A 119,582-nucleotide genomic window follows, 5' to 3' on the forward strand; every position below is an offset into this window, starting at 1 on the left:
CCATAGAGAGAAGTGTTCAAAACAGTAGAATAAAGGAGTACCTTTCAATCAATGCCCAAAAAAGGAAACTGTAAGGATCTGTTGAACTCTGAAGTGGCTCAAAACCCTTCCAAATCAAATCCGATTCAAACCAAACCAATTGGAAACAGTAGATCTGCCCTGGGCGACACTAGATCTAAAGTTTCAGCCTAATCCAATGCTTTTAGAGGGAGATCCAATCCAAAATAGAAATTTGGTGGTGCAGCAATCCAGGAAAAGAGTCTGTCGAGTTCTGATTGAATGCAACTTCAAAAATAGGGTTCAATAACACTCAAGAGTCTCCCAAATACTGTTAGGGAGAACTCTAAATAACAGATAAGAAAGGGATGAGGAAGTAGTCACTTGCAGATCAGATCGTGACCTACTCTGATACCATGTCAGAGTTAGATCGAAAAGCTGAGAAAGAGAAAGAGAGAGAGACAACCCAGACGAATGGTGGGTGTGACAACTTGTGTCAGTCGACACCCTAAAAGAAATATTTATATTAAGTTGTAAAAGGACATATCTGCCCTTAATGTACAGTAGAGAGATAATACAAAGAATGGATAAATGAATTAACTTAATCCATATGATATATGATGATATACATCATTAACTTAATATCAGTTCCAAATATAACATTTAGGGATAGGTTAACATCTTGTACAGTTGTACCCTAAAAATTAGGGAGTATTACCCCTTTGAATCAGGCATTTAAAGCAATATGAGAAGAGGGGGTGTTCAACAACATGGTTGGTTTTGTTTTTGAATCATGATAGTACATATCTGTGGCCATAAATGGATAAATGGATTAACTTTATGAAACGAAATTTTCATTCTTTAATTCCAATATTTCTATGAAAATATGAAAAGCTTTGTCCTCCTTCCATGAGAAAATTATGCCAAATCATCATTGTGCCCCGTGTTGCTTTTCTGTCCTTAAGCTTAACTTTGTAACTAGGTTACAGGGCATTTCTCACCTCTTTCCAACTTATGAAGCAAGTAGGGCTGTAAATGGGTCAAATCGAATAGGTTAGTAGATCCAAATTTGTTTTTTTTTTAATCCAATTCAAATCAGATCTTATCCGTTGGATTTATATCGAATTTGAATTATAATCAAATCTTGAATACTAGTATAAATAAATTAAACTAAATATGAGCAATATATTATGTATTATCAATAAAACAAATAAAAAAGACTTTTATATAGTATATCATGAACAAAATGAATCTAAAATTATTTGCATGAAACTTGTTCTATGAAAATTTAATAAAAACATAAAATTCAAATTACAATATAAATCTTCAAGTACATATGTTTATAACTTAAATCATATAGAAACTTGTTCTATAAAACTTATCATATCGAAATAAATTTTATCGGATTGGATAATGTTGGATCATTTTTTAAACTGATGGATCGATATTTTATCTACTTATAAATGGATCAAATTTATAAATGCCTTACTTCAAAGAGATTCCAATTGTTTGGTTGAGTGGAATCAGAATCCCATTTTCATTCCTCGGGGAATGGCAAACTCCTATTTGAAGGAATGGTCATTCTCTTTTCCTACCTTGAGGATGAAATTGCATTTCAACTTATTCAAATTTTCACTCAATTTCCTGTCTAAATAAAAAAAAAAACTATGAAAATAGATCATTCACCAATTGACAAACTTCGATTTCAATTCCAATTATAAATCAAAGGGACCCTAAATATCAATTATACAGATTGGACAGTGATGGATCCATATTTGATCCAATTATAAATGGATCGAATTCAGAGCGAACAATCCGATACCATTTGCAGGCCTTAAAAGAAGGGGCTTTAGAATTTGGTTAAGACATCAGACATAGAAACCAAATTATTTGGTAGGTCGTGACACACGCATAACTCTTCTCCAAGATATTTTAAGGTAGCTGTTACACGTAGTAAATGACGTGGCACCGTCTAAGCCGTCAATTCCTTGCTAGGTCCTCCCCGTGAAATATTTGTTTCCTGCCTGTTACACTCAAGGACTCACAGCTAAGGACCCATTTCACTCGTAAGAAAATAGCAAACACTTACCAAAACAAATGTGGCCTGGGACAGGTCATGGTCTTGACTCGATGCCACGTCAAATAGGCCCACATCCTGCTGTATTCTTGCGTCAACAGGACTATAAAACGTCCACAACGTGATACGATGAGACCTCCACGTAAAGCTGAGTCATTCTATCAAAAAGATCGGACACATTTTCAATATAAAATATTGAATTCGGGGGAAAGAGTAAGAAAATATTTTTCTGCTGTGCCTTATCTCGGTATTGTTAATAGTTTAATATGCCAACTAATAGCTTCATCCTACCAGCTGCAGTTTTCTGGTCTCGAGTCCCCAAATGCCAACAACCTACCGTGTCCTTTCCTGTAATACAATAGTTAGAAAGGATCTAGGATTGTCAAGCCAGGACTCAGAACCTTTCCAATTCTCAAGGAAGGACTCTACTCCACTTATAAATACCTTCTTTCCAATCATCCCAACCCATCTCCCTCACTACCCCATTTTGTGTTGTGCACTTGGGCTTTGTTTTTTTTTTTTTTTTCCTAATCTTTTCTAGAGAGAATGACGGTTATCATTGAGCAGCCTGAATTTGGTATCCTTTCTGTGCTCTCTCTCTCTCTCTCTCTCTCTCTCTTCTTTTCTATTCTTGCTCTTTTCCATTCCCTTTTGCCTCTTTTGTAATCTTGCTAGGAATTTGATAGATAATGATGAGATGTTTTTGTTTCTTCAGGAGCTCAGGCAGAGAATAAGAAGATCCCCTCGAGTGATGCCAATGAATTGGTTTTGGATGGTGGTTTTGTGGCGCCTGAAACCAATTCATTTGGTCACACATTTAGGTCTGTCTCTCGTTTTACAATCCTTATACTGAGCTGATTTCTATTGTAAATGGATCTTGATTTCTGTGGAATTCAGTACCATTAGCAATTGTTTGGACACGTGGTCCGGCTCGAAACATGTGCACCAAACCTTGGACCACTTATGGTCCATAAGTGGTTCTTCGGTCTTCCCGTTCTTGGGGCTCGGAGCTCAGTACAACTCCTAAGCCCATTACTGTGTTTCGGCCTGGATAAACACAAAGTGGGCCTCTTAGGTCAATTGATTTAGCTTACCCCAAGAGCCCAATAGCAACACACTGATATCCTGCTGTTGCAGCCCCAAGAAACACCAATTCTTCCTTTTGCATTTCTTTTTAGCAGTAGATCCGGTATTGAGGACAGGTATTACAAAACTGTGATATGCCTGGCGATGTTAACTAGTAGTAGATCCGGACCCTCCCCACCCACATACACACAAATAAGAACAAAAGAGAAAAGTGAAAAGGAATACATTTGTAAGTTGGAGTCAAACAAGTGACCTCATGAAATATTTAATTGTTTGGACAAAGCTGACATATAATATATGCTCAACAGGGATTATGATGCAGAAAGTGAGAGACAGAAGACTGTGGAGGAGTTTTATCGGATGAATCACATTAACCAATCTTTTGGCTTTGTAAGCAAGCCTTGATGAAATTATTTATCGATTGCCACCATCTCCCTTCTAGTCTAATAAGTAATAACCTTTGGTCATAATTTTGACTCCATTTTACCAACTCTGGGTATTGCAGGTAAGGAAAATGAGGGAAGAATATGGCAAATTAAACAGGGTAGAAATGAGCATATGGGAATGTTGTGAACTCCTCAACGAGTTTGTTGATGAGAGTGATCCAGACCTGGATGAACCTCAGATTGAGCACCTGTTGCAGACAGCTGAGGCTATTAGGAAGGACTATCCTAATGAAGATTGGCTGCACTTGACAGGCCTTATCCATGGTATACGCCCCAACTCGAATTTCTTGGCTAAACTCTTGCTTCATAATGGAGCTTGTTCAACAGGCCCCATCAAATTCCCTGAGGAGTTGAAATCAGTCCCCCACAATAATATCGGGAGATATTCCCAATACACAGCGGGGATGTGCTGTGGGATGTTGTGGGAAACTATCTTGTAGGGGGCTGATTTGAACTCTTCCCTGAGTCCTCTTTCCCCTGTTTTTGTGTAAACTTGTCCAAGGACTGAAATTAACTAATGTATTGATGTCAGATTTAGGGAAAGTTCTTCTTCATCCTAGCTTTGGGGCTCTTCCTCAATGGGCTGTTGTAGGTAAGAAACACATCTCACTTACCCTCAATGGGCTTATTATCATCAAGTACAATTGTTTATCTCCGTTTCTTTAAGTTACCTAAATGGAATATGTGTTGCAGGTGACACATTCCCTGTTGGGTGTGCTTTCGATGAGTCAAACGTTCATTACAAGGTCCTTACTCTTACATGCACATATAGCAAATCTGTTTAGGCGTTTTAGTGTTGCAAATGCAACCAACTAGCTGACATAAATTTTTCTGAAATATTGTGGTATTGCTACAGTATTTCAAGGACAACCCAGACTACAACAATCCTGCCTACAACACTAAGTATGGAGTTTACTCAGAGGGATGCGGGCTGGACAATGTAATGATGTCCTGGGGACATGATGACTATATGTACTTGGTACTCCCTTTATGCCATTTTAACCCTTTGCATGACTCAGGTCAAGACTTGAATGCAGTTTGTTCACTTATAATCATTTTGCCCAAGAAGACAATATATGCTAACTGTAGTTTTCTGTGTAGGTGGCCAAAGAGAACAAGACAACTTTACCTTCAGCTGCACTTTTCATTATTAGATACCATTCATTTTACCGTAAGTAGTGAAGTTGTTTGTTCTTCTAATTCTCCCAAGAATAAGTAAAAAAAAAATGTTCTTTTTCTTATCAGTGTTCCTATTATAATAGAAAGCATTTGCAACTGGTTGCCTTGCAGCTTTACATAGGTGTGATGCATATAAACACCTAATGAATGAGGAGGATGTTGAGAATCTGAAGTGGCTTAAAATTTTCAAGTAATACCCCAGTCCCCAAAGCCAATTTTCTTAACATCACCTTTTTTTAACAGGGTTTACTATATTTTATTGTTTTTTAACATTTCCATTGCATGTGCAGCAAGTATGACCTTTATAGTAAGAGCAAAGTCCGAATTGATGTTGAGAAGGTCAAGCCATACTATCTGTCTCTCATTGAAAAGGTCTCTCTCTCTCTCTCTCTCTCTCTCTCTCTCTCTCTCTCTGTGTATGTTTTCTTACTAAAAGAAATGTTATTGCAGTACTTCCCGGCAAAACTGAGATGGTGAAGGTTCAGCTTTAAAGTATAATGGATACAGAAAGGCATCACACCAACTTAGCATCCAGCAGTTATGTGATTGAGTGGATAGCAAAATTTCAGTTTTCAGAGAGATTTTCCATCCTCCTATATATGGTCAAATATTGTATGGAATAATAATGTATTTGCAGTTCCAGTAAATGTATCCTTTACTTCTTAAGAATCATTCTAATGTTTCTCATACATTATTCAACTCTCTATGCTTCATTAAAATCAATAAGCAAGAGGATATTGCAGAGGTTGAGAGGAATGTAAAATAAACAAGCTTCACAATCACAAGCATTATAGTAGAAAAGTGAAATTGATTGAGAAAACAGGGTCACTACATAAGTACATATTGAGGATATACCTGACTGAGAAATTGGAAATTGAAAATTAAAAATAAAATAAAAGGTATCAGCTCATACTTTTCTCAAAAGAGTTATTGACTTGCATACATTTTCCGTCTATAAAAATCAAAGTGGTATCAAGCATATTTATGAACAAAAACTCATCGGGGACAAGTAATTAATTAGGTAGAAGGATGTGATCTTTGGGTAAGGAAAGTAGCCTGTAACCATGATTTCATCGTACAAAAGTTGAAACTAAGGTTCTTAAACTATAGATCCCATCTAAGGATTTGACCATACCTCACCAAGAACAGGCAACCAGGAAAAGGGATAACGATAGGCCGAAGGAATTAATATCTCACACCTGTGAGAGTGTGCTTTCAGAGTGAGAAAGTAGGGTAAACCCAAAACAAAATTAAGTTTGACGATTGCATACCAGTTACCCGAGCAGCTTTCTTGTCATCTTGCTGGATTCTTGGCAGCATGAGAGATGGTCACATGGGTTGCAGTCCCAATCTCCACCTGCAGAAAAATCAGAATTACCTGAGCAGTTTTCTTATCATCTTGCTGGATTCTTGACAGCATGAGAGATGGTCACATGGATTGCAGTCCCAATCTCCACCTGCAGAAAAATCAGAATGGTGAAGGCGTGGCATCAAATGGAAAGACGTAACAAATAATGAGTTCAGCATTTCTGAGCCAGTGCCTCCCGTGGACAATAATGCCAAATGGCACTTTAGCTTTAACTCTGCAACAGATGGAAATATAAACAACTGCTTCATATGGTAGTCGTTAAGATTAAAAAAAGAAGAATAGAAATTATGGCTCGAAACGCTAAAATACACAGAGAAATTGGATCTTCATATTCACATCTTCATACAGACTGAAGAGAAGGTAGGGAAGACTGGAAGAGCCACATCATTTATGAACTGAGAAAGCCAAGAGAGATAAGATCATAAGAAGCCCCATGTATTATAGAATAGACAGATAGGAATGTCCTACTCCTAGTAACACGTGGAAATCATTCGAAGCTTAGCATGCCAAAGTTACAAGACAACCAAGTCAACCAAACCTATCCCGGCTATCTAGAAGGCCTTATCCGAAAGGGAGATCCTCAACTTAAAGATCTCACTTAATTCAACTCACGAGCTCGACTGAATGAGAATGACTTCGCTAATCAATCAATAATCATTGTTAGTAAAGTTGATGGAGTTACTAGCTCTTTTTTTTTTCTTTTTGATTAGCCGAAAGCGTCGATCAGTCCAGTTTAAAGTTTAAACAGAAGAGGGAAAGGAAATACAAAAAGGGTAAACAGGTGGAATAACGGGAGTTTGCACCACAGTACTTTGACCGCAATTCCACAATGTATCAGCTGAATTGCCACGCCTAATTGCCCATTTGATTACTTTCTTCTACCGAGAGGATTGGCAAAGTTGTCCACTTGAGACATTTCATCGAGCAACTGATAAGCAAGAACTGGTGTTGAGCGAGAACGTTGCCTAAGCGGTATAAGCAAAACCATTGAGTCAACGATGGTTTAAAGTTGCCAGGGGAGATAATAAGTTACACGATGGAAAGAACAAAATGGAAAACTTGAAAAAAAAGCAATGATGGACAATAGGATGCACAAGGTATACCATTGAACTTGACCCCACATCACATCGTCTGTCCAGGCTCATTTTGGAAGGAGTACAAATACAAATATGTAGAAGGCAAAACCTTGTATTTTGTATCATTTTGCATGTATTTGTACTGTACATATTTGTATTTGTATTCTTTCCAAACTAAGCCCTAGTGACAAAATTTTCTGTAAGACCGAACACGTCACTCCTTCCCAAATGAATTTGAAACTGGTGGAGTCTAATCGAGTCCGCGTTCTGTAAACCCACCAATAAGAAGCAACCACGTTTGTAATTTGATTTTTGGGCTTTAGTTAACGGACTTTCTAGCGTTAGCAGCTGGAACCTGATTGAACCGAACACAAAAGATTTCATTCAAACTCCCTCTTCCTCCCCTCCTCTACCAAGTCCTAACCCAAAAACATCCCACATCCCATCGGCAAAGACCTGGCAAAAAGTTGAGCCAACCTGCGAACCTGACCCTACCCGACCTGAAAAAATAGGGTTAGGGTCTCATATTTAGCTACCTGAATTTGAGAGTGACCCGACCCAACCCGAAAAAAACTGGGTTGGGTCATGGGTCAACCCATTGGCTCGATTGTCAGGTCTAATTGGGACTATTTATGCATTGCTAGAAGCTTAACTCTTTAATTTTTACTATTTAATCTTTACTCTTTATTGTTTACTCTTTGAATTGTTAAACTAGATCTTGAAAAGGCCTACGACCTAGTAGATTGGGGATTTTTATTACTCGTGCTAAGGAAGTGTGGGCTTGGGGATAGATGGTGCTAATGGATAAACAATTGCCTTTCCTCTTGCCATTACTCCATCCTAATCAATGGGGTAGTTAATGGTGTCTTCCCACCTAGTAGGGGTCTGAGACAAGGTGATCCCATGTCACTTTTCCTATTTATTTTAGTTGTTGATGCTTTTAGTAGACTCCTCTCAGAAGCAAATAGGGCCGGATCTTTAAGAGGGTGGAGAATATGTAGAGATAGAATTTCAATAACTCATCTTTAATTTACAGATGACATAATAATATTTTGTGAAGGTTGTGATCTGATGGAGGTAAGGAATCTGAAGGATTTGATAATTCACTTTGAGAGAGCCTCAAATTTGAAGATAAATTTTGAGAAAAGTTGTGTTGTGGGAATACATTTGAACAGAAAGGAGATGGAGTCTATAACAGCCTTGTTAGAATGCACTTGGTCTCAGTGGCCTCTATCCTACCTAGGACTTCCCTTGGGTACAAATCCAAAGGAAAGTAGGTTATGGAACCCGATGGTGGAAAAATTCAAAAAAATATTGGCAGCTTGGAAGAGAAACTATATTTCCTTGGGGGGTAGAATTACTTTGATTAAAACAACTTTATCCAACTTGCCTTTATACTTCCTATCAGTCTTTAGAATTCCTAAAAGGGAGGCAAAGAGGTTGGAAAAACTGATGAGGGACTTCTTATGGGAACTTGGGGAAGAGAAAAAAGATCACTTGATTAGGTGAGAGGTGGTGAGTCAAAGCAAAAAAGGAGGCCTAGGCTTAAGAAATGTGGTGAGTAAAAATGAAGCTCTTTTAGGTAAGTGGCTTTGGAGGTATCCCTTAGAGAGGGAGAGGTTGTGGCATGAAGTAGTGAAGAGTATCCATGGTTGTTCTGAATCAAGTTGGGACATGGGGGATCCCGAAGGGCTTTGCTCGCAACACTTTGGAAGGCTATTTTTGGCATTCTCCCAAAGTTTCTCATATTTGTAAAGTATGATGCTTGTTCTGGAAACTCCATTCTTTTTTGGGAAGATATTTGGGTGAGCACTCAACCCTAAAAGACCATTTCCTTCTCTCTATTCCATCTCCCTCTTTAAAAAGAAACCCATTTCATGGTTTCTTCCCCCCCCCCCCCTCTGTTCGTCCTTTAGCTTTAAAGTGGGATTTTGGGTTTCGAAAGGGTTAAGGGATGAAGAACTTCGTTGTGTTGCAGAGCTCTTGTTGCTTATAGACTTGGTGTGCCTGGACACCCCTAACCCGGATAAAAGGGTTTGGTTTCTAACCTCGGTTGGCTCCTTCACTTATGCTTCTTTCTTTAAAGCCCTTTGCTCCAACCCCTCCTCTCAAGTCTTCCCTATTAAAGAGGTCTGGTTAAGGCTAATTCCTCCTAAAATAGTAGTGTTTTGTTGGGAAGCCTATTTGGGTAAGATCAATACGGTGGAAAACTTGCAAAAGAAGAAACCTTACTTGTATTTGTCCCCGAATTGGTGCTTTATGTGTAAAGTGGAGGGTGAGGACTGTAACCATTTGCTGATATCATGCTCTTTTGCTGCCAATATTTGGAACTGCGCTATTTCACTATTTGGGTGCAGGTGGAACTTGCCCTCCGAAGTAAAGTTGTTGTTCATTCCTGCTGCCTTAGGGAGATTAACGAAAAGAGGGAAACTAATGTGGAAATGTATCACAGTCGCTACCTTGTGGACGTTATGGGAGGAGAGAAATGCTAGAATATTTCAAGAAAATGAAAGAAATCTTGTTGAAATCAAGGAATGCATAATGACAAGGATAGCCTTGTGGATGAAATCTTCACAAAGAACAAATCACTTGGCAAATTACTCCTTTGACGACTTAAGGAGAAGCTGGGCAACACTGGATTCTACAATCTCCACAAAGAACAAATCACAAGCTGAATGGAAACCCCTACCGGATGGAGTGGTAAAATTGAATTTTGATGGTAGCTGCCAAGGTAACCCAGGGCCATTCGGAATAGGAGGGATCTTGAGAGACAAAGACAGCAACATGTTGTCTTTATTTTCAGGACCAATGGGTGTTGGTGATTCTGTAAGGGCAGAGATACTAGCAGCGGTACAAGGTATACAGACAGCCAGTCATCTTGGAGTGAATAATTTGATAGTAGAAGGGGATTCCAAAGTAGTAGTGGGCTGATTGACAAGTCCAGAAACAACTTGTTGGGGCTACAGGGATCTGTTAAAGAAAGTTAAATGGCTAACAAGAAATATGTCAATCAGGTTTCAGTGGGCTAGCAAATCAGCAAATGCAATGGCTGATTCTCTGGCCAAGCAAGGGGTGTCAAGGGAGATCTGTTTTGGGCCACTTTGTAACTGCGCTTTAGGCTTGTGTATGTTTAGTGTTTATGGTTCAGTCCTAGGGGAGGTAACACCTCGTGCCTCCTCCTAGGATGACTGTATTGTTGTTATTTGAATTAATAAAACTACTCTCATTTATCAAAAAAAAAATTGTTAAATGTTCAAGTTTTTTATTTAATATTTGGAATTTTAAGGTTAATTCCTTTAATTTTGACATTTTTCATGTATTTTTTCTTTATTTTTTAAATTTCAATTATTTTTTGGGATGACCCGTATTGATCCATGGGTCAAACCCTAACCCGAACATTTAGGGTTAAGGTCTAACATGTGACAACCTTACCCAAAATTCAACCCCACCCGAAGTCAACCTGAAGTGTCTTAACCCAACCCAATTGCCAGGTCTACCGACAATGTTACTGTACACCGATGTTTGTGGATGCAAAATTCACCGACGGCAATCCGATGGTAAATAGAGAATCTTCTCTTTGACTATTCACTATTCACTATCTATATCAAAGGCATCCATCATAGATCAATTAGAATTCTACTGCCTCTTACACATTTCAACAAACAGAAAGAAAACAAATAAGTTTCCACCGAAACAGGAGAATAAAGTTAAAAGGTAATCAAGCGATAAAAGAGAAACGACCAAATTAAACAACAAAAGTCAATTTAGTATTCTTCATTTCTCACAAACAGTTACACAAGCCAATAATGCATCCAAATTTACAATCCTATGCAGTAAAACATGACCATGAAGAACAAAGATTAAGACAACAAGAGAGAAAAGGATCGACAAGAAACATGGCTTTCTAACAGTCGGAGAAGATCAACTACTCCGGAGATCGACAAGATCCCGAGACTAAGGACCCAGTCACAACCCACTTGTATCTAAAACCCTCTCGTACCTCCGAAGCTCTATACAAAGATGACGTTCTTCGGCGCATCCGCCATTTCCGGGAACGCTCTGCAAGCTCTCTTAAACTCGCCCCTTCCGGGAAGGATGGATGATTTCCTCCAAGAGCAGAGGTGGTTAGAGGATGCTTTCCGTTCTTCCTAGTAGTAAGCCCGTGCGCTCGCCGGATGATATGCTCTCGCTATCGGTGACTTCCGCATTCACAACCACCGGTGTGGAGTGAGGGCGTTGGTGCTGCTGGGCTTGGGTTGGGTAGAGGAGAATCTCAAAAAATGGGAGGGAGTGAGAAATGTGGTTCGAAATGAGGAAGAGAGACTGTGAACTCGGGTTCATTGTTTTTTTTGCGTCCGGTTCAACCGGACATCTCCGGTAATGTCCAATGTGCCGTTAACTTTTGAATCTCCCAGCGCATCAATGTGTCCTTCTCCACGAGTTCACAGAACATGGACTCGTCTAGAGTCCTAATGGTAGTTTGGACTCCAAAAAAAAATTAATTTTTGTTAACCCGCCCTTACCCCTCTCTGCCTCTTTCGTTTCTCTCTCTCTCCCACATCTCTCGTTCCACTTTCTTCTTCCCTATCTCCTTTCTGCAACCCACCCCTCCATTTCTTCCCTCTAATCGGCGATCATTATCATTGTAACTCAAGACCCTCCTCTCTCTCCCCTGTCGACGCTGTCGTTGCAACCGCAGAAAACTCTGCTCCACGGCGTTCTCACAATACCAACACAGCAATATCTGGGTTTTTTTCCCAACTAATGATCTGGTCTATTTGGTTGGGTCAATCGATCTCTCACTTAATATAGTATACATGTCCAGAGGGCGGATCTAGAAGAGTGTGTTTTCTTTCCTTACATTTCCTAATAATCCAAAAGAATGCGATAAATCAAACTCATATGGTTTGGAAACTTCATCTTTAAGGGTCTGTTTAATTACCGAGAAATGTTGGGATGAGAAGAGGAAATTTTATTTTCTCAATTAGTTATAATGTGTTTATTTGCTGAGAAAATCCACTTTCTAGTGTTTGTTTTGCAAGAAAATTTTTAGGAGAAAAATCATGCTAAACTATAAAAATGCATGTAATTTACTTTTATGACAACTTGCACCCCCCCATGTTGGGATGACAAGTTGCTTGCTCTCAAATGTTTCAACAGAATTTACATGTGCGTAACTAAATCTCTACATTCAACCATCAGCAACTCCCTGCATGTTATTTTTTCCTTTCTCTTTTCCATAAATCATTATCTGCAGTTCTTAATGAAGATATGTGCTCTTTGAGAGAGTATCCAGTGCAAGAAGAATCAATTACCTCCGTGGAATAAGGGGACAAGATGAGAAAATGGGAGAATATATTTGTTGTTATGGTGATTTTATATGTTTCATATGTTGAACAAAGTTAGTTGTTTACCTTGGGATCCAGAAGTCTATTTTGAGTTGCTCCCACTGTCATGTTTCTTTAAATGAATTAATTTTCTATTATCTTCAGTCTTTCTTTTCTATGCTAAAAGTTGCAATTTTCTAGTTGACTTTGCAACCATTGAGGCCATTCAAAGCATAGATTCATACATGAGCAAGTTCAATATGATGAGATGATGAGGCTGCCTCAGAAAAATCCATCCTTTCCACGAGGATAACTGAGACTACATTTGTGCGATTGTACTTTTTAAAATGTGATCAGAAAGTGTCAATGTAGGAAATAAGTCTATCCACAATTTTTAATAATAAATAAGTTTGCAATCTGGAAGTGAGGATAACTGAGACCACATTTGTGCAATTATACTTTTTAAAATGTGATCAGAAAGTGCCAATGCAGGAAGCAAGCCTGTCCACAATTCCTAGTAGTAAATAAATCTATGTTCAATTTGACATTGTTACTTCCCTTTGGCTTCTCTGCCTAAAAACAGCAGCTTCCAGATGACCTATGGAAAGTGGCAATTGAAAAGAGCTGGTTTCTTCCTCTTGTAAGGAGTTTCTCATAATAGTTTATGGGCCTCTCCAAATTATTTTTGCTGGTGCTCACAATGCAATCTGAGTTCAGAAAAGAAATATTCATTTTTCTTATATGAGAAAGAAGATATGTTTCAATTTTTCACTCCATTGAAGTAGATAAGCATCAATATCTTTGGCTTGGGTCCAAAAGAGCTTTGCTTTGTTGAACAGGGAGATATTTGCATAAGTTGGAACCACCGTAGGAAACAGAGAAAATACTGTAATAGTCTTATAGAGATGAACTCCCCTCTAGGATGCTAATGGATATTTAAGCTCAATGTTGACAAGAATTTGTTTGTGTATCTGAGTTCAGCATATGTGTTGGGTCCATTTTTGTGAATATGCATGTGGATTGGTGATGAGCTTGTTAATCTTATTATTTCCCACATTCAGAGATGTAAATGAAGCCACAACAAAAGCATCCAGGAATACTCTGCTCCTTTGTTATGTCTCCTGTTTCAACTTTCAATTCAAGGATAACTCTTAAGTTCCATTATATGGGTAAGGAAATTTAACCAGCCAGAGTAGAAGACCAGCTAGTAGGTACACTGAGAATATGAAGCAATCAAAGTGTAGATTGGGATCACACTACCCCATATTATTGCTAGTGCATCTTTAGAGAATATCATTACCATAACTATAATTTTGGTAGGTAACTGAATCTGGGACACAGGTGACTGCAAATGAGCATAGCTGCCAGCAGAAGAGGAAAGGAGCATATGAAAAGGAAAATATCAACTAGGTGCAAGCACTCCTCATACAAATTGGGTATGAAATTGGAATGTCACACTTTCTGTTTTTCAGTTACATTACTCACATATAGGATGAAGAGAATAAAATCTAGCTCGCTATTAGCGCTGTCATGAAAAATAACAGGATGCCAATGACAAGACAATCTAATAAGAAATAATTATTTACTGTGTAATGTAGAGAATTTCAGACTTAGTTATGGCAGGTAGGAAACCAAAACCAGTAGTAGGAAGATGACACATTGAAATGATCACAACTCATTGTAGTGAACAAAATAACTTAAGTTGGGCTCTATATCCACAGGTTTCGAGTCCATCAACTTATAATTCACTTAATAAATGCCTTCCTATCACATTGAAAGCAAACTATACCCCATCATCTGTGAAGAGAGGCAAGCACAGGGAAGAATTGAGATGCCTTATACCAGTGGAAGCCTTACTGACAATCACAATCTTATCATTATCAATTTATAATCAAATAGCTTAGTTAATATTCCCTGGAAAACTAAAGATTTCTCCAATCTCCATATGTAAATTGATGAAGGATGATTTGACCCGACCTATGAAATGGTGACACGTGGACGCCGACTCAGCGTAAGCGACAGCTCAACATCGTGTTCCGATACGGTTAAGTGATAGGCCCATAAAGCAGCCCGCTATGTGGTAGTGAGGTAAAGGAGGGGCTCGCCACAATGCGAGCTCCGAGTTCCCCGAGCTACCTCAAGGGATATTCCGAGGACCAATTCTACTAAGGGTACTTCTGAAGTATTCAAAGTTCGTTACAGAGTAGCTCGCGAACGGGCTGCACAAGCTTCCCTCAAGAAGCTTCTAGTTAATAAGCCGTACCTGCCAGACTGGGCCACATCCCTAACTGACGGCGCAGTCCCTGTCCTTTCGACAGTCTGCGCCCATGTCTCTCAGTAGGCGGAGGTGTGCCTGTCACTTTGGGGATGTGTCACTTGCCCAAGTAAGGAGTACGTCCCAACGGCCATCTGCGCAGCCCTGGCAAGTAACGGGTGTGGCAGGAACCTAGTGGCAGTTATGCCCGATCTCGCAAGAGCACTCCTATAAGAGCCCCCCAGGGCAGAAGAGAAAGGCTCTCTTGAGACCTCTAATCTCGGGAATATAGTGATAAGGCGCGACCTCCACTCTTAGCTTTCGTTTCTCTCTTTACTCCCCATACACAGTACTAACTTAAGCATCGGAGTATTCCCATCGGACAAATCCCCGGGAATCCTTCCTTTCATCTTCTCAGGTGCCGGTCGTTGCCAGCGAGGAGCCAGTCAGTTGCCAGCGAGGAGCCAGTCAGTTGCGAGCAAGGAGCCAGTCAGCCGCCAGCTAGGAGTGCCCGGATCGCGCCACATCATTTGGCGCCGTCTGTGGGAAACGCTTCAAAAGGCCTTCCCCTTAAAATTCTAAGTTACTTCTTCTTCCTTAAACACAACTCAGCGCTCATGGCTTCCCCTAGCAACGTCGGACGAAGCATAAAAATGGGTAACTCCAGGGAGCAACCCCAGTCTCCTACTGTCTGTATCGGGCAGTTCACCGTCCCCCTCTCAGCGGACGGAATTCCCAGCTTAAACGTGCCTCTCACAATGGCACCTATCATCGCCCCACTCCCCGCTACAGTCAGAACAACGCTCACTGAACCCTCGGTTGTGCCCCCAGCGGCCAGCCCGAACCAGCTGGAGGACCTGATGCAGTGCATGAGGGCCATGCAAGCTCAAATGCAATAGTTCCAGCAACTTCAGCTCTATCAACAGCACGTGCTACACCAGGTCTCCCAGTACCAGTACCAGCAACAGTTCCCCCAGCTGTCCCCACCTCAGCTTCAACAGCCTCAACTCCAACCACAGCACCTAGCCCCGCAGCAAGCTAGATCTCGCCTCCAGAGCGAGCACTCCGGCCGAGGATAAGCCCCCCAAAATCCCCCAAAAAACCAGACCTCCCCCCTTGGCAGACGGGAGAGACCGGCTACCCCGATCTCGCCGCGGGTGGATAGGTCAGGGGGACCCCGGCTAGGTAGGTCAACGTCGCCCCGACAGTCGAAGTTCGGAACCCCAATCCTCGAAAATCGGTTCGAGATCCTGGCAGTAGACTCTAAGCAGGCCCCTTCTGTCCGCAGCCATCACCAGCAGACCGGGCTGCTCCCAGCGCAAACCATTCTGGACAGTGCGGAGGTGAGCAGCACTAACGTTGAGCCCACCAAGAAGCAGAGACGCCGCCGCCGAGCTCGCCGATCTGTCACCCGTGATTTGCTCGAGCTCATGGGCAAAGAAGAGGTAGGCTCGGCCGAAGCCAAGGCTCCACTCCTCTCGGTTCCGTCCCCCCTGTCCTTCGAACTCTTGGCAATCCCAATGCCCAAGGATTTCAAGCTTCCCCCTCTTGACAAGTATGACGGGTCGTTCGACCTGAATGATCATGTAGACGCCTTTCAGTCACAGATGCACTTGGCGTGAGCCAGTGAGTCATGCATGTGTGTGGCCTTCTCCACTACCTTCAGGGGAGCAGCACGCACGTGGTACCGGAACTTGGCGCCTGGATCGATAAGAAGTTGGGCGCAGTTCGCACAAGCCTTCACGTCCCTCTTTGTCACCAGTAAGCGGTGCCCGCGGACTGAAGAAAGCATCTTCAACGTAGCCCAAAGAGAAGGAGAGTCCATCCGAAGTTATATCAAGCGGTTCAACGACGCTTGTATGCAGATACCGCGCCTGGACCCCACCGTACGCCTAGCAGCGACCAAGAAAGGCGTGAAGCACAAGGAGTTCAAGTGGCACATGGTCGTCAACCAACCCGCGACCATAACCGAGTTCCTAAAACTTGCGGATAAGTTCATAGCCACTGAAGAGGAGATCAACCAGAAGGGTGAGGGCGCACCCGAAAAAAGGAAGAGAGAAGGGGAACCTCCCAGTCAAGAGGACACACGAAGAAAAAAGGAAATAGTCCGGGGTGCAAAGTTGGGTCAGTTGTTCCGGGCTCCTGCACTAGACCGGGCAGACTACACTCCACTGAACGCGAAGCGGGCCGAAATTCTGATGGCAATCAAGGACGCCCCGTACGTGAAGTGGCCTCCCCGTCTGAGGCGGAATCCCAATGAAAGAAATAAGAGTTTGTATTGCAGTTTCCACAAGGACCACGATCACAGTACCGAGAGTTGTAAAAACCTCCGCGACGAGATAGAGGAGCTCATCCGTCGCGGATATTTGAGAAACTTTGTACAAAATAATAATAATAATAATAATAATAATAATAATAATAATAATAATAATAATAATAATAATAATAATAATAATAATAACAGTAGTAGAACAGGTCGGCAAGGGGAGCACGGTAAAGACACCCCCGAATCTAGCAGCAGGCCGGCCAAACAACCGCAGAGGCAGCCTCTAGAGGAGAGGCCAGTTTGGGGGACCATTCACATGATAGTGGGAAGCTCAATTGTCGCGGGTTGTACTTTGGTGGCAGCTCGGATGTCAGTTCGTGAGGTCACCCGGGAGGAGCAGAACCCCCCGAAGCGGTCGAGAACGGAAGAGCCAATTTTCTTCACAGAGGACGATGCGCGAGGAGTCCATTACCCCCACGACGATGCACTCGTAATAAAGCTGAGAATCAACGACTTTGAGGTTAGGCGTATACTCGTCGACTCGGGCAGCTCTGCCGACATACTCTTCAAAGTTGCGTTTGACCAGCTCCAGTTGCAGAGAAGTGACCTGAAGCCCGCAGACACTCCTTTGGTAGGCTTCAGCGGAGAAGAAGTCCGGCCCCTTGGGAAAATAACAGTACCTGTAGAGATTGGCACATGGCCTTGCGTGGTCAGGTTCGAACACAACTTCCTAGTGGTAGAGACCCCCTCTCCCTACAACGCCATAGTAGGTCGACCCATCACTCACGTCCTACGGGCAGTGGTCTCCACCTACCACTTGGCTATGAAGTTCCCAACAGACTTCGGTGTGGGGGAAGCGCGGGGCGACCAGCTCGAGTCCCACAAATGCTACATTGCCGCCCTAAAGGGGAAGACCAAGGTGGCCGGTGATCTTGAACTGGAACGACCCATGGAGCAAGGCGAAGAACGAGCTGCGCCCACGGAAGAAACAGTCGCGGTCCCGACCTCAACAGCAGACCCAGCTCGGACGCTCCAGATCGGCGCTTCCGTCCAGGAGCCCCTATGATCCGAACTGGTAAGTTTTTTACTTCAAAATTTAGATATTTTTGCATGGTCCGCGGTAGAAATGTCTGACATAGACCCCGAACTCATAACTCACAAGTTGAACACTGATCTTGTAGTTAGGCCCATTAGACAGAAGAAACGCAACCTAGCCCCGGAACGATGGAAAGCGGTCGACGAGGAAGTCGAGAAGCTCCTCGCAACGGACTTCATAAGAGAAGTCCAATACCCGAGCTGGGTAGCCAACCCCGTCCTGGTAAAGAAGGCCAATGGCAAGTGGCGCATGTGCGTCGACTACACCGACCTGAACCGGGCTTGCCCAAAAGACTGCTTCCCGCTCCCCAGAATCGACCGTTTGGTGGACGCGACCTCAAGGCATGAGTTGCTAAGTTTCTTGGACGCCTACTCGGGCTATAACCAGATCAAGATGGACCCGGCAGACGAAGAAAAGACTGCCTTCATCACTGAATTTGGTCTGTACTGTTACAAGGTTATGCCCTTCAGGTTGAAAAACGCAGGGGCAACCTTTCAAAGGCTTGTAAATAAATTGTTTGCACCGTTAATCGGCAGAAAAGTAGAATGCTATGTAGATGATATGGTCGTCAAAACCCAATTCTCACATGAATTAATACAAGACTTACATTCTGTTTTTGAAATTTTGCATAAGTTTAATATGAGATTGAATCCAAACAAGTGTGTGCTCGGTGTAACCTCGGGTAAGTTCCTAGGATACATCGTTAACCGACGCGGCATTGAAACCAACCCGGATAAGGTTAAGGCCATCTTGGACATGAAACCACCCCGGAAACCAAAGGAGGGTCAGAGGTTGAACGGCCGCATAGCCGTCCTAAGTCGTTTCATGTCTAAGTCGGCGGGCCACTGCCTGCCGTTCTTCAAGGAAATAAAGGGCAAAGGGTTCGAGTGGACCCAAGATTGCCAGTTCGCATTCAACGAGCTCAAGGAATACCTTACTAGCGTGCCGACCCTAACCCAGCCCGACGAGGGCAATGTTTTAGAACTCTACCTCTCGGCAGGCGACGAGGTGGTCAGTTCGGTACTAATAAAGGAAGTAGATCGGGTCCAACGACCCATCTATTATGTTAGTAAAGTATTGCAGGGAGCAGAAACAAGATACCCAAAGATGGAAAAGCTAGCATACGCATTGATAATTGCAGCTCGGAAGCTCCGCCCGTACTTCCAAGCTCATACTGTTATCGTCCTTACCGACAAACCTCTGAGGCAAGTATTGCTTAAGCTCGAGGTCTCCGATCGGTTGATGAAGTAGGCCATTGAGCTCAGCGAGTACGACCTCCAGTACAAGCCGCGAACTGCCATTATGGCCCAAGCCTTAGCAGATTTCATAGCCGAATGCACATTTAGCTCCGAGATTCCCAGGCCGGTTGAGCGCGAGGCTCCCACCTCGGGTGAGCCCGAAGCTCCCGGGTTGGTCGAGTCCGAACCCCACGAAGTAGTAGCCAGTGTGGAACCTCTCCTAGCTCAGCCAACCGCGAGCTGGGATGAGGAGCCATGGATCCTTCACGTAGATGGCTCCTCGAACCAACAGGGCAGCGGTGCCGGAATAGTTCTGCATGGCCCAGGCGGCATGAAACTGGAGTATGCGCTACGCTTCGAGTTCGAGGCGTCTAACAATGTAGAGTACGATGCGTTGATAGCCGGACTAGCCTTAGCCAGAGAAGTAAAAGCCAAGCACATCATTATCTGCAGTGACTCACAGCTCGTGGTCAACCAGGTCACGGGCGAGTATGAAGCTCGCGAGCCAACCATGGTCGCCTACTTAGCCAAAGTCAGAGAGGCCCTGCTCAACTTCCAGTCACACTTTATCAGATAGATCCCTAGGTCGGAGAACGCCGAGGCCGATGCTCTGTCCAAGTTAGCCAGCACTAGCGACATCACCATGAGAACCGTATACATAGAGGACCTGTCTCGGCCTAACATTCTCAGGGGGGCAGAGGAGGTCGCTCCCGTCGTTCAAGCAGAGTCGAGCTGGATTGACCCACTCATGAACTTCTTGTTGCACGGGACCCTCCCTGAAGAGCGCAATGCTGCCAGAAGGGTGCAACGTCAAGCAACCAAATATGTCATAATAGATGAGCGGCTATACAGGAGATCCTACACGCTCCCCTACCTGTGTTGCTTGCGACTTACCGAAGCTGAACTCATACTCCGCGACATTCATGAAGGTTTGTGCAGCGGACACTTGGGGGGCAGGGCCCTCGCCCAGAAAGCGCTTCGACAAGGGTATTACTGGCCAACGATGAAGGCAGATGTCATTGAACTCGTTAGAAAATGTGATAAATGCCAGAGACACGCCAATGTTCACCACCAACCCGTTGCCAACCTCAAATACCTCACCAGTCCGTGGCCTTTTGCACAGTGGGACATTGATCTACTCGAGCCATTCCCGCCAGCAACGGGTGGAAGCAAGTTCTTAGTGGTAGCAGTGGACTATTTTACTAAATGGGTAGAAGTCGAACCCCTCGTAGCAATAACAGCCCGAAACGTCCAAAACTTCTTTTGGAAGAACATCGTATGCCGCTTCGGATTACCTCGGGTATTGATCTCCGACAACGGCAAACAGTTCGAGGACATCAAAACTTTACTTCAGTCGCGCACCCTCAGGCAAATGGTCAGGCAGAAGTCACGAACAAAGCCATCCTCCGCGGACTAAAGGCACGGCTGGATCGAGCTAAAGGATTGTGGGCAAATGAACTACCCAGTGTTCTATGGGCCTACCGGACCACGGAGAAAACCGCCATGAGAGAAACACCTTTCAATCTCACCTACGGCACCGAAGCAATGATCCCCGCGGAGATCAAAGTACCTACATTGCGCCTGGAAGCATACAACGACCAAACAAACGAAGATGAGCTACGCACCAACCTCGACCTACTCGACGAAGTGAGGGACCTCGCGTACATTAGGACCACAGCCTACCAGTAGAGAGTAGCTCGGTACTACAACGCCAGGATCAAGAAGCGGAACCTCCGCGTTGGTGACCTAGCCCTTTGTAAAGTTATGGTACCTGAACCCGGCACTAGCAAACTCAGGTCCAACTGGGAAGGTCCTTACCGAGTGAAACGAGTGCTCGGGGAAGGAACATACGAGCTCGAGACCCTCGAAGGGAAACAAGTACCTCGAGCATGGAATATTGTCAATTTGAGGCAATATTATTTGTAAGAAGCGAGTAGGCCGCGAGCTACTCCCAAAGCCTAAGGGCCAAAACACCGAGCTAACATGACATCGGCACAAGAAGACCCCAATCGCCACTTCGGCTTGGGAGAATCCAAGAGCGGACTACGGGTCCCTCCCTAAGCCTAAGGGCCAAAACACCGAGCTAACAAATACCTCGGCGTGAAGAAAGATAGCTACCTCAATAGCGAAGGCAAAGTATGAAATATTAAAGGCATAAGCAGCTCGGGTTCAAACCCTACGAAGCATAGCTCGTCTCGATACGTCGGTCAAACTAAGGGATAACCAACCAATGCTTAGTTCGAACGTACATAGTAATCGATTTGCGGTAATGCCACGGAGGCCCTAAACGTGACCAATAGGGAGAACGCCTAACAAAGAGCCCTACTTTGGGTAGGTAACTTCAATAACCCAAATGATGAGATCGCTTTAGCAAAATAAAAGGAGTTCATCATACTCAGAAGAGGGGAGAGACTTTCATTGTCAAAAAAAAAAAAAGAAAAACAACAAACAAATGCAGTAAAGGAAAATAAAAAGTGCAACAATCGAGCTAAACAGCTCGGGAAAGGTTTGATCATCATGGGGCACAACTGCCCAACAGGAAGAAACTGGTGAAAGACCGGGTTTACGGCACCCGGAAGCCACAGAAGCCAAGAGAAACGCCACCTCAAGGATCCGCCTCCTCACCCTCCGGAGAGTCGGGCTCCTCTTCGTTCGCTTGGTCTGCTGTCTCAGGGGACAGACCCTTCATGGTAATGCCGTCGATGTTAAGTTCGGAGAACTTCTTCCGAACCAGCCACTGGCAAAGCTTGAACCCTGAGCTGTACGAACCCGAGCCATACTCCGCCTGGAGGTCATGGAACTCCTGGGAGTCTTTAAAATCCCATACTGCTTTCTCTCGCTCAGCCTCCACCATCTGGTCAAAGTTTCGGGTCCGATTCAGAAGAGTAGACTCCAGTTCCCGCACCTGTTGCCTGAGGAGCTCCCTCTCTCCCGCCATCCTCGACGATTCCTCCCTATAGCGTGCGCTCTCTTCAGTAAGTCGAGCGATTTGAGCCTCCTGATCATGAACGATCAGCTCCTGAGACTCGCTCCCCTTGCGGGTGTGATGGAGCTCGCCCCGGATCCGGTCAAGCTCGACCTGGAGCTTTTGGTTGGCTGCACGCTAGTCGAGGGCGTAGACGCGATGGATGCGTGTCTGGAGAGCCATGGCATGGATGGTAGAGTTTACCTATCAGCGAAAACAAAAGATCAGAAGACCGCGGAAAAGGGCAGAACAAGAGAGAAAAAAGGGGAAAAAAGGCCACTTACCACCATGCAGTGAGTAGATGCGAATGCAGAGATATCCCCAGGCTCCATATTTCCCCACTGAGTAGTTTCATCGTTGGTGATTGCCTTCCAACTCCTCCGATGAGCTACCATATAATAATTTACCCCCTCCCAGCTCCCCACTGGGAATCGAGGGTAAGGTCAGGGCTGAAGGGGGTTAAAGGGCACCTCCCTCGGCTGAGGGAGCTCGCTTCCCCCAGGGTTGATCCCACTAGTCCCCTCAGGAGGGGGCGTTGGGACCTCGGGTGGAGAAGGCAGGACCGGCTCGGCAGACCCAAACTCAGTGCTTCCCGAAGGAGGAGTTCGGTCGGGGCGCGTCCTCTTCACCTGGTGCCTCTGGCTGCCCGAGAGTAGGTGGCGCGAATCGGCACTAGACATGATGGCTGCCAAAAGACCACAAGATATTAGTCCAGCAGGAAGCAAAATGCATGTGTACACAAGTCACATGACGCTACGCGACCTAAAAGACCGACCTACCCGGGCTCAAGCCTACCTGCACGAGCTTCTCCTCGGCCAAGTAGTCTGAGCAGAGGAAGCCTACCGATGCCCAAGACAGCATCGTTTTCCGAATCTCGGGGTTCAGCTCGGCCCCCGGGTCCTGGATAGCACAACTCCAAGAGGTGGGAAAGGGCCACCCCTCGGGGTTACGGACCACAAAGTAGTCCCGCTTCCAGGAGGGAATCTTATTCGGCAGCTCGTATAAGAGCTTGTAGCCGCGACGGGGGGAGAGGTAGTAAAAGCGCCTCTCCGGAGGAACCCCAGGAGCAGCATTCTTTATACAAAGGATAGAGGCGAAAACATCAAGGTCCAAGGGGAGGCAGTACTCGTGACATAGGGATATAGTCCCAACCATGTTTCGAACAGCGTTAGGGTGAAGCTGGTCAATGGTGACGTTGAAGTGGTTCAACACCTCCACTATCAAGGGGTGCAGGGGAAGATGCAGGCCAGCCTCGAGCTGTTCCTAGAAAATCACTGTCATTGGGACCATGCTCCCAAGGAAAGTTGCCAGTAGAGAGGTTGTAAACCAGGTCCCCGGGAAGGCGAAAGTAGCGGATTAGAGACCTGAGTCTCTCTGCTGTCATTAAAGAAGGGCCAAAGGTATCGGGCTCCCTCCCTTTAGAAGTGGACGCCATGTTGCCAGAGGCCTCCCGAGCCTCCGGGATATGCTCCCAGGCTCCCCCCAAGCTTGAGGGAGCATCACCATCTTGGCTATCGTCCCTGTGGTAGGTATGGCGTGGGTACCCAGACATGGCTGACGGTGATTGGGACTCACCAGAGTAGACGGAATGAAGCGAATTGACAAAATTGAGTAGACTAAGCGAATTACGCAACCTCAGAATCCAAAGCAAGATAGCGCGGACAAAGGTAGGGCCAAAGGGGGGGGCTCCCCATTTATAGCCCTCGCCCTCTCAAACCGATGGCCCGGATCAAAGCAGATCCAACGGTCCGCGGGCGCCCTGACCGCACGCCTTCTAAAAACCGAAGGCGATTGGCGGCACGTCTTCCGCGATTAAGGTAGTCGCAGTAGCACGACATTCGGAATTAAAGGCCACCTCAGCACGTTTTTGGAACCCTAAAAGTCAGAGAAGTCAGAAGATCTCTTGATTCCCGCAAATACATTTATTGAAGACAATCAATCAAGTTTTGAATTTTGGTCAAATCAGTCCATCGCGCTTCATAAACTCCCCGCGCTAAGGCGACACTCTTAGCCCGAGGAGTGGGGGGCAATTGATGAAGGATGATTTGACCCGACCTATGAAATGGCGACACGTGGACGCCGACTCAGCGTAAGCGACAGCTCAGCATCGTGTTCTGATACGGTTAAGTGATAGGCCCATAAAGCAGCCCGCTACCTGGTAGCGAAGTAAAGGAGGGGCTCGCCACAATGCGAGCTCCGAGTTCCCCGAGCTACCTCAAGGGATATTCCGAGGACCAATTCTACTAAGGGTACTTCTGAAGTATTCAAAGTTCGTTACAGAGTAGCTCACGAACGGGCCGCACAAGCTTCCCTCAGGAAGCTTCTAGTTAATAAGCCGTACTTGTCAGACTGGGCCACGTTCCTAACTGACGGCGCAGTCTCTGTCCTTTCGACAGTTTGCGCCCACGTCTCTCAGTAGGCGGAGGCGCGCCTGTCACTTTGGGGATGTGTCACTCGCCCGAGTAAGGAGTACGTCCCAACGGCCACCTGCGCAGCCCTGGCAAGTAACGGGTGTGGCAGGAACCCAGTGGCGGTTATGCCCGATCTCGCAAGAGCACTCCTATAAGAGCCCCCCAGGGCAGAAGAGAAAGGCTCTCTTGAGACCTCTAATCTCGGGAATATAGTGATAAGGCGCGACCTCCACTCTTAGCTTTCGTTTCTCTCTTTACTCCCCATACACAGTACTAACTTAAGCATCGGAGTATTCCCATCGGGCAAATCCCCAGGAATCCTTCCTTTCATCTTCTCAGGTGCCAGTCATTGCCAACGAGGAGCCAGTCAGCCGCCAGCTAGGAGTGCCCGGATCACGCCACATCATAAATACATCTACATAGTTTCTGAAAAACTTTTGCCATTAGTGAAGAAGAGCCATAAATATTTAAAGACAAAGAAAGAAGCATATCCAATAGGGCCAGGGGGTTTCAGAATAAGGAAGCCATTAAGGATTCATTCTTCAATTATAACAGAAGGGTGCAGCTTATAAATTCCCAAAGAGTAATAGTACATGATTGTGAAGTACTGGAAGCACACATTAACAAAAGAAAAATGAAAAGAAAAGAAAAAGAAAAACATCAATATGGATTAAAGGACCGGAATCAAATGGTAAAGTAAAATAGACAGAGCTAGTTAGGGTATATCTAACTACTGTCTGAATGAAGAAGATGTCTAATCGAAATGTGGGTAAGATTAAGAAACTGTCTGCACAGGGTACCTATCAATGCAATCTTCTCAGGGACCCTTGGGAGAAGGCTTTACATGCTGAAGAGCTTCCCAGACAGCACTATTACACTTGAAACCACTTCTGAATGCAATCTGCCACACACGGTGGCCCTTGCGCATCCTCCCCTTGGCTTCTGTGTAGGCCAACTCATACCAAATGGAGCTTGACGATGTATTGCCGAAACGGTGGAGGGACATCCAAGAAGCCTCAACATGTACCGGCATCAGCTGTAGGTTCTTCTCCAGTTCATCAATCACAGCCCTTCCTCCGACATGTATGTAGAAATGATCGAAAGCCAGCTTGAAGTCCGGAATGTATGGCTTCACCTTTGCATTGAACAGCTTCTTCGCCACTAGAGTTGCAAAGAAGAGAAGCTGCTCACTAATTGGGAGGACAAGAGGACCGAGGGTGGTAATGTTGGTCTTCAGAGCTCCTCCAGCAATTGCCCGAGAATTTTTCTTAGCTTTTTCTTTTCTCACCAGGGTCGCACTGTTTTGGTGCGCCCCCGTTCACTTAATTTTGGGATCCCACGTCCCTCTTGTTTCTTATCCCAAAACACTGTTTACTAATAAACAAACACAAAATAGGAAGAATAATTTGGGAATATTCCCTTTTCTCATTCCTTTCTCAGCAATCAAACAGACCCTAAGAGATTTATGTTGCTTGCCTAATATTCTATATACACTAATCTGCAAAAGAATAGTAGTTTTGGACAAGAAAACTTAGATGTCATTAATTCTGACATGAAGTAATTTCTAAGTACATCATAGAGAAGTTCTCGTAAAGGCTTAATCCCCATACATTCTCAGTTGATTAGTCGACCTTTGAGGGTGATTCAGGGCTGGAATTTTGTGGATGTGGATAGGAAGGAAACCAAGAATTTCTTTCCTCCCCCCTCCCGGCCTCCCCATTACAAAGTTTGGAGTGGGTAGCGTAAGCTTAGGTTCTTCTACTGTTTTCTCCTTTTCTCATTTTATACTCAACTGTGGCTGCCTATGTATTTGGAAAGGCACCCTGTGGCTTTTAAGTCTCTAGGGCTTTGAAATGTGCTATCTTTGTTAGCTTTAGGGTCTCATTCTCCTGTAGTAGAGGAAAGTCAGGAAGACACTTGGCCCACACTTCTTTCTTGTGATCTCCACAAGCAAGCCTATGTTCCTTTTAGAACTTCTCATGCTGCTGGTGGAGCAGAGTTGTCAGCAGTTGCAACTTGTTATGATCCATTTGTCCCATGTTGGTAGTACGGGAAGCTAATGTGAGGTATCTCACAACGGTAGTATGGGATGTTATTGTGGGGTATATATGTATTTGGGTTCCCTCCCTCTAACAGCTAGTTTTTAGGGGTGAGTTCTCCCAAGGCACATAACAAATAGTATTAGAGCCTAACTATGCCTCCCAGTTATAATCGTGCGGCGTAGGTGGTGACGTCGATATTGCAATGTTTGGCCAAGACTAGGTGGACTGGTGCAAAGCCTGCCTGTGTGGGCACCTGGAATGCGGAGCATGGTGGAATGTTACGATCCATTTGTTTCATGTTGATAATATGGGATGCTAATATGAGGTATCCCAGATCGGTAGTATGGGATGCTATTGTGGGATATATATGTGTTTGAATTCCCTCCCTCTAATAGCTAGCATTTAGGGGTGAATTCTCCTAAGGCACATAACACAACTTGCAATGATAGGAGGAAGAGAGAGAGAGAAAGAGTGAGGGTTGGGTGAATTCTCCTAAGGCACATAACACAATTTCCAATGATAGGAGGAAGAGAGAGAGAGAAAGAGTGAGGGTCTCTAGCTACAAGGGTGAGGGTTGCAATGGTATCTTTGACAGCAGTGAGACTTGCGCTATGTATCGGCAACGTCGATGAGGCTCGCGCTATGTGCCGGTGAGGGTGAAGGGCCGATGGGGAGGGAGGGGAAGAATCGAGAGGGAATGAGGGGTGGTGGGGAGGGAGGAGAAGAAAATAGGGAGAGAAATTTGTATTTGATTGAAGTTTGGAGTCTAGGTTGTCGTTAGGTTTGGACTCCATCAGTTTCAAATTTATTTGGGAGTGAGTGACATGTTCAATCCTCATTGGATGGGACAAAAAAATTTCTGTCCCTAGGGGAAAGGTGATGTGAAGTTGGTGTTGATTGATATCATGACATCAATGTCACCCATCACCACTCACCCACAAATCAATTTGGTAGACTTAACTTATTTGTGTGTTTTCTTTCAACCAGAATCATGACTAAAATTTTGAGCCAAAATGTTGCTTTTGTAATAGTAAATTTGATAAATAAAATAAAGTGCAAAATTTATTCTTCTTTAAATCTTACCCTTCATGCAATTGGTCAAGCTAGTTGTAAATTTTAATCCTTCGCTTAGGTTGCGTTTGTTTGCAATGTAAATGCAGACTAATGTAAAACTCCACTCCTAGTCCTATTTGTCAGCATTTGTTTGCGATGTAAATAAGGGCCTGTGCAAAGCTCTACTTCCTGTCTACATTTGTCGGCATTTGTTTGTGATGTAAATAAGGGTTCATGTAAAACGCTTAGGCTGCGTTTGTTTGCAGTGTAAATGCAAACTAATGTAAAACTCCACTCCTAGTCCTATTTGTCAGCATTTGTTTGCGATGTAAATAAGGGTCTATGCAAAGCTCTACTTCCTGTCTACATTTGTCGGCATTTGTTTGTGATGTAAATAGGGGTTTGTGTAAAACTCACTCCTAGTTCTTATTTATTGGTGTTTAATGTAAAACTCCACTCACAATAGAGTTTTACATCGATAATTACGTTTTCAAAGTACAACGGTTCACAAATTTTAAATTGATCGGTGTTGAACTTCATTGATGTACTTTTACACCGCAAACAAACGTAGCCTTAAAGTTACAAAACCTCCACCATTAACAATGATTTTTGTTTTCTAAAACAAAACAATTGTCATGTAAAAACAATTTACCAATAGTTGGTGGTAAGTTGGTATATTATATGGTTAGTTGTAGTGGAGACTTAAGGGTCAAATCAAACCACCATCGGGGCTGCAAGGTTATGGGTATAGAGGATGGGCTATCCATATTCTGTGGTTCCATCAGAATATATGAGAGAGAGAGGGAAAGTAAAATTTAAAGAAATAACCTAATAGTAATATTTTCAACCCGTTGTTGACCTAGCCGATGAACCATTTGAACCATCACCCAGCCTTGATTTTGGGTCCTTATGTTGAAATCAACCATTTGATCAAAAAGGTTGACCTGGTCAAAAACTATCTGATCTGGGCGGTTCAACAATTGCCCCACGACCTTGAGGCAAAAATGGTTCAACCTCTAAATCGGTTTTTTAAAACATTGAATAATAGAATGCTAACATATACATCATTACACCCTTAAAGAATAATGGAGTAAGGTAGATAAATTATCGAGGGTGAATGGTTTAAACTTCTCCTCAAGTTTCTGGTTGTTGCTGAAACCTCCTTGAAGTTTGATAATTGTAATCATCTCCCATAAACAGTCTCATGTAGTTGCAAGTTGACTCCTTTGTTAAAATCCTCTAAAAAGAGGCATGAAAATGTCCAAAATACATATGTAGTTATTATTGACAAAAATGTTTGTTTTCCAAATTTTCTCTTCATATAAATCTCTATCCCAAACCCTTTCAATATCTTTTCTGAAATTGATTTATTTTTTCAAATTTTCCCTTTATATCAATCGCTCAAAGGTAAAGATACAACTTCAAATTCTCTTTTATTTTTGGTTGTTTATAAAGTTTATATTGTTTTTTTTTTTATGTAGAAACCAACCTCAACAGTAACTGCATAGGGATTTTGGTCATTTTCGTGCCACTTCTTAAAGGATTCTAACATAGAGAGTCTACTTGCGGTTTAGAGGAGATAATTGCAATCACCAAACTTTTGGGGAGATTTCAACAACAGTTAAAAACTTAGGGGTGGTTTCTACAATTTACCCTAAATCTGAAATCTTGATAATGGCTACTCTTCTTGCTTTGGTTCTTGTTATCTCTCCATAAGTGTCGCATTTTGCTGCCTAGTTATTGACTGCAGCCCAATGTGGCTTTCATTGCCCTTGATTTTTTATCCTTGTTATTTCCCCATGCCACAAAAAGGCTTAAAATATGCACTGGATTGGAGAGCTGCACGAGCTTCGGCCGACTTCCATGGTTATCAGAGCCTGGAACACCATTAGAGTTCCTTTTCTTTACAAAATAACAAAAAATGCTAAATGGTAAAGAAAACGTGAAAAGATTCTCTAAATTTAAAAGTTAAAACCATGGTGCTGAGTGATGAAGGGTGATTTGGCACGACCTAGTAAGAAGGGGGTCACGTGGACGCGATCTGCTCGAGGGGTGACAACTCAGCCAAAGGAACCCAATTCGCAACATTCGGAGCTCGGATATTTAGTCACCTCGGCGTAGACACACTTCGACACCCAATCCAGTTTGGGACGAAAGAACCGAAGTACCAGTTCAGAGCTAAAGAGCCGAAACGCCACGTAATCGACTCCAAAGGCCTCCTCAACGGACCCCGAATTTCTCGGGATCACGACGAGACTCATCCTAGCTCCGCTTGAATCAGAGGAAAACGACAAACCTTATCAACTAATGCATTGCTCTCCTTCAAAATCGGAACAGATTTTATCCGCACAACCAGGAGATCCCGGAGCTCTTTCGTAAGGCCCACGACTACTCCATTATATAAGGACATCAAACCCCAAGGCAAAGGTATGCGTGATTATTTACTCACTAGCATTCAAGTATTCAACTCGCATCCACAGTATAGAACTGACTTAAGCATCGGAGCAACCTTGCCGGGTTAGCCACCCCGGGTTCTCTGATCTGTTATTTTGCAGCTTGGTCCAGCTCACCGTGCAGTTGGAGTTCGGATCATCTTCCAGCTAGGAGTATCTAGATCGCGCACCATCACTAAGCATTATTAATTACTCTGTAATCTCTATTCTTTCTTATGCATTATCAGTTTTCTCGTATGCTTGACCGATACAAGTTAATTCTTCTAACTTCGAGAGCTTTTATTTCAGTTTGGAGTATTGTATTTCTCTTGAATCTAGTGAATTCATTGTCCGATGCCTCACTCTGAGACCAGACCAACCTGATCTATCTTCTAAATGAAGATATCCAACAACTTGTCTTACAAACAATCAAACAGTTTGTGTCAATGTTTTAAAACCGAACTGTTTTTGCCTCCAGGTCGCAGGTCACTGGTTTGACCGGTTGGGTTGAACGGTTTAGGCCGTGTTATATCATCATATATATGTATTAAGTGTATATATGTATGTATGTGTATATGTGTATATATGTATATTTTATGAATAAATAATATATAAATATGTTATATGTATTTTTATATTTAATTTATTTTTTAATTTTTTATTAATAATAAATATTAAATATTGCAATTTGAGGCCAAAAAAGAGTTTTTTTTTTTGCAAAAATAGAGGGGCAAGGCACCTAAGGCCCTCGGAATGCATAGATCTAGAAAAGTTACCAAAAATAAAAAAAACTCAATCGGACATGAGAGTGTAAAGTTATGACCTTCGTAAATTTGCATACATTGAATGTGCAACTTGCGGCCTAATAATCGAGTCGAATGGATCAACAATTGAACCAGCCAAGTTAAATGGTTCTTAACCAAATCAACAAATTTTGACCGTCCGACATATCTTAATTGAGCTGGACCCGAAATCTTGACCAAGTGGTGGTTTAAATGGTTCGACCGACGAGACCAACAATGGATTGAAAACACTGATTTATATTGAGCGCAACACTAGTTGAATCACACATTTGGGATCTGCCGGTGATGCATTTACTATAATTCCTTGTTGCAGAATATCCCAAATCTGCTTGCTGGTTATCCCAAATGCATTTACCAGAATTCATTCTTGCCCATTCTGCGACTGGCCCACTAGTGATGCTAACTCGGTCACAGGGTCCTAACACACGGCCTAGATAGGGCTGTTAGTGGTACCCGAAAAGCTAAATACGACCGACATTTAATTCGATTATCTTAGATTAAAATGATGTATATACAATCGAATCTGATTTAGATATTACAATCTATATCCGATTAATATAGCATTTATTATTTTTCATATATAAATTTTATATAATTATATTTAAAATTATAAAAATATATTGTATATCATATATAATAAATTTAGTATGTTATATTTATATTTATATTATTTATTTATAAATATAAATGTTATGTTTATATTATTTATATATAAAGGTTATATTTATATTATTTATTGTTTATTTACAAAAAATATTGTATATCATATTATATGTGAACTTATATTTTATTTATATTATTTATTATATATAAGGGTTAAAAAGTAAATAAATTTTCAATATTTTTGTTACTTCAGAAAATCTGTAACGGACCCGAATTAATTCCGCATCCGATCCGATTACAGCCTCCCGATGTACGTGGCCGCGGCTGTTGGGACCGGATCCGGACTCGCTTTACATAACCTATCGGATTTTTCTGAATTAAAATTAAGGGATTTTTGGACTGCAATAAAAATCCCTAAAATTAATGTCCATAAATAGCACTCGGGAATCGCCAAATCCGGATAGTACTCGTAATAAATCGTACCGTCCAGACTCCAGTGGGAACCCTACTGACACGTGTCTTGTATTTGCATCTTAAAAGCTACCTGTCTTCTTTAAACAAAAAAGAGGGTTAAGGTCTTCAACGTGTCATCTGGATGGCTTGCGCTTCCGTACACGTGTGGAATCTTACGTGTAAAAATAGACGAGAAGACATCCTTGTCATCATTCACCGTTACGATCTTAACGGATGGTTTGAAGTTACCGTAACGGCGTAATCACGAAGCTGCCGCGATGCCGTCTTCTTTCCTCTCCTCTGAAGTCTGAACTCTCCTTTTCGTCTCCGTATTTGTTTTCTCTCCTGTTAGTACACTCTTCAGTCTTCATTCATTGCCTCTTTAATCCCATTCGAAAGTAAAACAGTTGATCAGCTGAAAAGGCAGTGATTTACAAATTTCGACCATTTTTAGTATTTATTCCTCTGATTCGAGGTAGGATTTCAGTTCGTTCCATTTGTTCATTAGTACTATGAATTCGTGGCGAGCAGATAGGATTAACAGACAGATTTCTAGAGTTTCTATGGTGTTTGCCGGGTTCCCTTTATTGGATTTCTAGGGTTTTGGTCTTGGTACTGGTTAAATTGTTGCTCTCCGGAGTTTAGATTCAGTACATTTCAGAATCGGGGGTTTTGCTGTGATGAGTTGTTACTGCCCCTGTGGATGGCGGCAAATTTTCTATGGGTCGTTTATTTGTTTGTGTTTCACGGATTCATCGCTTTCATCAGCCCTAGCCTTTTATTCCAAATTGGCTTTGTTTCCGCTTTAGGGGACGGTTTCTCAATTGTTGATTTGGATTACGATTTGTTCGGTCACGATTATTCACCACCCTCACCACCTCCTTCGGACCCGCCCCTGCAACCGCCATCACTGTCTTGTGAGGAAGATCTCAAGGGAATTGGGTCGCTAAATACTTCTTGTCAGCTCATTAACAGTTTACAGCTCGAGGAGGATTCATACATAGAAGGGAAAGGCAGGTTAGAAATCTTTCCAGGTGTGTCCTTCAGTTGTCCAATTGCTGGATGCTCAATTACCATCAACATTACTGGAGATTTTAGTTTGGGCGAGAATGCGTCCATCGTGGCGGGAACGCTTATTTTGAAAGCGAACAATGCAAGCTTGCTTAATGGATCCACAATCAATACTACAGCTTTGGCCGGCGATCCTCCCGCGCAGACCAGTGGCACTCCGCAGGGTATTGATGGTGCAGGTGGGGGGCATGGGGGCAGGGGTGCTTGTTGCTCGACGGATAATTCGAAGCTTCCGGATGATGTGTGGGGCGGCGATGCTTACTCTTGGTCATCACTCACATTACCCTGGAGTTACGGTAGCAAGGGTGGCACGACCAGTAAAGAGGAGGACTATGGTGGTGGTGGTGGTGGACGGATTAAGCTTGAGATAGTTAATTTTCTTGATGTTAGAGGAACTGTTTTAGCTGATGGAGGTGATGCCGGTTTCAAAGGTGGAGGTGGATCCGGTGGCAGTATCTACATCAAGGCTCATAAAATGTAAGCTCTTCCCTTGTAACCTTAAGTAACTTAAACAACCACTCGTTAATGCATACGTACTTAACTGATTGCCTTTTCCTCTTTATTCTTCATTTCTATTCTCTGACAAACGCTTATTAGTCTACCTTTTGGTTTAAGTAATCAACAGAACGTTTTTCCTCTGTAGCTATTTTTTCTGCTTCGCTAACCATGGTTTGCTGCATTTCTTACCCATTTTCACATACTAGATGTGGTGGGCTCCTAGTATTTTATGTTATTGGAAAGCTTTCTTATCTTGATGGATAGAACCTACCATAATGCAATGCACGTAAAAGTTTATGCCCCTTCATATTCACATACCATGTATATGAGTGGCAAGTCTCTCAAACCTGGAAATGTACATAGAGGGAGAGCATAAATGAATTCAGACAATATGATGCAAGTTGCTCATAGAGAGAATATAGAAGGTGAGATAATTGGAGACAGAATAATGGAGAGAAAATGGACATGTGTGATGAGAGATTTTAGGAGTTTACGGGCTTTGGATTGTGCAAAGTTCCTCTACTTAATACAGGGGCGGCATTTCGGAAATAGGAAGAGAGTTTTCTCAGACGTCATTGTGGGGAAATTAGGAAGAGGTCTTGGTAGGAAGACGCAGGGAACAAGGAAACTTGGGTCATTGAAACAACATACTTCCTTCTTGAATTCATCAGTAATTTCTAAGAAAATGAAGAACACCAATACTGGGCATCTAATTCACATTACCAAAGCCTTCTCCACGCTGAAAGATGGGCTCACAAGTGTAGGCCCAAGTAGCAAATTCAAGAGAGTGTATAGAAGGAAAAAATTGAAAGACAAAACTTGTTTGATCAGAGACACTATTGTTGAGAATCTATTAGTTGGTGGTGAGAAGGGAGATAAATTAGCAGACCTCACCGAGGAGGTTTTGGCAAAAGAAGGGGTGTCAGTTGGTTTTAGGAGGGGAATAATTCACTAGAAGAGCACTTCGGGAGTTAGAGCTACAGTACCCACTGAATACTGAAAGCCCTTGATATGATTAGTGTCAGCTTTTGGGTTTTTTGTTTAAGGAGATTTTCTGTTGGGTGGGCATATTGGCATTGGTTATCTGAGGGTTGTGTGCTTCAGAAGCAAGTTTGTGGGTTAATTTTCTGAGATTTTCAAGGTCAAAGTTTCTTTTTTGTTTCTGGGTTTGGGAACTTTGGTTCTTCTCTTGGGTGCTTTGCCATTCTTATTGGGTGATATCTTATCACCTATATTGTTCTTTTTTCTTCTCTTAATAAATTTTCTTTTTTATTTACTACCAAAAAAATTTGAATTTTAAGAAAGAGCTGGCGTGCCCATGTTTAATTTGGGGGGGGGGGGTGGCCTCAAGGGAGTTCTGTGACAACAGTTGCATCAGATGTAGTCTCCTTTGTAGTACCTCTAAAATGAATCCACTATTATCAGTTGGTTTGTATTTCTCTTCATATGACCAAAAAACTCAAGTACATATATTAGATGATTTTGTGTCAAGAATTTTTCTTTTCTTTTTTCAACCATATTTAACTGAATATAGAAATTTTGGCACAAGAAATTCCCCAGTGTACAAATGTGGCCCATCAGTGTCTTCTACTGAATATAGAAATTTTGGCACAAGAAATTCCCCAGTGTACAAATGTGGCTCATCAGTGTCTTCTATAGTGAGAATATCCATTCATTATATTGTTGGTGATCATCATCATCCATGCCTCATCCCAACTATATGGGGAATTATATTTTTGGTGATCTGTTGTGCAAATGCAACTAAATGTATTTCATGTGCCCAGTTAGTGAACTTATATGATTCCAAGGCTCTAGAGAAAAGCAGAAAGTTATTTAATTAACAATGCACCTCATATTCTCATTGGTGTAGATTATGAAAGAGTAATTGGAGCATAAGGTTCTGTCTTGAAGAACTCAAACAATAAATGTATTGGCTACAGCAATAGTGGCTTACTGGGTGTCTAATAGATGATTTTAAAGGAGTATCAATAATTTATCATTGGGGGCTGACACACAATGGGTGACATCTTTCTTGAAAGATGACCCGTACAACAGGCTTGGAAGCTTCCACTACCAGGTACAGTGAAGTTAATTTTGATGATAAAGGGGGATTCAGAAATTATAGTGGGATCCTCAAAAATAATAGTCTGGGTGAACAGATGCATCCTAAGATATATTGGATGTCTAATTAGAGGGAGCTACTTTCATATGGGCTCAAAGATCATGCAATTTTATGGCAGATACACTGGCCAAGCAAGGGGTGAACAGGTCAGAATTGTACTGGGGATCATTCCTAGGGAAACTGATGGATAATGTAACACAGAAAACTAGAAAAGTGGGTAAAAGGGAAACTAGTTAGGTAGCAGGGCTAGCCTAAAACAGTGGGATGCTTGGTATATTCCATTGTATGTAACACAAATTCTTTTCCACAAATTAACAAAGACATTTAAATTACTGATAAAAAACTTAAATTTTGATGACTTTCACTAATCCAGGTGTTGAAAGAGCATTTACAAACTATAATGGTGTTGTTGTGAAAATTTTAATAAATTCTCATACAACATAATTCACTCAATCAAGTGATTGAGTTTTTATTATTTTGGGTAAGGCCCATTCAGGGAGTCATACGAATTGTTCCCCTTAATTACATCTCCACAATAAAGTAGAGAACACCTTTTTGATTCTGACTTAGAGAAATGAATGCATGGAACAAAAGAAAAGAACAATAGAGTACTTCTAAAAAAACTTTTCATTTGCATTTCTTTTACATCAAGTGTACAAGAATGAGAAGAAAAAAGAAAATACAACTGAGAAACTCTACAACAATATATTTCTCTCTTTTTTTTCTTTTTGATACAAAGAAGATTTCCTTCTCACTCCTTTCTTCACAATAAGCTGTAGTCAATCAGATGAAATTCTGACTGTAAATAGCCTTAATCCTTTGGATTTTGCATACAAGAAGGGAAACGTAGTCAATCAAACTGAATATTTGATTGTAGACAGTTTTTATCCTTCTGTTCTTCATTTTCATTTGAAGGGAATCAGCCCTTGAGATTTGAGAATTAGGTTGTAGATGGTTTAATCCCTAACTTTGTCTTGAAAGAGGGACCATAACCAACCAAGTAGAAGCACCTGGTTGTAGATGGTTTATTTCCCTCTATTTCCTTTCTCAAAAGTAAAAATCAAAGAGAGAGAAAGAAGGATACATAGCAGAAGACATATATAGGAAGTATTCACAGAGAGGACTTTCCTTTTCCTACCTGTATTAGTGAGATTTCTTTTCCTTCTCTGTCTTCCCTTGGAACTTCTGTTTTTTTCTCTCTTTGTTGGTTTTTCTTAAGAATTTCTAAGAGTGATATGCTTTGAGACACAATTTTCTCCGAAGAGGGGGATCTAGCTTCTCCTTGAGGAGCTTAAATAGGGAGTGGGGTAGTTATGTAACTACCTCCTCCCCCTAGGTGAAGGACACCTGTCCCTCCCACTTAAAGAGGGGGAACTCCCATACGGGATACTTTTTTTTATAGTTTTGATGATTTGGCTAGCAGACTAGCCAACCCACTTATTTGGGTTATAAATTATTTGTTATTTGGATTTAAAAAATGCCTTCAACAAATGGTGAGGCCCTTGTGGAATATTATGGTCTTGTTTGGATAAAGACTTCTAAGTGATGATACTGGTTTGTGGACTGAGACTGGGATTCGCATCTAGTTGGGTGAAATTGATGGTAGAAAGGACTCTTAAGTAGTGATTGCATAGATGCAATCCCATTCTGAAAGATCTTGGTACCTGAGACATTTCATTAGGGAGGCCAGGTCTCTACTCTCTAGCCATTGCACTGAAATAGCTCATTCAGGTGTGTACTAACATCATCAAACTCACTTGAAGATAGCTGACATATGAAGGAGTGGCTAGGGAGGATGGTTTCTGGGGTGTAACAAATGGGACTATAAATATTTCCATATATGTCTTGTTGTTGTCTGTAATAAATCTAACAAAATTTCCAATACTCCAACATATTTCTTATTTAGTGCCCATTTGGGAGGGCTTTCACAGAGCAGCTTCTAGCGTTGTATGAGCCAAGAAACCTGGAAAATTGTGAAGCTCTGGTTGGTAAAAATCTGGAAAGCCGAAGCCTTTCAGGAGCCTAAAAATTGACTTTCTGGTGAAGCTATCATAGGTAGCTTCTTGTAAGTGTCTCTGTCAATGCAGCTCAAGCACAGCAGAAGCCCTCCCAAACGGTATCTTAAGTGGTCAACATTTCCACCGAAACTGACATTTTAAACCTTCTATACTTTCAAAGATCAGCTCAAGTATGCATATGCATTTCACACATATCTAGGCACTTCTCTTATATTGATAAATTTTATGTCTTTTTTGGAAAGAGCAGGAATGGAAATGGCAAGATAAGTGCCTCCGGGGGCAATGGTTTTGCTGGAGGTGGTGGTGGAAGAGTTTCTATCAACATTTACAGCAGGCATGATGACCCGAAAATCTTGGTTCATGGTAGGCTCACTCTCTCTCTCTCTCTATAAAGAAAAAGAAATTATGGGTCAAGTAATCATTTGAATGAACTGTTTGGAGATAAATTAATGTTTAACTACTTTTTATTATATACTGATGGGAATTTCTATTTTATTGAAAGAGGAATTTTGTTGGCTGTTTCCAGGTGTTCTTGGTGGTTATCATGTGGTCCTTTTTTTTTTTTTCTAATGATGAGATGAAAACTCTAACTATTTTAATGCTGAAAAGTTATTTTGTTGTCATACATGATTATGACTTGTGAAAACACAAACACTGCCACAAGTTGTTAGGAGAAAAGTGATCATAACTTTGTTCTTCTGGGCTAACGCAATCTTGGTCTCGTCGAGTAGCTAGCTAGTCAACAAAATGTTAATCACTCATGGTATTTAAGAACTTCTTAACATAGAAAAATAGCTGGTGGTGATGTAATCAGATAGTTCAAAGATGATAAGTTGAAAATCTAGATGGGCATAAAGTTTGATAACTATGATATTTTGAGATTTCTAGAGATTTATTTGTAAGGCACAAATGGCTCCTCTTGATACTCTTGTGACCTTTGAAATATGTGGTTGATGCAGTTAATTGTTGTTTCAAGGATTGTGGTCAGATTGGGCTACCTGTTTTGGTGATTAATTGTTGTTTACTTTGTGCTTAATTGAGTCATATAAGAGTAATATATGTATTCTGGCTCTTGTTTAGGGTTGTTTGGAGCTTTGGATATGAGAAGAAGTTAGTCCTTAGTTTAGTTAGAGTTTAGATCCTATTCTCTTTTTGATTTCTTTAGGTTGTAAGGAACTCAATTCTAAGTAGGTGAATGTATATGTTGTCATCTCTAAGTGACAAGTAGGTGATGGGTAAGTGACAACATGATATGCTGACAAGCAGGTGATGAGTAAGTGGCAAGTACAGTTTATAATTGAAAGAGACAACAAGCAGGTGACAAGTAGCAAATTGGAATTACTTGCTTATGAAGGAATTTCTCAGTCCAAGTCTATACATGCTTATATATTTGTTCTTTTGAAAGAAATAATCAAGTAATGTCTGTTTACTGTGAGTCAGATTTCTATTGAATCTTTTAGAAGTTGTGATGCTTTCTTCCTCTTGGAGTGATTCCTGGAACCCTAGTGTGAGGCTGTTCCCTCTTAGTTAATAACATTTTTTGAATACGCTAATGGAAAAAATGACCTTGTTCTTCCCATTATTCCTTTTTTATTTTGTATTTTCCTGAGGGAGTCTTTGTTCTCTTGCACAGCACAGCTTGGGGTGTTTCATTGAGATTACCAATGTCTAGGTATGACAGTTGCATTCGATTACTGACAACATAGTTTTGAATCTTTTGATTGAGAAATCTGAAATGCTATCAGATGAAAAGTTAGAATCTTAGAGAAATACTTTAGGACCAAAAGGCCTTGAGAATTGAGATAAATATAATATAACAGTATATATACAATGCAAAGGTAGATAAGTAGAAGTGAGATTTGCAATTGAGATTATACCTTATTTTGAGCATTTTTTATACTCATTCCCTGGTTGTATCACCTTCTGTATTTTCTTGTTTATATAATGAAGTATTTTGAGCCTTTTTACTACTAAGGTTATCCATAGTGAGGGAAAAATTGAAGAGGATGTTGCTTATAGAATTAGAGCAAGGTGGATGAAGTGGAGTTAAGTTTGTAGTATTGATGTGTTATGTGATTGGTACAAACCAATTAGATTACAATGGAAACTTTATAAGCTAGGCTCTTAGGCTGGTAATATTATATGGAGCAGTTCATAGATTCAAGAAGCAACATATCCATGAAATAAGTATAGAAAAAGTTAGGATGCTAAGCTGGATGAACAGAAAAACTAGGAAGATGACTGCCAAGTGGGTTATCTCTTGGTTCTCTATGACAGATACAGGCCCTTGGACTCTCTGATATTTAATTATAGAGGCAGACAATGGTGTCCAACATGAACTGCTTATTCAACTGCGAATTCTTAGTAAGATGGGCTATAAGGGATGAATTGGTTTGGGAGGAACTCCAGGACTGGGGGTTATTTTGTAATCAACTGGGGAAAAATTTCTGATAAAAAAAACTGTGGAGAAAACAGTTGTATACATGGATCAAAGTATTGACATGCCAATACTGATTTTTCACATATCAAGCATGTCAAAGCTTTGATACTTCCTAAGAGAAAAGGTTTGAGAGGTGTCAACTAGACATTAAGGTAGGTATTAATCTGTGAAGATATGTATTAACCCTAATTCTTTCAATTTAGTGTATCAAGAATCTCAAAAACTAATACATATTGTACAATACGGTAAGATATTTATCGATACTTCGAACCATGGTTGGATATTGGATAAGCTGTTGGATGCTTCTATTTTAGTGGTCCTAATATCCATATCCATGGAAATGAGGTTCTATAGACATTATTCAATAACATTTCAGTACTTTTGTGGATAAAAGAAAAAAAAGATTAGGAAGGATTTAATTAGTCATGGGAATCCAGGAGTATCCCCAGTAATGGTTTCAAACTTTTGTCAAAGTTGAATTGTTTTTGACCAAAATAATTTGGATCCAGTTGGGGATGAAATAAAAGGTCAACAAACTATTAAAATTACCTGGTTTGGGCCAAACTTCCTAACATTTCAATAGTAAAGGGTTTTTATGTTGGCTACCAACCTGACACAAGTAGTTGGGTTAAGGCTGAGTTGAATTGAGAAGCTAAAAGACTTGGAGATCCATTCATGCTATCCTACCTTCCTTCCTGCCTTTTATTAGGTATGACCTTTGTTCTAGAAACTCCGTAAAATTTTGGAAACTTCTTTGGGTGGGAGATGCGCCTTTGAAAGAACAATTTCCTTCCTTGTTTAAGAAGGAACTGTAAGGGCAGTCTGCAGTATAGAGAAGATACTTGTGTTTGTGTGCGGAGAGGGATCAATCACTATTTTACTAAAAAGTGAAAGTTGGGCTGAAGCTACTAATAACAACTAACTCCCGGAAAGTAGAAAGATCTCAAAAGCAAGATAAAGACCAAATAAAACATAGGCAAGAGGTGGAGTGAAATGATCTAAGGGCTGACAAGTTGACAGAAAACATGGGTTTTGATAGAGCACAATGGCAGGATATGATTCATGTAGCCAGTTCCAAATGGTTTAGATTAAGGCTGAGTTCAGTTGAGCTGAAGCAAATACCTCCTGTGGTTCCTGAGGGCATGCCTTTTCCAGCTCCAAGTGTCTCTAACAATCTTCTGGTGGTGGAATAAATGGTTAGACATTCTCTATTTCATTTGTATATGATATACCAATTATCCAGTTGGAAACTTTGGTTCTTAAGATGGTTCACTTCCAAGACACTATATACTGTTGGTCATGATGCTGATGCGATCCACTGAGCTCCTAACCAAGTTGTAGAATGAGTTCACCAAGAGAATACCTCTATAATCCTCCTTCCAAATCCTTGAACACCTCTAGAACTGGTTGCAGCCATGTTGACTGTTAGAGTCGACTGTAGAGGGGTAGTATAGTCAATTTACATTGTTTTATATGCTTGATGTAGTTACAAGTAGATCCTAAGTTAAGTGATGTGTCCCACACTTAAGTAGGGGCACAATAGTCATTGTGCATTGTTTTAGAAAACTATAAATAAAACTGCTGACTAGAGAGAGATCTCTCAAGTTTGAACTAGACCTTCTTTTCTCTTCTTCTCCTCTTCTCTTCTCTTCTCTTTCTTCTACTCTTTCACCATTATTTCTCTCTCCTTACTATTTCGAACCTAAGAACATCACAGGTCTGAACTTTATCATGGTATCAGAGCCAATATAATCAGTTCAGATCAGCCCAGTTTTTCTTCTTTTTAGTGCCCATCCTATTAGGTTTTTGCAGGTTTCTCACTGGTCGATAGGAGTTTCACAGAAGGGCTGAAAAGGAGTGACCATTTTTTATCTGGAGGTTTTCATGCCTCCAATGGGTGGTGTTGTGGCTGTTTTGTGTGGTTGGTAGAAAACCCTCTATTCGATGGTTTGAAGAGGGCTGATTTCAGTGGTGTAGTTGACTGACAGTGCAAGTCTGGTTTGTGGGGGTTCAAATAGGTAGGTTGCATGGGTGTTAGAGTGAGGAATAAGTTTTGATGTGTAGCAGGACATAGTACTATATATGTGAGGTGTATTCTGGTGGTTTAGGGTGCTGAAAGTGGAAGACAGCAGTGGTGTTGTTGTTGAAAGTGGTGAACAACAGTGAGTGTTGTTGCTGAAACCTTTGACAGTTGGTACTCTAGCAATAATCAGTCATTGGTGTGTAGTGGACTGACAGACTAATGATCTTTTTTTGGGCAGCTATGGGAGACAGCAGTGAATGCAAGTCTAGTGTAATGGTTCCCCCTGATTATTTGAATGTGCAAATGACATCTCTCAAACTGAATGGTGAGAACTATGTGCCTTGGGCTAGATCTGTTGAAGGTTTACTGAAAGCTAAGAAGAAAGTGAAGCATGTGAAGGAAGATAAACCCTCGGCTGATTCTTAGGGGTACGATGAGTGGGAGCAAGGGATGCACAAATTATGACATGGTTATGGAATAGTATGGAACCCAAGATCAGTGTGAACTTTATGTTCTTAGATACAGCCAAGGAGGTTTGGGATCATGCAAAGAAGCTTTATTCGGGACAAGACGACACTACTAGGGTTTACCAACTTTGCCAAGAGTATTTTAATCTGCAACAGGGTAATCAGAGTCTTGGGGAATATTATGCTAGTATAAGAAATCTGTGGAATGAGTTGAATGTGTATCATCCACTTACATCTGATGTCAAAATTCAGCAACAACAGAGAGAGCACTTGGATGTAACCAGATTTTTAGTAGGGTTGAAGTTTGAATATGAACCAGTGAGAGCACAGATACTAGGTGGGTCTGCCCTTCCCTCTCTTGAAGAGGTGTTTGCCCGTCTCTGGAGGATCTCGGTTGGACCTACGGAGAACTCCACTATATCAAATAGGTCTGCGTTTGCAGTAACAAGAAGGGGAGGCCATGGAGGTAGAGGAGGAGCTCTAGAAGTTCAGCCTGGTCGTGGTGGTGGTAGACCCATGTACAGTCTTGGTGGTGGTCGTATTGGAGGTCGAGATTTAGGGGGAGCCCGTGGCAGAGGACGTATTAATGGTCAGAGGAGGTGCACACAGTGGTATGGAGGGACATATTATCAACTTTTGTTATGATCTACATGGCCCACCTTCAACCTAGGCAAATCATGCAATGGCTACTAGTGGTGGTTCGAGACAAGAGAGTGAACAAACTGATCATGTACCCTCTACATCTATGGATGCCTCTGGAAAGGAGATGATGAGTGTCCCAGTGATGAGTATGAGCGGTTCATTCAAGCTACATCTTAGCAGAACATGACTATCCTTGCACACTCAGGTATGACTTGTCTGGCATCCAAACCTTCCCATTGGATTATCGATTCTGGATCTTCCGATCATATGACTGGGACTCCAAGTGTGTTTTCCTCCCTTTCTTAGGCATCTACAACACACTCTGTTACTCTTGCTAATGGTTCCACTTCTTCCATATGTGGTGTTGGTAATGTTGACATAGATTCCTTATCCTTGTCCCATGTTTGTATGTTCCCAAGTTTCCTTTAACCTTATGTCTGTTAGTAAATTGATCAAGTTTCTTAATTGCTCTATCAATTTTTTACCCTTCTTGTGTTTTCAGGATCTCAAGACTAGGATGAAGATTGGTGGAGGGCATGAAGCTGGTGGACTGTATTACCTTGATGGAGGTGGTTTGACGACAGGCCATCAAACATCTCTTTCTCCTCTTCAGTGGCATTGCAGACTTGGTCATCCGTCCCTCAAAGCACTTAAGTTACTTGTTCCGTCGTTGAGTCGTCTTTCTACTTTGGATTGTGAGTTGTGTCAGTTTGGGAAACATCATCGTGTTTCCTTTAGTCCTAGGGTTGACAATCGTATGTCGAGTCCTTTTTCTTTAGTCCATTCGGACATTTGGGGTCCAAAATAGTACTTTGTAATTTTTGTTGATGATTATTCAAGGATGACATGGCTTTACCTTATGAAAGAAAGGAGTTAATTGTTTTCCATTTTTCAAAACTTTTATGCTGAGATTCGCAATCAATTTGGTGTACACATTAAGATTCTTCGTTCCGATAAGGGCTGAGAGTATTTTTACACACCATTTCAGGAATATTTGGAACAACATGGCATTATCCATCAAATCTCATGTACCTACACCTCTCAGCAAAATGGAGTGGCTGAGAGAAAGAACCGCCACCTTTTGGAAACTGCTTGGTCCCTTTTGCACCATATGAATGTTCCTAAACACTTTTGGAGTGATGCTGTACTTACATCTTGTTTCCTTATTAATCGCATGCCCATGTCTATCCTTGAAGGTCATTCTCCATTCTCTCTTTTGTTTCCTACTTTGTCTCCTTTTCCTCTTACCTCCAAGGTTTTTGGGTGTGTGTGTTTTGTCCATAATCTTGGTTCTGGGATGGACAAATTAGATGCTCGATCCACTAAGTGTATCTTTCTTGGCCATTGTAGGACTCAGAAAGGGTATAAGTAACCCCAGTTCTCGACGTTCTTTTGTGTACCTTGATGTTACGTTCTTTTAGTCTATTCCTTTTTTCTCTGGGTTGGATGTCTCTTCTCTTCTTCCACCTCCACTTCTTGTTCCCGTTAAGGACCCCATTCCTCTTGTTCCGGTTGTGAACAAGTATTCGCCTCCAGTGCAACTTCCTATTGAACGACCACCCATTCGGCAAGTGTATACACATTGTCATGTACTGGCTCCTCCAGCTTCGTCACTGTCGACAGATCCGGTAGTTGTTCCCAACCCAGCCCCACCCCCTGTTTCTGACCTTGATCTCCCTATTGCTTTGTGGAAAGGTAAACGCAATTGCACTCTTCATCCAATTTCTAATTATGTTTTTGTATCTCACCTTTCTGCTTCCCATCGCCAGTTTGTTCTATGTTATCCTCTGTTTCTGTTTATAAGGATGTCCAGGACACCCTTCTCCAAGGTGGTGCCAAGCAATGGAGGAAGAACTCATGGCTCTAGCTCGTAATCATACGTGGGACCTCACCACTCTTCTGCCTGGTAAGCATGTTGTAGGTTGTAAGTCATAGTTGTCAAGGCGACACCTAGGCGACAAGGCGCCCTTTGAGGCTCGCCTCACCTAATCGCCTAGCAGTTTTCTACTTCCTACTATAAATACTTTTTTATTCATTCTTTTTGAGATTATAATTTTAAAATAGACATTATTAAACTAAAATATCATTTTGTGTTTATGTCATAATTTCTTTTTATTGTTTTCTTATTTATTAGGGTTTAATCAACACAAACATTGCTAAATGTTGTAATGAACCCTCAAAGACTTAAAAACCTGAACCAATAAGTAAGGAAGAACTAAAAATTTTATCTAATCAGCACATTTTCCTCTTCCATATATTCTTCTTCTACTTCTTCTACTATTACCACTACAAACTCCTCTCATTGTTGTACTTCCATAAGCCATTGTTATCTTTATTCAGCCACCCTATCACCACCTTTGAATCCCCTTCAATTATGAGTTTCCTGATGTTCAACTCCTTAGCTTTCTGGACTCCTTCCATAACTGCAAAGATCTCATCTCTAAGGGAGTCACCACTCCAATTGGGCCTGAGACCATGGCAGAAATGACCCCATTCTCATCCCTAAAAACACCCCCAATCCCCGATTGTCCCGGATTTCCCCTACTGCACCCATCAAAGTTTAATTTCAAGAATCCAACAAGTGGAGGGGTCCAAGACACACTCATTACTGACTTGGTCTGTGTGCAATTTGCAATTTCACCCCACTTCCTCAACATGTCATCCACAATGTAATCTGTGAATAGCTCCAAAGATTTCAGCCACTGTACAACCCTATTATGTATGATAGCCCTCAGATTTGCTGCTCCTTTCTCAGCTTCTGAGAATATCCTGGAATTTCTTTCTTCCCAAAGTGTCCAACATATTGCAGCCCTTAGTCCTCTTCACATAGTCCTTCCCCTTTTTATCCGCCACCCGAAAAAAGAAGGGGAAAAAGGCCCTGTAAGTCTGATGGAGGATTCCAACTACATCAAAATAAGGAGAAAGCCCAAACCCAAATTGACCTCGCAAGATGGCAAGACACCAATAGGTGAAAACCAGTCTCCCCAGCCGCTTTACAAAGAACACACCAATGAGGTGAAAAGCAAGTATTGGGTCTCTTCTTTTGGAGTAGATCACCAGTGTTGATTCTTTCCAGATAGGCTTCCCAACAAAAACTACCAACCCTAGGAGGTATTGCTCTGCACCAGACCTCATCAACAGGGAAAGGGGGGAAAGTATGATTGGTGGACTGACTTAAGACTTTGAAGAAGGAAGCACAAGAAAAGATGCCATTGGGGGTAGGTGTCCAAATTCTAGAATCCGCCCTAGTGGGGTCTAAGACAACGTTATCAAGAAGTGCAATAAGGCTCGAAATACTGTCGAAGTCTTAGTCCCTCAAATCCCTTCTTAGACCCAAGTTCCACCCAATCCCAGAAGTGGAAGAGGACGGGGTGGTGAAAGATGAGATTGGCTCATTTTTCAAATCAGATAGAGCATACAAAGAAGGAAACTGATTCTTTAGAGGGGCACTCCCCACCCAGGTTTGTTCCCAAAATTTTATGGAGTTACCGGAATTCAAATCATACCTGATATTAGGGGAGAAAACTGATAGCAGGTCATCAATGGCCTTCCAAGGAGAATTGCTTGTGATCCTAGCTCTGATTCCAGCGTCCCATCCATTGTGCTCCAGCCCATGTATACTTGCCACTATTCTAGCCCATAGCTTCTCCTTCTCCATAGGGAACCTCCACAACCACTTTCCCAAAAGAGCCATATTCCTTCTCCTAATATTCCCAAGCCCCAAACCACCATAAGTCTTACTCCTACACACTATCTCCCAGCTAACTCTATGATCCCTCTTCTCCTCTCTCGACTTCCACAGGAAATCTCTCATCAGCTTCTCCAATCTGTTAGAAACCTTCACTGGGATTATAAACACCGATAGCAAAAATATGGGTAAGTTAGCAAGCGTGGCCTTAATTAGTGTAACTCTCCCACCAAGAGAGAGGTAGTTCTTTTTCTAGGATACCAGTCTTTTTTCAAACCTTTCCACCACTGGGTTCCAAAAGCTCTCTCTCATAGGATTATCACCTAATGGCAACCCTAAGTAGTTCAAAGGCCACCACGAGACTTCACACCCCAACACTTCAGCACTCTCCCTGATCTCTCCCTCCTCCATATTCACCCCCACTACACAGCTTTTCCCAAGGTTAACTTTCAAGTTGGACATTTGCTCAAACAGTTGTATCACCGACTTCAAGTTCCTGATAAAGCTCACATTATTGCCTTCAGAAAACAGAATCTTGTCATCAGCAAACTGTGAGTGAGGGAGGTTTCCACCCTCCCAACTCTCCAGCCTCTAATGAGCCCCCTAGAATCTACTCTATGAATTAGTTTCCCCAATACCTCTGCAATTAGAATGAACAAGAAAGGAGAGAGGGGGTCTCCTTGTCTTATACCCCTACTGGCTGGAAAGAAATCAACCACTGTCCCATTCACTAGCACTGAATAATGACAATTCCGGACACAACCCATGATCCACTTACATCATCTAGCCCCAAACCCAAATTTAGTCAAAACTTTATTCAAGAAATCCCAGTCCACCAAGTCATAAGCCTTTTCCAAGTCCAACTTACAAACCACTCCCTTCTTCTTTTCCCTCTTAAAGTTCTCCACACTCTCATTAGCAATTAAAATTTGATCAGTAATTTGTCTTCCACTCACAAAAGCTCCTTGATAATGTGCAATGATATCTGGCAATACCTCTTTCAGCCTCAAAGACAACACTTTTGCAATGATCTTATACAAGCTATTTACCAAGCTAATTGGCCTAAAATCCTTCGGATGGGATGCATCTTTCTTTTTTGGAATTAAGGCTATAAATGTAGAGTTCACACCCGGACTGACAATTCCTCTCCCGAAAAACTCCTCAAACACCCGCAAAAGATCATCTTTCAAAATATCTCAACAGTCCTGATAAAAAGCCATTGTGAACCCATCCGACCTTGGAGCTTTTGTTCTATCCATAGAAAACACAACCTCCTTGATCTCTTCCAAATTAAAGCTTCTTTCCAACCTTCTCCTGTTCTCCACCCCTACATCTGGCCAATCCAATCCTTCTACCCACACCCTTCTACTCACAGGCCTTCTTAGAATGGATTTGAAGTGCTCTACACAGGCCCCGGCTATCTCCTCTTGTTGTATTAACTCAACTCCATCTACTACCAATTTGGAGATAAAGTTCTTCCTTCTCCTGTCATCTGCCAAAGAGTGGAAATACCTAGTGTTTCTGTCTCCCTCTTGCAACCATTTACACCGAGATTTTTGCCTCCAGCTAATTTCCTCCTTGTGTAGGCAATCCTCCAACTGTCTTCTCAAACCTCTCCTAAGTTCATTGTCTTCCTCTCCAAATTCTCCCTTTTTTTCTTTAGAGTCAAGGCTTTCAAGTTTATCCATCAGAGCTCCCTTTCTTTCTTCTATCCTCCCAAACTCCACCAAATTCCACTCCTTGATTTTTTCTTTCAAGAATTGTAGTTTCTTATGGAATCTCATCCCCTCCCATTCCACCATTTGGTTACACTCATCCCCTCACTTTGTTAGTAAACCCTGGATGAAGTATCCACATATTTTCAAATCTAAAGGGGGTAGGACCTCCACACCTTCTTTCCTCCTTACATAACACTATGGGCCAATGATCCGAGGTCACCCTTGGGAGAGCTTTAGAAGCCAAGGTTCCCTAATGTTCTTCCCAATCCAAAGAGAACAGGAATCTATCCAGCTTAGAGCAAATGGGTCTAGATTGGAGATTTGACCATGTAAATGTCTTATGGGCTAGGGGAATCTCTTTAAGCTCAAAGGCATCCACAAAACTGTTAAACTTCCTCATGTTTTTTGTCACCCTCTGATTAACCTTATTGGATTCCTCCGAGAATCTGATCACATTGAAATCCCCACCCATGCACCAGGGCCCATCCCACAACCCTCTAACATCAGCCAATTCCTCTCATAACTCCTTTCTCTGTCTGTAGTCATTTGGTCCGTATACATTTGTGAGCACCCACATATAATTATCCTCTTTCTGCTTAAACTTCATGGAAACCGAGTACTTTCCTATCAACTCCTCTAAACCTTCAACCACATCCCTCTTCCACATTGTTACAATCCACCTGGAAGCACCCTACGAGGGAGCAGCCACCCAACTAATCCCCCTAGCTTTCCATACACTCCTTGCCCATTTGTTATTAAACTTCATTCTCTTAGACTCTTGCAACAACACAATGTCTGGGTTATACCTCCTTATTACCTCTTTTATTGTCGCTCTCCCTTGCACTCCCAATTCCTCTCACATTCCAACTAAGAATCTTCATTTCGCTTCTTTTTTAAACCCCTTGCCACCTACCCACTACTTTCCCCCTTTCTTTCTGTCTCCTTTTACCCCGAGCTTCTTGTCACCTTCTACGTCTCTCTTCAGTCTCTCTACTTCACTCGATCTCCTCTTCTTTGTTCTGATCTCCTTCTTCCTCTTCTGTAAGCTTTCTTTCAACACATTCAAATCTTCCAACCTACAACCCAACTTCCCTACAAATTCTGCTATCATGTCTTCTCTCACCGAGTCCTCCACCCCTACCCTTCCTACAGAATCCCCTCCATCTCTGTCCACCTGCCCTTTCTTCCTCTCCTTTGGTCCCACCTCTATTCTTTCCTCTCCATCCATCCTCCCTCTCCTGTTACCTCCCTCCTTCCCTATTCTCTCCCCGTAATCCTCTCCATCTCTACCCTCATTCCCTTCCTTCCTCTCCACTAACCCCTCCCCTCTTCCTTCCTCCCCTTCCCTCCTCCAGATCAACTTTCCTTCCACTCCCTTAAACACTCTTTCAATGATTTCCTACACTTTTTCACTCCTATACCTTCCTTCCCGCACCTTCCCACTTTCCTTCCTTCCCCTCTCCCCCTCCTCGGAGAGCCCGCCAACTAGCTTGGCTGCATATTCATGGGCTACAGGGCATGGAACAGGAACGGAATCTGGAACCAAAGACACAGGAGACACATTAGTAGCACAAACCGAATTCACTTGGTTACCTGGGACTGATGGACAGGCTAGAAAAGGACTGCTCCTGGCCTCCCTCTCTTCTTCCAGAGGTTGGTAAACGTCTATCTCCCTGAGTTGGTTGGAAAGTACTTCTGTCCTTTGGTCATCCTGGTGATCTTTCCACTATACCCCTGGTTCACCCCTAGATGGTGTGTTCTTGCTCTGCTTCCGGTTCTCCCGGTTTGCCCCTTCTGTTATTCCTTGCACACTCTGTAGTCTTGGGAATGAGTTAAGCCGATTACAATCTTCACCCTGAAATAAGCTTGCAATGTTCCACCCGTCTGTGTCACCTCCAGCACAACTACCTTCGTCATTTACACTGCCCACGCTAGTACCATCAACAGAAAAGTCCTCCGATTCTTCATCTCCTTCACTGCACTGCACCCAACCTTCTTCCCTCTCTTCAGTTCTTTCTCTAGTGTATCTTGGATTCGGCCTCTCTGAGGAGCGTCGCAGGGGGCTAAGCTCCTCCAGACTTCGTCGGGAAACCCACTGCAAATCCACCTTCTTCTCCATTTTCTGCCGCTGCACGCATTCCCCCCCTTTCTCGCGACTTGGGACGATGATAGACCATTATCATCGTCTATCAGTGGCCCAAGAAGAGTCCCCATACCCCGACCCACGTGACATTTTAAGTTATCACGTGGATCCTTCAAGTGGAACCTCCTTTCGGTGTTACACCCACCCGACCCGCCCGTGTGACCTTTTAAGTTGTCACATGGGCCCTTTCAACACTGTCCCGGCTCAAACTTCACCCCGCACGACCCACCCTCCACCTTCAACGGCTCGGACCAAACCTTTCGGCTCCCCAACCCATCCTGCCTCTTTGCCACGTCAGCATAAGAAGAAGGACCCGCCATTAATTTGTTTAATTCAAACCCATTTGAATTAGTTTCCTTAATTAGGTTGCTTGTTGTTTGGTTTTCCCTAGCCGGCTCAGTAACCCCAAAAATAACTTTCATCTGCTCCACTTTTCATCTCCCACCCTCTGCCCTCCACGTGTCCACCACCCAGCCAGCTCATCATCTTCTACCTTAGGAGCACCTTCCCACCACGACCGTTCAACTTCTGAAGCCACCCACACCTTGTACCAAGCTTCATCTGAGCAGATTTCAAAGAACCTCGGCAAGTTCTCATGCCTTACACCAGCTACCTGTAACTCCACGACAGCCAGATTTCGTTTATCAGCTTTCACCAAGATGCCTCCCAGACTCTGCACGATGTGCTCAAGAACAGAGTCTCGCCAGAGGTGAAATGGAAGGCCTACAAGCTTTAGCCGGACACACCCATCTTCTCTGCAAAAGGGAACAGCATAGCTTCACTCCCAATACCTATCTCCCCTGCAACTGTACTCAGAACCCTCATCCAATCTGTCACTCCTTTATTAGCCACTGGCACCCTTCTTTTCTTCCACTCATCCTTCCCTGCTCCTACCAATAATCTTCGAGAGCAAGCAACCACCATTTCAGTCGGAAAGCCTTGCACTTCTACATTCCCAGAGGTACTAATCGAAACTGCCCCTTCCTGAACTTTTTGACCCTGGTCTTTGGATTTTTGACCAGTTCTCTTCACCCCATCCACTCTCTTATCTTTCGAGGCTACAAGGAAAGACTATAGCACCTTCACAAAATCCATCCACCCTTTCCGCAATCTCCCTTCCGGCACACATAGCATTTGCTTTCCATTTGTTCCAAAAAACTCCACCACAGAGATGAACCATCCCTTTCTGTTTCTTTTCACTTCTGTTACATATTTCTTACCTAGAACTGACATGGAGTTTTTCCAGCCATTCACCTTACCAGAGTTGATAGCCCCATCTATGAAACCTTTCATCCAGACAATGACCTCCTTTGATACCAACACAGTCGCCTTGTTATTCTCTCTGATTTTCATTGCATCCTCACCTTTGAACCTTTCCTCTTCGAACTTGAAAGTCTTGGCTTCGATCGACACCTCAAACCTCCATCTTCCTACTACTCTGAACCTTCTCTCGTCCTCCATCTTCCTCTCTCTCAGCACATCACATGTATCCATGTTTAATAGAGACAGCTACATCATGTTTCCAAAGATGGAAAGGCAGCCCAATCAACCTCACTATTTGTTACTGAGCGCAGCATTTCACTAGGCAATCCTTTTGCACTTCACTAGGCAATCCTTCTGCATCTGTTCCTTCCAAAACATTAACACCATTTGTTACTGAGTGCAGCATTTCCTTAGCAAAGTCTTCTATTTATTGAGCAATTGATGATATAGGATAAAGTTTGTTAGCTACCAGACGTATTGCCTTCATCCTTACTTCTTCCAAAGGATGAACTGCACTCTGTCAAGAGGTCATAAATAACATCAGTCAATGTGAAAGATCAGAAGAATATATCCACTTAACATGGAAAACAAAAGGGAAGAACTTTGAAGAATTCTTGGTTAGGAAGAAAAGAGGATCAAAAACTATTAAAGAAATAGCACCTAGGGAATAATTATGAAAATCATGAATATGTTGATTTTCTATGCTTTAATATGAAATTTATACTTTTCTTACGAAAATCATGAATAATTATTAAAGAAATATGGTTATGGTACCTAGGGAACTACCCTAGGATCTATGTTTTTAACATAAAAAGTCCATCGCCTAGGTGACTAGGCGACAAGGCGCCCCCTAGTTGCCTAGCCTCGCCTTGGCGCCTTGAAAACTATGTTGTAAGTGGGTGTACACTGTTAAGTTTTTACCTGATGGGAGTGTTGAGAGGTTGGAAGCTCAGTTGGTTGCCAAAGGTTATTCACAGATGTATGGTATAGACTACACAACCACCTTCTCCCCAGTTGCCAAGATTGGCGCCGTTCGTGTTTTGATCTCCCTTGTTGCTATGTATGGTTGGCCTTTGTTTCAGTTCGACATCAAGAATGCCTTTTTACATGGTGATCTCCTTGAGGAAGTGTATATGGAGCAACCACTAGGGTTTGTTGCTCAGGGGGATGATGGTAAGTTGTGTAGACTTAAGAAAGCTATTTATGGGCTTAAACAGTCTCCCCATTCATGGTTTGACATATTCAGAGAAGTGGTGAAAAAATTTGGTGTGAAAGGTCGACCATTCCGTATTCAGCTATGAGTCCAGTGTTGGAGAGATTTTATTGGTGGTATATGTAGATGATATTGTTATCATTGGCAGTGACAGGTTGGCAGATTTAGTGAAGTGGTGAAGAAATTTGGCATGAAGCAGTGTCAGGTCGATCATTCCGTATTCAACTGTGAGTCCAGTGTTGGAAAGATTTTATTGGTGGTATATGCAGATGGTATTGTTATCATCAAGGTTCAAAGTATCGATACGCCCCGTGTATCGGTACTAAAAACTCACCACTCAATGTTTTTTATTTAGTTTTGTTTTTTTCAAAATTTGATTTTTGGAGATGTTTTTTAAGTGTTTTTTTATTGAAATAAATGGGGGTTCCAAAACGCCTGTAAATAGGTGTATCGAGACCAAAAGATACAAGACGATATGCCCAATACGGGGTGTATTGTATCGATACTTTGAACCTTGGTTATCATTGGCAGTGACAAGTTGGGGATTGATAGGTTGAAGACTTTCTTGCATGGTCACTTCTAGATAAAGGACCTTGGAAAATTAAGATACTTCTTAGAGATAGAGGTAGCGAAGTCCAAGCATGGTATTAATTTGTGTAAGAAGAAATATGTTCTTGATTTGCTAGAGGAGACATGTTTGTTAGGTGCCAGACCAGCTGAAACACCCATGGAACCGAATGTCAAGTTGAGTAGTGATGCAGGTGAGGAGTTTGAAGATCTTGGAAGGTATAGGAGATTGGTAGGTAAGTTGAACTACCTAACCATCACTCAGCCTGATATTTCATTTGTAGTTACTGTAGTGAGCTAGTTTATGCAGAATCTCGAATCCCACATTGGGATGTGGTTCTAAGGATTGTACGGTACTTGAAGAGAGTTCCAGGTCGTGGCTTTTTATATAAAAGTGGAGGAAGTCTTGAGATAGAGAGATACACTGATGCTGATTGGGCTGGTTCCATATCTGACAGAAGGTTAGTGCATGTTTCTCAGGGGCAATTTGATGACATGGAGGAATAAGAAGTAGATAGTGGTAGCAAGAAGCAGTGCAAATGTTGAATATAGAGCCATGGCACACACAACATGTGAACTAGTGTGGTTGAAGCATCTCTTGGAGGAAATGGGGTACTTGATTAACACTCCTATGAAGCTGTATTGCGATAACCAAGCTGCGTTTCATATTTCTTCTAATCCCGTGTTTCATGAAAGAACAAAGCATATAGAAGTTGATTGCCATTTTGTAAAAGAGAAGGTGCTTTGTGGAGTGATAAGTACAACATATGTGAACATAGGAAATCAATGGGAAGACTTGTTTACCAAAGGGTTGAGTCGGGGAAGAGTGGATTACATATGTAACAAACTGGGACTATATGACATATATTCACCAGCTTGAGGGGGAGTGTTAGAGTCGGCTGTAGAATGGTAGTATAGTCAATTTACATTGTTTTATATGCTTGATGTAGGTACAAGTAGATCCTAAGTTAAGTGATGTGTCCCACACTTAAGTGGGGGCACAATAGTCATTGTGCATTGTTTTAGAAAACTATAAATAAAACTAGCTGACTAGAGAGAGATCTCTCAAGTTTGAACCGGACCTTCTTTTCTCTTCTTCTCCTCTTCTCTTCTCTTCTCTTCTCTTCTCTTCTCTTCTCTTCTCTTCTCTTCTCTTTCTTCTACTCTTTCACCATTATTTCTCTCTCCTTACTATTTCGAACCTAAGAACATCACAGGTCTGAACTTTATCATTGACAATGATGTGCTGTCCTAATCATCCTTTTCTGGGTATTTGACTACTGGATGCTGGTTATTTGATCAAAGAGTTTTTCATATTTGGCCTTTTCTTGTTTACGTTCAGAGATACCTTTTCATCATTTTGATTTGTTCTGATCTGCTACAATTCTTTCCATTGGTTGCAGGAGGAAGAAGCTTTGGTTGTCCGGATAACTCTGGGGCTGCTGGGACATTTTATGACACTGTTCCTCGGAATCTTATTATAAGCAATCACAACATGTCAACAAACACTGATACGCTTCTTTTAGAGTTTCCCAATCATCCCCTCTGGACAAATGTTTATGTCCGAAATCATGCTAAAGCTACTGTTCCTCTGCTCTGGAGTCGTGTTCAGGTCAGTGAGGATAACTTTTATGTCAGTTCCTACTATCTCTTTGTTGGATTTTACTTCATTATCTGGTTACATTAAAGGATGGCTTGCCTAATAACTCTGCTTTTCATTGAGTTTTGTGTAAAGTGGGTACATTGGATTTATGGGATTGAGATACCAAGTGAAGTGAATCATTTTATTTTATTTATCACCAACATTTGAACCCTGAGTTGATAAAAAAGCATTTGAACCCTGAATTCCCTCCATCTTAGACTGGTAGGTGAAAAAGAAGATATAAATTAGTTCATTTCTTGAGATCCTAAATGACCTCATTTATATAATTTCTTAAACAATTGAATATGTCTCCATTGTAGATGCTGGACTTCTTAGATGCAACTGAAAGCTATAGTAAAATCATTTCATTCCAAGTCTTTGAGTGCCTTGTTACTTATAAACTTCTTATAGCTTGAAGGAGATATGTATCTTATAAGCTTCTTATAATTTTTTTTTTCTTTATCAGCTTCTTTTAATTGTTTTGATGAACAGGATATGGTTATCTATAAGAAAGGAAATACGGATCCAACTGAACTTAAAAAATGAGAAGTGTGTTTCTGTGTTTCAGAAGATCAATATCAACCAATTATGGATGCCACCATATTGCTTTTGAGTTAGGGAGGTGGGACACAACAAAGAGCTCTTAAGAACATGGATACCTCTAAAATATAATAAGTTAAGGGTTCCTCTTCTTTTTGTAATATCAATATATGCCTCAAATCTTCTATTTTTTAAAAAGGAACTCAAAACAGCTGTAAAATGTAGTAAACAACCTAAGACCATTTAATTCAGAGGGCTATATAGTTTCATAATTATTTATTTCTGCCTCAAATCTTCTATTTTTTTTAAAAGAACTCAAAATAGCTGTAAAATGTAGTAAACAGCCTAAGACCACTTAATTCAGAGGGCTACATAGTTCCATAATTATTTATTTCTGCTTTATTATTGAACAAGGAAATTGTTTTTAGATAGAAGAAAAACAGCCTTTTGAGAAGAAAGGACTGTTTAGAAAGTTGCAAAAATTCAAAAGAAAGTAGCAGAAATCAGAGTTCAAGAGGAGAGAAGAAGAAGAAGGTGGCGGCAACTTGGGTTCAGAGAGAGATTTTTCGAACATAATCTCTTCTCTTACTCCCTTAATTCTATTTCATTAAGTTAAGCTTTAGTAATTTACAGAGAAGCCCCTAGTTGGGCAAAAAATTAAAAAAACATAACATAAGGAAGAATAAAGCTCAGATTAAGGCCCATTACAGCAAAGAACATAAAAGATAAAAAAGGATAAACAGCATTGGGCCATTCGACCCATCTTCTCTACATTCCCCCTCAAGCTGAGCATAGATGTCAATCATGCCAAGCTTGCCAGTATCATGCTGAAGTTTAGCCTTGGGAATGCCCTTGGTGAGGAAATCAACTAACTGTCCTTCAGAGGTGATGAAAGGTAGACACACTTCTCCAGAAGCCACTCTTTCTCGAATGAAGTGTCTGTCAACTTCAATATGCTTAGTTCTGTCATGTTGCACTGGGTTGTGAGCAATGTTGATAGCGGCCTGATTATCACAGTATAACATCATTGGCTTATCATGCTCAATACCCAGTTCCTCCATCAAGGATCTAAGCCACAATAGTTTAGAGACTCCATGAGCCATGGCTCTGTATTCTGCTTCGGCTGAAGATCGAGCAACAACTGATTGTTTCTTGCTTCTCCAAGAGACAATATTACCTGCCACCAAGCTACAGTACCCAGAGATAGATCTTCTGTCATCAATGTTTTCGGCCCAGTCAACATCTGTGTAGGCTTCAAGTTTCATATGGCCATTCTTAGCAAATAGAATTCCCTTTCTAAGGGAGCCCTTCAAATAACATAGAATCCACTCTGCTGCTGCCATGTGAGTATCCCTGGGAGCATGCATGAACTGACTGATGCAATTGACAGCATATGCAATGTCTGGCCGAGTCATGCATAGATAAAGAAGTTTTCCAAGTAGTCTCTGGAAGACTCCCTTATCTTCTAACAATATTCCATCTGAAGCAGAGAGTTTATGGCTCATATCGATAGGAGTAGCAATTGGTCTAGCATCCATCTTCCCCGTTTCAGAGAGCAAATCAAGAACATACTTTCTCTGAGAGATAAGGATCCCATCCTTGGATCTAGCAACTTCTACGCCAAGAAAGTATCTCAATTCCCCCAGATCTTTGATCTTAAACTCTATATGAAGGAAAGATTTGAGATCATTAATCCCTAAGACATCATTACCAGTCACACAATATCATCAACATACACAATTAGGTAAATGGCCAAGGATCCTCTCCTCTTCACAAAGAGGGTATGATTAGACTGTGTCTGTACAAAGCCAAAGCTAACAAGGGCAGTCCTAAACCTTTCAAACCATGCTCTAGGGGACTGTTTGAGCCCATAAAGAGATTTCTTCAGCCTGCAGACCTTTCCTTTCATATCTTTTTCATACATCTTTGGAGGAAGAGACATAGACCTCCTCATGTAACTCCCCATTCAGAAATGCATTCTTTACATCTAGTTGATAAAGTGGCCAGTCTGAGTGTGTAGCCAAAGATAGCAGAACACTCACAGAAGTCATCTTGGCAACAGGGGCAAAGGTCTCCAGATAATCAATCCCATATGTCTGTGTATAGCCTTTTGCAATCAGCATCCTTAGTGGTGTCCCAGGCTACAACTTCTATCAAATCTATTTCTTGCCATAAAGACTTCAGTGTTGAGAAGTATACAACTAATGGTTTCTCCCACTGTCTCAAATTCTTCACATCACTTCTCAACTTGTAAACCCTGGCCACATTTAATTTTTGGGAATATGTTTCAGCAACACTATCCCAAATTTTCTTTGCTGAATTCATCCACAAATAGTGTTGACTAATCTGTGGTTGCATTGAGTTCACAAGCCATCCAATAACAGTATAATTTTCTTGCATCCACTTTTCATATGATGGATCATCTTCCGGAGGAGCCTTTTTGCTCCCGGAGATAAAACCCCATTTGCCTCTACTACAAATATGAATTTTTACTGATTGTGACCAAGCCAGATAATTAGTTCCATCCAGCTTGACTGTGGTCACAACCAGTAGAGAGTCTACAGAGGCTCCTGGAACTTGTCCGGATTCAGCAACATGCTTGTTTTCAAAGTCTGAGGAGTTCATCTTCTTGAATACTTCAAAAATGACTTCAAACAACTTCGAATAACAACAAATGAAGACAAAACAAAAACTGTGTTGTGAGCCAACCTCTATGCAGCCGTACCAATAACCTGCGTCACACCCGGAAGCTGGGAGAAACAGAGAAAACTCAGCCGCTCCTTGTAGACTTCACAGAACACCAGTCCACTTGATTCGATCTTCAAGAATAAGAATGAGAAGGCCTTCAGTCACTGAGCGCCCATGTCAAACTCCCTGTGGGGTTTGCAATCAGATTTCTCCAGAAAATTAGGGTTTTGAGCAACACACTTGAATCTGTCAAGAGGATGACAAAACCAGTCCCCTTCTCTCCAGAAACCACTAACAACTGGGCTGAAATAGGTTTCTCTAACTATTCATACGATTCAGTTCTCCATACACACTGTGTATGGGAAAAAAAGGTGAAAAAAAGGGAAAAACGAGCCTGCTCTGATACCAAGAAGAAAAACAGCCTTTTGAGAAGAAAGTTGCAAAAATTCAAAAGAAAGTAGCAGAAATCAGAGTTCAAGAGGAGAGAAGAAGAAGAAAAAGAAGAAGAAGGTGGTGGCAACTTGGGTTTAGAGAGAGATTTTTCGAACATAATCTCTTCTCTTACTCCCTTAATTCTATTCCATTAAGTTAAACTTTAGTAATTTACAGAGAAGCCCCTAGTTGGGCAGAAAATTAAAAAGACATAACATAAGGAAGAATAAAGCCCATTACAGCAAAGAACATAAAAGATAAGAAAGGATAAACAGCCTATGGGCCATTCGGCCCATCTTCTCTACATAGATGTTTTACAATGCTTTAATTTCCACATCACAGAGAACAAAAAAGTAAGTTAGTATTAAGGATTTATTACTTTCAATCTAATACAAAAACTAATAATTTCCTTGCAATCATTTTAGTCACACCAAATAATAGTCTTTTTCAGAATAAAATTTCTTTATTTCATAGTTTATCTTTCTGAAAAAAAATCTTTATTTGCTGTTGCATTTTATAGGTGCAAGGGCAACTTAGTATATTGTTTGGTGGAGTTTTGAGTTTTGGTCTAGCACATTATCCTTCTTCAGAGTTTGAGCTTATGGCAGAAGAGCTTTTAATGAGTGATTCAGTAATCAAGGTAAGCTGCAAATCTTAGTTTTTACATCATGTTCTTACATGAGTAGTTAAGTGATGTAAATTTAATCACATCCTGATTAAGAAGCTTGATTTTTATGTGGGTGAATGATATGCAAATCCAATTATACCATAAATACACATCTAGATCACCTAGGGTGGGGTCTGCACAAATACAATGCACATTATGCAGGTATTCAAGTGTCAGTGCTATATTTCATCCACATTTACTTGCTTATTTCCTTACCCAGAATTCCTCCTTGTAATTTAATGGTGTTTTCTCATTGTTGACGTTGATAAAAAATTTCCCAATTCAACCAAAATCTATGTTTATTTGTTCACCAATCAAAATAAGTGTATTGTACTTTTATTAGTTCATATATTAATAAAGACAAGAAAGTATGTCCAACATTTATAGTACATACCTAGGAGATAGGAAAAACAAGGAAATGGAATATTCTCTAAAATATATTATACCATGTTTATTTTATTTTAATGTATTTGATGTAGTAATTCTATTTTGTGTTCTAATATAAATTTTAACTTAAGACAAAATTTTGACCAAAATTATTCTAAGGTGGTTAGTATGTTTTCTAAAGAGCAGATGTAGTTTTCACTAAATGTCTCAGGAAAACAAATTGAGTGGTGTTGATTCTGAGTCTGCTTCGAGACAGCTGCTGCGAAATAATAATGGAGTTGATGGAATCAGGTGGGGTGACCCTCCAGAAAATAGTGGATAGAGAGGTTACAGTTGGGAAAGCTTGGGTCTGTTTTTTTGGGGTGGTGAGGAGTTTTCTAGAATGTCTTTCATGGATTTTGAAAGAAGAGAAATTGAACAAAAATGTCCGTTCGAAAGGAGACAAGGTATGTGATGAGGACATTTCAATCCAGGATGACATGATCACAGAGGAAGACTGAAATCATGGCCGCAGCAAGGAGGGGTTTTTGTTTTCTGGTTAGTTGACGGGCTGTTGGTCTATGTATTAATGGTGATTTGTATGGGGCCCTAGCTTGGAATTGATTGGGTGTCCATTTTGTTAGTAAGTTGTGTGGGTAGTGGGCTCTCAAAGGGTCTTTGAGACTGTTTTTCTTCTCTTGATGATATCTTATCACCTCTCTGATGTATCTCTTTTATTTTTAATAAATTTTATCTTTATTCTTGAAAAAAATCATTACAACATTGGTTCTTGTTGTTTTGATTAGTCTTCCAGTTTGAAAGATTTCAGAAAATAAGGATAGGTCATCTTATTGGAAGGATTCAGCATTTATTTTTGGAGATGTTAACAGTATTGTACAAAATCATTTTTTGCCTGTTATTCTTTTGTATTTATAGAAAATTTCTTCTGCCTTGTGCAGTTTCTTTAAATATGCAATAGAACTGTTCTCTGTTAACCATTAAGGGAAGAAAAGAAAAAAAAAAAACTGTCAGTGTTTGATTTTTAGTTGCTTCAGTTCCTTCAGTAAATGCATTTTCTTCCTTGGTTTGCTAAACTATGTCGGGACAAGGATTACGAAAAAAAATGTAGCAGAAAAGTTGGCAAATAGAAATTGCAGAATTTCAAATTTGATGTATCCAATTCATTTTCTTTTGTCACAATCAAACTAGATTATCTTTATATTTTTCCTTTGGCTCACAATTATAATCGACCTAGGTTCTTCTATACTGATCAATAAATTATTTATTTATTTTTCTTTAGCTCTGGTTTAATGTTTACTGATTGTGCTATTTGTTATTTCTTACTAAAATTTATTCTTTATTTTGTTATTTCAAGTATCCTTCTTACAGGATACAGTTATATCATCTGTAGTGCTGAACGGTATTTCCTTCCTAGACCTGCATATTTCTTGTTCACACTCTTTCTAATCTGGTTATTGTCACGAGTATTCAACATATTTTCCTCTATATTGTGTATTTGTGTTTAATATAACTTTGATTGTTATGTTTCTCCTATTTTTATTATAACTAATTAATGATGATTTCTTGTCACCATTTTCAATTGAGTAGGTCTATGGGGCTTTGCGTATGTCTATTAAAATGCTCTTGATGTGGAACTCTAAAATGCTCATAGATGGTGGTAGAGCTGCAATAGTTGCCACATCCTTACTTGAGGCTAGCAACTTGATTGTTCTCAAGGTATTTGTCCATTCCATATTTGCCATTTTTCTCCAGAAGATTTTTGATACTGCACTAACATCTGACCTGTTTAACCATATTATATGGCAGGAATCATCTGTCATACACTCTAATGCAAATTTGGGAGTTCATGGACAAGGCTTACTGAATTTATCAGGACCTGGAGATCAGATTGAGGCACAACGTCTCATTCTTTCATTATTCTATAGTATCCATGTAAGTTGAATCTTCTGTCACAATTTATTTATGCATATTACTTATGATGACTGGAAGCCTTCGACATGTTGTTACTCAGTTGTAAGTTGAATTATTGCATCTATAATACCTGGAAAGTGAGTGAACAATTTAAGTGGAAGCAATTTTTTAGTTGTCATGACATTGAACTTTTTTCTTGGATCAGGATATCCAAAATTAAACATATTGTGCTTTCTTTATTTTAATATTTAATAGATTGGTTACAGCATATAGTTGTGTATTTATATGGTATAGCTCTTTCTTTGTACGCTTTATATTTTGAGGGAACCTCTCCCTCCTTTTAATATTTTTTTTTGGATAAGTAATGAAAATTTTATTAATAGCAAAAAGGAGTTACAGTGACATCTTTCAAACCGAGGCTTGATGTGCCCCCATTGCAAACAGAATTACATTTGAGCCACAAACAAATCAGACTTATTCACCCCCTGTTTTGCTAAAAAATCAGCTAATCCGTTTGCTGACCTCCCTTCCCATTGAACAATAATTGTCATATCTCTGATTAGCCATTTAAATCTTTTCATAAAATCCCTATATTTCCAAACCACTGTTTCTGGTTCCTTCAGCCACCCTAGCAATTTGTACTCCTTGTAAGGCAGCTTTGAATTCAGCACACACCGAATCCCCTTCTCCAACAGGGCCTGAAAAAACAGCAGGAATGTGCTCATCAGAATTTCTAGAAACTCCTCCAATGTCAGCTGGCCCTTTAGGCTGTGTTTGTTTGCGATACAAACACAAATATGTACAGTGCAAAAAGGCCCCCAGATCAGTTCACGAATGCAAACTGGGTTAACATTTCTGAGCCCATTTTGTAATGTTGCTGTTTGTTTCTAATTGAAGCAAACACCTGTACATTTTTTCTGGCGTTTGGAAGAAAGCATTAGAGCAAACATTAAATGCTCTACAAATGGGGATATGCTTTCAGATCTGCAAATGGGGTTTACCTGAAATATTGAAAGTAGTGGATATGCTTTCAAAAAATAGTGGATATGCTTTCAGATCTGCAAATGGGGTCTACTTGAAATGTTGAAAGTAGAAGATAATGCAAGATCTGAAGTGTACCTGGGTGCAAAAAATATTAAACGAAGTTAGATTTGTTATGTACCATTGATACATAACTCAGATTTTCCAAAAACAATGGTAGATATGTTACCGATTATGTCAGAGAGGAAGGTCACTGTCTCCGATGGGCAGTGGTTTAGAGTGGACAACACTGGTATGCGACGGGTAGAATGAAGAACACCAGAAAATAGTAAGCACAAATTTACAAAAATAAGGCAGTGGTCAGTAAAAAAATGGGAAATCATGTTTACTGGTCATATTCGATGGATTTTTAGTGAGATCTGTTGTCGCCGTGGCAGGAAATAGACGATGATAACTTACCGTTGTGGTAGGGTTTAGCAGTGATGGCGACCACCTCCCATGATGATCGATGCATCCATTAAGCTTGTTTACTCTCTCTTTGAAGAAAGAAAATATTTGTATCGAAAAAATCAAATACGGAAATGTCTCGATTTCTCGAAGTGAAGCTGTCAGAAAATACAATTTCCCACCGTTTTATGATGCAGAGATGTATTGCAAACAACCGCCTACAAACCTGAACCGGAGTACATAAATGTACCGGTTTTGCGTTTGTATCGCAAACAAATGCTGCCTTGATAAAACCTTCTCCCGGGGGGGGGTCTGGACTGTAATTGGTTTATCCTTCCTAACAGAACTTCTTGCTACAGCTTCCTAATTTCCCCCTCTCCCCACAAAAAAAAAAAGACCTCCAGAAGAAACAAAATTTTGTGCAACCATAGAGATATATTTGGTAACTCAAATTTCTTTAATGGATCATCAACACAAAGGCTATTTTGATGTTTAGAAAGATTAATAGGTCATTTTCTTTTTTCTTGACTTGATAATATAGTATGATATCTACCATTTTTTTTGTTTGGACTCTGAAAATGCTATTACTCAATTGTATGTGACATGCGGAATTACCGTTTGCAGTACCTTATGCACATGCTCATGGAATGGAGCTTCTCTGTTTCACATGTAGGTTGGACCTGGATCTGTTCTGCGAGGTCCTTTGGAAAATGCAACCTCTGATGCCTTGTAGGTTTGGAGTTATATGATCCTTCATGTACTATTTTCATTGTTTCTTAACTGAATTTTTCTCTTTTGATATGTGGTAGGACACCAAAACTCTACTGTGAATTCCAAGATTGCCCTATAGAACTACTTCATCCACCAGAAGATTGTAATTTGAACTCTTCGTTGTCCTTTACCCTTCAGGTGGTACTATTGGTTTTATAATTAGCCACAGTTTGAGATGGTTAAAATTATTCATTATGGTAATTTCTCTATGTAGATCTGCAGAGTTGAAGATATTATTGTTGAAGGCCTCATAGAAGGATCTGTTATTCATTTCCATAGGGCAAGAACTGTAGTTGTCCAGTCCTCTGGTATAATAACCGCATCTGGGCTTGGTATGTTTTCTGGCTCTCATTTTTTTTAGAATGACTGAAGGAATACTTTATTTTTATTATCTGACAAACAATCCACCTTTTGGACTTGAATTAACTTCTACAAGAAGTTTTAATTGAGTGCTTGCAGGATGCACGGGTGGTGTAGGTAGAGGTATAGTTCTGGGCAATGGGGTGGGCAGTGGTGGTGGGCATGGGGGTAAAGGTGGCGATGGATATTGTAATGGCAGTTTTATTGAGGGTGGTGCTGCTTATGGAAATGCTGGCCTGCCTTGTGAACTTGGTAGTGGAAGTGGAAATGAAAGCATGGGCAGTTCGACTGCTGGTGGTGGTATCATAGGTAAGCCTATGGTTTTACTTAACCTTGACCATTTTCTGCGCACTATTATTACTTTTTAATGTTGCAAAGCTGCTATTTTTCAAACCCTTCTTTTTGTACTTAATGTGGTAGTTGGATCTAGTGTAAGTTGGGTGCCTGATTTGGGCCCAGGTCCTTGAACCAGGCTCATTTAAATTTTAACAAGTTCTCAACCATCCATGTTGCACTCCTTTTTAAGCTCTATATTGGAGAGCCTGAGATCAACAGCAAGTGCTTCTGCTTTACTTTCACTCTCAAGGTCTCCTAAGTTTTTCAGTTACTGAGTGACTTTTTGTGAAGGTGAGATGGAAGGTCTCCTGCTGACATTGATTGACATGGTTGAGGGGAAGACAATGTATATTGTCACTCTAGGCTGTAGATCAGGCCACAAACATGCAAAAGCTCCCAAGAGTTTTGCATGTCTGTGGCTGCAAAAGCTCATTGATACTCTATGGTGTTGGAAGGAAACCATATCGTGTGAAGTGTTGGAAGGTGATGAAGGGCAAGGTCTAGAGTGATAACAACATGGCCTGTATGGTCACACACTGTAAAGGGAGGTTCTCTCCTTTTCTTCACAAACACAATTACACTGCTTTTTCTCAACAAAAAAAAAGGACACCATGGCCTGTTGCAACCCCAACATGGCAGAGGGGGAGGTAGCTTCCAGAGGCAGAGGAGTCAGATCTCTTAGGGGCTTGACACTGTGTCAGACAGACAGACATGTGGCAATCGAGAAGCAGAGAGTTACCATGTTAAAGCTTGGTCGTGGTGTCATGCAGGAGCAATCACAAGCATAGATCAAAAGAAGGGAACCAAGTGAATTGTAGATTGGGGAGAAGGGAGGTCAGAGAGAGGCTTCAAAATTCGAACAACAGGCAGACCATCAAATAGTCAGTCATGACATGTCTGCAGAGGATCTTTCCTGATAAAGTGGATGGTCAGAGCACCTCTAAGGAAGAGAACAGTAAAGAGGCTTTTTTTATTGGAAACGGTAACTTTCATTAAAAATAGCAGTTAATCATTATACACTGTCAACACTCAGGGTATAAGTGTTGACCTCAATCAATTTCAATAATTACAACACAGCCCAAAAAAAGGTTTTTCCTGAAGGTCCCCTGCTTTGCCAAAGTATCGGCTACAGAATTGGCTGACCTCCTTACCCACTTGAAAATTACTCCAACTGTCCAACATCCCTTGCCAAGCAAAGTATTTCCCTCATTTGTTGTCTAAAAGTCCATACACCCAACCTTGTAGTAGGGCCATAATTTCAGCTCTCAGAGAATCTCCCACACCTATGGGGCCAGAATATGGTGCTATCATCCTGCCCTCCACATCTCTGAAAATTCCCCCAGCTCCAGAGGGTTCTGGATTACCCAAAGAGCTTCCGTCAAAGTTCAATTTTACCCTTTGTTGTGCTGCAGGTGTCCAATAATGCTGAACCAGACTGTGTAGTTGAAGAATTTGCCACTACCGACCATCCCCTAAGGATATCCTCTACTGAAAAGTCTTTGAACAAGTCAGTTACTTTCGGCCAGTGTGTGACTTTAATGGCTTGGCGAGTGGAGAACCATAGATTTATGATACTCGAGGCAAACTAAGATACCAATGTTGTGGATCTGGTTATTTTGGAGCATGTACTGGGCCCATCAAGCCAAACTTAGAAGGGGAAATTTTAAATCAGGCTTCTTTCTTTCCAAGAGACTAAGATGCAACAATTGAACTCGAATATAGTTAGGAGTATGGGGGCCACCCATTTAATTGGGTGTTCATCCTAGAAGGTTGGATGGGTGGTCGTGTGGCAGTAGTATGGGTTACTATCATGATCTGAGTAAGGAAGTAAGTCAATTTGCGATGTTTGTTCAGTTTCAGAACCAGGAAAGCTTTGCATGGCCGTTATCAACAATTAATGGCCTGCAAGATTACACCTCAAGAGAGTTAATGTGGGAGGAGTTGAACGATGTGGGGAGCAAATATTTGATCTCTTGGGCTTTGGGGGGAGGTTTTAACACCATCAAGTTCTTATGCACACAAAAAAAGTGGGGGGGGGGGTGCCAAGATGGACAGAAGGATGAGACAATTTGCTGAATTTGTAAACAGGTTGAAATCATTGGAATTTCCTCTCTAGGTGCACATTATACTTGAACAAACAACCAGCCTTAGCTTACACTAGTGAAGCTGGAAATATTCTTAATATCAAGTGATTGGGAGGAGAAGTTTCCAGAAGTGGCACAAGAAGTAACGCCAAGGCCTTCATCTCATGCCATGCCTATCATTCTGGATTATGGAGGAATCGTTAGCAAACCTTCACCCTTCAGCTTCAAAGATATGTGGTTGGAAGAAGATGGTTCCATGGATCTGGTCTAGGGTTGGTTGCAGTCTATGAATTTTAATAGATCAACTAGCCATGTGATGAGTTTGAAGCTGAAAAGGCATAAGGACAAAATCAAAACACAGAAAAGGAAATGTTCAAGGTGATTGAAATGAAGAAAAAACAAATGCGTCAGTATTATCTTAAAGGTAGATAAGAAAGAAGAAAAGGGGTGAGGCAAATGAGGATAATAGAAAGATGACTGCATCTGAACTTAGTTATTATAAACTAGCCATTCAAGATGGGATAAAATGGAGACAGTGGTTGAGGGTATTTTGGTTGAAAGAAGGGGATCAGAAATTCTCCTTTCTCCATAAGGTGGCAAATGCTAGGAGAGTGAACACCATTAAAAGGCTCTTAGTCAATGGACAGGTAGTGGAGGAAGACGAGATGCCAGATAGCTTGCTGTTAAGGTTTTTGGCTAGTTAGCAGGCAGTAGCAAAGACTTGGGTTTGAATCCCACCTTCACCAGGTTGGGGGCTCCGGGCTCTTGGGGTTTGGGGGATGGCTACTCCATTGTGTAGCCCATTTACCTACCAAAAAGGGTGGTGGGAGAATAGTGGAGAATAGAGGTCATCATTACATTTTACAAAAACTCATAGGAGGAATGGAAGCATAGGCGAAAGTGGGTATGGGTATGGGGGCATGGGCATGCATATGGATATGGGCATGACGTATAGACAATGCAATTGGATAAGGACTTCTTGAAGGAGGAGATTTGTGAGGTTATTCATGTTATGGGAAGGGACAAAGCACCAGGTCCAAATAGCTTCTTGATGACTTTCCTTGAGAAAGGAGGGGAGTTCCTCAAATAAGATCTAAAGTAGATTTTTGATAAATTTCACCAGTTCTTATTTGGAAAGAAGTTCAAACTCTACTTTCTTGACTTCAATTCCCAAGAAGGGTGGAGGGCTGTCGAGCTCAAAGACTTTTGACCGATAACCTTAATCAGGGATATATACAAAATTATGGCCAATGTGTTAATCATGAGCTCAATAATATCAAAATTGCAAAGTGTACATTCGGGCCAAAGTGAACTGGAGTATTGGACTTCTCCTTACATGAGTTGATTGGATAGGTTTCGGGTCAAGGTGGAGAAATGGGTGAAGGTGTGTGTAACCTCTTCTTTAGCAGTGCTAATAAATGGGAGTCTACATGGAAGATTTTACAATTCGAAAGGAATTTGGCAAGGTGACCTTTCTCACCTTTCCTGTTTATTGGTATTGTTGTAGCCCTTAATAAATTGACAGTGTGAGCTAGTACTTATCTAAAAGGGGTAAGTTGGTGCTCATTAAGAGCATTTTGTCTTTCTCCCCATGTATCATGTATTCCTCTTTCCTAGTGCAAGAAGAAGAAAGGGTTCGTTCTAGAGAAGACAAGTTACTCTCTCCTAGCCAACCCACTTGTATTTATATTTTATATAAGTTGAATTACAAAAGACAGTATTGTCCCTCATTAAGTATGGGACACATAACTTAAACAAAACAGATCATTCACTCTCAACTAGATAGACAAATGACCAAAATACCCTTGTACTATCGACTCTAACAGTTAGAAAGAAGTATGAGAGATTTCCTATGGAAGAGTTGGAAAGTTGATTCTAAGTTCCACCTTGTTGGTTGGAAAATGGTATGTAGTTGAAATAAAGTCAGTGGCATTGGGGTGGTTGAAAACTTATGGATGCTTAATGTTGTACTACTTGGGAAGTGGTTCTGGTGGTTCAACATTCAGCAATACAACTTGTGAAGGTAGGTCATTGCTTCTAAATACAGGCAAGAAACTCGGACTGGAATCCCGATGGGTTCTTAGTATGTTATAGTGTTCTCTGCCCACTTTTCTTGGCTGAAAATGAGATAACAAGTGACTTATTCCTACTTTGTCTTGTTACCTCTAACATCTCAGTAGTTGCTTTTAACACATTTAGTGGAAAGGATAGTGTCAAACTTGCACGTTATCTCATTAGCATTTGGAGGATGCTTCTCCACTTTGTTCCTTTTGAGAAGAAACTCCATGTGCTTTGAAATGCACAAACTCTCAACTCGCTCCATTGACCAAACGAATATCCAAAAACAAGGTTTTTAGTCTTTATGGACCTAACTGAGGTCAGTCCAGTACCTGAAGGTCCTAAATCTAGGGTTTCACTGCACTTGGCTTCCGGGGAGAAAGAGAGAAGAAGCAACCGCTCCTACCAGAGCTTCCTAAACTTCTTCCAACTGCAACCACCCTCTTCTAGAGATAAAAAGGAACCTCAAAGCCTTAAGCGTCACACTCAAACTATCTCTCTAACCTGTAATTGGAAACTCTCTAGTGGGCTAGGGTTTTGGGCAAAAAACAGCAGCCTCACTTTCTTGGCAGTCTACAGTCAGATTCTAACTCTCCAAACCCTCTACCAACTAGGCATAAAAGCTCTCTGAACAATCAACAACTTATCTCTCCATACACTCTTCTAATCAAAGGGTGTATGGGAAAAGAAAGAACAATGAAACAAAGAGAAGGAAGGAAGACTTGCTCTGATACCAAGATGTGATTTAATCCAATAAAGTTCCGCAAAATAATTTCAGATTTAAGAAAGGGAAGAAAGAAAAGAGAAAGACAACAAGGAAGAAGAAGATGATGGAGAAGAATGGAGAAAGAAGAAGAGTTCAATTTTCTCCTCTTCTACCTCTCTTAACTTTTATTAATCTTACTTAAACTAATCAAATTACAAGTCTGCCCTTAAGTGGGCGGCCAACTCATCGGTCTACTTAAAAAACATAAAAAAGTATTAACAGGCCCATAAAGAAGCCCATTAACAAACAAAGCAACTAGGAAGTACAATAATAAGAAATTAATGGGCTAGGGCCCATTCAACCCAATCTCTCTACCGATTTCAACAAGAAAGTTGCTGCTTGGTGGGAAGAATGCAAAGTAGAGGGCTGGGTGGGATTCATCATTCATGCTGTTACAGAAATTAAATTATCTAAATAGAAATCTAAAATCTTGGGGAAGAGAGGAATTTAAAGCTTATGAAGAAGAGAAGAAAAGAATCCTCACAAGTTATAGGAGATAGATAGTGAAGAGCAAAATGGTACCTTTGATGATTTAAGTAGAGGTAGAAGAGCTGAATTGAGGAAGGTATAGGAGATCATTAGAAGAGAAGAAATATATTGGAGACAATTGAAGGGATGGGAGATCCATCATATGGATGGCCGAACCCTGCAGGAAGGTTGGGCGAAATTTCAAAAATTTCTTTACTCCTATATGGAATCCTATTCCCAATTTAGAAAACTACATTTTCAAGGTTCGTTCTTGTAACCAAACCGGACCAAATCTGAAACCAAAAGAGGGAGGGATATACCTAATACGGAATCCACGCAAGAATGCTCCTCCCAACGTAGGTGTTCACGCCCAAAGAGAGTACCAAATCCTCCCTCCACTGAAGATGACACAGCTTAGGGTGAGGCAGGATTAGTAGGTAGTTCTTCACCAAGAACTAGTGATTCTTCAGCAAGAATCGAATGGGACAGTGAGCACAACTTCTAGATTGTTTCTTCTGGCAAGAAACAATATCAAGATCAAATCTTGTTCCAATCCAAGAACTGGAGATCGAACAGGGTGGGGCGGCAAGAGCAGGAAGAAAAAGAGCAGAAGGCAAGGGCAGTCTAACTGTGTTGTATTCTCTCTGTATTCAACGAATGTGTCTTTGGAGGTTCACCTTGCTCTCTTATTTATAGCCTTAAAGAGACAACTTCCTAATCCCATTAGGAGTTTCCTAATCCAAATCTTTTATTTGGATTTGGACTCTTTAAGTGATAAGGATAATCCCTTATCTTATCTGCAGATAAAGATTAGCCTTCCTAATCAAATTAGGAGTTCCTTTGATCCAAATATTTATTTGGATATGGACTCTTTAAGTGGATAAGGATAATCCCTTATCTTATCTGCTGATCCAAATCCCAGATCCGCCCCTATTTAATTAATCTAATTAACCCAGTTCGAAATGGGCTTTTAGGCCCATTAAGCTTTCAGGCTCACTTCCACTTTAATGCTGGCTAGCTTGGCTCTCTTTGTATGGCGTGGGACCCAATCATTGATCTACACATCAGCCACATGGGTTCAGCCTAGCCTCTATTACAAGGCCTGGCCGAATTCACTGCTGAATACAGTGAACCCCTGAGTCCATCACTATGGGCTCTCAATGGGCCCAACATTTACACTAAATGGTCATTGGGTCCAACCATCTTATGAAGGCCCAAGGACTATGGGCAGATGCAAGATTAGCCCATCAGGTATAATCCTCAATGGTGTTACACTTAACCTCTCAGCCCATAATGATCAAACACTGCCCGACAAGAGAGGACCTCTCCCTCGGCTACAAGGTACAGTGTTGCACTCTCTACTCACATGGATCCCGGGAATTAAAACCTTTTGCAAACATTTTGAAACCATAATATATATGTATATCTCTATATAAATATATTTTGCAAAACAAATTTCAACGGTTGAAATCAACTGCGAACAGTTTAGGTTTCCATCAGAGAGAGTGCATCCCTAATCATTCGCTTTGTCCGACAAAGGGGCTGATCCTATCACTATGATCACCCACTCAGATGAATTCTCGGACTGTCCCAACATACCCAGGTTTTGACCCCCTCTAAGGATCTCACTGATTGGCATATCAAAGACAGCCCAATCCGACATCTAGTGCAGTATCGTAATCGAGTCTAGGGGGCAAGTGTAACATTACAGTTTTGCCCATCTATCTCCAAGGTCCAGGGCAATACTAGAATTTTGGTCCGGTTCAAGGTTTCAAGAAAACCCACACTACATGTACCTCATATCTCACCCTAGCAGTTGAAACAAGCTACCCCAACCAACTTGGCAGTACACCAATGTCAGCCTTGGCAGGATAAATCTCCCCAGGTCTATCCAACGACTGTGAAGATTCTAAACTAACACGAGTCTCATATGTGTCCAGCTTAAGGATATTACACAGAAACACACCATAATAACATGAATCAAATATGTACTTTATTCATTTATAGTAAATGTCATAATGTACATCATGCTGATTGGAGCTAAGGGCATACACTGTCTAACAACAATAACACTAGATTCTTCCATACTTACTCTTCGGGAATGCGTAGAAAAAATTTCATCTCTAAGCTAAAAGTGGACCAAAGGGAAGTGGTGAATCTTGAGGAAATTAAGGAAGCCTTTGTCTCCTACTTCAAAAGCCTGTACTCAAAGGACAATAATAACCAATTTACCTTGAACAGATGGGAAGGTACAATCCTATCAGCTAACAAGAGAGTATGGTTGGAAAGAAGCTTTGAAGAGGAAGAAGTTAAAGAGGTAGTCTTCAGTATGGATGGAGACAGAGCTCCTGGCCTGATGGCTTCCCCTTATTTTTCTTCCAGAAGTGTTGAGAAATTGTAAAAATAGATCTGATAGAATTCTTCAAAGACTTCCACTCTTCTGCCATTGTTAAGGTTTAAACTCAACCTTTCTTTGTCTCGTTCCGAAGAAAGGGGGAGTCTTGGAGGCTAAAGACTTTAGACCAATAAGTTTGATAGGGAGCATTTATAAAATTTTGGCTGAGGTGTTGGCAAGAAGGCTAAAAGAAGCCCTAGGAGACCTAATTTCCCCAAATCAATTTGCATTTGTAAAAGGAAGGCAAATTGTGGACAACATTCTAATTTCAAATGAATGTGTGGAAGATAGGAAAGTTTCTAGGAAACCGGGGGTCCTAGTCAAGCTAGATCTTGAAAAGGCTTATGATAATGTGGATTGGGATTGTATTTTAGAATGCCTGAAGATGAGAGGCTTTTGTAGGAAATGGATCAGGTGGATCAAAGGCAGTATTGGCTCTTCATGGTTTTTAGTGCTGATTAATGGAGAACCTAAGGGCTATTTCAAGGCTAGCTAGGGACTCGGACAAGGTTGCCCACTTTCCCCTTTTCTCTTCACCTTCGTAATGGCATCTTTAATTATCTTTTTGATAATGCCTATCTTCTTAATCTAGTGAAAGGATTTGAAGTGGGAAGAGACAAGATTCACATCTCCCATTTACGATTTGCTGATGACATCATCTTATTCTTGGATATCTCTTTAATCAACAACACAAACACAAATAGGGTAATCATTCAACAAGAAGGCTGCTGCTTGGTGGGAAGAATGTGAAGTAGAGGGCTGGATGGGATTCAGGCTGTTACAGAAATTAAAATACCTAAAGAGAAATCTAAAATCTTGGGAAAGAGAAGAGTTTAAAGCTCATGAAGAAGAGAAGAAAAGAATTTTCTTGTTATTAGAGGAGAAAGATAGTAGAGAGCAAAATGGTACCCTAGATAACTCAAGCAGGAGTAGAAGAGCTGATTTGAGGAAGGTGTGGGAGAAGATGGTTAGAAGAGAAGAAATCTACTGGAGACAAAATGAAGAGTGAGATGGCTGAAAGAAGGAGCCAATAACACTAGATTCTTTCACACTTATGCCTTGGGAAGGCGTAGAAAAAATTTCATCTCTAAGATAAAAGTGGACCAAGGGGAAGTGGAGAATCTTGGGGAAATTAAGGAAGCCTTTCTCTCCTTCAAAAGTCTGTACTCAAGGGACAATAATAACCATTTCACCTTGAACAGATGGGAAAGTACAGTTCTATCAGCTGACAAGAAAGCTTGGTTGGAAAGAAGCTTCTAAGAGGAAGAAATTAAAGAGGTAGTCTTTAGTATGGATGGAAACAGGGCTCCTGGGCCTGATGGCTTCCCCTTATTTTTCTTTTAAAAATGTTGGGAAAGTGTTAAAACAGATCTGATGTAGTTTTTCAAGGACTTCCACTCCTCTGTCATTGTTAATAAAGGATTAAACTCAACCTTTCTTTGTCTCATCCCAAAGAAAGGGGGAGTCTTGGAGGTTAAAGACTTTAGACCAATAAGCTTGATAGGGAGCATTTATAAAATTCTGGCTAAGGTGTTGGCAAGAAGACTCAAAGAAGTCCTAGGAGACCTAATTTCCCCAAATCAATTTGCATTTGTAAAAGGAAGACAAATAGTGGACAACATTCTAATTGCAAATGAATGTGTGGAAGATAGGAAAGTCTCTGGGAAACCGGGGGTCCTAGTCAAACTAGACCTTGAAAAGGCTTATGACAAAGTGGACTGGGATTGTATTTTAGACTGCCTAAAGATGAGAGGCTTTGGTGAGAGATGGATCAGGTGGATAAAAGGCTGTATTGGTTCAACTATCAAAGGAAAGGCTGTATTTGTTCCTCTTGGCTTTCAGTGTTGATTAGTGGAGAACCTAAGGGCTATTTCAAGGCTAGCAGGGTGCTCAGACAAGGTTGTCTGCTTCCCCCTTTTTTCTTCACCCTAGTAATGGAAATTTTTAATTATCTTTTTGAAAAGGCCAATCTTCTTAATCTTGTGAAAGGTTTTGAAGTGGAAAGAGGCAAGAGTCACATTTCCCATTTACAATTTGCTGATAATATTATTTTATTCTTGGATGCCTCTCTAATCAACATCACAAACACAAAGAAGGTAATTGAATGCTTTGAATCAATCACTGGATTAAGGGTTGACTTCTCCAAAAGTGGTCTAGTAGCACTAAATGCAATGGAAGAGGAGCTTCTAGAAAATTTTAAATCTTTGTTGGGATGTAAAGAGGAGAAACTTTCTATCTCCTATCTAGGGATGCCCCTTGGAGGGAATCCAAAAACCTTCAACTTTTATGGGCCGGTGATAGAGAAATGTGAGGAGAAATTAGCATCTTGGAAGAAGTGCTATCTTTCAAAAGGGGGAAGGCTTACTCTCTTAAAGGCCTCATTAGCAAATCTGCCAGTCTACTTCCTTTCAGTCTTCCAGATAACGACCAAAGTCAAAAATCAGATTGAGAAGCTTCAATGAAATTTTGGGAAGGAGGAGGGGAGAAAAGAAGCCACCTAGTCAGTTGGGAACAAGTCTGCAAGCCTAAAGAGGAAGGAGGTTTGGGAATTAGGCACTTAAAAGAGAAAAATTCCTCTCTCTTGGGGAAATGGCTTTGGATGTTTCCTAAAGAATCCAATGCTTTATGGACAGCTGTCATCACAAGCAAATATGAATCAAATACAAACGGGTGAAAGACAACAAATCCTTGGAAAGGTATAGTCTCCACTCACACCTTGTTCTTTCCTTTTATAAGATATAAAGTGGGAAATGGCTCAAAAATAAAATTCTGGAAAGACCTCTGGTGGGGAGATTCTACCTTAGTTGCCTCTTTCCCCAGACTTTTCAACCTCACCCTTGACCAAGAAACCACTATTTCTTCCTACCTTCCAGACCAAACTGCTGAAAACACCCTAAACCTTTGCCTTAGAAGACTTCTAAGGGACCTGAAGATTTCTGAACTAACTGCTCTTTTTCAGACCCTTAAGGAAGCCTACATCTCCCCCTCCTCCTCAGATACCCGAGTTTGGACTCACCACCCAAATGGCGTTTTTCTTCTAAGTCTATGTTCAAGGCCCTGACTGCAGGTAAACATCACTCCTCCTTCCCTTTCAAAAAGATATGGTGCAGCCATTTCCCAACTAGAGTCTGCTTTTTTGTATGGGAAGCTTGTCTTCATGGATTAAACACTTATGATCTCTTACAGAAGAAATACTTGGGAAGACTTTCTCTCCTCATGTCTGAATCTTATGTTTGAGTGAAGGTGAATCAGCAGATCACATCCTCCTCCACTGCAAATTCACCCAAAACATCTGGCTTTACTTCTTGAGAATGACAGGTTACAACTGGGTTATATCAGAGCACATTCAAGAGTTCTTGCATCAGTGGCCAGGAATAAGACTAAGCAAAAGGGGAAAATTTATTGGCAATCTGTGCTTCATGCAGTGATGTGGGGATTTTGGGATGAAAGAAATAAATGCCTTTTTGATAATAAATTTACTGGCTGCTGTACAAGGAATCCAGCTTGCAAATCAGCTAGGCATAGAGCATCTGATTATTGAAGGGAATTCCCAGGTGATAGTGGGTTGGTTGAAGGATCCAGACACTGTGATTTGGGGTTTTAGAGATCTTCTCAAAAAGGTTAAATGGTTAACAAGGAATATGACAATCAGAGCTCAGTGGGTAGGCAGATCAGCAAACTCATTGGCTGATTCGCTTGCAGAACAAGGGGTTTCCTGGGATACTTTATTTTGGGCTTCAGTGTAATTTCTTTTTGTACTTATAATTCTGTAATTAGCTTTAAAGGAAAGGTCGCATCTCGTGCCTTTCCACGGGTTGCATGTAACTCTTATTTGCTGGTTTAATAAAATTTCACTCATTTATAAAAAAAAAATAATAATAATAAATTTAGGCCCCTCAGAGAATTAATTTCAGATATAATGTACCTTTGTAACCTCTGGACAGTCAATTCAGAGTTGTTCGAAGGAATTCCTTTCTTTTTCTTCCTCACCCTCAACAAGCAATTCCGAGGCAACTGGTTGTTCTCAGTGATGGAAAGGTGACCCTAAACTTTGATGGGGGCAACATATGCTGGACTTTCAGTGGTCCAATTGGATTGGCTGGTTCCACAAAGGCTGAGGTGATGGCTGCTCTTACTGGAATCAGAATAGTAAAAAATTTGGGAATTCAGAAGCCACTGTCTCTTCCCCAGACTTTTCAACCTCACCCTAGACCAAGAAGCCACTGTCTCTTCCTGCCTTCCAGACCAAAAAGAAATACCTTTGAATATGTGCATGCTAAGTGAAGTACTAAATGAGATCTATCAAAAAAAAAGTGAAGTACTAAATAAATTAGGTGCGATTTGACTATACTAAATAAATTAGGTGCTATTTGACTATGACTTGGAAAAAAAGTTTTGGATGTCAATGTTCCACTTAGTGGTTGTTTTGTTTGGACTGAGATTCTGGCCTTGATGGTGGTGCAGTTTCTGTGTGTAATCATTAGTAAAATCTTACATCATTATTCACGGAGTAAAAGGCATCTCTAGGTTCTAGAGCACACAGTCCATTGTCTATTGTTAATATTGGATATTTGGATTTGATATGAAGATATTGTCGATTTTTTAGGGCAAGGTAATCAAGGATATTGATTTATATTTATCCATTTTTTACTAAAGTTGACTTTCCTGGGCCTTAGTTGATTAGAAGACTAAAAAGGGATACTGGGCATGGGAAATTGGAGGGAATTATCTTATGGCTTATAGGCATTATATCTTCCATTTGTTTAAACTGTCTGATTTGAAATAGATCTCTTATTCCAATAGTGCATAGTAGCCTTTTATAATCTCTTGAACCTGATATTCTGGTTATTCATATTCTTTTCTAATCACACTCATTACTCTTCTGATAGTTATTCTTTTTATATTTTTTTTCTTTTCTTTTGGTAAAGTTGCTTTATCTTTTTCAAAAAAAAAATGTTTTCTCTGTCTTTGTTGAACAGTGATGGGTTCGTTGGAGCATTCCTTGTCAAGCTTGTCCATTTATGGTTCTCTTAAGGCAGATGGAGAAAGTTTTGAACAAGGCATTAGAAAGCAGGGCTATGGAAGCTTAGATAGTTCAAGTGGAAGCCCTGGGGGTGGATCTGGTGGAACTATCCTTTTATTTTTGCGTGCACTGGCCCTTGGAGACAATGCTGTTATTTCAAGTGTTGGAGGACAAGGTAGTCAAAATGGTAGTGGAGGTGGTGGTGGCGGTAGGATTCACTTTGATTGGTCTGACATTCTGACAGGTGATGAGTATCAGCCCATAGCAAGCATCAAAGGAAGCATATGCACAGGGTCTGTATCTAATCAACACTTCGGCATTATGTTTTTATGAAGTATTTTTCACACTTAAATTTGTCTCATTTCCTTGAATCCTGGACAGGAAAAGGCATCAAATGTGCTTTTTCATGAACTTGCAGGAAACAAACTGACCTGTCTTCATTTACTTTTATAGTTTGCCATATGTTTTAAATGTATGTAATCATTTGCAATTTCTGATCATATGGTGTGCCATCTTATGCTTCCCATAATTTTTACTCGCAATTTTTTTTTTCTCTTTTATTCTATGTGTTAAGTTGCATTATGTTTGTGTATTAGGATCTATAATTTTACATTGTAGGAGAGCTACAATGAACAAATAAATTTTGAGTCTTATTGGAATTATGTGTGTCATCTTCCTTTATTTTCTTTTTCTTTCTTTTTTTTTTTCTATCTTTTTGTATGAGGTGTGTGTGAGACGCATGAGGCGTATGCCTCTAGCACGCCTCATGAAAAAGGTGTATGAGGTGTATGCCTCAGAGGTATCAATGCCTTTGGTATACACCTCAGGGTGTTTTGGGGGCACCTCACCTAAAGGTGTGCCTCCAAGCATGTGCCTCCTACGCCTTTTTAAAACATTGGGTTGGTCAGTTGTCCCTGGTGATGATTTGGGGCATATGTAATCAACTCTAACTAATAGATAACTTGGTTATCAACCATAGGATAGCTTTCATACAGGTCTCTTTTTATCCTTTTGGACCAATCTTGAGAGTCAAATTGAAGCAAGATTGCAAGAATCAAAGAATATGGTGGCAAAATAGGTTTTGGTAAGCAGTAATTTCAAGAAAGAAGAAATTTTCTAGCAAGAACTTCTGAGAAATCAAGAGGATTCAAGAAGATTGAAAGATACATAAGAACATCAAACAAGAATGCAAGGAATCAAGAAAAGAACCAAGAACAGTCTCAAAATTCAAGAAAGAGTGAAGAGAAATTAGATCTGAATTCAAGAAAGAGTGAAGAGAAATTAGATCTGAATTCAAGAAACAAGCAAGAAGGTTTAGATCTAACTCTAGGAGAAGAAGGGGAAAAGAAATAGAAACCCAAGAAAACCAATTCTTGCTCAACCTTAGGAACATAATGGTGGGTGATAGTGGGATGGCTGAAGAACAGCGGTCAATGACTGTGACAATACCAAAATATCATGAGAGAGATATGATACTTGGCCAAGGAAATGGGAACTACCTTGGCATGGGTTCAGAGGCAAATAGTCTGGCTGATGCTTTGTCCCAACAGAGGGTGAATAGGACTCAATTGTTTTGGGGACAAACACCTAATCAGTAATTGTGGTCATTAGGGAAATTATCAAAAAAAAATGCAATCATTAGGGAAAGGGGCAGGCAGAAGAAGCTAGACTACACTTTTGGGGTGCTTGGCATTAATTGCATTTAACTTATTCTTTCTCCAAAAATGAATAGAACTTTAGGATTACCATAAAAGCTTCAATTCTTGAATCTAAAAATTCATTGTTTATTGCATAAATCAATCACTGTATATTAGTAACAATGTGTTATGTCTTTGAGATTTCCAATTGAACAAGTAACCAAATATTGCTGGTCCACTTTAAGGTTCATGTTGTTAACCCAATGCACCTTACATGGTTCAGGGTTTAGTTCTACTTTCATATCTAGTTTCTTCATGATTCATCAGTTACTATGTTACTACATCTTCCACTATTTATCATCATGAGACGATTCTCCTTGGCATTATTAGGCATCTGAAAATTACTAGTTTGCTTCCAGTCTTCATTCTAGTAGTCGAACAAGACTATAATTTGTTTTAAATATTTGATGAGAAAAGACAGACAAAGATAGAAGAGAAGAAGGAGAGAAGAGAAGAGAAGGAGAGGAGAAGGAGGACTCGAAGATTGGGTTCAGAAAAGAAGTGAGAAAGCTAGCAATTGCCGCCCCTCTACTTGTATTTATATCCATATCCAACTAAATGCAAAAGGGCTGAATTACCCTTATTGCTTACATGACAAAAAATAAAACAAATTAATAATATAAGACTGAAATAACTACTAACTGACAAACTGAAATAACTAATATAACTACTAACTGTACGGACACAGTGGGGGTCCACATCAGTGTTCTCTACAATTCTCAACTACTGGTTGAGTATTGTAATAAAGGTCGCAATACTAGACATGGATCCTGGTCATCCTCATCTGTTTCAAAAACAACAACCTCTGTAAAATCAAATTCAGGTTCTATGACTTTGGTCTCAAGTATAAACAACCTCCTCTTGTAAACTAGTGAGAACAACTTTGTTTGGACATTGAGAAGAGAAAGTGACAAAATCTTTTGCAATAAAAGTATTGTAAATCCTTCCTAGAGTTAGTTGCAGCTGAATTTCCTACACTGTCTTGATTAACCACATACACAAATGGCCTAGTTGGAGAAGTTGAGGCAGGCTTTGAACATATAGAACCACATTGTACTTGAGTTGGATAGAGAATACAGTACTATTTAGGTGTAAAGGAATAAGCATGAATTGAAGGTTCACTTCTTCATATGGGCTGCTTTTAAGGGCAAAATTCCCACCAGTGATGTTTTGAGGGGAAAAAGGATATGATCCTTGTCAACCGCTGCTGTTTGTGTGGGGAGGATTAAGAAACTATCCAGCATCTCCTTGTTCATTGCACTTACTCTTACAAGATGAAGTTCCATCTTCCATGTTTTAAGACTGTTTGAGATGAGTTGGGTGATTCCCCAGACCTTGCCTCCCTAACGTCCTCTTGGTGAGGGCAGGCCTTCTCTAAGAGGGGTAAGGTGCTGTGGAAAGAGCTGCTCATGGTGTTTTGTTGGTGCAACTAGAAAGAGTGGAACAGCCGCCTGCTTGATGACCAAGCCTGTCTTCCAGAGAGTGTGCGCAATTGCTGAAAGCATCTTGTTCAAATGGGTTTCCATTAATCTTCTCTTAAGGGGTTTTCATTTTAGTCACTTCGTGGATCATTGGGGAGCTATTCTGTAGGATAATGATTTTACTGTGTAATGTTTTGCCTCTTGGCTCTTCCTTCTTTATAACCAGCCGCTGAGAAATCTCTCCCTCAGCAGTGCTTATTATATTTTCTTTAATGAAATCAACCATTTCTCAGAAAAGGTAGATCTTCTATGGGGATGCCCTTAATCTGGTAGACAACCTGAGTGGCATTAGACATCAAATATATATTGTCACTAGACTGTTCAGATGTAACTTTTTTTTTTGTGACTAACAGTAGATTCTTGTATCACATACAAAGCAGCCTTGCTGTTCAAGATACTTGAAGAGGTTGGCAAGATGATACTTCAACAGCCAATGGCTGACAGCATCAACAAAAACAATGATAAAGTGGGTTACAGATGTGCCCCTGTCCCCCATTCTAGATCTCTCTTGCTAACCCTCATCCTACTTTACTATCTGCTAGACTTTTGGAAGACATAGGAACCCAACTGAATGACCAGTTTGGATTGGAAGATAAAGTCAATGCTTCTCTGATTTGAGATCTTAAACACCAAGGTCCTTCAGCACTTGATTGTATGTCAGACCTTGTAGCCAAATGATGGAGCTTGCTGACATACTCTTCAATTCTCAATTTCTCATGGATCTTTGTTGTAACTGCAAAAGTTAAAGATGTATACAATATGTTTTCTAGGCATCAAGTGACTTTTTAGTTGGCATCATATCTTCCCACAACCTTACTTCAAATCCCTGTCTCCTCATAACCTCTGACTGTCTAAATGTCTAATCCACCAAATATGTGCTGTCTTCCTTGTTGTGATATCTTATCTTGTCTGTTTATTCTCAATATGAACCCCTGTTCCCTCATCTCTTTTCATCTATTCTTTTTATGTTCTATCATTTATATTCTAATTCTCTGTTACAGGTTTAATCAAGACCTTCTGTTTAGCATTTCTTCCAACTCTTCACAAGGCTCAAAATGTCTCCCATCTCTCTTAAAGATTTCTTGGTGTCAGATTTTCCCAATCATTTTCTCCTTGTTGTTTTGCAAGATCAACTGAGATCCCTGTGTCCAAACTCTTCAGAACCCTTTCAGATTAAATATTCCCAATTATTCTGAGTTTGCACACAAAATATCATAGAAAAATCCCATTCTTGCACATATTTTCTTTGTTCTTGAAAATTTATTTGTTCTGGCGAGAAACTTATAGATTTCTGTAATCTGTATCTGACCTAAAAGCCTTTATAGTCAAATTGCACATCTTTGATACTCCACCTAGCTGCCACAGCCCACAGGAACAACCCTTCTTACATCAACGAACCTCATTATGTTTCTGTAATTTCTGCATATTTGTGTCCAGTTTGTCTTTAATGTCAACCTTATTCTTTTTTTGTTTAAGTTTTAAGCTAAATCATGCAACTAGTGGTCTTTTTAAAGCATATGGATGCTGAGTTATTTGTTTTTATGACAGAGGAGGATTGGGGAGGAATAAAGGCCTTACGGGAGAAAATGGAACAGTTACTGGTAAGGCTTGCCCAAAAGGGCTTTATGGGATTTTTTGTGAGGTAACTTATGCAACTTTTTCCTCTCATGATACTCTTACAGTTATTAATTTAAACCGTTTTAGTCCTTCTATATCTCACTGGAACTGATGCATATGCAGTTGTGATCATAGTTGTCAAGGCGACGCCTAGGCGACAAGGCGCCCTTGGAGGATTGCCTCGCCCAGCCGCCAAGTAGTTTTGTGCACTATGTTATAAAATACTTTTATATTTTTAATTTTTTGACATTATAAAATAGGCATTATTAAACTAGAATATTCATTTTATGTGTTTATGTACTAATTTCTTTTTATTATTTTCTTATTTGTTAGAGTTTAATCAACACAAACATTTCTAACTGCTGTATTGAACCCATGGCTCAAAGTATCGACACACCTCTGTGTATCGGCAGAGGTGTATCAGTACTTATAAAGATACTCCCCCTATTTTTTTATTTCTTTGGTTTTCAATTTCATTTTTAAATATACATATATTATTATTTTAAAAACGGGTTCCCGGAAACACCTGTAAACATGTGTATTGGATTTGGGGCGCCAAAGATACAACACAATACACCCAATACAGGGCGTATCGTATCGAAGTTTTGATCCTTGCTTGAATCCTCAAAGATTTCAGAACCTGAACCAATAAGCAAGGGAAGAACTTAAAATTTTGTCTAATCAACATATTTTCTTCTTACAAATCTTCTTCTTCTTCCACCCTTTTCTTTTCTTCTTTTCCTATAACAAAAGTAGGGGTTCAGCTGCTATATTTTTTGAATTTTCTTTCCTTTGTTCCTTTTCTTCTCATTAAATGTTGATTTTCTAAACTTAAAACGTGAAATTTATACTTCTTTTATGAAAATTATGGATAATTATTAAGGAAAGATGGTTATGGAACCTAGGGAACTACCCTTGGATATATGTTTTTACTTAAAAAAAAATCCATCACCTAGGCAACTAGGCGACAAGGCGCCCCCTGTTGCCTAGCCTCACCTTGGCACCTTAAAAACTATGGTTGTGATAATTCATAACTCCAGGATTGGTCAGTGTTGTCAGGCTTGGATCAGTCGGAAAATGGAAAGCTCACTAGATTTTTACCAGTTTAACTGGAAATATAATTCTTCAGCCATGAAAACCATAAAAAATTAAGACCTGAAAAGATCACTGGGTCACTGATCTGCTAGTTCAACTGTCTGATCCATTCTTGACAACATTCATGACTTCTAGTTTTCTCCAGCTGAATTCTGGAAATTGCCATTGGAATTTATGTGACCCATACAGAACATTTACTAGTCCTATGTATCCCTTAATCTTTGGAAATATTATTGAATTGAAAGTTACATTCTTCCCTATGTACCACTAAATGTGTGCATTTATGCAGGCATTTATTTTCCTCATTTTTTGATTGTTTTATTTGCATCTATTTCCTAGAAGTATAGAAATCCCAAACAGGACTTATGCTACCAATAAAAACAGTTAGGATATAAACAGATAATGTTGGTGATAAAAGTTAGGGTAAAGCATATATGAAGCTTTCTAGTAAATATTTTTGTGTAGTTTGGATCTCTTCTCTTCTCAAAATTTCTTTTAGGATAAGTGAATTGTGTTACTGCAGGAATGCCCGGCTGGCACTTTTAAGAATGTTGTTGGGTCTGATAAAACTCTTTGTCATCAGTGCCCACCATATGAACTTCCACATCGTGCCATCTACATGAATGTTCGAGGTATCTCTAAAAATTTATGCTTTAATGTCTTTTGTTTACTGAATGGAAAATTTACAATGTTTTCAACTGAATATGGATTGCCTGGAAATATTAAATTTTATGGTTTTCACAACGTATTACTTACATCCTCCAAGAGGCAGCTGTTCTCCATTATTTATGACTTGTGAATCTACTATGATTTACAAAGAGAAAGAAAGAAGAGAAGATGGTGTGAAGAAGAAAATAGAGAGATTTGAGAGAAGTATGAGGCATTTGCTTCATTATCATTTTATTAACAGCAGGTTAATTAGAACCGAAATTTAAAGGATATCCTTTATAGCTTTAAGTACAAGGAGGGGCTATAATAATATTGTAAAACTCAGTACTGTTAACACCCCCTCCAGCTGTGTTTTATCAGTTGCCTTAGTCAATATTTCAGCTTGGTGATCACCAGTCTTCACAAAAGGTGGACAAATTTTCTTTGAAGCAACCTTCTCTTAAATAAATTGCTGGTCAACTTCAATGTATTTGGTTCTATCATGCTAGACTGGATTATGTGCTATACACATGGCAGCTTTATTTTCACAACATAAGTTCATTAGACTAACAACTGGATATTCCAACTCATGTAAAAGTCTGGATATCCCAACTCTTCAACCAAAGTAATCACAAGCCCTATGAGCCATTGCCCTATATTTAGCTTCAGCACTAGAATGAACCATCATTAACTACATTTTACTTATCCAAGTGAGTTCGGATTTCCTCCTCACAAAATTGGTCTTCACAACCACAGCCCTTGTAGCCACACACAGAAACATCTCTGTACTTGTATATTTTATTCAAGGGGAGATGTTCGCAATACACCGGTGCAAGGGCTATGAGGTGGGTGTGAAGACCAGTTTTGTGAGGTTAAATCCGATTTCTAACCAAGTGACTAGATTACCACCAACAAAGGAACTTCCTATCAACCACTAAGCTAGCCTATTTAGCATTAATCTACACTTTCACCTTAATATGGCCATTGTTTTTTGTAGTCAGTCATAGAATAACCTAGGATAGAAGAGAAGTGAGAGGAAGAGAAGAACAAAAGAAGGCAACATACAGAATGGGGAGAAAAGTTGAACGGGTTAGTAGTGGCTCCCATTTCACCCTAATATATTGATAAATATAAATAATTATAGTGATCCCTAGAAGAAAAGAAAATAACAGGAAACCCCCTATGCCTGAAATATTCATAAAAACACCCCTTACAACACGTCAACACTCCCCCTCAAGTTGGGTTGTAGATATCATGCATCAACTTGACACATATCTCTTGCTCTTCAATGAGCAGGGTATACAAAGTTCACCCCTTCTCTTGATTTTACAAAAGGTATACAAATTTCACCCCTTTCCACTCTTTCATGTATGAAGTGCTTATCAATCTCAATCCTGATTGTAGCCTTGTTATCACAGTATAATGATATAGGATCTGAATTCCACATGCCAAACTCAGTGAGGACGTTTTTCAACCACAAAAATTCAGCAACTCCTTGAGACATGGCTCTATACTCAACTTCCGCACTTGACTTTGCCACCACTACTTGTTCCTTACTCCAAGTGACTAAATTTCCTCTTACAAATGTGCAGTAACCAGTAGTGGATCCCCTATCATCAATAAAACCAGCCTAATTGGCATCAGTATAACCTTCACCTTTGTGTGACCATGCTTGGTAAAGAGGAGACTCCTACCAAGGTGTTTTTTCAAGTAAACTAGAATCCTCTAGTAGCGTTGAAGTTAGTGGGTCTAGGTGAGTGCATTTACTGGCTCAGAACACCTACAGAAAAAGCAATATCCAGTCTAGTCATGGAAAGATATTTGTTTTGAAGAATAAAGAGAAAAATTCATTAAAATAAAAGAAAAAGGCATAAGTACAACATAGGATGATAAGATATTACCTCAAGTCTTTTAGCAGCTCCATTAAACTCCCAAAGGCCTAAGAAAACCACTGCTTACACCCAAGGAAAACCCAATTAAGCCCACTACAAGACCCAATAAAACTATGACCACCAACCAGCCACACACGAGCCTTTCTGAAGCCCGCATCAGTCTTCATCTGTAAACTCATCCTCCCGATTTGAGTAACCCTCATCCCAATCCTTGCTCCCTTGATTAAAAGCTTTCTTCTTCTCTTTCTCTTCCTTTTTCGTTCTTTCAAATTTCTCAAAGGCCCTCCTGGAAAATTCTTTGCCACCCCAAAAAATACAGACCCAAGATTTTCCCAACCATCACCTCTTTGTCAACTAAATCCTGTATAGCCGCATCACTTGAGCCTTTTCCAACAACAACAGTATCCTGTGGCATCTTGATTCCACTAGATTCCGAATCAATGCCACCCACCTTGTTTTCCTGTTGATTCTTCATAGTAGGGGGAGGCTATGACTGAACTTGCAATGCCACCCTCCTTTGACCAGTTTCAGGAGTCCCATTACCTCTCACTCTTTTCCTTCTATAAACCCATTTGTATTTTTTTGTAGGTCCTGCCCCTGCTAAGCCTAGTTTTAGTCTTCAAAATACCTTTGTCACATGAACTATGTTGAGAGATCTCAGATTATGCGGTTTCTTGCTTATTAACCCATTACTTGATCCTCCTCATTCTCTTCCAGATTACTCCTTTGGCCCAAATGAGTCTCTAATACTAATGAATGTCACCCTCACAATTTCCAAGTTTATGACTTGGATCCATAGGAAAATCAGTTGGTTTACACCCTAATTTCCAAGTATCCTTCAACAAACCAAGGATATACTTCCTTTGGAAGATGAAGATACCCTTGTTAGATTGAGCAACTTCAATACCAAGGAAATATTTCAGAGGTCCAAGATCTTTAACTTTAAACTGTGAAGCCAGAGGCTTCTTCAACTCTTGATTTTCTTCCTCCTAGTTTCCTGTAATCACAATATTATCCACATGCACAATCAGAATAGCAACCAGCTTACCTCCTCTTTTCATAAACAATGTATGACTAGTTTGACACTGCACAAAACCAACCTATTGGACAACATTGTTGAACCTCTCAAACCATTCTCTAGGGATTGCTTTAGGCCATATAAGTATTTCTTCAAACAAAAGACCTTATCCTCACTGCCCTGCACCTGAAATCCAAGAGGTTGGACCATATATACTTCTTCAAGGTTACCATTCAAAAACACATTCTTCACATCCAATTGATGAAGATGCTAGGAGAAATTGATAGCAAGGGATAAGAGCACCTAGATAGACTTCATCTTGGCAACCAAAGCAAAAGTTTCATTATAATTCACACCATGTGTCTGTGAGAACCCCTTTCCTACCAGTCTCGCCTTATACCTTTAGACACACTACAAATAATAAAAATGAAGGCACGATAACTAGGAGACAAATGAGTTGTGGAAGCGAATAGAAATGGAAATAGGGCAGGATCAGGGAGGGGCACCCCCTCTCCATCCCTTCTCCATAGTCAATATGCTCTTCCCCATCCCCACCCCATCCCTGGTGGTGGGGCAGATTTGGGGCGAGGCAGCCATTCCTCATCAGGGACGGGTAATCCCCGAATTTTCCCCACCCCAAGGCAGCCACCTAAAAATAATCTAAATTATGAATATTTTATAAATAGGACTGGGAATTTTGGGGTATTTTAGGAATTGAATTATGGCAATTTGGGGGTACTTTAGAAATGGATTATGGGATCCTAAGATTTTAAGAATTTGGAGAAAACTTTGAGATATTTTAAAAATCAATATTAAATCTAGGCATATTTTACTAATTTACCATTGGGTTCGGGGCAAAAACATTTTCCCCGGTTTTATGGGGAAAATTTCTATCCCTAGAAGTGAAGAAGGAAATAGGGTACTTGGAATAAGTCCTACTACAAAGAGCAATGGGAAGGTCAATATCATAAGGAGAAGGTTAAGAGGTATTTGAAGGACGACTGGCATGAAGATTTGCCTCATGAGATCATGGTTTAAAATGTTGCGACATTTCAGTAATGTCGCCCAAAATATGTCAATGTCAAGACCTACTAGCAAAAACTCTTGAATTAAAAAAATACAAAGTGTCGGTTGATATTTTGATCACTTTGGTAAATGTTGCCTATGTTGTTCAGAAAAAACAAAAAAGAAGTATAATATTTTGAAATATTTCATCCAAATGTCAACAACTCAGCATATATTTGAAAATAGAGAATCAAATTTCATATCAAACAAAAAGAGAAAGAGAGATTAAACGGGAAAAAAAGAAGTTTTTAGTTTACTTACATGAAGCTGGAAGAACTATAACTTCAGGCTCGAATAGGCACAAGAGTAGCTTCTACCCTCAGTCATGCACTGAAATACCTTCTTTGAACAAGAAGCAGGATACTAGACATCTAAAACTCTAAAAAAATTGCTCTCATCTCACTTTCAAGTCTCGTCTCGGTTCAGGTATGCAATGCTATCCCTATTTTCCTCTCAGTGAATAACCATGAAAAATAAAGGGAAAAAAAAAATAGAAGATAAGGAGTTGAGGACTCGAGGTTGAGGAGAATGCTTGTCTTCATCTTCTATTTCTTCATCTTCATCTTCGGATTCCTGAAATTCTTGCAGTCATCACTATTTGCATTGCGTCGTTGCATCTTTTGTAATCTTCAAAATTTCAAGTTGAGGGTTCTAATGACCGATGAACCCTTAATCCTAAATGTTTAAGTTTATGTTATTAAAGACATGCTATAGTACATGATGGTCTATTAAAGTCTATAGGCCATCACAATAGCAAGCCTTTAAATGGAATCTTTAAAACATTACTACTATTGTACGGTGCAATAGGGTCTATTGTAATACTCCTAATAGAAAACTTATAGAAAGAATCTTTAATATATTATTATAGTCTTATTACAAGTATATGTAGGTCTATAGTAATATTGTAGACCCTCATTATAAAAGCTAATAAAAATGGAAAATTAATATTTAAAATAAAATATAAAGTATTCAGAAAAACAAAATTAAAAAACAAGTGATTAAACTAACTACTTATTAAAATAAAATAAAATATTTTTATAATAATAAAAATATTAAATGGTTTATATAATTTACAAGATTTAAAAAAAATATGATTTAGTGATGATATTGTAGACCCTCATTATAAAAGCAACAAAAAAATGAATAAATAATAAGAAAGTTAATATTTGAGATAAAATGTTCACAAAAATAAAAAATAGTGAGAGATATTTTTATAATAATAAAAATATTACTTAAACTAATTACTTATTAGAATAAAATAAAATGCATAGATAAAATATTTTTCTTAATAATAAAATATTAAATGGTCTATATAGTTTATATGATTTATTCTAACTATTTATTTAGAAGAAAATGATATGCATCATGGAAGATAATAGTCTAGAAAAGTGTATAAATGCTTATTTTATCATTTTACAGAATATAAGCATATTTCCACATATATCCTAGTTTTGAACCAAATTTCCTAGTTTCCTAAAGGAGATAAAAAATGCACTTGCATTGTTAAAGAAAATACATGCTTTATATTTGGCAACCTTAAGTCATAGAAAGTATGTCAAAGGCCCCAAATCCTTGATTTCAAGTTTCTTGGCAAGAATAACTTCACCTACTGGATGTATTTAGGAGATTGTTTGAGCCCATAGATAGCCTTTGTTTTTGTATTGTTTTTTTGGTTTTTTTTTTTTTATCAGTAAACATGAGCCCCTAGATAGACTTTCTCAACCTGCTTATCCATTTTTTATTACCAGTCAACTTAATCTCCATTGGCATTGATATGTAAACTTCTTCCTTAAGTTCAGCATTTAAAGAAGACATTTTTTACATCTATCTAGTACAATGGCCAGAGAGCCACTGATGCAGGAGGAGAAGAGTCAAAATTGGAATTTTTAGAATTTGTATGTATTTCCATGGGATCCAAGATAGGATCTGATTTTTCTAGTATGGATGGTTTGTGTTTAAAGTTTCAGAGTTATTAAATAAGTAGTTTAAGAGTTATTAAGTCTTCTTTGAGCTGAAATAGGATAGTAGAAATTTACTAAGTTTATATTTTTGAGACCTAGGATTCTTATGTCTACAGTCTTTAAATATGTATGGATGTTTTAAACAAGGATCAATGTAGTTTATTTGAATTGACTCAAAAAAAAAATGTAGCTTATTTGAACTCCTGCTTATGCTACTTATGATGAGTCATTCCCATGCCCTAGAGTGCTTCTAGGTATTCTTCGAGTGATTCTGTCTTTCCTCTATCTTTTTTTCTCACTGTTTTTTTTTTTTTTTTTTCATAATCCTTCATGAAGTCATTACAGTCATCAACAGCCATAAGTTTCTCACCAAAGGCCATTCATTCACATCCTACATCAACTATTCAAAATGAATTCATCTTTGCTACAAGTGCAAAGGTTTCCTGGTAGTCATTTCTTTATGTTTGAGTAAATCTGTTTCTTACCAATCTTGCTTCGTACCTGTCAATTTGGAAGAACAAAGGAAGATTGTTTATCTCCCCCAATGCTTACCCTTTATGTCTGAAAGAAGGTGAGTCAACTGGTACTGTTTCCTTAATCTTGTATGCTACAGCTGGGTATTTCCTAAAAGCTTAATTGATCTCTTATGGCAATGGAGGGGCAGTGGTCTTGGAAGCAGGGGGAAATTTACTGGTGCACAATTGCCCAAGCAGTGTTATGGTGTATTTGGGAAGAAAGAAACAGCCGCCTCTTTGAAAACAAAACCAGATCTATTGAAGATTTACTCTCTCACATTACTTTTCTGGGCAATCTTTGGGTCTCCATTTCTGCAGAATTCAAAGGCTTACCCGTGAATAATTTGGAAAGAAATCTGGGGGAAATCCTATTCTCTTCACCAAGACCTTCTAACAGGGCAAACACTACACCTGCAAGATTGTTATCAGAGCTGACTTTAAATTTTGATGGCAGTGCTTTGGGAAACCCTAGAGTTGCTGGAATTGGTGGAGTTTTTAGAGGGAGTGTGGAAAGCATCATATGGGCATATAGTGGCCCATTCGGGGTGGCTGATTCTTCAAAAGCAGAAATCCTGGATGCACTCAGGTCTTCAAATTGCTAAAGAGAAGGGCTGGTCTGCTCTAACCATTAAAGGAGACTGCAAATACAATTAGATGGTTAGGGGAGAAGGAGGGAGGCCCTTGGAGACTAGCTCATTACTTGGCCAAAGCCAGAGATATTCTGAACACCATGACTGTAAATTTAATCTGGATTTCCAGAGAATTAAATACTACAGCTGGTGGTTTAGCTAAATCGGGTACCCTTAGGAAAATCATGTACAATGAAAGAAATCTCCCCTGTAATTTCCTCTTGTTGGTTCAGCTGTAGCATGTACATTTCCTCATGTACCTGTCTTCTTTTTTAATATAATCAGTTAACTTTTTCTCAAAAAAACTTTCCTATATGGTTTTTCTTAACATTCCAAGTATAAGCATTTTTCATGGTTAGTGGTAATATGTGGAGGGAAAATCACTTCTAAAAGATTTAGTATTGCTCTGATTGACCTGAAAAAATTTCTTGTATCTCTACAAATATGCAGTACTCTTTCCAAAACCAATCTACAAAGATCAACCTACTGAAAGATTTCTACTTAATACTTTTTTCTCAAACCTGTTTGAAGAACAGACTGACATCACCATGCCATATATGTGATATTGTGATGTCAGAAGTCAGCTCTCTCCATTAAAAAATCATATGCAATCTTCATATTCTTCCTCTCAGATGCTGACTGTACAGCATCTGTGATCTGACACCACATGTATGACATGGTGATGTCAGTCTGTTCTTTAAACAGGTTTGAGAGAAAAATATGTCAGAAGTAGAAATCTTTCAGTGGGTGTGTCATGATACCAAGTTGTTAACCTGCAAGGACTTACAAAGAGAGGGCTTACAAATAGAAAGAACAAAGAGTAGATGGTGTGTAGAAGAAAAGGAAGAGAATTGGGATAAGTAGGAGGCACATGCCTCACTCATTTTATTCATAAGAGGCTTTTTAGAACTGAAATTACAAAAGTACCCTTGCTATCTTTAAGTACAAGAAAGGATGATATAATGTTAACAATGTACTCTATAATTTAGCTACACTTCTGTTTTCTACTGAACAATGCTTTGTACAAAACTGTTTTTTTTTATTTTTTTATATTTTTGAGTTGCTTCTTTTAATAAATTTGTTCTTAAATCAGTCATTTTCTTCTATAGGTGGTGTTTCTGAAACTCCATGCCCCTACAAATGCATATCTGACAGATATCACATGCCTCACTGCTACACGGCTCTCGAAGAATTGGTCTACACTTTTGGTGGTCCATGGTTTTTTAGTCTTCTTCTCTTGGGTCTCCTTATCTTGTTAGCTCTGGTTCTCAGTGTTGCGCGAATGAAATTTGTTGGCACTGATGAATTGCCTGGCCCAGCTCCCACTCAACATGGTTCTCAAATAAATCATTCATTCCCTTTCCTGGAGTCATTGAATGAGGTGTTCCCTCCAATCATCTTCTTTTCACTATTAGCACTTCGTCAGAATTTATTATTTTTCATTTTCAATTTGTGACAACTTTCTTTTGCTAGATAATCTGAAAGCTGATTATTTTCTGACATCTTTCAGGTCCTGGAAACTAATAGAGCTGAGGAATCCCAGAATCATGTCCACAGAATGTATTTTATGGGTCCTAATACTTTTAGTGAACCATGGCATCTCCCTCACTCTCCTCCAGAACAAGTAATGGAGATTGTGTAAGTGTCCTTGATAGGTAGTATGCATTTAGATGTTTCGTGCTGAACAATCTTCTTTGAATGTTTTCTCTGCTATTGGGAGCTGTAAATTTAGTGATTTTGTTCCCATATACATATTAAGCAAGTATATCATTTTAATTTAAATAAATAGTCTCTTTTACTTATCTGGCATGGCAGATATGAAGATGCATTCAACAGATTTGTTGATGACATTAATGCTCTGGCTGCTTACCAGTGGTGGGAAGGAGCTGCTTATAGCATTCTTTCTCTTCTTGCATATCCCCTTGCCTGGTCATGGCAGCAATGGCGCCGTAAAAAGAAAGTACAACAACTGCGTGAATTTGTCCGATCAGAATATGATCATGCCTGTTTACGGTCTTGCCGTTCACGTGCTCTCTATGAAGGACTTAAGGTATTCTTCCACAAAAATCTTGGAATTAGACTTATTTTTCAGATATTGTAGCAGAACTCTTTCTAATTTTTCCTTATGCAGTTCAAACTTCCTATGGTGCATAGTTGATAGCATTTTTCCATTAAACCCATCTTTACATGTCAAATACAATAATATGGTTACATGCTTTTTTTATATGTTTTGTTTTTGCATTTATTTAATATATCTCAAAACAATATGTTCATTTATATTCCACATATATCCTTGTTCTGTTGTATTCTGTTCATGCATAGTTGAACTGTTTCAGATTTCTAGCATAATATTTATCATCATTTTCATTTTATCAACTAGTGGAAATTTAGTACACTTTCTGCTTCCACCTTTGTCCACAAGAACCTGTTTTCTTGTAGTCCTTGTGGTCGTGGACCTATATGTTATTCTGATCTGCATTATCTTCTCTAAGCGGATTTAGAATCAATCCAAATCTGATCTGAGTCTGATATATTGGATTTTGGATTGGATCCAGATTTGAAGTTTTAATAATTGGATCGGATTGATACGTGGCTTGACCCAATCTGCATCTGACCTGATTACAGCCTACTGGGAGCAACTCAGTTTCATTCTTGTTCACCTTTTCTGATTTTTCAAATTTAAGAGTTTTTGTTCCTATTAATAAACCCTCTTTGATTGTGTTGCTGATCCAGAGAAGAAACAAAAGAAATGTGCCCTTTCTTTGTATTGGTGCAACAGGGTCTGAGCATGTTTAGATGTTGAAGTACTTAGAGGTACAATTATAATAATCTCATTCTCAGATGCTCTTGGAAACTCAATTACATGGAGGTCTCTTCTAGGGGAATGCTAATTACCTTTGTACTATTACATGTAGGAATATTTCTTAGGTCCTAGTTAAATAGGATTTTCATTAGATTAGATGAAGAGTGAAAATATTTTTAACCTTGTGGAAGTGGATTTTTAGGCCAAAGTCTTTAATTTGGAACATCTTTTAAGGAAGCCTTTGGAACATTGATGTAGCACTTGAAAAGGAAGAATAACCTTTAAGGATACAAGTAGGGAAGAAATATTGATGGTTAGCTTTTAATGAGAAATTTGAAAAATATTATTCTCCTGGGGTGGACTTCTGGAAGGGGATGGTGAAATTGATTTCAGACTGCTCAAGTAATTGCTTTGAGATAGGGAATGTATTGCAGGTGCATTTCTACAAATTGGTTCAGTCAGCTTTTGGAGACTGATTTTTGGCATTGGCCATGCACATGCAGGTTATCCAATCAGTTTGGATATAGGTTTTGTTGTTCTTTGAAATTTGACATAAGGACAGTGTAATTCATTGAAAGGTATAGAGATACGGCTATTTACTTTGTGGTCCCAGTGTCCCACTATTTGTTTCTTATTTGTTATTGATTTATTATTATTTGTTTTGTTCCTCTCTTTCATATAGGCAGCAGGGGTATTCCTGTCTTTTCACCTCTTCTATTTGATTAATATAAATAGCAATTCTTTGGGGTGGCAGAACCATTAGAATCTGCACCCCTTTTTTCTTCATTCTCTCTGTCTTTTCTCTTCTTCTCCATTGCTCTCTCTCTTTCTTTTCTCCTTTTTTCTGCTATTTTTTTACAAAAACACAGGTCTGATTACCATTGGTTACAGCCAACTAAAGGGCCTCTTTGAAATAGGAAATTGAGGAATGTTTGTAGTTACTATAAGAGTATAGAGGAGATTAGGAATTCTATACATGCCAATGAAAGATGGTGAACATGCTTAAAGATGTCATTGTGAACTCATTTTACTGGAATTGATATCTCTATGCCTGCAGGTTGCTGCAACTTCTGATTTAATGCTGGCATATGTGGACTTTTTTCTCGGTGGAGATGAAAAGAGAACTGATCTTCCTCCTCGTCTTCATCAAAGATTTCCAATGCCCATAGTTTTTGGGGGTGATGGAAGTTATATGGCTCCTTTCTCACTTCAAAGTGATAATGTTCTGACTAGTCTTATGAGTCAGGTGGGTTGTTTAGTTGTTTCTTTATTTTCTTATTCTTTCTCTGACACTGATAGAGGGAACCCTTAGTTAGGGTTCAGATATCTAGTATCCAACTGCTGGTCATATATTTCCTTCCATTCACTTTTTATCTGTATGGGAAAAGATATTTGTTCTTAATATTTCTGATTTGCTATGCAGTCTGTCCCATCTACAATTTGGTATCGGCTGGTGGCTGGTCTGAATGCTCACCTGCGCTTAATTCGCCATGGGCGCCTGAGGATAACATTTTTACCTGTCCTCAGCTGGCTTGAAACTCATGCCAATCCTGCTTTGAGCATCCATGGTGTGCGTGTTGATCTTGCATGGTTTCAGGCTACAACTTGTGGTTATTGCCAGTTTGGACTTCTTGTATATGCCATTGAAGAAGAATCTGAGATGGCATCTACTGAAGTTGTAGATGGAGCAATGAGAACTGAGCAACAGTCACGGTAGAAGTTTCTTCTAACACTCCTTTTAACATGTGTTGTTGGTACCATATGTATTGAATTTGGCTCAAAATCTTTATCTGTATTTTGCAGTGCAAACAGCATCCAAAGAGACAATTTCCCGAGTTGTTTGAGTAGTGAAAATATTATGATACATAAAAGGTTATATGGAAAGATTTTAAATACTTACAGCATACAAATGCTTCAAGAGAGGAAAGATATATTTTACCCCTTCTCATTTATAGTACATAATACAAAACCCGTTGGCCAGCAGGTAGATTTCTCATGATTCAGCATATAAGCTTCTTCGTTGCATATGATTTTGGTCAATCATTGAGTACCTGTAAGATTTAGTTATATATATTCTTTGCTCTGAAGTTAGCTTTTCTTAACATGGGTTTATGTCGCTGCAGGATCTTGTTGGTTTGGTCATATCAATACTTCTTTTAGGAGATTTCAGTTTAGTGTTGCTTACTTTGCTTCAATTGTACTCTATTTCACTGGTGGACTTCCTACTGGTCCTGCTTCTTCTTCCTCTGGGGATTCTTTTTCCATTTCCTGCTGGAATTAATGCTTTATTCAGTCATGGTTCAAGACGATCAGCAGGTCTTGGCCGTGTATATGCCTTGTGGAACATTTCATCCTTATTTAATGTTGTAAGTTGCTTTTAATTAACCTCTTATCCATGCCTCATGTCTTTGTCTTGGTACACATGTACACACTTGACTTGGTGATAAATATATGTTGTAAAATTAGGTGGTCGTCTTCGTTTGCGGATTTGTCCATTACAAGACTCAATCGTCATCAAGTAGAAGACATCCAAACTTTCAGCCCTGGAATTTTAACATGTGAGCTTATCTTTTATCTGCTAAAAGTTTTTAAAATTTAGACACTTTCATGGTGGAATAATTAATAATATTAGCAATTGTAGCATTTTTATGTGTTTCCACACGTGTTTTCTGTTGGTGTAGGGACGAAAGTGGATGGTGGATGCTTCCTACTGGACTTGTTCTCTGTAAACTTATCCAGGCACGACTTACCAATTGGCATGTTGCTAATCTAGAGATACAAGATCGTTCATTGTATAGTAACGACCCAGACCTGTTTTGGCAGTCATGACGGTGATACTCGTTTGACCAGGTATAGTTTGATGCAATCTCTTCGTTTCCATTTTTTCACCTCTATTTTTTCTTGATATTGTCAGTGTATAGAGTGGCAGAGAGAGAGAGAGAGAGAGAGAGAGGCATTCGTTCATGTATACCATGTGAATCATGTGCAGCCACAGTTTTTTCCAACATGTAATTAAAAACTAAAAAAAGTGGGCTGGGCTGTTTTTTTCATGGGTTCGACTAGAGCCCAGATTTCTTACTCACGTTTTCTACCCACTAGACCCGCCGTGAATTGCAGCCACACATCTCTCAATTCATAATAGAGGTGTGGCTCCAATTCACGGCTAGAGAGTGGGTAGGAAGTGAGTATGAAATCCCGAGTGGTTCAACTATGATACTGGAAAAGCTTTCCCTTTCATCTACTTTTTAGTCTTTTATTGGGAATACAGGATTGATGTAGCATATTTTTAGGCGCTACCAAAGTAATCAATGAGAAAATCTTGTTACCAATTTTACATTATGGGTCCCTTTGTTGGTCTTCTGAATTTTGTGGCCCCAATAAACTAGTTGATCCCTCCAGGTTGTTTTCAAGATTTCATATTTCATATTGCAATTCTGTCCCTTTTATTTGTAAGATGCATGCTAGATCCTTTAAATTTTAAAACGTATGCCTCCTACTGTTATGCAGTGAGGGAGTTGTCAAAACCAGGGCTCGTACACGTACACACGCATAGGACTTACACACAAGAGAGGGATACCACATTACAACTCAAAAGCTTAAGCTATTGGGTTATGGGTTATTTTTCTATATAAGTTTCTTGCACCTCTCATTTTTTCCGATGTGAGATTCTCTTCAATTACTCGTATATGAATTCTAACAATCATTTCCCATCACATACGAATCTCTCTTCTACATTAGAAATTTCATATTCCCCCTCACCATTGTCATATTGCCAAGCTTGACGCGCACGGGTGCCAAGTATGGGAGCACCATTCCCATGGACGGAGACATCATAGGAGATCAATCGCTCTACTTGACTATGGGGAAAGCCAGAAAAGCTATGGGAGTCATCATGTGCATCTGTGCTAACCAAACCTTCGGGCTTTGATACCACTGACATGTATGCATTGAGGGAAGTCATCAAAACTAGGGGCTCATATACACACACAGGACTTGCACACAAGAGAGGGACACCACATATAACTCAAAAGTTTAAGTTATTGGGTTATGGGCAATTCTTGCATGGGGTTTTCTTTAATATTCATATGTGAATCCCAATACCTATTGCCGAAAGGAATAGATGATGCTCTCTTATCAAATCATTTGACATACAGAGTTTCGATCACATACGTGGTACATGTTTTCACATATCGGGTCAATGAAGTTCTCTGAAGAGAACTCTGAAATAAACTGCGGTGCATAAAATTGAAGTATAAAGCAAAGTTCGTTGAGATGGGGATTGTCTTCATTGTGTACCTTAGGACTACTCGAGTGTGTTTGTTGCACAAGTGTGTTTGTCCTGGATTTAAGCATCGGAAACCAGTAGAGTGAAGTGTTTTTTATGGTTTTCGATGTTTAATTATTTATTATTGTTTATAATGTATAAACAACAATAGATGCCACATAGGATTCATGATACCCTTTAAAACAGAAAATATCAAAATGGTGTATTTGATTAGTCTAACCAAACAGCATTTTAGTTGGATAAAGTCAAAATGTTTATGTGGCATCTACATGGTAATGAAAGCAGAAAACAGTTCTGTAACATCACCATACCAAACACTGCTCTGATTCGTAGTGTTCTTAACCTCAGCATAAATAGTCCATGTACACAGCTTGGGCAATCAGGTGATCGAGAATTTATCATTAGATGACATGTTAAGAAACTGTCCAATTTAAAGATCAACCTAATGTCCTTTAAATAATAATAATAATAATAATATTATTATTATTTTATTTGGTCTCACATATTTACACATTACAAAGGGATCAAGGGGTGGGGACTGACCGTACCATATAAGCCATTAAATGACGATCTTAGCTACTATGTCATTGTCAAACATTATTTTCTTAGCACTTCAGTTGGAGTTCGATCTTTAAAAAAAAGGGCAGTTGGAACATTGTAATAGATCTTAAAACTATCACTTGAGAGTTATACTAGATCTACTAGGCACACCCTTATGATCACATTGAAAACAGTCAATATTTTGACAGCTGTCTAGGTCGGGTTAAGGTCAACACTAACTTGATCCAAGCTGTGGAACCCTTACTCAACTTAGCCCAATCCAAAGCTTTAGAACCCTTAACCTTGACAATTGTCTGCTCAATTTCTCAATTTATTTTTGCCAAATGTTTTTATTTTCTAGAATCTAGACTCAAAGGGTTGAGGTAAATTCAGTTTTAGTATTATTATAGGTAAGGGAACATATTATCATGCTTTTCAAAAATTTTGCCTCTAAACTTTCAAATTATTGGTATATGTATACATATAATATACATATATAAATACATACATACATATATCCACAAGTACTTATACACATGCAACATGCAACATGCATACATGTTGATGGAGCACATACCTATTTCCCTACTTACCACCAATCGCATCAATTATCGCGTTGAAGTTTTAATCCCTTCACTCTCCGGCAGCTTCCATCGAACATGAATAATCTTTAAGAAGATCTGACTTGAGGAATGGTCATCTTGAAATTAACTAAGAAATTTGAAGCAAATCTCTCTGGCTTTCTCCACCAACAATGGTGGAGGTATTGTTATTCATTTTATCCATATATGCCAAAGGCATCAATCCTAGCATAACTTGAAGTAAAGTTAAGTTCATACTTTTTAAACAAGGTTCATCGCATGATTCAAAGGAGCAAAATCCAAAAAAATAAGGAAAGGATAAAAAAAAAAAAAAAAGTTGTGTTGCAACTTGCAAGCTTCGGATCAAGTCATCTTTTCTTTTTTCCGAACCCTAAAACTTATTAAAATTTACTCTCCCTAGATCAAGCCATCTCAGGGAAGGTTATTTTTCATTTAATATGACTCGTAAGAAATGTCCAAGGGAATATGGAGCAAGTTTCTTGGTGAAGCTGCATAGGATTCTCCGCTTTAGGTGGTGTTCGGAAGCAAGTTCATCTCGTGGATGGACCATTTTGGTCCATGCCATGGGATGAACATGCTGTTTGGTTGGTCGTAGACCATTTTGGTCCACGCAATGGGGTGAACATGTTGTTTAATTGGTCGTAAACAGGATTAGTCCACATTATATCATAAATCGACCCTATCCATACCCCAAAATCTTAATAACAACAATTTTTTGTATCTGTGGTTGGTCCACACTCCATTGCTTCTCTTTCTCCACCATCGAGCATTGCAAGCACGGGTTATCCTCTGCAAGCGACACTGCCGCAAGTTCCATTTTTTAATAATTATTTTATTTTTAAATTATTTCATTGCCATTTTTGTTAAAATTAATATTTATTGGTTAATATTCAATTGTTGATGCATTTTTCCAATTTATTTACCATCTAAATTGTACAAATTAGACATTTATGATCATCGATATATATCACTTTGTAGTTAAGAATAATTGTGGACTAGACCAATCCACACAGTCTATCCATAGTTAAGAACAAGTATGGACTGTGGTGTGGCGTAGTCCCATCCATATTATAAAACACCCCCTTAATCTTAAGTTGTGTTTGGTTTGAAGGAAAAAGTAGGGAAAGGTAAGAAAAACCCATATGAGATTTGTAGGTTTTTTACCTTTCCTTTCCTTTCCCTACCTTTTCCTTCAAACAAAATACAGAAAGGCCTAGCTTAGATTTCGTGCTAAGATCAACAGCCTGGGCTATTTTGGGAGCCACTAGATCATGGTTTTCAAAACCAAATCGGACCGGATGATTGGACTGAAAAAACTGGGGACCGATCAGGTAATCGATTTTGTTTTACCCCATAACTGTTATTTTGCTTTGGTCAACAAACCGTTGACCCGGGCAGTCGAACTTTTCGAACCGTCCAACGGTTTTAACTGTTTTAATTTTTAAAATTTTTTTGTTAGAACGGACCATCCATTTGATTCAAATGGTTGGACCATTTGACCCGGAACTGGATCCCTAATCGGTTCGATTTTAAAAGCCTTGCTCTACACATGACGTCTTAGCTAATTTTGATTGTATAAATACTAATTTATCCACACTCATTATGATATGTCTGATTCACTGCAGCTGCAAAACAGCAAAGGCTTTGCTGTTTTTTACGTACAAAGTTTTTCCTGTATTGTCGCTTTTGATATTTGTTGTCTTCTTTTCCTTAATGTTACCTGTTGGAAGATTCTACTGCATGTATCTCTAGTCTCTACACGGGAGAAACAGGGGGAGTTGTATGGAATCCACATCGATCTGTGCGCCCCACACAGTGGGGCCTACGTTTATTTGAACGTGCAATGGAAAAATTGCACGTTCAAATCGCAAGGTTTGGATGTGATGTGTGGGGCGCCAATGTGATATCGGTTGTATAGGAAAAATTGCAAATTGCTAAACGGCTCTCTTTTAAATTAATGTCTCGAAGGCTGCATTCGGGCAAAATTGTACAAGGAAGTATGTCTCCAGTTTCAACCTATGTACTGGCCTACTGGGTCAATGCATAAATTCTGTATCATTTGGGCGTAGGCTGATATCGACACGACAACAAGACCTGGCTTTAAGCTTTAAGATATTGCTTATCCAATGGGCCTTCAATGCAGTATCTATCTCTACATGGCACAATAGTGAGCTTCCTTCTAGATCGAGTGGGGGAAGATAAAGATAAATATATCCTTGGGACCCAATAACATTGCCACGTGTAAAGAATATTCCTGGGTTTTTCAGACCCATTAAACCACCACATTGAAGATTGGACCAGCTTATTGAGAGTTATTCGGTTATTTATTTAGAAACGGCTGTCTGGTTTCCAGAAGTAGAAATGGAGTTCATTGAAGAAAACAATGAGATCGATCAGAAGTTTGAAGCCGACGTGTTGGTGAGGTGATTAATCGCTTTGGAGTTATTAGACCTGTTCAGGTCCGGGCCGGTCCATTTTTTATCTGATTTTGACATGATTTTAGAGTTTAGACCAGGCCCGATATTTTTGGGTCAGGATGGGCTTTTAAATCTCACAACCCATTACTATCATTTAAGCAAATAGCTTTCTCATTTTCTAGAAAATTAGGCACGTGGAATTTTTGAGAAATTCTTGTTAAATCCCACACCCCACTACTAGGCTACAGTTCCCCACCATTCAAACACATGGCCTTCTCATTTTTTTAGAAAGTTAGACATGTGGCATTTTCTAAGAGGTTGCTGTTAAAGCCCGTAACCCACAAAAGAAAACTATTCATATTCTAATAATTATTGAAAAGTTATTTTTTGAAATAAATATTTATTAAAATTTTAATAATTATTTAAAATTATTTAATAAATATAAATTTAACGTTATTGATTCAATAATGTAAATTTAACATTACTAATTCCCCGTACTTAGTACGGGGTCATTCACTAATATATATATTAAAGGAAGGTTTTCATGCTACAACCCCCACCATTCAGACATGTGGCTTTCTCATTTTTCTAGAAATCTAGACACGTGGCATTTTTCTAAGAAACTGTTGTTAAAACCTACAACCCACTACCACCATTCAGGCAAGTGGCCTTCTCATTTTTTGGAAAACTAGACATGTTGCAATTTCTGAAAAATTCCTACTAAAGCCCACAACCCACTATTAGGCTACAATTCCCCACCATTCAAACATGTGGCATTCTCATTTTTTTAGAAAGCTAGACACATAGCATTTTCTTAAAAGTTGGTGCTAAAGCCCACAACCCACTACCACCATTCAGACACGTGGTATCGTATTAATTCAAGAAATAGGATTCAAAAAGTGGGTAGTTTCACTCCTAAACATTCTCAATATACAGTTATTTATTAGCTTAACACATGTTTATCCATAGTCTATTAAATACAACTGGTGGTACCTATTAAAAGATTACCATAAACCCACATTTGTTTTTAAATGATTTTTTTAAAAGAAAATACTATATTAATTACAAAATTGATTTAACTTTTAGGAATCAACCTAATTTAACTTTTAAAAATAAATAACTCAAAATAGATTTATTAGATAAATAGTAAATACCAAATAAAGTGGGTTGTTGTTTACCAATAAGGTCTCATTTAATATCTTAAATCAAATTAAAAAAACATAAATTAATAGTGGGTTTCAAATAAAATAGGTCATAATAGATTGTCAATTACAAAGACGTAAGACCCATATTAGTTTTTTTTTTTAATTTAATTTTTGATAACTAAATAGTAAGCTTCAAAAACTGATTGTGCATTAAAGTTTTATAAATTACCAGAATTTTGGTGTAGTTAAAAATTCTATTATAACAATAATACTCAATAATTAAATACTGAATATTAATAAAAATATAAGAAAATAATCATCACCATTACCAATATTAATCTTTTAATTAAATAATTAAGTAAATATTACATTTTGATTAATCTTTAAATTTTTAGAGTAAAAATTTTAATTATAATAATTATTATGATAACAAAATCATTAATTAAATACTTAATAATAACAATAATAAATAATTAACTAAATATTATAATACAAATAATCTTTAAAAACATAAAGAAATAATAATAAAAAGTTAGACAATTTTTATTTAAACAAAATAAAAATTATCAAAAAATACTAGCCTCGTACTTAGTATAGGGTCATTCTCTAGTATTTTGTTAATAGAGAGGTAAAACCGTGCCCGAACAACCCGGGTCAGGCCGGCCATGAACAGGTCTTCGGATTGGATTGTTCATTTATTCTCTAAGGAATGAAGATCTTCATCTTCCCAAGGCTTTAAAGAGAAGAGAAACGAACTGGGATGGTATCACCGCGTTTTAAAACTGTTGCTATTCTACAGGTTGTATTGGGTCCACACGGAATACTGGGCGGCACAGTTCTCTTACTCCACTCCATCACTCTGCATTAATTCTACAGATTTCAACGTGCAGATGCATTTTCTTGTTGTTTTCAACTTTCATTATCACCGGCGACATCTTCCCAACCACTTCCATGTAAAGCCCCCATCTGTACGAAATAATGTGTCGCCTTTGTAGTTGGAATAGTGAAATCTCATATTTAATGCCAACTCTGTAGAGTAGAGAGTAGTAGAGACTACACACTGTTAAGTGTTAGCATTAGAAAGTAGAAACCATTAACTTGCTTTACGGCAAATTAGCTTGTAGTAATGGTTGATAACATTGTATATTTTGCTTAGGCTGTATGCTTTGAATGATGCTTAACAACTCCAATGACTCTCTTAATGGCTCAATGGACTATAACTGGGGGCCATGTATTGTCAGTCTCCTTGTTATATAAAGCGCGATTCTGAGCACAGGAAGGAAGCATTCTGAATCTAATCTTCGTTAATCTAATCGGAAGCAGAGCTTTCGGAGACGATGGGTATCCGCTGCAGTCCAGTCCTGTTGATCTTAGCATCAGTACTTGTCGTCGGCGTGTATGGGCAAGGATCGACCACACTTGTTCCGGCCATTATCACCTTTGGTGATTCGGCGGTTGATGTGGGGAACAATGACTATTTAGCAACCATCTTCAAGGCTGATTACCCTCCTTACGGCAGAGATTTCGTAAACCATGAAGCCACTGGGAGGTTCTGTAATGGAAAATTAGCCACTGATATCACTGGTATTCTCTCTCTCTCTCTCTTAGAATAGATTTACTGTAATTCTATCAATGGTGCCTACTTTGGAGATATAGGAAGTAATGCCTACAGCATATCCCGGCTTTGTCCTATAAATTCATCACCTTCAGCCACCCACTGGGCCATATTCCAGCAGAAATCATATCAATCTATATATGATCCTACTGATATGATGTTCAACTGAACTAAGGGCTTGTTTGGTTCATGGGCATAGGGGTCTTGAATTAGAATTGGATGGCTATTCTGGTTTCAACTATTTTGTTGGGTGGAATTGGAATCTGTTTCCCATCTTTAGTGAGATGGCATTCCCCCATTTAACGGAAAGGCCATTTTCTCCCTTCCCTTCCCTTTCTTTCCTTTTCAGCTGTCCAATTCCCATTCCGATTCCTGTTTGAATCAAACAGACTATATATGGGAATAGATCATTCCAATTCCAATTCCAAAAGATTTTGACCCCAATTCCAATTTGATTATAACTGTAAATCAAAAGGACCCTAAAAATCTATTTGATTTGCAGTTGAAATTAATTGGAATTGAAATCCGAATAAAAAATCCCTTAAAATCAAAATCAGAATAATCCATATATTCCCGTAACGCGTTTGTTTCACATAAGAAACAAAACAAGAATTAGAATAAGCTAGAATGGAATTTCAACCATTCCCTCAGATGGGGGAATTCCATAAGTGTGGATTGGGATCCAAATTCCACCCAACCAAACAATTGACCAATTCCAGTTCCATATCCCTCCCTATTCTCGCGAACCAAGCGGCCCTAATTCTTACGAGATAGCATACCAGGCCACGAGGTTTATCACCAATTCAAGTAATGTTTCCTCGGTTACAGAATGACAGAGAATGAATGGTTTTTAACTAAAAGAGTCAATGTGGTAGCTAGTTATGTATGTATATATTAGTGCTCATCAAATTAAAACCAACTGATGTTATGATGCCTCACAGAGCTGCAATTAATCTGTCTAAAAAAAGAAAGAAAGAAAAAGTGACCCCTTGTCTGAAATTTTACTGCTCGCAGCTGAAACTCTGGGCTTCAGCACTTACCCTCCAGCGTATCTTAGCCCCAAGGCATCGGGGAAGAACCTTCTAATTGGAGCTAATTTTGCTTCTGCTGGATCTGGTTACGATGACAAAACATCTCTCTTAAGTGTAAGATCCAAATTAATTAATTTCATTTATATATAAGCACCAGTACTACGTACTTATATCAGCCAAACAAGCATGAACTATATTTCTATTTGAGTATGTAATAGTGTGATAGATTAATTAACGGGGTGTGAAATGTGAATGGTTACGTTATGAATGAATGTGGATGGACATGCGCATGCAGCACGCAATCCCGTTGTCTCAACAGTTGGAGTATTACAAGGAATACCAGGGGAAGCTAGCGGAGGTGGCTGGGAATAGCAAAGCCACATCCATACTCAAGGATTCACTCTACATAGTGAGCGCCGGTCCCAGTGACTTTCTTCAGAACTACTACGTCAATCCTTACATCAACAAACTATATACTCCCGATCAGTATTCATCCTACCTTGCTGGCATCTTCTCCGACTTCATTGAGGTTCGTTGCTTAATTAATTAATTACTACTTCTTCCATCGCCATGCATGATTCCTTTTATCCGGTGGTGATGGTGGCCAGCTGGTATTAATTATATATTGGTACTACTCGTTGTTAACGAGAATCTTAATTATTTTGTTTGACAAAATTGAACGACAGAGCTTGTATGGATTGGGAGCTAGAAGAATTGGGGTGACTTCACTCCCTCCTTTGGGTTGCCTTCCAGCAACAATCACTCTGTTCGGATTTGGAGACAACGGGTGTATCTCGAGGATCAACACGGATGCCCAGGGTTTCAATAAGAAGATCAATGCAGCTGTGACCAAGCTTCAGAAGGAACACACTGACCTCAAGATTGCCATATTCGACATCTACAAGCCTCTCTATGATCTCATTCAATCTCCTTCTAAATATGGTATATATTGATGCACACACTACACCTACTTATATCCCGATTTATTCTGCTCTGAGAAAAGGCAGTTGCTGTGCCTGTGTGTCATGCATTTTCTCAGAAAACTTTTTTTTTTTAATTTTTTATTTGGGATTAGATCTTGCTGATTATTTAGGCATTTTTCAATGCTACATTGCTAAAAACAGTAAGAAAAAAAAAGGAAAAAAACACCAAAAATAAAGTTTTCTCGGACTATACCTATTCTGATTTTCAAGAAATGGTCTGAGAAAATGGTTTTAGAAAAAACATATAACCAAACATCAGACGTGACATTGATGTGGCATCATTTTTCAAGAAAACGGCATGGGTTCCAAACACTGCCTAAAGAAACTGATTTTCTCATTTCCAATTTAACAAGGTTAATTATGTAGAGACGAGTTTGGCTTTTAATTGAATCTTAGAGAGTTTGACTGTAAATTGGCCCACGGCTGATAGGTGATAGCTGAAACACCACCAGCACCAGCTAGCTGTGGCAAAGGGGGACCGTTTCCTTTCAGAGATTGAGCCCACCCCACTTTCTAAAATGCAGTTGATGGGATTTAATTTTGAAAAATAAACCATCTCTTAACGAAACTATATGCTGATCCATCCAGGAAGTTGAGCTTTTTATATTCTCGATCACCTTCATGATGAATTGCATTGACTAGTTATGACTGTATATTGCTATAGCCTATCGTCTCTAAATATATGGGTCTGGCGACAGCTTTAATTTAATATTTTAATTTGTATCACTACCATACTGCCATATATAACCAGCCAACTTGATGGTGACTATAGAATGTCAAATGAACACAAACCGTCAAATTTGTCCAAACTATCAACTTTAATGGTTGATTCAGATGGGACTATATAATTAAGTAAATAGTGAACCATTATCCCCTGCAACTATATATATAATCCAAGTTATCTTACATGGTTGTCGGTGGTGTTTGGACAGGATTCTTCGAGGCAAGGAGGGGCTGCTGTGGAACTGGAACCATAGAGACAACGTCGTTTTTATGCAATCCCAAGTCACCGGGGACATGCTCCAATGCAACCCAGTACGTGTTCTGGGACAGCGTCCACCCATCTCAGGCTGCAAATCAGGTTCTCGCCGATTCATTGATCTTACAGGGCATCTCCCTTGTTGGATAACTATACTGGGTGTTTAGAGCAAGAGCTTGTAATAATCTAGCTCAAGTGTTGATCGATATGTTTTCGTTATAATTAATTATATATCCTTTTCCTTTTGTTGTCTAGTATTTTTACCAAAGGAAGATTGAAATGTTGTTTATCTTTTAATTTGTAATAAATCTGGAGATTTGGGTTTTCTCTTTAGCCACCTGGCTAAAATCTAGCTAGCTAGCTAACACTGAATTGGACAACCTGGAAATGTTTAATCTATCGTACGTGGTCTGTTATAATTGTTTGACTTTGATCTGGGCATGATTGTTTAGTTATATTACAGTCCATTTTACCTCAGAATTAATTCCCCAAATGTATTTATTCCCACCTCCCCTTCCGATCACAAGTTTGTATAAACCATTCAAAATATGGCAAAACCCACCGAAACGCTACTTACTAGAGTTTAAACATTAAAGCCCTTCCTAATGTATTTATCTGTGAGATATTGGACTGAACAAATAATTAAAAAAAAAGTTTAACGAAATTTAAGACAAGCAACCGTCTGATCAACATTGTTATTATCATCTAAAACTCCCCTCCCAAAGTCCTCCCTCGGTCAAACAGATATATTTAATTATGACCTTGACCAATCAAACAGTTACATATATAACAGAACTGGTCCACATGTGCCATGACCTTGACCAATAAATCTACCCTTTTAATTAGTCTTAATTAATATGCTAAAAAATACCCTAAATCACGTATTGGAAATCAGGAAAGTGAGAAAATATTCTTTTTTTTTTTTTAAATTTTCTTTTTGTTTTTTACTGTTGCTAGTAAATATAAAATGCTGACGCAATGTTGAAAAACGCCTATATAACAATAATGATTCTAAGAACATACCTACACAGCACCATTTCTGGTGTTGTAGAGAGACACCACCAGTTCGAAAATATTCGCCCATCAAGCCATCAAAGAGTTCAATTTCAGGGAATTAATGGATGAGCCAGTCCTTTGAGTTTTGGTTTAAGTGGTGGAGTTGAATAGAGGGGTTAGCTTTCTATATCTGGCAAGGGGGGGGGGGGGGGGGGCTACAAGTATAAAAAAAAAAAAAACAGTTGGGATCGGGTAGATACAGCATTGAAAGCACGATAAATGAGTAGTTAGAAATTTTTTTGACACTTGATTTATCCCTTAAAATACCCCAATCTACCCTTAAAAAAAGATGAATAACCCCGGTCACAATAGTGGTGGTTAGTGAAAGTGGTCCATTTGATCTTATTGTTAATTAATCCAGAAGGTGCATGCTGGCCTAGAGAGATTCACATTGTTAATTAATCCAGAAGGTCCACGCAACAACCACACCAAGTGGGGCTCAGCGGTTGATCACATACTCCACATTGTATTAAGCCACAAAACTGAACGAATGTATGGGTTGGTTTATGCTATACAGTCTAAGATGGCTTTGGTAATAATTAAGTAAATTCTCTGTATAAACGGACCGCCTGAAAGCGGCCACGCAGCCTCCAGACTGGAGCTAAACTATACTCCATTTTGGCCACGAAAGCAGGATTGAGGATGATTTGTAAGATGAAGGTTCAAAGTATCAGTATGCCCATACGTATGAGGAGCGGATCCCGATCCGCCCCTGTGTATTGACAGAGGTGTATTGGTACTAAAAAGCACACGATTTTATATATATATATATATATATATATATATATATATATATTTTATGTTTTTTCTTTTCAAAATATGGATTTTAGGGAGGTTTTCATACATAATATTATTGAAAAAAGAGGGATTCATCAGAAACACTTGTAAACAGGTGTATTGAAATTTTGAACCTTGTGTAAAAAACATGCTGACACAGGAGAGAGTATGGTACTGGGTGGAGTTAGCGAAAAGAATTTCTAGGTCAAATTTTGGATGAGGGAGAATTGGAGGTTGTTGCCACGGTTTCAGTGGGGAGAAAAGGAAAGAAGACGGTTCAGCCCAGGATTATGGCAGTGGATGATCCTCTGGTTCAAAGGGAAGAGTAAAAAACGGATGCAATATATAATGGAAGAGGTGCCTAGGACTATAGAATCCAGTGTAGAGAAGGATGTTCAATGTGGTTGGGTTTACATTTCTGGGGTAAGGAAAAGTTCTCTAGACCTATAGAGAGGCTTTCCGAAGGTTTGAGGAAGAAGCCGATCGAGAAGGTGTGAGAGAGAAAGAGATCGAAGAGTTGACGGTGATGAAAAAGACTTTTTGGCAAGTAGTGAGGGCTTCAAATTCGGGGAGATATATTCCTTTGGCAGTAGAAAGTTACAAAGGCTCGTAGATTTCTATGTGGATAGTACAGTGGTAGTAAACATTAGAGGGAAGGGGTAGAGCCGTAGAGGGAGAGGAGGAAAAGGAGGAAGAGGTTTAGTTTGGGAAGATGCAAAGGTTTCTGTTTGTTTTGTAGAGTTTTTTTGAGCTTTTTGTAGTGCTGGCTCCTTGTAATTTACGTTTTTTCCTTTATTTTTCAAAAAAAAAAAAATATATACATATATAAATTAATTCATGCACGCTTACGCATAACTTACGCACAAAGATTAACACCACATTTAACTGTTTAAGTATTTAACCCAAAAACATGGTCCCACGAGAAGCCTTTAAAACTTCTGCAAATTTCATGAGCTCTAATTTATCCAGTGCATCATCTTGGTCATGATGAAGAAGCGTATAATTTGGAGCAAAACCACGAGCTCTATCCTCATCACTTGGAACAATTCCCTTGTATGAGGTTTCTTCATGAGTACTGTTTCTCATTCTCCGAACAAATTCAACATCGTCGAGGCTCAGAGTCCTTGATCTTTCGGTATCCAAAGATGACCTTGACCTGCTACGAGATGGAGTTACTTCACTCCTCTCTTCATTTCTTTCTTCTGTTACAGCTGTTACTGTATAAGAGGTTGCTGAATTACTACTTGAGAGACGGCAAGGAGAAAGGGTGTCGAAAGAATAAATTCCCATCATATCCTCAGATGTAGTGCTGGGGGCAGGTGATCTCATAAATGCAGAACTAGTAATAGTCGTCAAATTTCTGTCCGACGTTGTCGATGATGAACTAGTCGGCCGATCACTGCTATTATTACCTTTCTTCCCCACTACAAGCTTCTTAAGCTTGCGAAGGAATTTCCTTTTGGTCGAAGTGTGGGATTTGGTGGAAGGTTGAGTGTCACAAGAAAATTCACTGCAATCAGCAATGGAGGCCTGAGATGATGAGCGACATAATTCGGAATCGATATCAGTCACCACGCCCTTACCACCAATCCCCTCTGAATTTGCATATTCGAGTATCAGCTCTTTGGCTCTCTCCTGTGACCTGGGACTCATGGTCTTGCTTAGGTCCCTTGCTACCATTTTACCAGGTGGAGGTTGATAATTTCTCAGTTCAAATCGTAGGCAAGCATTCACCCACCGGAGATAGACCAGCTCCTCCACATCTGCAAAGTGATCTGTTTGGAGCCTCTCAAGCTCATTTGTTAAATCGGAATTTTGTTTTCTCAATTGATTGTTATCTTCACGCATCGCTTCGGTCTGCAATATTGCACGGAATCCAGAGAGTCATCATTTCATAATGAAGAGGTGCATATATATATATATATATGTAATAATTAATGGTTACGTTCAAATTGAAGATCAGAAGTAGTACTAATGGATGAAAGTGCGTGATTAATTACCTCTGCAGGCTTCTCCAAAACATAAGAGGCAAGGATTTGATCAGTAGATTTCAACTTACTAGCCAACTCGGAATTTTCACTATGCAATCTTAAGTTAGCCTCCTTGAGTTGTACTAATTCATCCTCTAATTCTTTTAACCTCTGCAATTTCTCTTGGATTACAGCATCATTATTGACAGCCATTCGCTCCTGATCTTCCAAGTATGCGACTTTCTTTTGAAGAATGTAAAGCTGTTCCCTGCTTTGCTCTGAAATGGACCTAATCTTCCTCTTCATCAGCTTTATTTTTTCTCTTGCAGATTCAAGATCGGCCGTTACTCTTGTATAATCGGCCACTTGTAGCTCCAGTCTCCTTTTATCAGCCTGCAAGGACTCAATCTTGAGATCGAGAAACCTAACCTCCATGTTATTAATCTTCAACCGATTCTGGAGATCCATCACAACAGTCTCCTGCTCCCTGAGGCCACAGTACTCAAGCAATTGAATCTCATGGTTCCTCTCCCTCTCGTGTAGAAATCTGACCATGTTCTTCAGGTTGAGGATCTCTTGCTCAGTCTCATCCTTGTCTGCTGCCTTCTTAAATTCCATACTTGTCTCTACATCCTTCCTTGGAGAAATCCCAGAATTGCTGTAGGCAGTTAGATCAAACTCCTTGAGCACAAGCTCATTAAACTCTGGCAACAAGACTCCTTCATCCCCAGGATGTTTACTTCTTGGAGAGAGGCTAACAATGTAATTATCTGAGGTGATTTTCTGATGAGATGCCATTTCCTATGATAGACATACATTTTGTCCCATAACCACATATAACAAGGCTAATGAAAGAAACATGCATGGAAACATATTTAACTCGTTTCATCCCAATAAATTAAGAACATAAAATATCCATTATCAGGGTTTAAAACCAAATGTTGAAACTATGCAGAAAAGACCAGCAGAAACTCCAAAAATAAAAATTAAAAAAATTTGCTCCGCCCCAGAAGAATAAATTAATGGGGTGTCTATGGGAAAACAGATTAATAATTAAAAAAAATCTTACGTACGTAGTTCTGGAATACAATAGAAGCATGGCTACAGGAATGGGGCGTTGCTTGCACGGAACGAATATCTACTTTCAGCCCGGCTTTTCCATCTGAGTGAACTTTGCTGCTATCACCCAAGGCTAAATTCAACAAGAACAAACTTTGTTGGATTATCGACCATTTACATAAGCTCACTGAAAACAAAATTAAAGAAAAAAGCAAATAAAAATTAATAGAAAGAAAGGAGAAACCACCTGGAGGCAAGGGAGGAGCGCAGGAACAACAAATCCTTCTGGTGGTTCTAATACGGGAATAGAGAAACCCGGCAAAAGAAATTACCAATGCCAGCCCGAATTTTAAGACTAGAGGTCTGATATTCGTCTTATCTTCCATCATCATATGCGTAAGCATCTTGACAACAATCTCCCGTTATATTTACGAAAAAAACTTATGATCTCCAATTAAATTAAACCGTAATTAAGGATTATTAAAAAGAAAATGTATAAATCCCTGTTGGTTCTACAGAGAGGGAGAGTTGAACCGAGAGAGACGGAGCTTCGGGAAGAGATCACTAAAGGCATTAAATGAAATGGAGATGTAAGGATAGGAGCTCTCAGAAAGCCAAAGACTTGGTTTCCTACATCTTTGCGTGTAATGCTCCGAAACGTTTGTGGGTTGGAGGAAATAGTTGTGTAGGAAATGCACGGCCGGAGAATCCGATTTGAATGTTTCAGAAATAAAAAACAAGAATGAATTTATTTCAACTTCAAGACAGTTAATTCTGATTCCGAGTTGTCAGCTAATAACCAAAATTGTAGCTGACTTCTTGATATCCTCTCTCTCTCTCTCTCTCCCCTCTTAATTTTTTTTCTTTTTTATTTTTATTTTTTAGTCATGGATTCTCCTCATCTCCTGCTTAATTTTAGAGTTAAAATGGGATTTTTTTGGTTTCAAAAGCTTGGACGTCCGTACTAAGCGATAACGGGTGAGCAACTGAGCATTTAGTTTATTCGGTTCGAATTTTAAAAATTAAAATAAAAATTAAAAACCTAATTGAAATTGAATTAGCAAAAAACTGAAATAACCGAAATCAAAATTTTTTATTCGGTTTTCGGTTATTTCAGTTAAAACCAAATTTCAATCTATATATAATAATATATAATATATTATGTTTCATAAGAATATATTATATTATATATTATACATTATATAACAAAATTCGATTATTTTGATGGTGGCTCAGTTGGAGTAGAGACCTGGGATCAAATCCCGCTGCCATCAGGGGTTGCAGGGTTAAGGGAAAGGGGATTAGCTACCCCCTCTTGTGTAGCCCCATGAAAAAAAAATTGATTATTTTGATTTTTTCAATTAACTGAATTTCTAATTTAAAAAATCCAAACCGAAACCAAAACATTAAAAACAAAAACAAATTAATCAAACCAAAATCAGTCAGTTGAAATAGTTGACGGATCAGTTTTAAAATATTTTGGTTTTTTTCAATATAAAATATAAAAACCTCCCTGACGTTTCCGACAATCATAAAAATCTTCCCTGTATTTTGACTTTAACAAATACCTTCCCTATAATTTTGAAAAATCATACAGTTACCTCCCTTTCATTATTTGATGTAACGAATTTAGTTTTTAAAATGCCATATTTATCATTTATGATGTTTTCTATATAAATCTTACGATAAAGTACTATTCATTCTCTTCTATCTTCAACGCTGCATCGAGTGAGGTGGATCTAGTGATCGAAGCACCTTCCACCGCTCTCAGCAACACCCAACAGATTTGAACCCTCGGTTTTCATTTCTAGAAGAAAAAAAGAAAAAAAAAAGTTAGGCCCTGTTTGGCAACGTTTTGTGAAAACGTTTTATGCGTTTCTGGTATTCTCAGGGAGTAGAAACGTGTTTGGTACAAGAAAAATAAAATAAAAATAAGGTGTTCTCGTGTGAGAACAGCACCCAAAGGATGTGTTCTTTGCGAGTGGAAAATTGGTGATCCCAAAGAATGTGTTCCCAGGGAACGTGCAGTTTTCACGACGTTCACCCCTATTAACGAACACGTGTTAACGACTCACACGTGAGAGAATGGGTATTTTGGGTATTTCGCACTAAATGATAGAAAGAAGCCCTATCAAACATTTTTGTTGGATAGTGAACTCTTCCAACTTGTCGTTACAAATCTCAAAAGGAGGGATTCCCTTGGCTCCAACAGGATGGCGAGCGAACGATAGAAAGCATCAGCGGCATTTCTAGCCAGGAACGCATCAACAAGTATGTTGTCTTGTCACTGTACCTGGTTTTGTATCGTGTGTTCTATTTTAAACTCACCTTTTTCTCTGGCCAAATTCACCTAAAATAATTTTTGCTCCCACTGCAAAGATGAGTTTTAAACAATCTCTAACCAATGCGATCTAAAATCGTTTTTCTTATTATTTTGTTTGCATTTGTTATGTGTTTTGCCGAATGGTTGTGGTTTCTTCTCTAATCCCATCGGTTGTTATATGTTATGCCGAATGGGTGGGGTTTCTTCTCTAATCCCATCATTGTGTTTTGTTATGTCTCTTGTTATATATTGAGCATCATGAAGATTGTCCTTTGTTATGTGTTTTATCCATGTGTTGGATTGTTATGCCTTTTAATAATAAAGTTTTTTTATAAGTAGGTACATGAAAATGATTTCATTTGGGTAGACTAATTCATACCCCATGATGGTGGCAAATATGTTAAAGTGCAAAAGAACTAATTGCACGAAATAGGGATCGATTTGTAGCCATTATTGCTTGCGAGTGTTGTTGCATCATGGCATGTTGGGATTTTGTTTTATTGCTTGTTTGTTTTGTATTGATCCTCAAGTGATCAAGGATTATGTGGTGACAACATGAAAACATCGCTATGACAATGACATGTGTTTTTTATGGTTAATTTTAGGCTTAATGTGGGTGGATTTGCAAAACTGATGTTAAGAAATAGTTTCATTATCTAAATGCTATTTCTATTCTTTTAGAACAAAAATTCGTTCTCAAAGAACAATCTGCCAAACGTATCTAGTACTCCTGCAGAGCAAGAAATAAAATTCTTGTTTTGGAATAGGAATTTGTAAAAGAACAGGAACAGATGAAAAACAGGGCCCTAGTCACTGCTAAGAAATGTTCTATTAGAATAATAGTAGTTACCCAAAATGCTTATGAAAGCTCGAAGAGCAACATTTGAAAACTAATAGACGAGGAAAAATTAGGGATCCTTTATTTGTGACAAGTTGACGGAATTTCAATAGTGGAGGATATATAGAGAAAAAGGGGGGGAAACTTAGTGTTTGCTCTATAGCTAGGGAATATCTCATAGCTTGAAAACATCTTTGCAAAGCATTTTCTACAGAAGATCCTTGGCTGCCGGCGAAACGGAATGGAAGATCCAAGTTGAAAGCTGAAGATTGGCACAGAGAACAACATCAAATATCTCCATCGCAAAATCACCATAAAAAGGCAGGATTCAGTTTCAGGCCAAAGTTATGTACATAACGATATATCCACACACTCCGAAAGTCCAAGAAGCACCTCTGGAACAACATAGTCGGAGCCCTAGTGATCCCCCTCATAGACTGAACCTCGTGAAAGCAATCGGTTGAACCAAAGTTATCAAGCTTCAATCTATTGTATGTGATCAACGAAAAAACACATTATATCAGGCTTGATGTCCCAATGAGCAACACCATGCCTGTGACAACTGATTAGGAGCAATCACCTTGATGAATCAATTTTTGGTGATGTATCAATTTTTTGTGCTAAGTACCTCGTCATCTGTCTGCTTCCAAGTGGCCGATGACTCAGAGGCCGAAGTGAACTTTTGCTGGATGAGGACCTGGATGCCAAGCTGACCAGGCCGAGCTGGGGGCAGATTAGGTGCCGATTTAACTAGGCTGAGCTGGGCAGGTTAGGTGTTGAACTGACTAGAACGAGCTAGGCAGGTTAGGTGACGAGCTGACTGGGCCAAGCTAGGCAGGTTAGGTGACGAGCTGACCAGAGGGCCTAGCTGCCTATTAGTTGTCGAGATGACCAAAGGGTCGAGCTGCCTGGTGGCGAGCTGGATTGATTGTTGAGTTTCGTAGTTCTTTAGAGACCTGCAAGGAATCAATGTCAGAGGATCCAGGGTGGCTAACCCGGCGAGGTCGCTCCGATGCTTAAGTCAATACTCTCATAGTAGACTGTAAGCTAAAATTCACAAAGTATGAGAGCTAGAATATGCTTACTTGCTCCCCCCCTATGCCATTGGGGTTGGTGCCTTTATATAGGCATTGTTTGGCGTGGGCTTCACGCACTGCATCCGAGATTTCCGAGAAGTCGTCTAAGTGGTTCGAGATTCCCTGAGGCAACCGCCATGCACGTTGACCACCCTCCGGATCGTTCGGCACGTGGGCCAACTTCCAAGGATCATGGGAGTGTTAGGATATGCATGCCGAATTTGTTGGAGAGCACGTCTCGCAGGTCGCCAGGTTGGCACCTGTGCCAAGTCGCCAGGTCGCGCCCGGGCCAGGCCACCAGTTCGTGCCTGGGCCAGGCCGCCAGGTCGGCGCCTGTGCCAAGCCGCCAGGTCGTGCCTGGGCCAGGCCGCCAGGTGGGACACCATCAACTTGGCTAAGGCAAGTTGTTGCCTAAGTGGTTCCGGGTGTCACCTAGTTGTTCTGAGGTGCTATGTGTCACAATATCATTGGAGGGCCAAATCCACCCTCATCATTTGCCCCCCACTCCCGAGCTGAAAGTAACTCGGCGAAGGGAGTAGATTGCTCATTTTGGCTTGACATGACTAATTCGATGAGCTCATAAGCGTCGATTCAATTCCTTAGGCTCTGGAAGCGACTCGCAGTCCACTCTCCTTACCCTTGATTTTGCCCATCATGAAGAGGCGACTGGGTCTTATGTGGTGCCGAAGTCTTTGCCAGTTCGGCACTTTAACCCTTAGGCTCTGGGAGCGACTCGTAGTCCACTCTCCTTGATCTTTGATTTTTCCCATGCCGAAGAGGCGACTGGGTCTTATGTGGTGCCGAGGTCTTTTATCAGTTCGGCACCTTAGAGCTATGGCTGCACTGCATCAGCCTCGTTAGTGACGTCGGTTACCTACTCCTACAAGAAGCTACTAGGAGCTCGACCTACGGGGGCAGCACTACTGACTTTAGGTCACCAGCTCGCACGGGAGCCTTGGAAGGCTTGACCGGCAGGGGCGTCCATGCAGTCTCTTGGCCGCATACTCCCGTGGAAGCCACGAAGAGCTCATCTTTGTAGAGGGTACCTCGCGAAGAGGATTGATGAGGCTGTATCTGAGTTGAAATAAAGTTGGTAGAGCTGTTTAGTCTATTGGCCATCAAATTCTTGCATAGCCTTTGAGTTCATAAAAAATGGAAACTAGAAAGTGAGAGCTTTTAGTTTCTAAAAGGTGAGAACTTAGCTTTATAGAAGAAGAGGACTTAGCCTTTTAGAGGATGAGAACTTAGTTTTTTGTAGCGTTTCCCACAGACGGCGCCAATTGATGAATCAATTTTTGGTGATGTATCAATTTTTTGTGCTAAGTACCTCGTCATTTGGTCTGCTTCCAAGTGGTTGATGACTCAAAGGCCAAAGTGAACTTTTGCTGGATGAGGACTTGGATGCCGAGCTGACTAGGCCGAGTTGGGGGCAGATTAGGTGCCGAGTTAACTGGGCCGAGCTGGGCAGGTTAGGTGTCGAACTGACTGGGCCGAGCTAGGCAAGTTAGGTGATGAGCTGACTGGGCCGAGTTAGGCAGGTTAGGTGACGAGCTGACTAGAGTGTCAAGCTGCCTATTAGGTGCTGAGCTGACCAGAGGGCCGAGCTGGATTGATTGTTGAGCTTCGTAGTTCTGTAGAGACCTGCAAGGAATCAATGTCAGAGGACCCGGGGTGGCTAACCCGGCGAGGTCGCTCCGATGCTTAAGCCAATACTCTCATAGTAGACTGTAAGCTAAAATTCACAAAGTATGAGAGCTAGAATATGCTTACTTGCCCCCCCCTATGCCATTGGGGTTGATGCCTTTATATAGGCATTGTTTGGCGTGGGCTTCACGCACCGCATCCGAGATTTTCGAGAAGTCGTCTAAGTGGTCCGAGATTCCCTGAGGCAACCGCCATGCACATTGATCACCCTTCGGATCGTTCGGCACATGGGCCAACTTCCAAGGATCGTGGGAGTATTAGGATATGCATGCCAAATTTGTCGACGAGCACGTCCTGCAGGTCGCCAGGTCGACGCCTATGCCAGGCCGCCAGTTCGACACCTGTGCCAGGCCGCCAGTTCGACGCCTGGGCTAGGCCGCCAGTTCGCGCCTGTGCCAGGCCGCCAGGTCGGTGCCCGTGCCAGGCCGCCAGGTGGGACACCATCAACTTGACTAAGACAAATTGTTGACTAGGTGGTTTCGGGTGTCACCTAATTGTTCTGAGGTACCATGTGTAACAATATCATTGGAGGGCCAAATCCGCCCTCATCACACCTCATTAGTGGCAACATAATAGCAGACGCTTCAACCTCGAAAAAAAAAAAATCCACTTAGAGACATGATCATAAATATCAAAAAAGTCACGTAGCTCCATCACGATGATCTTGGCTTCCTTCTCCAAGAATTCTTAATCTAGAGAATTAGAGAGAAGATGCATGTCAATGGTTTTGCAGGTGAAGAAATCGCTGGAGTTCAACAA

The 119,582-nt window shown here is 40.0% G+C and overlaps 4 protein-coding genes, 1 long non-coding RNA gene and 1 pseudogene across 10 annotated transcripts; 3 read left to right on the forward strand and 3 right to left on the reverse strand.

Annotated features, from left to right (window-relative positions):
• Nucleotides 1-2,333: 2,333 nt before the first annotated feature.
• Nucleotides 2,334-5,479, forward strand: LOC104604456 (putative inositol oxygenase). The gene is made up of 11 exons (XM_010268789.3): nucleotides 2,334-2,651; nucleotides 2,790-2,895; nucleotides 3,469-3,550; nucleotides 3,666-3,870; nucleotides 4,139-4,198; nucleotides 4,300-4,352; nucleotides 4,463-4,585; nucleotides 4,708-4,777; nucleotides 4,897-4,975; nucleotides 5,076-5,157; nucleotides 5,236-5,479. Exons 1-11 carry the CDS (start codon nucleotides 2,621-2,623, stop codon nucleotides 5,260-5,262), a joined length of 918 nt encoding a protein of 305 aa, XP_010267091.1. The 5' UTR covers nucleotides 2,334-2,620; the 3' UTR covers nucleotides 5,263-5,479.
• On the reverse strand, nucleotides 5,260-12,682 carry LOC148790578 (uncharacterized). The gene is made up of 2 exons (XR_016077789.1): nucleotides 11,231-12,682; nucleotides 5,260-6,242 (listed from the first exon to the last, which is right to left on the reverse strand). It is a non-coding gene; the product is annotated as an uncharacterized LOC148790578 (long non-coding RNA).
• Nucleotides 12,683-25,604: 12,922 nt separating this feature from the next.
• LOC104604625 (3-ketoacyl-CoA synthase 4 pseudogene) lies at nucleotides 25,605-26,395 on the reverse strand (annotated as a pseudogene).
• A 6,027-nt stretch (nucleotides 26,396-32,422) lies between these two features.
• Nucleotides 32,423-98,585, forward strand: LOC104604458 (uncharacterized). 5 transcript variants are annotated; one of them, XM_088889443.1, is made up of 23 exons: nucleotides 32,423-33,721; nucleotides 38,130-38,245; nucleotides 55,450-55,658; nucleotides 59,869-59,988; nucleotides 61,990-62,118; nucleotides 62,209-62,334; nucleotides 64,415-64,470; nucleotides 64,551-64,650; nucleotides 64,727-64,844; nucleotides 64,972-65,181; nucleotides 77,959-78,295; nucleotides 82,729-82,822; nucleotides 84,416-84,524; nucleotides 92,730-93,001; nucleotides 93,131-93,258; nucleotides 93,436-93,670; nucleotides 95,481-95,669; nucleotides 95,847-96,136; nucleotides 96,227-96,407; nucleotides 96,547-96,789; nucleotides 96,890-96,981; nucleotides 97,105-97,273; nucleotides 97,931-98,585. In XM_088889443.1, the coding sequence occupies exons 1-22, from the start codon at nucleotides 32,877-32,879 to the stop codon at nucleotides 97,250-97,252; spliced, it is 4,347 nt and encodes a 1,448-aa protein (XP_088745569.1). In that variant the 5' UTR covers nucleotides 32,423-32,876; the 3' UTR covers nucleotides 97,253-97,273; nucleotides 97,931-98,585. The 5 variants fall into 5 exon arrangements, with proteins under 5 accessions (XP_088745569.1, XP_010267092.1, XP_088745570.1 ...); XM_010268790.3 differs by lacking the exon at nucleotides 97,931-98,585 and having other exon boundaries at nucleotides 32,424-33,721; nucleotides 97,105-97,757; XM_088889444.1 differs by lacking the exons at nucleotides 55,450-55,658; nucleotides 97,931-98,585 and having other exon boundaries at nucleotides 32,426-33,721; nucleotides 97,105-97,757.
• Nucleotides 98,586-104,462: 5,877 nt separating this feature from the next.
• On the forward strand, nucleotides 104,463-108,353 carry LOC104604459 (GDSL esterase/lipase APG-like). Its single transcript, XM_010268791.3, has 5 exons — nucleotides 104,463-104,996; nucleotides 106,042-106,172; nucleotides 106,354-106,587; nucleotides 106,745-107,000; nucleotides 107,974-108,353. The coding sequence occupies exons 1-5, from the start codon at nucleotides 104,750-104,752 to the stop codon at nucleotides 108,168-108,170; spliced, it is 1,065 nt and encodes a 354-aa protein (XP_010267093.1). The 5' UTR covers nucleotides 104,463-104,749; the 3' UTR covers nucleotides 108,171-108,353.
• A 2,326-nt stretch (nucleotides 108,354-110,679) lies between these two features.
• Nucleotides 110,680-113,754, reverse strand: LOC104604626 (protein CHUP1, chloroplastic-like). 2 transcript variants are annotated; one of them, XM_088889349.1, is made up of 4 exons: nucleotides 113,130-113,754; nucleotides 112,897-113,015; nucleotides 111,854-112,481; nucleotides 110,680-111,710 (listed from the first exon to the last, which is right to left on the reverse strand). In XM_088889349.1, the coding sequence occupies exons 2-4, from the start codon at nucleotides 112,920-112,922 to the stop codon at nucleotides 110,751-110,753; spliced, it is 1,614 nt and encodes a 537-aa protein (XP_088745475.1). In that variant the 5' UTR covers nucleotides 112,923-113,015; nucleotides 113,130-113,754; the 3' UTR covers nucleotides 110,680-110,750. The 2 variants fall into 2 exon arrangements, with proteins under 2 accessions (XP_088745475.1, XP_010267368.2); XM_010269066.3 differs by having other exon boundaries at nucleotides 111,854-112,624.
• Nucleotides 113,755-119,582: the final 5,828 nt, after the last annotated feature.

This window comes from Nelumbo nucifera, chromosome 6 (genome assembly GCF_055504915.1).
Source record: "Nelumbo nucifera cultivar China Antique chromosome 6, China Antique-T2T, whole genome shotgun sequence".
Taxonomy (NCBI): domain Eukaryota; kingdom Viridiplantae; phylum Streptophyta; class Magnoliopsida; order Proteales; family Nelumbonaceae; genus Nelumbo; species Nelumbo nucifera.

Excerpts from the sequence above, each read along its gene's own strand:
- LOC104604459 (XM_010268791.3), top strand. The coding sequence starts at position 104,750 with ATGGGTATCCGCTGCAGTCCAGTCCTGTTGATCTTAGCATCAGTACTT. Across the intron at positions 106,173-106,353 it reads ACAAAACATCTCTCTTAAGT|CACGCAATCCCGTTGTCTCA; the intron begins GTAAGATCCAAA and ends ATGCGCATGCAG. Across the intron at positions 106,588-106,744 it reads TCTTCTCCGACTTCATTGAG|AGCTTGTATGGATTGGGAGC; the intron begins GTTCGTTGCTTA and ends ATTGAACGACAG.
- LOC104604456 (XM_010268789.3), top strand. The coding sequence starts at position 2,621 with ATGACGGTTATCATTGAGCAGCCTGAATTTG. Across the intron at positions 2,652-2,789 it reads CATTGAGCAGCCTGAATTTG|GAGCTCAGGCAGAGAATAAG; the intron begins GTATCCTTTCTG and ends TTGTTTCTTCAG. Across the intron at positions 4,199-4,299 it reads TCCTCAATGGGCTGTTGTAG|GTGACACATTCCCTGTTGGG; the intron begins GTAAGAAACACA and ends TATGTGTTGCAG.
- LOC104604626 (XM_010269066.3), bottom strand. The coding sequence starts at position 113,286 with ATGCTTACGCATATGATGATGGAAGATAAGACGAATATCAGACCTCTA. Across the intron at positions 113,016-113,129 it reads CGCTCCTCCCTTGCCTCCAG|CCTTGGGTGATAGCAGCAAA; the intron begins GTGGTTTCTCCT and ends TGTTGAATTTAG. Across the intron at positions 111,711-111,853 it reads TTTTGGAGAAGCCTGCAGAG|ACCGAAGCGATGCGTGAAGA; the intron begins GTAATTAATCAC and ends GCAATATTGCAG.
- LOC104604458 (XM_088889443.1), top strand. The coding sequence starts at position 32,877 with ATGGCGGCAAATTTTCTATGGGTCGTTTATTTGTTTGTGTTTCACGGA. Across the intron at positions 64,471-64,550 it reads AATGCAACCTCTGATGCCTT|GACACCAAAACTCTACTGTG; the intron begins GTAGGTTTGGAG and ends GATATGTGGTAG. Across the intron at positions 65,182-77,958 it reads TGCTGGTGGTGGTATCATAG|TGATGGGTTCGTTGGAGCAT; the intron begins GTAAGCCTATGG and ends TTTGTTGAACAG.